This window comes from Rutidosis leptorrhynchoides, chromosome 1 (assembly GCF_046630445.1).
Source record: "Rutidosis leptorrhynchoides isolate AG116_Rl617_1_P2 chromosome 1, CSIRO_AGI_Rlap_v1, whole genome shotgun sequence".
Lineage (NCBI taxonomy): Eukaryota > Viridiplantae > Streptophyta > Magnoliopsida > Asterales > Asteraceae > Rutidosis > Rutidosis leptorrhynchoides.
The window spans coordinates 289,914,740-290,058,918 of record NC_092333.1 but is presented as its reverse complement, the minus strand read 5'-3'; positions in this window follow the sequence as shown (position 1 = coordinate 290,058,918).

Here is a 144,179-nt window from a genome sequence, read left to right as displayed (position 1 = left end):
TAAATTGTTACTAATTTCTTGCAAATGAGGGCATTGCAAGATCTTAAGTGTGGGAAGGGGTTAAATTCTTTCGGATTTTAAAATTTTTATATTAAACACTTGGTTACCATTAAAAATACTAGTAAAGCAGTAGTTGTATTAGAATCTAGTGCTCTCTGATAAAAAAAGAACAGCCCTAGTCTTATATACTGACTACCCAATTCTAGTAAAATTTTTCAAAATTTGCAATTAAATGAATTCAAATCATGTTTATACATATTTATGAACGATAAAACTAGGTTTTAACACCGAAATTATTGTTACCTCGGAAAGGACATAAATTGAGAAACAAACTAAAATGTTAAAATTCATTTAAAATGGAATAGAGGACGATAAAAAGAAAAATAAAAAGCCAAGTGTGGGAAAATTTACCAAGTTATTTTAAACATATGTCACATATATCTGTAACAAATAACTGAAAATACTTTTGCTTTGGACTAAACTAAACTGTTTTACCCGATGAAAGAAAAGAAGAGATGGATCTACACGATGAATCAATTCCATCATTAAAAGGAAGTAAAGTCTTCCGAAAAAGACACGCGCTTCTTGATTTAGGTCATGAAGTTGTCGTTCAGACCAGCTGTAGGTTGACGAAAAATCTAGAAAAGTCATCACTAAAATCAGCAGGAAATCCACGGACCTCAGCATTAAACAGGGTCGCCAAGTGGTCAGATTTATCCTAACCATGAGAAGGATTTATCAAGTACAATGGGGGGGCACCATGCAAATTAGCTGGATAAGACTAATGAATCAGATCCCCAGAAAGGATAATCTCCTTAAAGATTAAAAATCAGCTTTTAAGACTGATATTACTCAATCCTAGAGATTGACCTTAAAGATTGAGAATTCAAACTCATGGAATTCAATGATATCTAAACTCGAGCTTGAACGAGAAAATATTTTGATCAAAAATACAAACCGATTTGTTTTCTAAAAACCCTATTTTCAATACGTTCATTACCATTGAACGTAAAATCCTAGGAATTCACCTGGAATTCATTAGGTCACCTGAACTAAATCGGGTGTCAACCGTAAGAACGGTGGTTGCATAACATGGTCAAAGACAGGACTTTGTGCCAAACCAACAAATTATAAGGGTGAGCTTTACTATTGCTCCTACCAAGGATAGTAATTGCGTCCGACACGTTATAGACCATAATCAAAAGCATGTCACGGGACATTGCCTTAAACAGTTGCTTATTCAACGCTTTCCTTTACAACCGGACGGTAGTTTGCCGAAAGGTAATATACGGGACAAGTAAACTGGACGTGTTGCTTTCCTAATACAAGGTTAGCAAGTGGGTGACACAAAACCGCAAGTTTTGAGCTAAAATTTTCAAATCTGAAACCCACCAAACCCACAAAAATATTTTGCAAACACCGGTAAAGGGTTATTCCGGAAAACTTATCTAGGGTAAAAACTAGATTTCGAAAGATCAAATGTTTTCATAAAAATCCAATTTCCTTAATGGATCTAAATTTTTATAGTCATGTGGGACTGTAAACCATATCGTTACTACCATTGTTTATACCGCCGTATAGAAATCACTGATGTACAAAGTGTGAAGAATAAAGAAGTGATTCTAGTATTTCAAGACAATATTGCTTGAGGACAAGCAACGCTCAAGTGTGGGAATATTTGATAATGCTAAAAACGAACATATATTTCATAGCATTATTCCTCAAGAAAGACAAGCTTTTAGTTGCAATTGTTCTATTTACAAGTGATATTCGTTTAAATAATAAAAGGTGAAGACAAAAGACAGATTCGACAAATTGAAGACAAAAAGGTCCAAAGAGCTAAAAAGTACAAGATACAACTAAAAAGGTTCAAAATATTGATGAGGAACGTCTCAAAATGACAAGAGTACAAGTTGCGGAACACAAAGTACGCGATTTAAAATAATACGCGAGGACGTCCGAAAATCCGGAACCGGGACCTGAGCCAAGAAGAAACGCCCGACGCAACGGACCAAAAATATCTAGTCTACTATGCACAAGAATATAATATAATATATATATAATTATATATAATTATATATAATTATATATTATATATATTATTATTATTATATTACGTCGACAAAGAAGAAAACAAAAGCAGTTGGCTGAATCCAGGGTGGCCATGCGACTCGCATGGCCAGAGGCACAAAACCATCCGAGTCGCATGGTGTGAGATTGCTGGTCAGGTCCTATATAAAGCCAGTTTTGTGCCGAGTTATGATCATTTTTTTTTCTCTTCCTCTTCAACGTAAATATATTTATATTTATAATTTATATTTTAATTTTAATTATAATTCTAATAATAAGGGTATGTTAGCGAATGTTATAAGGGTGTAAGTCGAAATTCTGTCCGTGTAACGCTACGCTATTTTTAATCATTGTAAGTTATGTTCAACCTTTTTATATTAATGTCTCGTAGCTAAGTTATTATTATGCTTGTTTAAAATGAAGTAATCATGATGTTGGGCTAATTACTAAAATTGGGTAATTGGGCTTTGTACCATAATTGGGGTTTGGACAAAAGAACGACACTTGTGGAAACTAGACTATGGGCTATTAATGGGCTTTATATTTGTTTAACTAAATGAAAGTTTGTTAATGTTAATATAAAGATTTACAATTGGGCGTCCCTATAAATTACCATATACACTCGATCGGACACGATGGGCGGGGTATTTATATGTACGAATAATCGTTCATTTAACCGGACACGGGAATGGATTAATAGCCACTAGAATAATTAAAACAGGGGTGAAATTACATTCAAGGGTAATTGGTGTAATTGTTAACAAAGTAGTAAAACCTTGGTTTACACGCAGTCGATAACCTGGTGTATTCATTAAACAAAGTATTAAAACCTTGTTACAATTCGAATCCCCAATTAGTTGGAATATTTATCTTCGGGTATAATAATAATTTGACAAGGACACTTGCAATTTATATTTATGACTGATGGACTGTTATGGACAAAAACCAGACGGACATATTGAATAATCCAGGACAAAGGACAATTAACCCATGGGCATAAAACTAAAATCAACACGTCAAACATCATGATTACGGAAGTTTAAATAAGCATAATTCTTTTATTTCATATTTAATTTCCTTTATCTTATATTTAATTGCACTTCTAATTATCGCACTTTTATTTATTGTTATTTTATTTAATCGCACTTTTAATTATCGTACTTTTTAATTATCGCAAGTTTATTTTATCGCACTTTTATTATTCGCAATTTCATTATCGTTATTTACTTTACGCTTTAATTTAAGTCTTGTATTTATTTTATATTTTACATTAGGTTTTAACTGCGACTAAAGTTTTAAAATCGACAAACCGGTCATTAAACGGTAAAAACCCCCCTTTATAATAATAATATTACCTATATATATATTTGTATTTTATAAAAGTTAACTAATATAGCGTTGAGCTTTGTTTAAAGATTTCCCTGTGGAACGAACCGGACTTACTAAAAACTACACTACTGTACGATTAGGTACACTGCCTATAAGTGTTGTAGCAAGGTTTAAGTATATCCATTCTATAAATAAATAAATATCTTGTGTAAAATTGTATCGTATTTAATAGTATTTTCTGCTAAAATTTAATAGTATTTTATACCCCTCTATTGAACAATATAGTATTTAATAGAGTATTTAGTTGTATCTTTTGACATCATGTTAAAATCAAAAATACTTGATGTCAAAGCAGAGGGGTATAAAATACTATTAAATTTTAGCAGAAAATACTATTAAATACGATACAATTTTACACAAGATATTTATTTATTTATAGAATGGATATACTTAAACCTTGCTACAACACTTATAGGCAGTGTACCTAATCGTACAGTAGTGTAGTTTTTAGTAAGTCCGGTTCGTTCCACAGGGAAATCTTTAAACAAAGCTCAACGCTATATTAGTTAACTTTTATAAAATACAAATATATATATAGGTAATATTATTATTATAAAGGGGGGTTTTTACCGTTTAATGACCGGTTTGTCGATTTTAAAACTTTAGTCGCAGTTAAAACCTAATGTAAAATATAAAATAAATACAAGACTTAAATTAAAGCGTAAAGTAAATAACGATAATGAAATTGCGAATAATAAAAGTGCGATAAAATAAACTTGCGATAATTAAAAAGTACGATAATTAAAAGTGCGATTAAATAAAATAACAATAAATAAAAGTGCGATAATTAGAAGTGCAATTAAATATAAGATAAAGGAAATTAAATATGAAATAAAAGAATTATGCTTATTTAAACTTCCGTAATCATGATGTTTGACGTGTTGATTTTAGTTTTATGCCCATGGGTTAATTGTCCTTTGTCCTGGATTATTCAATATGTCCGTCTGGTTTTTGTCCATAACAGTCCATCAGTCATAAATATAAATTGCAAGTGTCCTTGTCAAATTATTATTATACCCGAAGATAAATATTCCAACTAATTGGGGATTCGAATTGTAACAAGGTTTTAATACTTTGTTTAATGAATACACCAGGTTATCGACTGCGTGTAAACCAAGGTTTTACTACTTTGTTAACAATTACACCAATTACCCTTGAATGTAATTTCACCCCTGTTTTAATTATTCTAGTGGCTATTAATCCATTCCCGTGTCCGGTTAAATGAACGATTATTCGTACATATAAATACCCCGCCCATCGTGTCCGATCGAGTGTATATGGTAATTTATAGGGACGCCCAATTGTAAATCTTTATATTAACATTAACAAACTTTCATTTAGTTAAACAAATATAAAGCCCATTAATAGCCCATAGTCTAGTTTCCACAAGTGTCGTTCTTTTGTCCAAACCCCAATTATGGTACAAAGCCCAATTACCCAATTTTAGTAATTAGCCCAACATCATGATTACTTCATTTTAAACAAGCATAATAATAACTTAGCTACGAGACATTAATATAAAAAGGTTGAACATAACTTACAATGATTAAAAATAGCGTAGCGTTACACGGACAGAATTTCGACTTACACCCTTATAACATTCGCTAACATACCCTTATTATTAGAATTATAATTAAAATTAAAATATAAATTATAAATATAAATATATTTACGTTGAAGAGGAAGAGAAAAAAAGATGATCATAACTCAGCACAAAACTGGCTTTATATAGGACCTGACCAGCAATCTCACACCATGCGACTCGCATGGTTTTGTGCCTCTGGCCATGCGAGTCGCATGGCCACCCTGGATTCAGCCAACTGCTTTTGTTTTCTTCTTTGTCGACGTAATATAATAATAATAATATATATAATATATAATTATATATAATTATATATATATTATATTATATTCTTGTGCATAGTAGACTAGATATTTTTGGTCCGTTGCGTCGGGCGTTTCTTCTTGGCTCAGGTCCCGGTTCCGGATTTTCGGACGTCCTCGCGTATTATTTTAAATCGCGTACTTTGTGTTCCGCAACTTGTACTCTTGTCATTTTGAGACGTTCCTCATCAATATTTTGAACCTTTTTAGTTGTATCTTGTACTTTTTAGCTCTTTGGACCTTTTTGTCTTCAATTTGTCGAATCTGTCTTTTGTCTTCACCTTTTATTATTTAAACGAATATCACTTGTAAATAGAACAATTGCAACTAAAAGCTTGTCTTTCTTGAGGAATAATGCTATGAAATATATGTTCGTTTTTAGCATTATCAAATATTCCCACACTTGAGCGTTGCTTGTCCTCAAGCAATATTGTCTTGAAATACTAGAATCACTTCTTTATTCTTCACACTTTGTACATCAGTGATTTCTATACGGCGGTATAAACAATGGTAGTAACGATATGGTTTACAGTCCCACATGACTATAAAAATTTAGATCCATTAAGGAAATTGGATTTTTATGAAAACATTTGATCTTTCGAAATCTAGTTTTTACCCTAGATAAGTTTTCCGGAATAACCCTTTACCGGTGTTTGCAAAATATTTTTGTGGGTTTGGTGGGTTTCAGATTTGAAAATTTTAGCTCAAAACTTGCGGTTTTGTGTCACCCACTTGCTAACCTTGTATTAGGAAAGCAACACGTCCAGTTTACTTGTCCCGTATATTACCTTTCGGCAAACTACCGTCCGGTTGTAAAGGAAAGCGTTGAATAAGCAACTGTTTAAGGCAATGTCCCGTGACATGCTTTTGATTATGGTCTATAACGTGTCGGACGCAATTACTATCCTTGGTAGGAGCAATAGTAAAGCTCACCCTTATAATTTGTTGGTTTGGCACAAAGTCCTGTCTTTGACCATGTTATGCAACCACCGTTCTTACGGTTGACACTCGATTTAGTTCAGGTGATCTAATGAATTCCAGGTGAATTCCTAGGATTTTACGTTCAATGGTAATGAACGTATTGAAAATAGGGTTTTTAGAAAACAAATCGGTTTGTATTTTTGATCAAAATATTTTCTCGTTCAAGCTCGAGTTTAGATATCATTGAATTCCATGAGTTTGAATTCTCAATCTTTAAGGTCAATCTCTAGGATTGAGTAATATCAGTCTTAAAAGCTGATTTTTAATCTTTAAGGAGATTATCCTTTCTGGGGATCTGATTCATTAGTCTTATCCAGCTAATTTGCATGGTGCCCCCCCATTGTACTTGAAAAATCCTTCTCATGGTTAGGATAAATCTGACCACTTGGCGACCCTGTTTAATGCTGAGGTCCGTGGATTTCCTGCTGATTTTAGTGATGACTTTTCTAGATTTTTCGTCAACCTACAGCTGGTCTGAACGACAACTTCATGACCTAAATCAAGAAGCGCGTGTCTTTTTCGGAAGACTTTACTTCCTTTTAATGATGGAATTGATTCATCGTGTAGATCCATCTCTTCTTTTCTTTCATCGGGTAAAACAGTTTAGTTTAGTCCAAAGCAAAAGTATTTTCAGTTATTTGTTACAGATATATGTGACATATGTTTAAAATAACTTGGTAAATTTTCCCACACTTGGCTTTTTATTTTTCTTTTTATCGTCCTCTATTCCATTTTAAATGAATTTTAACATTTTAGTTTGTTTCTCAATTTATGTCCTTTCCGAGGTAACAATAATTTCGGTGTTAAAACCTAGTTTTATCGTTCATAAATATGTATAAACATGATTTGAATTCATTTAATTGCAAATTTTGAAAAATTTTACTAGAATTGGGTAGTCAGTATATAAGACTAGGGCTGTTCTTTTTTTATCAGAGAGCACTAGATTCTAATACAACTACTGCTTTACTAGTATTTTTAATGGTAACCAAGTGTTTAATATAAAAATTTTAAAATCCGAAAGAATTTAACCCCTTCCCACACTTAAGATCTTGCAATGCCCTCATTTGCAAGAAATTAGTAACAATTTAAATTATTGAGGGTGATTTGTGTGAAAATGATTAAATTTTTACCAAAGTTTCCAAATATATTGGCGTTTGTTTGCTGAATGATAAATGGTGCACGTCATTTGTTCATTCCGTCTTGTTGTTATTTCACATACATTTTGCATCATTGTCGTCAAAATTACTTGCTTTTGCTGAACTTAATGCCAGGCTTTGAAAACGCGTTGTTTTACCCTGTTTTGTGCATAAAAGAGAATACATACAATACAAATATAATCATACATGCAATTTGAAATGGAACCTTGGCATCCCACTTTCAAACTATAAGAAAAATATTAGTACACAATAATAATAAAATATCAAACATTACATAAACATAATAAAATGTTAAGTGTTTAAAATAATAAAAATATAAATTACCAACTTATCTCTACTGATCAGGAGGTGGGTTAGGAGGAAAATTAGGATATGGATCCCAATTCATGTTCGCGTCCGGGTTCCATGGCTGATTATAGGTGTACTGGTATGCTGCGTCATAATCATATGAATCATAGGGTGGTCTCATCTCTGGCTGATGTGCGGGATAGTATGCGGGTCGGGTCGGATAATACATCTCGCCAGGCTGCAACTGGCTTATAATTTGGCGCTGATGATAATCCCATCGGCCATGCTCTCGTTGCCGGGAATGCTCGTAGTCATTCCGGCGTTGCCATGCCTCGTACTGCATATGCCTATCATAGTTCGTCATGTATTCATCCTCCATACGAACGCCTAAATCAAGAGCAGTCTCCCGAACAACTCCTATAATGTTGTTCGCCTCCTCCATCTCATCATCCGAACCTCTCTCTACCTGTCGCTGAGGTCCCTCGTATCGATATACCCGACCACGTCTCATCAATAATACCCTTGCACCGTGATAAAGGTTTGAACTTATGGTTTCACCTCCGTCCTCTATTTCGTTCATTGGACCCCCTTGGTGCTTATCTACACCTAAATACTCTCCAATGAGAGTAATGAAAATACCACCACCTATAATACTCCCCGATTTCATCCCCGAAACTACATTAGCGAGATAATAACCAACACAATAGGGAATGTTAACGAAACTCCTCGGGTCTCTAATACACTTGAGGTAGAACAAATCGTTTACGGTCAATTTCTCCTTATTCCTACCTCTTTGTGTAATTGTGTTTGCTAAGAATCTATGAATCACCCGGAGTTCAGCTCTGTCTATATCTAAGTATGTATGATTTCCACTGGCGTGAAATTCATTAAAGTGGGACATACGCCTCCAGACAGCGTTAACATCAAATTCCCTATCTACCCTTTCTCCTTGGGCAATCAGGCTATTACAGTCGGGGCTCAAAAGTTCAGCAGGGGTGTAAATCTGTAAAGCCCTAGCTAAATCTATCATGGACATTCTGTACATTCGTCCACCTAACAGAAATCTAATAAAGCTTCTATCATCTATCCTCCTAACATCATTGTTTAACTTAATAGTACTAAGTAATTCTATACACCATTCCCTATATATGGTTCTACGAATGGAAAATAGGCGCATCCAATCGTTAAACTGAGAATTACCATACCTTTGCACCAATAATTCCCGAATCGGTTCGGCAAGGTTAACTGTTTCCAAAGGTACCCAGTCAATTGCCCTTGGCATTTCAACAACCTTAAAGTAGAGAATGTGCATGTTCTTTTGATAATCTGGATACTCTATCCAACATCGATCAAATCTTAGATTTGGGTGTAACTGATCTTCATTAATGTCTAAGCTCAGAATCCTTTGATGTGGAGCGAATTGACGAAACTGATTCATGAATAACTGATCTTGATCGTGATATGGAATATGTTGCTCCTCCTGTTCTTCTTCTTCTTGTTGCATATGCTGTTCTTGTTCATGAAACATTTCCGGTTCCGGCTCTGGTTGCCTGGATGATGATGCTCCTGAACCTCCAGTATCGGCTTTCTGCAAAACACATTAAACACAAAATTTGTGCATCCAAATATGCATTAGTGTTAGCAAAATAATAACTTGAAACAATTATGATGACATGTTCAATTCATAACACATTTTATACACATTTTCTTAATAATAACAATTCTACATTTTTACATACGAAAATGTGTACAATGTTTTATCACATTTAAACTCTTAAACATGTCAACAATAATCATTATAGCAATTAAACACTTGTTACATGGCATTCAAATCAAACTAGTGCTCATTTTCATATTTTTGTCAAGTCTACACTTTGTCAAATAAGCATATACGAAAAATGTACATCAAGTTCATAAGCATTTATCTTAAATAACATGCCAAAATAATCAATACTAGCAATGAAACAAGTTTCAAATGGCCTTTATATCAAATTATCCAAGTTCATGAATTTTTAGACTTAAAAAGTCTACTTTAATTCTCAAAAACACGTTTAGGCTCAAAGTTTGGATCAATTAACTACCTAAACATGTTACACTACTCAATTTAGCAACAATTCATGACAAAAATCGGCCATAACCTGTTTATATCAAAAAGCCCCAAATTGCTCAAGAACACAAACCCTAGATTCTTAAAAATTTGAAGTTTTTAGCTTCAAATCATGTTAAATAGCTTCTATCTAGGATATACATGCATAATATAACAACAATTTAGCTCTAATTATACCTAAATTTAACAAAATCAAAATATAAATTTTCTAGCTCAAGAACACAAAAATTCGAATTTAAAGAGATTAGGGGTGAAATCTTTACCTTTCTCCTGAAGGGGTTGAGACTACTGAATCTAGGCATGATTATTGTGAAGTTTTGCAAGAAATTTGGTGAAAAATGGCGGATTTTTGAGAGGGTTTGGGAGAGTTTTCGTGTATATGTGTGTGTATTGTGAGAAAGAAGCAGAACTCGCTGAGCTTTTGATCCTGTCCAGTTTTTTACATCCATGCGAGTCGCATGGCTTCCTGCCCATCCCCATGCGACTCGCATGGGGTGTAATTCCAGGGTTTTTTTTTTTTTTTTTTTTTTTTTTTTTTTTTTTTTTTTAAACCTTATACTTTTAAAACATAGAATTAATAAAATTTTAAAAATTTTGTTTCTTTTTAAGACGAGGTCGTTTCGGGACGATGCCCTAGTCCGTCCCTCGACAAAATTTTAAAATTTGTCTTTTTGTAGCGATTGTTTTAAAACTAAGATTTTTGGGTTTTTTTAATGTTTTTGGCATACTTTAAATCAATAAGATTAAAAATAATGATAATAAAAGTTCTCGTCCCTCCCTCGGGTAAAGCAATTTCGGTTCAAAGACCTAGTCTTCAACTTACGACGAATTTTAAAAATCATATTCTTAACTTAATGAGATAAAGTAAATTTTTGTTTTTAAATTCACACAACTTAAATATAAATTTCAAAATTAAAAATTAAAATTTCACACCAAACTTAAAATTTAAAATGCATAAAATTAAAAATTAATATTTTAAAAATTCACACCAAACTTAATTTAAAAATTCATAAATTCATACCACACTTATATTAATTTTTCAAATATTTACAATTTTAAAAATATTGTTTTTACAAAGTTTACAATATTAATTTAAGATTTAAATATTAATTTTAAAAACATGGTAAAAATAAATTTAAAAATCTTTTTGTATTTTTATCCCACTTTAATCAATCAAATATTATCAAAAATATGCGCCCCTCTTTTCGGTAAAGTAATTTCGGTTCCAAGACCTAATTTAACTCATGACGAATTTTTGAAATATTTTGGGTTGATTGATTAAAGATATTTATACCTTAAGAATAAACGTTAAATTTCGCAGTGATGTAATAAATTTTTGAACGATATCAATAATTTCGGTCGCCAAACCTAATTTTATTTAATATCAATTTAATACTTTTTAGCGAACAAATTAGCGTTTATTATCAAAAGGTTAAAAATAAAAATAAAAATAAAAACTGTACAGACATACCTGTGAAATAGATTTCTTAGTTATATGATCTATTATATTCATAAGATAGTCGGTTTAATTGGTCTTCCATGGCTGCATAGGCGTAACCTCGAGCATTCATTGTCTTTTCTTCTAAACATATGAACGGTCCGTCTCTGCATAAAGTAACAAATTCGGTATTTGAATAGGTTTGATTATTTGAACATTTACCTCCATGTGACCATTTTCCGCATTTGTGACATTTTTCTAGGTGTCGTGCTCTTCTTTTCGCTGCGGATTTTGATTTTCCTTTACCAAATTGTAACTTATTATCTTCGCATCTGGATCCTTTTCTAACTCCGTCCATTCTTTCTCTGATTACTGATACTATTTCACTCGGGAGTATGTCATTATTACGTTTAGTGATCAAAGCGTGTAGCATTAGACCATGGTTTAATTCACAGGCAGTCTTCATTTTGTAAAAACCTAAAAAAAATAAAAATTCAGAATGGGGGGAGAAGACTAGTTCTTTAGGGTCTGCTAGGGAAAGACCATACGTGTTCCATTTTCGAGAACTACACGAAAACAGACAATCTAACTCTAACATAAATACATATTATCCTTTAAAGACTTGATTCTCCCCACACTTAGTTAGCTGTGGTGTCGAAATTGTGAGTAACTTCGTTGTCGACTTCCATCGGACCATGTATGTAATGTTTAACTCTGTGACCATTAACTTTAAATTCAATCCCATTTGAATTTATTAATTCTATTGTTCCGTATGGGAAAACTCTTTTGACTATAAATGGTCCAGACCATCTTGATTTCAATTTTCCAGGAAATAGCTTGAATCGTGAATTGAAAAGAAGAACTCTGTCTCCTTCTTTAAATTCCCTTGATCTTCTGATTCTTTTATCATGCCATTTCTTCGTTCTTTCTTTATAGATTAACGAATTTTCGTATGCTTCATGTCTTAATTCTTCTAATTCGTTTAGTTGACTTAATCGTAGACGTCCGGCTTCATGTAAATCAAGATTACATGTCTTCAAAGCCCAAAATGCTTTGTGTTCAATTTCTACTGGAAGATGACATGCTTTTCCATAAACAAGTCTAAAAGGTGTGGTTCCAATTGGAGTTTTGTAGGCTGTTCTAAAAGCCCAGAGTGCATCCTCCAATTTAATGGACCATTCCTTTGGATTTGATCCTACAGTTTTTTCTAGAATACGTTTTAAAGCTCGGTTGGTATTTTCAACTTGTCCACTCGTTTGTGGATGATATGCGGTGGAGATTTTATGAGTTACTCCATATCTTTTAAGAACTTTCTCAAGTTGATTATTACAGAAATGAGTACCCCGATCACTTATTAAAGCTTTCGGTGTTCCAAACCTTGCAAAAAGACGTTTTAAAAAGTTGACTACAACTCGTGCATCGTTAGTTGGGAGAGCTTGTGCTTCTGCCCATTTAGATACATAATCAATGGCTACGAGTATATATAGATTATTATGAGATTTTGGAAATGGACCCATAAAGTCAATACCCCAAATGTCAAATACTTCACATACTTGGATGACATTTTGTGGCATTTCATCACGTTGACTTATTTTTCCGGCCCTTTGACATGCATCACAGGATTTGCAAAGAAGGTGTGCGTCTTTGTAAATTGTAGGCCAATAGAATCCAGCTTCATAAACTTTTCTTGCTGTTAGTTGAGGCCCATAATGCCCTCCTGTTGGTCCTGTGTGACAATGGTTTAAAATTTTACTAGCTTCATCTCCAAATACACATCGGCGTATTATTCCATCGGGACAACTTTTAAACAGATGTGGATCTTCCCAGAAATAGTGTTTTATATCACTGAAGAATTTCTTTCGTCTTTGGTACGATAATCCTTTTTCAAGGAATCCACAAACTAAGTAGTTTGCATAGTCTGCAAACCATGGGATTTCTTTATAATCTATCTTCAATAGATATTCATCAGGAAAGTTGTCTTGTATGGTCGATTCATTTAGAACTTCTAATTCGGGATTTTCAAGACGAGAAAGATGATCAGCGGCGAGATTTTCTGCTCCTTTTTTATCTCGGATTTCAATATCAAACTCTTGTAAGAGTAAGATCCAACGGATTAATCTTGGTTTAGCATCTTGTTTTGAAAATAGGTATCTAAGAGCAGAATGGTCGGTATAGACCACCGTTTTTGCTAGAACGAGATATGATCGGAATTTGTCAAAAGCAAAGACAATAGCAAGGAGTTCTTTTTCAGTAGTTGTATAGTTCGTTTGTGCTCCTTGTAATGTCTTACTAGCATAATATATAGGTTGAAATCGTTTTTCAATCCTTTGTCCTAAAACGGCTCCCATTGCAAAATCACTTGCATCGCACATTAGTTCAAATGGTAGATTCCAATTTGGTGTTATCATGATTGGTGCATTAGTGAGTTTTTCTTTAAGAATATTGAAAGATTTGATACACTCATCTGAAAAGATGAATGGAGCATCCTTTTCTAGGAGTTTATTCATAGGAGTGGCAATTTTAGAAAAATCTTTTATGAAACGTCGGTAAAAACCGGCATGCCCTAGAAAACTCCTAACTCCTCTAACATTGGTGGGATGTGGAAGTTTAGCAATTACATCTACTTTAGCTCTATCCACTTCAATTCCTTCTTTTGAAATTTTATGTCCAAGAACGATGCCTTCTTTAACCATGAAATGGCATTTTTCCCAATTAAGTACTAGATTTGATTTTTCGCATCTAATTAGCATTCGTTCCAGATTAACTAGACATGATTTAAATGTATCACCGAAGACTGAAAAGTCATCCATGAATACTTCCATGCATTCTTCTATCATGTCATGAAAAATCGCCATCATACACCTTTGAAAGGTTGCAGGGGCGTTGCAAAGTCCAAATGGCATTCTTTTGTAAGCAAAAGTACCATAAGGGCACGTGAATGTGGTTTTCTCTTGATCTTCGGGTGCTATTGGAATTTGAAAATATCCGGAAAATCCATCTAGAAAACAATAGTAACTATTTCCGGCTAATCTTTCCAACATTTGATCTATGAAAGGTAAGGGAAAGTGATCTTTTCTGGTGGCGTCATTTAATTTTCTATAATCAATACATACACGCCATCCTGTTACAGTCCTAGTAGGAATAAGCTCATTTTTCTCATTTGTGATGACAGTCATGCCACCCTTCTTAGGTACGCATTGAACTGGACTTACCCATGGACTATCAGAAATTGGATATATCAAACCTGCATCTAGCAGTTTAATAATCTCTTTCTTAACTACATCTTGCATATTAGGATTTAGTCTTCGTTGGCGTTGCACATACGTTTTATGACCTTCTTCCATAAGGATTTTATGTGTGCAATACGAAGGACTTATTCCTTTAATATCATGAATCTTCCATGCAATGGCTGGTTTATGAGCTTTCAACACAGAAATGAGTTGTGATTTCTCATTTTCAGTAAGAGAAGACGATATTATTACAGGTAATTCAGATTCACCATGTAAATAAGCGTATTCCAAATGGTTTGGAAGTGGCTTTAACTCTAATTTCGGAGGTTCTTCTATCGATGATTTATATCGATATCTGTCTTCTTCTTTTAGCATTTGAATTTCTTCTGTTGTTGGTTCATATCCATTAGCTATAAGTGTAGCTAACATTTCGGCTTCATCAATTGGTTCATTACCTTCTCCTAAAGAACATTCTCCTGTTCCTTGTAATTCTGGAAATTCTTCTAATAATTCTGCATGTGCATCTATAGTTTGAATATAATAACATGTATCATCTGCAGATTGTGGTTGTTGCATTGCTCTATCAACTGAAAAGGTAACACTCTCATCCTCTATACTTAGGGTCAGTTTCTTACCGAACACGTCTATCATTGCTTTAGCCGTGTTTAAGAATGGTCTTCCTAATATGAGAGGAACTTGAGAATCTTCTTCCATGTCCAAAACAACAAAATCTACTGGGAATACTAAAGTACCAACTTTAACTAGCATGTTCTCCATTATCCCTCTAGGATATTTTATTGATCTATCGGCTAGTTGTATGCTTATTCTGGTTGGTTTCAATTCTCCAAGGTCTAGTTTAGCGTATAGTGAATACGGCATTAGATTTATACTAGCACCTAAATCTGCTAATGCTTCTATTGAACTAAGACTACCCAGAAAACATGGAATTGTGAAACTTCCTGGATCAGATAGTTTTTCTGGTATCTTATTCAACAGCACTGCTGAACAATTAGCATTCATAGTAACAGCCGAGAGTTCTTCCATTTTCTTTCTATTCGTGATTAGATCTTTCAAGAATTTAGCATATCTTGGCATTCCTGAAATCACATCAATGAAAGGAAGATTTACATTTATCTGTTTAAACATATCCAAGAATTTGGATTGCTCGGCTTCAAGTTTTTCCTTCTTCATTTTACTCGGATAAGGAAGTGGTGGTTGGTATGGTTTAACATAAGGTTTATCCTTAACTGTGTTATCTTCATTAACCTTTTCAACTACCGGTTCTTTTTCCTTATCTTGATCAGGTTGTGGTTCTTGTGTAGTAGGAATAGTTTCATCAGAAGTTACAGGTATTTCAGGTGGTTTAAGTGTTGTACCACTTCTTGTGGTAATAGCTTTAGCTGTTTCATTCCGGGGGTTAGTATTTGTATCGCTAGGTAGACTTCCCGGTTTTCTTTCACCTATTAACCTTGCTAGGTTACTCACTTCTTGTTCCAGATTTTGAATAGAAGCTTGTTGATTTCTAAATGCTTGAGCATTTTGTTCATTGGTTTGTTTCTGAGATGTGAAAAACTGCGTTTGAGTTTCAACTAGCTTCGTCATCATATCTTCTAAATTTGGCTTTTTATCATCGGTTTGTTGTGGTGGTTTGTTTTGAAAATTCGGTCTTTGCTGATTGTAAGTATTATTGGATAATTGTGGATTGCTAGGACCTTGTTGGTTGTTGTATGGAATATTTCGGTTATAATTCTGGTTTTGATTGTAAATCGGTCTTGGCGGTTGATAATTATTCTGATAATTATTTCCAGGCCTTTGGTTTATGTATGAAATATTCTCTCTTTGTTCCATTGTTAATTCAATACTGAGACAATCTTTTGTCAAATGTGGTCCTCCACACTGCTCACAACTAATTCGTATAGCATGAATATCTTTAGTCATCTTTTCCATTCATCTTTCGAAAGCATCTATCTTTGCCGAAATGGAATCTAAGTCATGGCTAGAATCGGCTCTAGCTGCTTTAGATGATCTAATGATATCTTTTTCTTGGTGCCACTCATGTGAGTGGGAAGCAGTATTATCAATAATTTTGTAAGCATCAGTTTCGGTTTTCTTCATAATAGAACCACCAGCTGCTATATCTATGTCTTTTCTTGTAGTGATGTCGCATCCTTGGTAGAATATTTGTACTATTTGACAGGTGTCTAAACCATGTTGCGGACATCCTCTTAACAACTTTCCATATCTTGTCCACGCCTCATATAGAGTTTCATTTGGCTTCTGTGTGAACGTAACAATTTCTGCTTGAAGTCTTACGGCTTTAGATGCAGGAAAAAATTGTTTAAGAAATTTATCAACTAAAACATCCCATGTATCGATCGCCCCTTCAGGTAACGATTCCAACCAATCTTTGGCTTCTCCCTTTAAAGTCCAGGGAAATAACATGAGATATATCTGTTCATCCTCCACTTCTCGTATTTTAAATAGTGTGCAGATCCTATTAAAGGTACGTAGATGTTCATTTGGATCTTCCTTCGGCGCACCACTAAATTGGCATTGATTAGTCACCATGTGTAAAATTTGTCCTTTGATTTCATAATCTGGCGCATTAATGTCTGGATGAGTAATTGCGTGACCTTGGCCAGTGCGTTTAGCTCTCATTCGGTCTTCCATACTTAAAGGTTCCAGATTCTCCATAATTGAATTTGTTGAATCGGTATCACTAGATGATTCTGATTTAATAGTTCGTTCCTCAACAATCTCTGTTTGAATGATTGGTGGTTCCGGAGGAAAGTTTAATGGTTCAGGATCTATGAACCGTTCCTGAATATTTTCTGGATTCTCAATTGTGAGGTTGGGTTTAAAAAATGGATTATCGGAAATTTGAACTGAAGTACTTGGTCGACTGGATGACGATTCTAAAGAAAAATCAACGGCGGTTATATTTGTTAAACGATGTCTTGATCGAGTTACAGGTGGTGAACGTACAAAAGGTGATGAACGTCTTGCTCGGTGCATTCACTGAATATCCTATTAGTTTTTAAAAGGAAAGAAAAATTATAATAAGTTATCCAATCAATAGACTTTTCTGATTTTGCCCACGTTTCGAATAGCCAAAAGATGCAGCAGAGGGGCAGGATTCGTTTGGTCTCAATATAATTGAGGACTGTTTGGCTCCAATAACCCGGTCCACGTACAAATCCAACTATTACTACGAACCAGAAAATTTTGATGTCTATCAATTTAACCACTTAAAATAAATTTTCGTAATTTTAAGAAATTTAGATAAGAAGTAGAAAAAATTCTAAGTCCTAAAAACTAGAATAGCGAGAAATAAGAGAGAAAAAGAGTTCGTCGCAAAAGGTCGAAAAAGAAAAATGGTTAAAAAATAAAAGGTGACGGAAAAATAAAAGAAACTTATAAAAACTTAAAAATACTTAACTAATTTAACCTTATTACTACAACTACCTTAAAATTATAATCGCAAATTGATATTACTAATTGGAATGATAATTGATACATAGTAAAAGGTCTAAAAATATTAAAGCTTACAAGGAAAAACTAAATCTCAAATGGAAATAACTTAAAAAGAAACTAAAACTTAAAAAGGCGTCGCAAAATTCTAAAGCACCTAAATCTTAGTCTAAAGAAAAAGCACTTAAGGAATTCTACGGCAAAGCCTAAAAATCTAGGAGTAAAAATAACTATAGCAAAAACTAATTTTAAAATTAATTATGAGCTAAAAATACAAATATTACGCTACAATGATTAAAAAGGGACAAAATATTAAAAGTTATAAAAAGTTATAAAAATATTAGATTTTATAAAAATATTATTTTCATATTTTATAATAAAAGTATTAAGTAAATAAATAATAAAACTAAATAAAAGTAAAAATAACTAATTAAATTAAACTTAATTATAATAGTAATAATAGAATTAGGGTTTAGTTATAATAATAATATAATATACTCCGTAATAAATGCGAAATTAGGGTTGGATGTGGCCCTGTCAGACCCCTCATGCGAGTCGCATGATTTAAGCCGGGGGGTCATGCGAGTCGCATGACTGAACTGGACCGGTTTGTCGATTTTAAAACTTTAGTCGCAGTTAAAACCTAATGTAAAATATAAAATAAATACAAGACTTAAATTAAAGCGTAAAGTAAATAACGATAATGAAATTGCGAATAATAAAAGTGCGATAAAATAAACTTGCGATAATTAAAAAGTACGATAATTAAAAGTGCGATTAAATAAAATAACAATAAATAAAAGTGCGATAATTAGAAGTGCAATTAAATATAAGATAAAGGAAATTAAATATGAAATAAAAGAATTATGCTTATTTAAACTTCCGTAATCATGATGTTTGACGTGTTGATTTTAGTTTTATGCCCATGGGTTAATTGTCCTTTGTCCTGGATTATTCAATATGTCCGTCTGGTTTTTGTCCATAACAGTCCATCAGTCATAAATATAAATTGCAAGTGTCCTTGTCAAATTATTATTATACCCGAAGATAAATATTCCAACTAATTGGGGATTCGAATTGTAACAAGGTTTTAATACTTTGTTTAATGAATACACCAGGTTATCGACTGCGTGTAAACCAAGGTTTTACTACTTTGTTAACAATTACACCAATTACCCTTGAATGTAATTTCACCCCTGTTTTAATTATTCTAGTGGCTATTAATCCATTCCCATGTCCGGTTAAATGAACGATTATTCGTACATATAAATACCCCGCCCATCGTGTCCGATCGAGTGTATATGGTAATTTATAGGGACGCCCAATTGTAAATCTTTATATTAACATTAACAAACTTTCATTTAGTTAAACAAATATAAAGCCCATTAATAGCCCATAGTCTAGTTTCCACAAGTGTCGTTCTTTTGTCCAAACCCCAATTATGGTACAAAGCCCAATTACCCAATTTTAGTAATTAGCCCAACATCATGATTACTTCATTTTAAACAAGCATAATAATAACTTAGCTACGAGACATTAATATAAAAAGGTTGAACATAACTTACAATGATTAAAAATAGCGTAGCGTTACACGGACAGAATTTCGACTTACACCCTTATAACATTCGCTAACATACCCTTATTATTAGAATTATAATTAAAATTAAAATATAAATTATAAATATAAATATATTTACGTTGAAGAGGAAGAGAAAAAAAGATGATCATAACTCGGCACAAAACTGGCTTTATATAGGACCTGACCAGCAATCTCACACCATGCGACTCGCATGGTTTTGTGCCTCTGGCCATGCGAGTCGCATGGCCACCCTGGATTCAGCCAACTGCTTTTGTTTTCTTCTTTGTCGACGTAATATAATAATAATAATATATATAATATATAATTATATATAATTATATATATATTATATTATATTCTTGTGCATAGTAGACTAGATATTTTTGGTCCGTTGCGTCGGGCGTTTCTTCTTGGCTCAGGTCCCGGTTCCGGATTTTCGGACGTCCTCGCGTATTATTTTAAATCGCGTACTTTGTGTTCCGCAACTTGTACTCTTGTCATTTTGAGACGTTCCTCATCAATATTTTGAACCTTTTTAGTTGTATCTTGTACTTTTTAGCTCTTTGGACCTTTTTGTCTTCAATTTGTCGAATCTGTCTTTTGTCTTCACCTTTTATTATTTAAACGAATATCACTTGTAAATAGAACAATTGCAACTAAAAGCTTGTCTTTCTTGAGGAATAATGCTATGAAATATATGTTCGTTTTTAGCATTATCAAATATTCCCACACTTGAGCGTTGCTTGTCCTCAAGCAATATTGTCTTGAAATACTAGAATCACTTCTTTATTCTTCACACTTTGTACATCAGTGATTTCTATACGGCGGTATAAACAATGGTAGTAACGATATGGTTTACAGTCCCACATGACTATAAAAATTTAGATCCATTAAGGAAATTGGATTTTTATGAAAACATTTGATCTTTCGAAATCTAGTTTTTACCCTAGATAAGTTTTCCGGAATAACCCTTTACCGGTGTTTGCAAAATATTTTTGTGGGTTTGGTGGGTTTCAGATTTGAAAATTTTAGCTCAAAACTTGCGGTTTTGTGTCACCCACTTGCTAACCTTGTATTAGGAAAGCAACACGTCCAGTTTACTTGTCCCGTATATTACCTTTCGGCAAACTACCGTCCGGTTGTAAAGGAAAGCGTTGAATAAGCAACTGTTTAAGGCAATGTCCCGTGACATGCTTTTGATTATGGTCTATAACGTGTCGGACGCAATTACTATCCTTGGTAGGAGCAATAGTAAAGCTCACCCTTATAATTTGTTGGTTTGGCACAAAGTCCTGTCTTTGACCATGTTATGCAACCACCGTTCTTACGGTTGACACCCGATTTAGTTCAGGTGACCTAATGAATTCCAGGTGAATTCCTAGGATTTTACGTTCAATGGTAATGAACGTATTGAAAATAGGGTTTTTAGAAAACAAATCGGTTTGTATTTTTGATCAAAATATTTTCTCGTTCAAGCTCGAGTTTAGATATCATTGAATTCCATGAGTTTGAATTCTCAATCTTTAAGGTCAATCTCTAGGATTGAGTAATATCAGTCTTAAAAGCTGATTTTTAATCTTTAAGGAGATTATCCTTTCTGGGGATCTGATTCATTAGTCTTATCCAGCTAATTTGCATGGTGCCCCCCCATTGTACTTGATAAATCCTTCTCATGGTTAGGATAAATCTGACCACTTGGCGACCCTGTTTAATGCTGAGGTCCGTGGATTTCCTGCTGATTTTAGTGATGACTTTTCTAGATTTTTCGTCAACCTACAGCTGGTCTGAACGACAACTTCATGACCTAAATCAAGAAGCGCGTGTCTTTTTCGGAAGACTTTACTTCCTTTTAATGATGGAATTGATTCATCGTGTAGATCCATCTCTTCTTTTCTTTCATCGGGTAAAACAGTTTAGTTTAGTCCAAAGCAAAAGTATTTTCAGTTATTTGTTACAGATATATGTGACATATGTTTAAAATAACTTGGTAAATTTTCCCACACTTGGCTTTTTATTTTTCTTTTTATCGTCCTCTATTCCATTTTAAATGAATTTTAACATTTTAGTTTGTTTCTCAATTTATGTCCTTTCCGAGGTAACAATAATTTCGGTGTTAAAACCTAGTTTTATCGTTCATAAATATGTATAAACATGATTTGAATTCATTTAATTGCAAATTTTGAAAAATTTTACTAGAATTGGGTAGTCAGTATATAAGACTAGGGCTGTTCTTTTTTTATCAGAGAGCACTAGATTCTAATACAACTACTGCTTTACTAGTATTTTTAATGGTAACCAAGTGTTTAATATAAAAATTTTAAAATCCGAAAGAATTTAACCCCTTCCCACACTTAAGATCTTGCAATGCCCTCATTTGCAAGAAATTAGTAACAATTTAAATTATTGAGGGTGATTTGTGTGAAAATGATTAAATTTTTACCAAAGTTTCCAAATATATTGGCGTTTGTTTGCTGAATGATAAATGGTGCACGTCATTTGTTCATTCCGTCTTGTTGTTATTTCACATACATTTTGCATCATTGTCGTCAAAATTACTTGCTTTTGCTGAACTTAATGCCAGGCTTTGAAAACGCGTTGTTTTACCCTGTTTTGTGCATAAAAGAGAATACATACAATACAAATATAATCATACATGCAATTTGAAATGGAACCTTGGCATCCCACTTTCAAACTATAAGAAAAATATTAGTACACAATAATAATAAAATATCAAACATTACATAAACATAATAAAATGTTAAGTGTTTAAAATAATAAAAATATAAATTACCAACTTATCTCTACTGATCAGGAGGTGGGTTAGGAGGAAAATTAGGATATGGATCCCAATTCATGTTCGCGTCCGGGTTCCATGGCTGATTATAGGTGTACTGGTATGCTGCGTCATAATCATATGAATCATAGGGTGGTCTCATCTCTGGCTGATGTGCGGGATAGTATGCGGGTCGGGTCGGATAATACATCTCGCCAGGCTGCAACTGGCTTATAATTTGGCGCTGATGATAATCCCATCGGCCATGCTCTCGTTGCCGGGAATGCTCGTAGTCATTCCGGCGTTGCCATGCCTCGTACTGCATATGCCTATCATAGTTCATCATGTATTCATCCTCCATACGAACGCCTAAATCAAGAGCAGTCTCCCGAACAACTCCTATAATGTTGTTCGCCTCCTCCATCTCGTCATCCGAACCTCTCTCTACCTGTCGCTGAGGTCCCTCGTATCGATATACCCGACCACGTCTCATCAATAATACCCTTGCACCGTGATAAAGGTTTGAACTTATGGTTTCACCTCCGTCCTCTATTTCGTTCATTGGACCCCCTTGGTGCTTATCTACACCTAAATACTCTCCAATGAGAGTAATGAAAATACCACCACCTATAATACTCCCCGATTTCATCCCCGAAACTACATTAGCGAGATAATAACCAACACAATAGGGAATGTTAACGAAACTCCTCGGGTCTCTAATACACTTGAGGTAGAACAAATCGTTTACGGTCAATTTCTCCTTATTCCTACCTCTTTGTGTAATTGTGTTTGCTAAGAATCTATGAATCACCCGGAGTTCAGCTCTGTCTATATCTAAGTATGTATGATTTCCACTGGCGTGAAATTCATTAAAGTGGGACATACGCCTCCAGACAGCGTTAACATCAAATTCCCTATCTACCCTTTCTCCTTGGGCAATCAGGCTATTACAGTCGGGGCTCAAAAGTTCAGCAGGGGTGTAAATCTGTAAAGCCCTAGCTAAATCTATCATGGACATTCTGTACATTCGTCCACCTAACAGAAATCTAATAAAGCTTCTATCATCTATCCTCCTAACATCATTGTTTAACTTAATAGTACTAAGTAATTCTATACACCATTCCCTATATATGGTTCTACGAATGGAAAATAGGCGCATCCAATCGTTAAACTGAGAATTACCATACCTTTGCACCAATAATTCCCGAATCGGTTCGGCAAGGTTAACTGTTTCCAAAGGTACCCAGTCAATTGCCCTTGGCATTTCAACAACCTTAAAGTAGAGAATGTGCATGTTCTTTTGATAATCTGGATACTCTATCCAACATCGATCAAATCTTAGATTTGGGTGTAACTGATCTTCATTAATGTCTAAGCTCAGAATCCTTTGATGTGGAGCGAATTGACGAAACTGATTCATGAATAACTGATCTTGATCGTGATATGGAATATGTTGCTCCTCCTGTTCTTCTTCTTCTTGTTGCATATGCTGTTCTTGTTCATGAAACATTTCCGGTTCCGGCTCTGGTTGCCTGGATGATGATGCTCCTGAACCTCCAGTATCGGCTTTCTGCAAAACACATTAAACACAAAATTTGTGCATCCAAATATGCATTAGTGTTAGCAAAATAATAACTTGAAACAATTATGATGACATGTTCAATTCATAACACATTTTATACACATTTTCTTAATAATAACAATTCTACATTTTTACATACGAAAATGTGTACAATGTTTTATCACATTTAAACTCTTAAACATGTCAACAATAATCATTATAGCAATTAAACACTTGTTACATGGCATTCAAATCAAACTAGTGCTCATTTTCATATTTTTGTCAAGTCTACACTTTGTCAAATAAGCATATACGAAAAATGTACATCAAGTTCATAAGCATTTATCTTAAATAACATGCCAAAATAATCAATACTAGCAATGAAACAAGTTTCAAATGGCCTTTATATCAAATTATCCAAGTTCATGAATTTTTAGACTTAAAAAGTCTACTTTAATTCTCAAAAACACGTTTAGGCTCAAAGTTTGGATCAATTAACTACCTAAACATGTTACACTACTCAATTTAGCAACAATTCATGACAAAAATCGGCCATAACCTGTTTATATCAAAAAGCCCCAAATTGCTCAAGAACACAAACCCTAGATTCTTAAAAATTTGAAGTTTTTAGCTTCAAATCATGTTAAATAGCTTCTATCTAGGATATACATGCATAATATAACAACAATTTAGCTCTAATTATACCTAAATTTAACAAAATCAAAATATAAATTTTCTAGCTCAAGAACACAAAAATTCGAATTTAAAGAGATTAGGGGTGAAATCTTTACCTTTCTCCTGAAGGGGTTGAGACTACTGAATCTAGGCATGATTATTGTGAAGTTTTGCAAGAAATTTGGTGAAAAATGGCGGATTTTTGAGAGGGTTTGGGAGAGTTTTCGTGTATATGTGTGTGTATTGTGAGAAAGAAGCAGAACTCGCTGAGCTTTTGATCCTGTCCAGTTTTTTACATCCATGCGAGTCGCATGGCTTCCTGCCCATCCCCATGCGACTCGCATGGGGTGTAATTCCAGGGTTTTTTTTTTTTTTTTTTTTTTTTTTTTTTTTTTTTTTTTTATAAAACCTTATACTTTTAAAACATAGAATTAATAAAATTTTAAAAATTTTGTTTCTTTTTAAGACGAGGTCGTTTCGGGACGATGCCCTAGTCCGTCCCTCGACAAAATTTTAAAATTTGTCTTTTTGTAGCGATTGTTTTAAAACTAAGATTTTTGGGTTTTTTTAATGTTTTTGGCATACTTTAAATCAATAAGATTAAAAATAATGATAATAAAAGTTCTCGTCCCTCCCTCGGGTAAAGCAATTTCGGTTCAAAGACCTAGTCTTCAACTTACGACGAATTTTAAAAATCATATTCTTAACTTAATGAGATAAAGTAAATTTTTGTTTTTAAATTCACACAACTTAAATATAAATTTCAAAATTAAAAATTAAAATTTCACACCAAACTTAAAATTTAAAATGCATAAAATTAAAAATTAATATTTTAAAAATTCACACCAAACTTAATTTAAAAATTCATAAATTCATACCACACTTATATTAATTTTTCAAATATTTACAATTTTAAAAATATTGTTTTTACAAAGTTTACAATATTAATTTAAGATTTAAATATTAATTTTAAAAACATGGTAAAAATAAATTTAAAAATCTTTTTGTATTTTTATCCCACTTTAATCAATCAAATATTATCAAAAATATGCGCCCCTCTTTTCGGTAAAGTAATTTCGGTTCCAAGACCTAATTTAACTCATGACGAATTTTTGAAATATTTTGGGTTGATTGATTAAAGATATTTATACCTTAAGAATAAACGTTAAATTTCGCAGTGATGTAATAAATTTTTGAACGATATCAATAATTTCGGTCGCCAAACCTAATTTTATTTAATATCAATTTAATACTTTTTAGCGAACAAATTAGCGTTTATTATCAAAAGGTTAAAAATAAAAATAAAAATAAAAACTGTACAGACATACCTGTGAAATAGATTTCTTAGTTATATGATCTATTATATTCATAAGATAGTCGGTTTAATTGGTCTTCCATGGCTGCATAGGCGTAACCTCGAGCATTCATTGTCTTTTCTTCTAAACATATGAACGGTCCGTCTCTGCATAAAGTAACAAATTCGGTATTTGAATAGGTTTGATTATTTGAACATTTACCTCCATGTGACCATTTTCCGCATTTGTGACATTTTTCTAGGTGTCGTGCTCTTCTTTTCGCTGCGGATTTTGATTTTCCTTTACCAAATTGTAACTTATTATCTTCGCATCTGGATCCTTTTCTAACTCCGTCCATTCTTTCTCTGATTACTGATACTATTTCACTCGGGAGTATGTCATTATTACGTTTAGTGATCAAAGCGTGTAGCATTAGACCATGGTTTAATTCACAGGCAGTCTTCATTTTGTAAAAACCTAAAAAAAATAAAAATTCAGAATGGGGGGAGAAGACTAGTTCTTTAGGGTCTGCTAGGGAAAGACCATACGTGTTCCATTTTCGAGAACTACACGAAAACAGACAATCTAACTCTAACAGAAATACATATTATCCTTTAAAGACTTGATTCTCCCCACACTTAGTTAGCTGTGGTGTCGAAATTGTGAGTAACTTCGTTGTCGACTTCCATCGGACCATGTATGTAATGTTTAACTCTGTGACCATTAACTTTAAATTCAATCCCATTTGAATTTATTAATTCTATTGTTCCGTATGGGAAAACTCTTTTGACTATAAATGGTCCAGACCATCTTGATTTCAATTTTCCAGGAAATAGCTTGAATCGTGAATTGAAAAGAAGAACTCTGTCTCCTTCTTTAAATTCCCTTGATCTTCTGATTCTTTTATCATGCCATTTCTTCGTTCTTTCTTTATAGATTAACGAATTTTCGTATGCTTCATGTCTTAATTCTTCTAATTCGTTTAGTTGACTTAATCGTAGACGTCCGGCTTCATGTAAATCAAGATTACATGTCTTCAAAGCCCAAAATGCTTTGTGTTCAATTTCTACTGGAAGATGACATGCTTTTCCATAAACAAGTCTAAAAGGTGTGGTTCCAATTGGAGTTTTGTAGGCTGTTCTAAAAGCCCAGAGTGCATCCTCCAATTTAATGGACCATTCCTTTGGATTTGATCCTACAGTTTTTTCTAGAATACGTTTTAAAGCTCGGTTGGTATTTTCAACTTGTCCACTCGTTTGTGGATGATATGCGGTGGAGATTTTATGAGTTACTCCATATCTTTTAAGAACTTTCTCAAGTTGATTATTACAGAAATGAGTACCCCGATCACTTATTAAAGCTTTCGGTGTTCCAAACCTTGCAAAAAGACGTTTTAAAAAGTTGACTACAACTCGTGCATCGTTAGTTGGGAGAGCTTGTGCTTCCGCCCATTTAGATACATAATCAATGGCTACGAGTATATATAGATTATTATGAGATTTTGGAAATGGACCCATAAAGTCAATACCCCAAATGTCAAATACTTCACATACTTGGATGACATTTTGTGGCATTTCATCACGTTGACTTATTTTTCCGGCCCTTTGACATGCATCACAGGATTTGCAAAGAAGGTGTGCGTCTTTGTAAATTGTAGGCCAATAGAATCCAGCTTCATAAACTTTTCTTGCTGTTAGTTGAGGCCCATAATGCCCTCCTGTTGGTCCTGTGTGACAATGGTTTAAAATTTTACTAGCTTCATCTCCAAATACACATCGGCGTATTATTCCATCGGGACAACTTTTAAACAGATGTGGATCTTCCCAGAAATAGTGTTTTATATCACTGAAGAATTTCTTTCGTCTTTGGTACGATAATCCTTTTTCAAGGAATCCACAAACTAAGTAGTTTGCATAGTCTGCAAACCATGGGATTTCTTTATAATCTATCTTCAATAGATATTCATCAGGAAAGTTGTCTTGTATGGTCGATTCATTTAGAACTTCTAATTCGGGATTTTCAAGACGAGAAAGATGATCAGCGGCGAGATTTTCTGCTCCTTTTTTATCTCGGATTTCAATATCAAACTCTTGTAAGAGTAAGATCCAACGGATTAATCTTGGTTTAGCATCTTGTTTTGAAAATAGGTATCTAAGAGCAGAATGGTCGGTATAGACCACCGTTTTTGCTAGAACGAGATATGATCGGAATTTGTCAAAAGCAAAGACAATAGCAAGGAGTTCTTTTTCAGTAGTTGTATAGTTCGTTTGTGCTCCTTGTAATGTCTTACTAGCATAATATATAGGTTGAAATCGTTTTTCAATCCTTTGTCCTAAAACGGCTCCCATTGCAAAATCACTTGCATCGCACATTAGTTCAAATGGTAGATTCCAATTTGGTGTTATCATGATTGGTGCATTAGTGAGTTTTTCTTTAAGAATATTGAAAGATTTGATACACTCATCTGAAAAGATGAATGGAGCATCCTTTTCTAGGAGTTTATTCATAGGAGTGGCAATTTTAGAAAAATCTTTTATGAAACGTCGGTAAAAACCGGCATGCCCTAGAAAACTCCTAACTCCTCTAACATTGGTGGGATGTGGAAGTTTAGCAATTACATCTACTTTAGCTCTATCCACTTCAATTCCTTCTTTTGAAATTTTATGTCCAAGAACGATGCCTTCTTTAACCATGAAATGGCATTTTTCCCAATTAAGTACTAGATTTGATTTTTCGCATCTAATTAGCATTCGTTCCAGATTAACTAGACATGATTTAAATGTATCACCGAAGACTGAAAAGTCATCCATGAATACTTCCATGCATTCTTCTATCATGTCATGAAAAATCGCCATCATACACCTTTGAAAGGTTGCAGGGGCGTTGCAAAGTCCAAATGGCATTCTTTTGTAAGCAAAAGTACCATAAGGGCACGTGAATGTGGTTTTCTCTTGATCTTCGGGTGCTATTGGAATTTGAAAATATCCGGAAAATCCATCTAGAAAACAATAGTAACTATTTCCGGCTAATCTTTCCAACATTTGATCTATGAAAGGTAAGGGAAAGTGATCTTTTCTGGTGGCGTCATTTAATTTTCTATAATCAATACATACACGCCATCCTGTTACAGTCCTAGTAGGAATAAGCTCATTTTTCTCATTTGTGATGACAGTCATGCCACCCTTCTTAGGTACGCATTGAACTGGACTTACCCATGGACTATCAGAAATTGGATATATCAAAACTGCATCTAGCAGTTTAATAATCTCTTTCTTAACTACATCTTACATATTAGGATTTAGTCTTCGTTGGCGTTGCACATACGTTTTATGACCTTCTTCCATAAGGATTTTATGTGTGCAATACGAAGGACTTATTCCTTTAATATCATGAATCTTCCATGCAATGGCTGGTTTATGAGCTTTCAACACAGAAATGAGTTGTGATTTCTCATTTTCAGTAAGAGAAGACGATATTATTACAGGTAATTCAGATTCACCATGTAAATAAGCGTATTCCAAATGGTTTGGAAGTGGCTTTAACTCTAATTTCGGAGGTTCTTCTATCGATGATTTATATCGATATCTGTCTTCTTCTTTTAGCATTTGAATTTCTTCTGTTGTTGGTTCATATCCATTAGCTATAAGTGTAGCTAACATTTCGGCTTCATCAATTGGTTCATTACCTTCTCCTAAAGAACATTCTCCTGTTCCTTGTAATTCTGGAAATTCTTCTAATAATTCTGCATGTGCATCTATAGTTTGAATATAATAACATGTATCATCTGCAGATTGTGGTTGTTGCATTGCTCTATCAACTGAAAAGGTAACACTCTCATCCTCTATACTTAAGGTCAGTTTCTTACCGAACACGTCTATCATTGCTTTAGCCGTGTTTAAGAATGGTCTTCCTAATATGAGAGGAACTTGAGAATCTTCTTCCATGTCCAAAACAACAAAATCTACTGGGAATACTAAAGTACCAACTTTAACTAGCATGTTCTCCATTATCCCTCTAGGATATTTTATTGATCTATCGGCTAGTTGTATGCTTATTCTGGTTGGTTTCAATTCTCCAAGGTCTAGTTTAGCGTATAGTGAATACGGCATTAGATTTATACTAGCACCTAAATCTGCTAATGCTTCTATTGAACTAAGACTACCCAGAAAACATGGAATTGTGAAACTTCCTGGATCAGATAGTTTTTCTGGTATCTTATTCAACAGCACTGCTGAACAATTAGCATTCATAGTAACAGCCGAGAGTTCTTCCATTTTCTTTCTATTCGTGATTAGATCTTTCAAGAATTTAGCATATCTTGGCATTCCTGAAATCACATCAATGAAAGGAAGATTTACATTTATCTGTTTAAACATATCCAAGAATTTGGATTGCTCGGCTTCAAGTTTTTCCTTCTTCATTTTACTCGGATAAGGAAGTGGTGGTTGGTATGGTTTAACATAAGGTTTATCCTTAACTGTGTTATCTTCATTAACCTTTTCAACTACCGGTTCTTTTTCCTTATCTTGATCAGGTTGTGGTTCTTGTGTAGTAGGAATAGTTTCATCAGAAGTTACAGGTATTTCAGGTGGTTTAAGTGTTGTACCACTTCTTGTGGTAATAGCTTTAGCTGTTTCATTCCGGGGGTTAGTATTTGTATCGCTAGGTAGACTTCCCGGTTTTCTTTCACCTATTAACCTTGCTAGGTTACTCACTTCTTGTTCCAGATTTTGAATAGAAGCTTGTTGATTTCTAAATGCTTGAGCATTTTGTTCATTGGTTTGTTTCTGAGATGTGAAAAACTGCGTTTGAGTTTCAACTAGCTTCGTCATCATATCTTCTAAATTTGGCTTTTTATCATCGGTTTGTTGTGGTGGTTTGTTTTGAAAATTCGGTCTTTGCTGATTGTAAGTATTATTGGATAATTGTGGATTGCTAGGACCTTGTTGGTTGTTGTATGGAATATTTCGGTTATAATTCTGGTTTTGATTGTAAATCGGTCTTGGCGGTTGATAATTATTCTGATAATTATTTCCAGGCCTTTGGTTTATGTATGAAATATTCTCTCTTTGTTCCATTGTTAATTCAATACTGAGACAATCTTTTGTCAAATGTGGTCCTCCACACTGCTCACAACTAATTCGTATAGCATGAATATCTTTAGTCATCTTTTCCATTCGTCTTTCGAAAGCATCTATCTTTGCCGAAATGGAATCTAAGTCATGGCTAGAATCGGCTCTAGCTGCTTTAGATGATCTAATGATATCTTTTTCTTGGTGCCACTCATGTGAGTGGGAAGCAGTATTATCAATAATTTTGTAAGCATCAGTTTCGGTTTTCTTCATAATAGAACCACCAGCTGCTATATCTATGTCTTTTCTTGTAGTGATGTCGCATCCTTGGTAGAATATTTGTACTATTTGACAGGTGTCTAAACCATGTTGCGGACATCCTCTTAACAACTTTCCATATCTTGTCCACGCCTCATATAGAGTTTCATTTGGCTTCTGTGTGAACGTAACAATTTCTGCTTGAAGTCTTACGGCTTTAGATGCAGGAAAAAATTGTTTAAGAAATTTATCAACTAAAACATCCCATGTATCGATCGCCCCTTCAGGTAACGATTCCAACCAATCTTTGGCTTCTCCCTTTAAAGTCCAGGGAAATAACATGAGATATATCTGTTCATCCTCCACTTCTCGTATTTTAAATAGTGTGCAGATCCTATTAAAGGTACGTAGATGTTCATTTGGATCTTCCTTCGGCGCACCACTAAATTGGCATTGATTAGTCACCATGTGTAAAATTTGTCCTTTGATTTCATAATCTGGCGCATTAATGTCTGGATGAGTAATTGCGTGACCTTGGCCAGTGCGTTTAGCTCTCATTCGGTCTTCCATACTTAAAGGTTCCAGATTCTCCATAATTGAATTTGTTGAATCGGTATCACTAGATGATTCTGATTTAATAGTTCGTTCCTCAACAATCTCTGTTTGAATGATTGGTGGTTCCGGAGGAAAGTTTAATGGTTCAGGATCTATGAACCGTTCCTGAATATTTTCTGGATTCTCAATTGTGAGGTTGGGTTTAAAAAATGGATTATCGGAAATTTGAACTGAAGTACTTGGTCGACTGGATGACGATTCTAAAGAAAAATCAACGGCGGTTATATTTGTTAAACGATGTCTTGATCGAGTTACAGGTGGTGAACGTACAAAAGGTGATGAACGTCTTGCTCGGTGCATTCACTGAATATCCTATTAGTTTTTAAAAGGAAAGAAAAATTATAATAAGTTATCCAATCAATAGACTTTTCTGATTTTGCCCACGTTTCGAATAGCCAAAAGATGCAGCAGAGGGGCAGGATTCGTTTGGTCTCAATATAATTGAGGACTGTTTGGCTCCAATAACCCGGTCCACGTACAAATCCAACTATTACTACGAACCAGAAAATTTTGATGTCTATCAATTTAACCACTTAAAATAAATTTTCGTAATTTTAAGAAATTTAGATAAGAAGTAGAAAAAATTCTAAGTCCTAAAAACTAGAATAGCGAGAAATAAGAGAGAAAAAGAGTTCGTCGCAAAAGGTCGAAAAAGAAAAATGGTTAAAAAATAAAAGGTGACGGAAAAATAAAAGAAACTTATAAAAACTTAAAAATACTTAACTAATTTAACCTTATTACTACAACTACCTTAAAATTATAATCGCAAATTGATATTACTAATTGGAATGATAATTGATACATAGTAAAAGGTCTAAAAATATTAAAGCTTACAAGGAAAAACTAAATCTCAAATGGAAATAACTTAAAAAGAAACTAAAACTTAAAAAGGCGTCGCAAAATTCTAAAGCACCTAAATCTTAGTCTAAAGAAAAAGCACTTAAGGAATTCTACGGCAAAGCCTAAAAATCTAGGAGTAAAAATAACTATAGCAAAAACTAATTTTAAAATTAATTATGAGCTAAAAATACAAATATTACGCTACAATGATTAAAAAGGGACAAAATATTAAAAGTTATAAAAAGTTATAAAAATATTAGATTTTATAAAAATATTATTTTCATATTTTATAATAAAAGTATTAAGTAAATAAATAATAAAACTAAATAAAAGTAAAAATAACTAATTAAATTAAACTTAATTATAATAGTAATAATAGAATTAGGGTTTAGTTATAATAATAATATAATATACTCCGTAATAAATGCGAAATTAGGGTTGGATGTGGCCCTGTCAGACCCCTCATGCGAGTCGCATGATTTAAGCCGGGGGGTCATGCGAGTCGCATGACTGAACTGGACAGGTTCAACTGGACAGGTCCAATTTGACAGGTCACGTTTTATTTAATATTTATTTTCTTTTTTCTGTTTTATATTTAAAATATAAATATATATATAATTAAAATAAAACTTAATTTTAAAAACTAAAAATAAACTTAAAATACTTTATAATTTTGTAAAAATAAAAGAAAAACTTAAAAATATACTTAAAATACCTTTTTTTTTTTTATATCTTTTTAATTTTTAAACAAAAATATAAATTTTACAAAAACTAATTATAACTTAAAAATTAAAAATATGGCGTTTCGCTTCGGCGAAAATATCCCCGGCAGCGGCGCCAAAAATACTTGATGTCAAAGCAGAGGGGTATAAAATACTATTAAATTTTAGCAGAAAATACTATTAAATACGATACAATTTTACACAAGATATTTATTTATTTATAGAATGGATATACTTAAACCTTGCTACAACACTTATAGGCAGTGTACCTAATCGTACAGTAGTGTAGTTTTTAGTAAGTCCGGTTCGTTCCACAGGGAAATCTTTAAACAAAGCTCAACGCTATATTAGTTAACTTTTATAAAATACAAATATATATATAGGTAATATTATTATTATAAAGGGGGGTTTTTACCGTTTAATGACCGGTTTGTCGATTTTAAAACTTTAGTCGCAGTTAAAACCTAATGTAAAATATAAAATAAATACAAGACTTAAATTAAAGCGTAAAGTAAATAACGATAATGAAATTGCGAATAATAAAAGTGCGATAAAATAAACTTGCGATAATTAAAAAGTACGATAATTAAAAGTGCGATTAAATAAAATAACAATAAATAAAAGTGCGATAATTAGAAGTGCAATTAAATATAAGATAAAGGAAATTAAATATGAAATAAAAGAATTATGCTTATTTAAACTTCCGTAATCATGATGTTTGACGTGTTGATTTTAGTTTTATGCCCATGGGTTAATTGTCCTTTGTCCTGGATTATTCAATATGTCCGTCTGGTTTTTGTCCATAACAGTCCATCAGTCATAAATATAAATTGCAAGTGTCCTTGTCAAATTATTATTATACCCGAAGATAAATATTCCAACTAATTGGGGATTCGAATTGTAACAAGGTTTTAATACTTTGTTTAATGAATACACCAGGTTATCGACTGCGTGTAAACCAAGGTTTTACTACTTTGTTAACAATTACACCAATTACCCTTGAATGTAATTTCACCCCTGTTTTAATTATTCTAGTGGCTATTAATCCATTCCCGTGTCCGGTTAAATGAACGATTATTCGTACATATAAATACCCCGCCCATCGTGTCCGATCGAGTGTATATGGTAATTTATAGGGACGCCCAATTGTAAATCTTTATATTAACATTAACAAACTTTCATTTAGTTAAACAAATATAAAGCCCATTAATAGCCCATAGTCTAGTTTCCACAAGTGTCGTTCTTTTGTCCAAACCCCAATTATGGTACAAAGCCCAATTACCCAATTTTAGTAATTAGCCCAACATCATGATTACTTCATTTTAAACAAGCATAATAATAACTTAGCTACGAGACATTAATATAAAAAGGTTGAACATAACTTACAATGATTAAAAATAGCGTAGCGTTACACGGACAGAATTTCGACTTACACCCTTATAACATTCGCTAACATACCCTTATTATTAGAATTATAATTAAAATTAAAATATAAATTATAAATATAAATATATTTACGTTGAAGAGGAAGAGAAAAAAAGATGATCATAACTCGGCACAAAACTGGCTTTATATAGGACCTGACCAGCAATCTCACACCATGCGACTCGCATGGTTTTGTGCCTCTGGCCATGCGAGTCGCATGGCCACCCTGGATTCAGCCAACTGCTTTTGTTTTCTTCTTTGTCGACGTAATATAATAATAATAATATATATAATATATAATTATATATAATTATATATATATTATATTATATTCTTGTGCATAGTAGACTAGATATTTTTGGTCCGTTGCGTCGGGCGTTTCTTCTTGGCTCAGGTCCCGGTTCCGGATTTTCGGACGTCCTCGCGTATTATTTTAAATCGCGTACTTTGTGTTCCGCAACTTGTACTCTTGTCATTTTGAGACGTTCCTCATCAATATTTTGAACCTTTTTAGTTGTATCTTGTACTTTTTAGCTCTTTGGACAAATGTTAATATAGTATTTAGTAATACAAGACAACTTTCCTGATGAATATCTATTGAAGATAGATTATAAAGAAATCCCATGGTTTGCAGACTATGCAAACTACTTAGTTTGTGGATTCCTTGAAAAAGGATTATCGTACCAAAGACGAAAGAAATTCTTCAGTGATATAAAACACTATTTCTGGGAAGATCCACATCTGTTTAAAAGTTGTCCCGATGGAATAATACGCCGATGTGTATTTGGAGATGAAGCTAGTAAAATTTTAAACCATTGTCACACAGGACCAACAGGAGGGCATTATGGGCCTCAACTAACAGCAAGAAAAGTTTATGAAGCTGGATTCTATTGGCCTACAATTTACAAAGACGCACACCTTCTTTGCAAATCCTGTGATGCATGTCAAAGGGCCGGAAAAATAAGTCAACGTGATGAAATGCCACAAAATGTCATCCAAGTATGTGAAGTATTTGACATTTGGGGTATTGACTTTATGGGTCCATTTCCAAAATCTCATAATAATCTATATATACTCGTAGCCATTGATTATGTATCTAAATGGGCGGAAGCACAAGCTCTCCCAACTAACGATGCACGAGTTGTAGTCAACTTTTTAAAACGTCTTTTTGCAAGGTTTGGAACACCGAAAGCTTTAATAAGTGATCGGGGTACTCATTTCTGTAATAATCAACTTGAGAAAGTTCTTAAAAGATATGGAGTAACTCATAAAATCTCCACCGCATATCATCCACAAACGAGTGGACAAGTTGAAAATACCAACCGAGCTTTAAAACGTATTCTAGAAAAAACTGTAGGATCAAATCCAAAGGAATGGTCCATTAAATTGGAGGATGCACTCTGGGCTTTTAGAACAGCCTACAAAACTCCAATTGGAACCACACCTTTTAGACTTGTTTATGGAAAAGCATGTCATCTTCCAGTAGAAATTGAACACAAAGCATTTTGGGCTTTGAAGACATGTAATCTTGATTTACATGAAGCCGGACGTCTACGATTAAGTCAACTAAACGAATTAGAAGAATTAAGACATGAAGCATACGAAAATTCGTTAATCTATAAAGAAAGAACGAAGAAATGGCATGATAAAAGAATCAGAAGATCAAGGGAATTTAAAGAAGGAGACAGAGTTCTTCTTTTCAATTCACGATTCAAGCTATTTCCTGGAAAATTGAAATCAAGGTGGTCTGGACCATTTATAGTCAAAAGAGTTTTCCCATACGGAACAATAGAATTAATAAATTCAAATGGGATTGAATTTAAAGTTAATGGTCACAGAGTTAAACATTACATACATGGTCCGATGGAAGTCGACAACGAAGTTACTCACAATTTCGACACCACAGCTAACTAAGTGTGGGGAGAATCAAGTCTTTAAAGGATAATATGTATTTCTGTTAGAGTTAGATTGTCTGTTTTCGTGTAGTTCTCGAAAATGGAACACGTATGGTCTTTCCCTAGCAGACCCTAAAGAACTAGTCTTCTCCCCCCATTCTGAATTTTTATTTTTTTTAGGTTTTTACAAAATGAAGACTGCCTGTGAATTAAACCATGGTCTAATGCTACACGCTTTGATCACTAAACGTAATAATGACATACTCCCGAGTGAAATAGTATCAGTAATCAGAGAAAGAATGGACGGAGTTAGAAAAGGATCCAGATGCGAAGATAATAAGTTACAATTTGGTAAAGGAAAATCAAAATCCGCAGCGAAAAGAAGAGCACGACACCTAGAAAAATGTCACAAATGCGGAAAATGGTCACATGGAGGTAAATGTTCAAATAATCAAACCTATTCAAATACCGAATTTGTTACTTTATGCAGAGACGGACCGTTCATATGTTTAGAAGAAAAGACAATGAATGCTCGAGGTTACGCCTATGCAGCCATGGAAGACCAATTAAACCGACTATCTTATGAATATAATAGATCATATAACTAAGAAATCTATTTCACAGGTATGTCTGTACAGTTTTTATTTTTATTTTTATTTTTAACCTTTTGATAATAAACGCTAATTTGTTCGCTAAAAAGTATTAAATTGATATTAAATAAAATTAGGTTTGGCGACCGAAATTATTGATATCGTTCAAAAATTTATTACATCACTGCGAAATTTAACGTTTATTCTTAAGGTATAAATATCTTTAATCAATCAACCCAAAATATTTCAAAAATTCGTCATGAGTTAAATTAGGTCTTGGAACCGAAATTACTTTACCGAAAAGAGGGGCGCATATTTTTGATAATATTTGATTGATTAAAGTGGGATAAAAATACAAAAAGATTTTTAAATTTATTTTTACCATGTTTTTAAAATTAATATTTAAATCTTAAATTAATATTGTAAACTTTGTAAAAACAATATTTTTAAAATTGTAAATATTTGAAAAATTAATATAAGTGTGGTATGAATTTATGAATTTTTAAATTAAGTTTGGTGTGAATTTTTAAAATATTAATTTTTAATTTTATGCATTTTAAATTTTAAGTTTGGTGTGAAATTTTAATTTTTAATTTTGAAATTTATATTTAAGTTGTGTGAATTTAAAAATAAAAATTTACTTTATCTCATTAAGTTAAGAATATGATTTTTAAAATTCGTCGTAAGTTGAAGACTAGGTCTTTGAACCGAAATTGCTTTACCCGAGGGAGGGACGAGAACTTTTATTATCATTATTTTTAATCTTATTGATTTAAAGTATGCCAAAAACATTAAAAAAACCCAAAAATCTTAGTTTTAAAACAATCGCTACAAAAAGACAAATTTTAAAATTTTGTCGAGGGACGGACTAGGGCATCGTCCCGAAACGACCTCGTCTTAAAAAGAAACAAAATTTTTAAAATTTTATTAATTCTATGTTTTAAAAGTATAAGGTTTAAAAAAAAAAAAAAAAAAAAAAAAAAAAAAAAAAAAAAAACCCTGGAATTACACCCCATGCGAGTCGCATGGGGATGGGCAGGAAGCCATGCGACTCGCATGGATGTAAAAAACTGGACAGGATCAAAAGCTCAGCGAGTTCTGCTTCTTTCTCACAATACACACACATATACACGAAAACTCTCCCAAACCCTCTCAAAAATCCGCCATTTTTCACCAAATTTCTTGCAAAACTTCACAATAATCATGCCTAGATTCAGTAGTCTCAACCCCTTCAGGAGAAAGGTAAAGATTTCACCCCTAATCTCTTTAAATTCGAATTTTTGTGTTCTTGAGCTAGAAAATTTATATTTTGATTTTGTTAAATTTAGGTATAATTAGAGCTAAATTGTTGTTATATTATGCATGTATATCCTAGATAGAAGCTATTTAACATGATTTGAAGCTAAAAACTTCAAATTTTTAAGAATCTAGGGTTTGTGTTCTTGAGCAATTTGGGGCTTTTTGATATAAACAGGTTATGGCCGATTTTTGTCATGAATTGTTGCTAAATTGAGTAGTGTAACATGTTTATGTAGTTAATTGATCCAAACTTTGAGCCTAAACGTGTTTTTGAGAATTAAAGTAGACTTTTTAAGTCTAAAAATTCATGAACTTGGATAATTTGATATAAAGGCCATTTGAAACTTGTTTCATTGCTAGTATTGATTATTTTGGCATGTTATTTAAGATAAATGCTTATGAACTTGATGTACATTTTTCGTATATGCTTATTTGACAAAGTGTAGACTTGACAAAAATATGAAAATGAGCACTAGTTTGATTTGAATGCCATGTAACAAGTGTTTAATTGCTATAATGATTATTGTTGACATGTTTAAGAGTTTAAATGTGATAAAACATTGTACACATTTTCGTATGTAAAAATGTAGAATTGTTATTATTAAGAAAATGTGTATAAAATGTGTTATGAATTGAACATGTCATCATAATTGTTTCAAGTTATTATTTTGCTAACACTAATGCATATTTGGATGCACAAATTTTGTGTTTAATGTGTTTTGCAGAAAGCCGATACTGGAGGTTCAGGAGCATCATCATCCAGGCAACCAGAGCCGGAACCGGAAATGTTTCATGAACAAGAACAGCATATGCAACAAGAAGAAGAAGAACAGGAGGAGCAACATATTCCATATCACGATCAAGATCAGTTATTCATGAATCAGTTTCGTCAATTCGCTCCACATCAAAGGATTCTGAGCTTAGACATTAATGAAGATCAGTTACACCCAAATCTAAGATTTGATCGATGTTGGATAGAGTATCCAGATTATCAAAAGAACATGCACATTCTCTACTTTAAGGTTGTTGAAATGCCAAGGGCAATTGACTGGGTACCTTTGGAAACAGTTAACCTTGCCGAACCGATTCGGGAATTATTGGTGCAAAGGTATGGTAATTCTCAGTTTAACGATTGGATGCGCCTATTTTCCATTCGTAGAACCATATATAGGGAATGGTGTATAGAATTACTTAGTACTATTAAGTTAAACAATGATGTTAGGAGGATAGATGATAGAAGCTTTATTAGATTTCTGTTAGGTGGACGAATGTACAGAATGTCCATGATAGATTTAGCTAGGGCTTTACAGATTTACACCCCTGCTGAACTTTTGAGCCCCGACTGTAATAGCCTGATTGCCCAAGGAGAAAGGGTAGATAGGGAATTTGATGTTAACGCTGTCTGGAGGCGTATGTCCCACTTTAATGAATTTCACGCCAGTGGAAATCATACATACTTAGATATAGACAGAGCTGAACTCCGGGTGATTCATAGATTCTTAGCAAACACAATTACACAAAGAGGTAGGAATAAGGAGAAATTGACCGTAAACGATTTGTTCTACCTCAAGTGTATTAGAGACCCGAGGAGTTTCGTTAACATTCCCTATTGTGTTGGTTATTATCTCGCTAATGTAGTTTCGGGGATGAAATCGGGGAGTATTATAGGTGGTGGTATTTTCATTACTCTCATTGGAGAGTATTTAGGTGTAGATAAGCACCAAGGGGGTCCAATGAACGAAATAGAGGACGGAGGTGAAACCATAAGTTCAAACCTTTATCACGGTGCAAGGGTATTATTGATGAGACGTGGTCGGGTATATCGATACGAGGGACCTCAGCGACAGGTAGAGAGAGGTTCGGATGACGAGATGGAGGAGGCGAACAACATTATAGGAGTTGTTCGGGAGACTGCTCTTGATTTAGGCGTTCGTATGGAGGATGAATACATGACGAACTATGATAGGCATATGCAGTACGAGGCATGGCAACGCCGGAATGACTACGAGCATTCCCGGCAACGAGAGCATGGCCGATGGGATTATCATCAGCGCCAAATTATAAGCCAGTTGCAGCCTGGCGAGATGTATTATCCGACCCGACCCGCATACTATCCCGCACATCAGCCAGAGATGAGACCACCCTATGATTCATATGATTATGACGCAGCATACCAGTACACCTATAATCAGCCATGGAACCCGGACGCGAACATGAATTGGGATCCATATCCTAATTTTCCTCCTAACCCACCTCCTGATCAGTAGAGATAAGTTGGTAATTTATATTTTTATTATTTTAAACACTTAACATTTTATTATGTTTATGTAATGTTTGATATTTTATTATTATTGTGTACTAATATTTTTCTTATAGTTTGAAAGTGGGATGCCAAGGTTCCATTTCAAATTGCATGTATGATTATATTTGTATTGTATGTATTCTCTTTTATGCACAAAACAGGGTAAAACAACGCGTTTTCAAAGCCTGGCATTAAGTTCAGCAAAAGCAAGTAATTTTGACGACAATGATGCAAAATGTATGTGAAATAACAACAAGACGGAATGAACAAATGACGTGCACCATTTATCATTCAGCAAACAAACGCCAATATATTTGGAAACTTTGGTAAAAATTTAATCATTTTCACACAAATCACCCTCAATAATTTAAATTGTTACTAATTTCTTGCAAATGAGGGCATTGCAAGATCTTAAGTGTGGGAAGGGGTTAAATTCTTTCGGATTTTAAAATTTTTATATTAAACACTTGGTTACCATTAAAAATACTAGTAAAGCAGTAGTTGTATTAGAATCTAGTGCTCTCTGATAAAAAAAGAACAGCCCTAGTCTTATATACTGACTACCCAATTCTAGTAAAATTTTTCAAAATTTGCAATTAAATGAATTCAAATCATGTTTATACATATTTATGAACGATAAAACTAGGTTTTAACACCGAAATTATTGTTACCTCGGAAAGGACATAAATTGAGAAACAAACTAAAATGTTAAAATTCATTTAAAATGGAATAGAGGACGATAAAAAGAAAAATAAAAAGCCAAGTGTGGGAAAATTTACCAAGTTATTTTAAACATATGTCACATATATCTGTAACAAATAACTGAAAATACTTTTGCTTTGGACTAAACTAAACTGTTTTACCCGATGAAAGAAAAGAAGAGATGGATCTACACGATGAATCAATTCCATCATTAAAAGGAAGTAAAGTCTTCCGAAAAAGACACGCGCTTCTTGATTTAGGTCATGAAGTTGTCGTTCAGACCAGCTGTAGGTTGACGAAAAATCTAGAAAAGTCATCACTAAAATCAGCAGGAAATCCACGGACCTCAGCATTAAACAGGGTCGCCAAGTGGTCAGATTTATCCTAACCATGAGAAGGATTTATCAAGTACAATGGGGGGGCACCATGCAAATTAGCTGGATAAGACTAATGAATCAGATCCCCAGAAAGGATAATCTCCTTAAAGATTAAAAATCAGCTTTTAAGACTGATATTACTCAATCCTAGAGATTGACCTTAAAGATTGAGAATTCAAACTCATGGAATTCAATGATATCTAAACTCGAGCTTGAACGAGAAAATATTTTGATCAAAAATACAAACCGATTTGTTTTCTAAAAACCCTATTTTCAATACGTTCATTACCATTGAACGTAAAATCCTAGGAATTCACCTGGAATTCATTAGGTCACCTGAACTAAATCGGGTGTCAACCGTAAGAACGGTGGTTGCATAACATGGTCAAAGACAGGACTTTGTGCCAAACCAACAAATTATAAGGGTGAGCTTTACTATTGCTCCTACCAAGGATAGTAATTGCGTCCGACACGTTATAGACCATAATCAAAAGCATGTCACGGGACATTGCCTTAAACAGTTGCTTATTCAACGCTTTCCTTTACAACCGGACGGTAGTTTGCCGAAAGGTAATATACGGGACAAGTAAACTGGACGTGTTGCTTTCCTAATACAAGGTTAGCAAGTGGGTGACACAAAACCGCAAGTTTTGAGCTAAAATTTTCAAATCTGAAACCCACCAAACCCACAAAAATATTTTGCAAACACCGGTAAAGGGTTATTCCGGAAAACTTATCTAGGGTAAAAACTAGATTTCGAAAGATCAAATGTTTTCATAAAAATCCAATTTCCTTAATGGATCTAAAACTAATGAACTCACCAACCTTTTGGTTGACACTTTAAAGCATGTTTATTCTCAGGTGTTAAAGAAATCTTCCGCTGTGCATTTGCTCATTTTAAAGATATTACTTGGAGTCTTTCATAGCATATTTCGAAGAACGTTGCATTCGAGTCATTGAGTTCATCAAAGATTATTATTAAATCAATTTATAGTTGGATAGTGGATATTATGAAATGGTATGCATGCCTGTCAATTTTCGATGTAAAGAAAGTTTGTCTTTTAAAAACGAATGCAATGTTTGTAAAATGTATCATATAGAGGTCAAATACCTCGCAATGTAATCAACTATTGTGAATCGTTTATAATGTATATGAACGAGTCCTTTCACATCTCCTCCACCGCAACATCATTTCACCCAGCACACAGTCATTCCATATCCTCCAAGGGAACCGAGGACAATGGCATAGGATTTGGCTAACAACATTTTTGGAACCACCAACGTCAGCACCCACAGAGATACATCCGCTGATGATCAGAACAGTGCGTAGGACCAGGCTGCGAGTCGATATATGGCCGAGGATGTTACACAAGGAATGGGAGGTATGGGCATAAACTCAAATTTGGGAAGAGATTTACAAGAATGGTAGGGTTGGTGTACAGGGCCTATGATTCACACGAGCACCTCATCGCTTATGGGACTGATCGCACGATCAGATAAGGTCCAGTTCAGGATATCCTCGGGGATGAACACGGCAGAATTGGCACAGCAATTCACTACAGATGAGAAGATGACTGATGAGGGACGGTCTGCTTTGAGGAACCCGGCGAGGCCACGCACGAGTGTATCTTACTCTTTTTTCGCACCATCCAGCTCAGCCATAACTTTCCCTATCTCTGAATTATTTTTATGATTGCTTGTGATACAGTATCACATTATTAGACTATGTTTGTATGCCCGATCTCGGGCATAACTACGTTTATGTTTTTAAGTTTGTATGATAATTAGAATAAAATCTCATGAATAAAACATAACAAACAACCGACGATCGAGATCATACAAGATGGAAGCACGACTTAGAGTAAGGACGCACTGAACAAGGATGATGTCGGTACGAGAATAGAAGAAACCATAATCGGCAAACCATCCGATTGCACGCCTTGCAACCATAAGGGGAGTACTACATCTTGCACGCCTTTCTCTCACTAGAGCTTTCAAAGCCTTCTCACCTCCGGGCGGGAAATTAAGTACCGGAGAACGCCAAAGATTATAATAAGAGTGGTCTAGAGGATGTCAGCACTTGTAATGGTCCAGATCTCGTCTGTAAACGGTGAACGCTTTCCTTAATTTAATGAAGTTATCTTGTTATTTTAAGTTGCTTTCATCTTGCATACCTATCTATCTATTATAAATGTTTATTATGTGTTGAATACTTTATCTGAACCTTATGCTATTGTTATGCTGAAACCTTGATGGTTTAGAAATTTAATTTACGGATCACCCTTTCCACTTATTCACGCGGCTATAACCTAGTATTAGGACCTGATCAACCCTAGGATACAAGGTAAGTAGTTATGTGTGCTTTACGTCACAATAGGGATATAGTACCTACGTACGAATAACTTAACGTCACAATAGGGATATAGTACTGATAATGCTAAAAACGAACATATATTTCATAGCATTATTCCTCAAGAAAGACAAGCTTTTAGTTGCAATTGTTCTATTTACAAGTGATATTCGTTTAAATAATAAAAGGTGAAGACAAAAGACAGATTCGACAAATTGAAGACAAAAAGGTCCAAAGAGCTAAAAAGTACAAGATACAACTAAAAAGGTTCAAAATATTGATGAGGAACGTCTCAAAATGACAAGAGTACAAGTTGCGGAACACAAAGTACGCGATTTAAAATAATACGCGAGGACGTCCGAAAATCCGGAACCGGGACCTGAGCCAAGAAGAAACGCCCGACGCAACGGACCAAAAATATCTAGTCTACTATGCACAAGAATATAATATAATATATATATAATTATATATAATTATATATTATATATATTATTATTATTATATTACGTCGACAAAGAAGAAAACAAAAGCAGTTGGCTGAATCCAGGGTGGCCATGCGACTCGCATGGCCAGAGGCACAAAACCATGCGAGTCGCATGGTGTGAGATTGCTGGTCAGGTCCTATATAAAGCCAGTTTTGTGCCGAGTTATGATCATCTTTTTTTCTCTTCCTCTTCAACGTAAATATATTTATATTTATAATTTATATTTTAATTTTAATTATAATTCTAATAATAAGGGTATGTTAGCGAATGTTATAAGGGTGTAAGTCGAAATTCTGTCCGTGTAACGCTACGCTATTTTTAATCATTGTAAGTTATGTTCAACCTTTTTATATTAATGTCTCGTAGCTAAGTTATTATTATGCTTGTTTAAAATGAAGTAATCATGATGTTGGGCTAATTACTAAAATTGGGTAATTGGGCTTTGTACCATAATTGGGGTTTGGACAAAAGAACGACACTTGTGGAAACTAGACTATGGGCTATTAATGGGCTTTATATTTGTTTAACTAAATGAAAGTTTGTTAATGTTAATATAAAGATTTACAATTGGGCGTCCCTATAAATTACCATATACACTCGATCGGACACGATGGGCGGGGTATTTATATGTACGAATAATCGTTCATTTAACCGGACACGGGAATGGATTAATAGCCACTAGAATAATTAAAACAGGGGTGAAATTACATTCAAGGGTAATTGGTGTAATTGTTAACAAAGTAGTAAAACCTTGGTTTACACGCAGTCGATAACCTGGTGTATTCATTAAACAAAGTATTAAAACCTTGTTACAATTCGAATCCCCAATTAGTTGGAATATTTATCTTCGGGTATAATAATAATTTGACAAGGACACTTGCAATTTATATTTATGACTGATGGACTGTTATGGACAAAAACCAGACGGACATATTGAATAATCCAGGACAAAGGACAATTAACCCATGGGCATAAAACTAAAATCAACACGTCAAACATCATGATTACGGAAGTTTAAATAAGCATAATTCTTTTATTTCATATTTAATTTCCTTTATCTTATATTTAATTGCACTTCTAATTATCGCACTTTTATTTATTGTTATTTTATTTAATCGCACTTTTAATTATCGTACTTTTTAATTATCGCAAGTTTATTTTATCGCACTTTTATTATTCGCAATTTCATTATCGTTATTTACTTTACGCTTTAATTTAAGTCTTGTATTTATTTTATATTTTACATTAGGTTTTAACTGCGACTAAAGTTTTAAAATCGACAAACCGGTCATTAAACGGTAAAAACCCCCCTTTATAATAATAATATTACCTATATATATATTTGTATTTTATAAAAGTTAACTAATATAGCGTTGAGCTTTGTTTAAAGATTTCCCTGTGGAACGAACCGGACTTACTAAAAACTACACTACTGTACGATTAGGTACACTGCCTATAAGTGTTGTAGCAAGGTTTAAGTATATCCATTCTATAAATAAATAAATATCTTGTGTAAAATTGTATCGTATTTAATAGTATTTTCTGCTAAAATTTAATAGTATTTTATACCCCTCTGCTTTGACATCAAGTACCTACGTACGAATAACCATTTATTCGTCAAAGAAGAGCTGCCCATTTAGGTTGTGATTAGAGTAGGAAATATAGAGTTCAGTAAACACTGGCCTGCTCAGAAGCATGATTCACGTCAGAAGCAACGTTCTTGAGATGTTGTAAGATGATCCAGGGTTGAGTAAGTGATCGCAAAGGAGAGACTTCTAATCTAATTAGCAGTACCTTAGAATATCTAAGATTGCACATCTGTTAATGTTAAGGCATAGCTTGGTATTAAGTGGTGGAATATTGCTTTAGTCAGACTAACTAGGATTAAGAAAAGCTGAAACTTTCCTTTAGGGATATACCACTTTGTTCATGTACCTAGGATTCCATCCATAAGGTTGTTCAAACCCTCTAAGGTTAACGGTGGGAGTAGGAATATCTGTCTTAGCCAGAATCTTCAAGACCTAAACTCTTAGTGACAAATCAATTAGGTTCATAGCCTAATTGATTGAGGTTTAGTGTTTATGCTAGGAAGTTAAACTCTTGTGATAGTTCCCCATCAGGATTCTATTCTCCATACCTATCTATCTTTATCTTTATAGTTATATTATAGTTATAGTAGTTAATCTTAATCTATCACCTCTGGTTACTAGGGTTAACTATATAGGCACTTTGGTCCCACATTATTGAGCAAACATACAAAAATACGAACCTGAGTTATATTTACCGCTTACTCGTTAAAAGGAAGATAAGTAGGTGAGTTATAGCTAGGAAACCCCAACTAAATATAAATAATAAAACCATTACTCTCTTTTGGTAGCTATTCTGACATGTTGCGACCTATCGACACCGCACAAATAAAACTGTCTTATTTGACCATATCACCACTCCACCTTAAACACCACAATACAATAGTGCATGTGGGAGGAGGAATTGAACTTTACTTGATACGGTTCTATATATGATGAGTCTGACTACTTTAACACAGTCTTTTTAGGATATGCATTAGAGTTTGCTGCAAGCATACTCAATATGGTTCCAACCAAGAAGGTAGAAAAGACACCATTTTAGTTATGGCTTAAGAGGAGTCCCAAGTTGTCTTATTTGAAAGTCTGAAGTTGTGAAGCGTATGTGAAGCATGACACTCGAAACAAATTAGAACCCAGATGCATCAAATGCCACTTTGTGTGATACCCAAAGAAAACAATGGGTTACTACTTTTACTATCAAGCTGAAAATAAAGTGTTTATTGCTCGATTTGCTGAATTCTTAGAAGGAGATCTTCTCTTACAAGAATCACAAAGTAACATACCTTTTGAAGGAACTAGCCAACTACACGTTGAAGCCGAGCACACTGTTTGTGAGCCCGAACGTGTGCCCAAAGCGGCCCGACTTATTAGTCCATTTCCGATTTCCATTCTTTTTTTTAGGTATAATTGTATGTAACTTATCTCCATAGTTATGCTTACAGTATGCCAGGAGGTATAGATGAATCATGTTTATTTCCCATGTGCCACTTTTTTGTTTATATTTAATATTTATCATACAAAACAAAAAGCACTTAACTTGTGGCCCAATTTTGTTTCACTATTTGTGGTAGCACTAATGCCTTTAGAAGTAGTAGCACTAATGTTTCACTTCTTGTCTTGTAACTTAATATCTTCTATTTGGCGTTGTATTCGAACTTGGTGTGGTATTAATTGGGGACACTTTGATTCGGTTATTGATATGTTAGAGTGGATTCATTCTTGGTCGGGCCCGCCTTCAAACAAGATTCGGCTTCATTGCATCGTCTCAACTACTATGTTGTGGATATGAAGGTTGTAGAATGACTCCATCTTTGGTGCTAGTAAAATCCAGTTAAGCGAGATCTTCGACAACATACGTCTTTTTTCGCTTTCTTGGTTAAATGTTAGAAGTAGACTAGTTTCTAATTGAAATTGTTGGTTGATTTTTCCTTTGTAATTTTCTTTTTTGTCTTTAGCTTCTTGCTAGCTTTTTATAAAATCTCACCATTCTAAAAAAAACTACTGACTTTAAATGTGGTAGCACAACTGCCTTGAAATGTTCATTTCTTATCTATCAACAAAATACTAACCACGAATTTATGACATTACAACTACTTCCGAGCACCCTTCACAAACAACTCAGCCACAACCATGTTTAGTTTTTTCTCGGAAGCTACAAATCCCCAAGAAAAGCTCGACCACATGTAACTCGATCCCCATTACTACTTCCATATGATTGTAACTATTTTTTCAATGTATATCGGATATTATGTAATGACGCTTTTGTTAGCAGAATATGCACATGCTTGCCAAATCTATGCTTTGAATTTAATTTCCATTAATGTTACACAAAATTAGTATTAAACGTACCGCAGCAACGTGCAGTCGAACTTTTTCTAGTTCACACTATTGGTCTACAATATTAGTGTGTGGAAATTTGTAAAAACAAAAAAAGGTATGTTATAATGCTTTTTCAAGAAATTAAAACATGCTTTTTGATAGAAAAAATTACGCCGTTGGTACATGTGGTTTGTTTACATCAAGGTTGTAAAAGTCGTGAGTCGGGGACGCATCGGTCGAGACCTAAAAAGGATGCGTCGGCCGAGTCGGGGGACGCGTTCGTTGTTGACCAACATTGACTTTATTAATAATTTCTTAAATATATATATATATATATATATATATATATATATATATATATATATATATATATATATATATATATATATATATATATAAATATAAATAAAATAGTTGATTATGTTACATAAATTTCTTAAATAAGAACTCAAATTTAAAAACAATCAAACTTCGAACTCAATTAATGTTACCGGGTACATAATCAGTAAGGACACAAAGAAAAGAGCGGCCCAATAAATGAAAACAACCCCTAATTTTAAAATATATCAGATCTTGATGAAAATTTGACTGACTTTGACCATTTTTGACCGTCTTTGACAGAATTTGACCGAACTTTTAGCTCTGACCGTCTTTTGAGTCGTTTTTTGAAAAACCGGGACAGAGAACCCAAAAAAATGACGCATCAGCCGACGCATCGGTCAAGTCGGCCGACTTTTACAACACTGGTTTACATTATCATGACAGCACCTAAACTTTTTTTTACATAGTTAGTACCCAAGTTTTGTTTAACTTGCGTGGTTAGTTCCCTTAGCTAACTGTAGTAAAATTTTAATGGTTAACCCTCACATGTGCCAAACATGTGAGGGTATTTTCATCATTTTCCTATTTTCTTTTTCTATAATTTAATTTTATCTTCTCTTTTATATTTTATTAAATAATTAAACAACTAACACCACCTTCTCACAATCTCACTAGATCTGTCAATGGCGATTTTACCTCTGATCATACTCCTCTTACTTTCAGTCACACTTTTTCTCGCCGGAATCATCACCGCCACTGCCGATGATTCAGATCTACTCATAGAACTCAAATCAATCCACCTATTCAACACTTAAATATTTGTAGAGTATAACCCACATGTTTGTTTACCTCAACACTTGAATAATGAAACTATCACGATTACAAAACATGCTACAATTAAATTAATATGTTGAATTTGGGGTTTTTCCATTTTTGTCAAGAAAACACTACCACGATTACAAAACTGGGGGTGTTCAAAGTTTACCTTTTTTATTAACAAACCCACTTTTATAATCACTCCGGCGGTGACGTCCTTCAACAAACGAACAGATCCACACACGGCCTTCAACACCTCCACCATCACCGTTGACGGCCTTCAACACCTCTACCATCACCGCCCAATGTCATCCTAGTTAGATTGAAGGCTTGTTTCGATTTGCTACTAGATCTGATACCGGAGTACCTAACAAAACTTCTGGTGATGGTGGCGATTTCAAAAAGGTCGTCGAAGTTCTTCAATTGCCGCGAATTGTTGATTAAATCGTGGTGCTTTACTGCTTTTTTCCAATCGTTAGAGCAGATCTACTCATCGTCCACTTATTCTTATAGTGAGAAGGTGTTGTTAAAAAACTACTACTTTACTAATCTTATATGTGAAAAACTGAAATAAAAAACATATCAAAAATTAAGAGATGTTGATGAGAAACTTTTTGACAATGAAGAGTCTCTTTTCCTTTGTATAAGAACATATTTTTCTTTTTCAAATATAAAAATAGAAAGAAAAAAACTCTGTTTTCTCCTATTAATCATTCCAATCATGTGGTCACATTCGGTGTTATTAAAATGATTAAGTGGAGAGCTGGATAGCTAAACAAGCATTCAAGTACAGTACAGGAAGCATTATAACTTAGATAAATTTTAATGGTTGGTAACTAGGTTTGTGTAAGTTAGGAAGATTGTTATAAAATGATGAAAATACCCTCATATATTTGGCACAAGTGAGGGTTAACCATTAAAATTTTTACTGTAGTTAGCTAGGGGTACCAACCATGCAAGTTAAACAAAATTTAGGTACCAACTACGCAAAAAAAAAAAAAAGTTTAGGTGTTATCATGATAATGCAAACTACAGGTACCAACGGCGTAATTTTTTCTTTTTGATAACTACTCATTGACTTTCAAGAACCAACGCACACACTAGCGTGATTTTCCATTAATTAACCATTAAATAATTACTTAAATATAGCTCTTCATGATATGGTTTAATAAGTTTATTTTTAATATCAGAATTAAGAAAATTTATATAGGGTGAGGATCCAGAGAGAACTAAGGGTGGAAGGGAACTCATAGAACTCACAAATGAATGCACATGTATCTATCATATTCGCCTATTGTTTGAAAAAAAATCAAAAATTTTAATAAAAAAATTCGATTTTGTTTTTAAAAATTTTAATTTTTTTTTTAAATTCCACGTCAACAGAGTGACTGCCACGTCAGTCTGGCTGACGTGGCAGTCAGTCTGCTGACTGGTCGGCAGTCAGTCTATGCTGACGTGGCAGTCAGTCTGTGCTGACGTGGATTTAAAAAAAATAATAAAAAATTTTAAAAAACGTTTTTAAAATTTTTTCCCCGAAATTTAAAAAAAAGGTTTTTGTTTTCAAAGAATATGTGCATATGGTAGGTGAATGTGCATTAATATGTGATTTCTCTTCTTCCACCCTTGCTTCTCTCAGGATCTTTTCATTATATTTTTTTTTTTTGAAAAGCAAGATAAATATTTTATTAATAACAGAAATATATGTTACATGGACCTATGTGCATCTGTACAAATGAAAACGGAAATATAGTAATGGAAATCTAACTATTACACGAGATAGACCAAAAGCACCATTTATTAGGCATGAAGGAGAATGAACTTGAAGATACAAGCCGGGGGAAGGAAGCTAACAGCGCCGGCCAATGCGACTACAAAGTTAACGAACCCTCAACCCGTTTAACCACTCCCGCATACAAAATAATGGGCTTTTTGACCATCCTGAGAGACTATGATTAACCAACACCTACTCAATGAGGAGGGCCGCAATATAAAATGAAAGATTGATTAACCATTGATGTCATTCAATATGTTTCTTTTTAGATCTTTTAGAGATCCAACTAAAGCTTTGGGATTGGATCTCGGATAAAATTTTTGCGGGGATCCATTCTTTTTTGGAGAAGAATTTTAAATTTCTATATATCCAAATTGTATATCAAATGATCCATTTGGTTTCTTGCCACAGGGAGGGTCCAACAGTGTTGTGTGCGAATGATTGGTTAGTTGTGATGGCGTCTTCAATACATGAGATCGAGTAAGTATTTTTGTTCCACGAATCAAATATGAGTGCCCATATTTACGATGCTTTTGGGCATTGTACAAGGATGTGCTCGATAGATTCTATAACCGAATTACAAAGTGGACAAAGGATAGTGTCAAGATCAGTTCCTCTTTTATCAATTTCGGCCCTAACTGGTATTTTCTTTTGGGCAACCCTCCATGCGAAAATATTAACTTTTTGTAGTGTGAATTTGTTGCGTGGGATGGAGATGTTAGATGCATTTGTGCCAAGTTTCAAGTTATTTATTAAGTAGGCAAGGGACTTGATAGTGAATGTACCCGAGGGGTCAAGAATATATTTCCAAGTATCCAGATTATCCGTTAATGTGATGGTTGAAATGATGTTGTTGATTTCATTAAGTTTGTTTAAGGCGCTCCCACTTGGGGGTCTTAACCAACACCAATTTCCACATGAAGATGAGTTGGTGCATGTAATATGGTCCGTAACAAGAGCATTTTTATTTGTTTCTAACATGTAGAGTCTATGGAATAAAGTGCTAAAGTGGTCCGAACCACACCAAGTGTCGTTCCAAAATTGTATCGAATCACCCTTACCCAAGCATTTGGTGATCGAAGATGAGAAGGAGACACCCGTGTTATCCGCAATCTTTCCGGTTTTAATAATTTCTTTTCATATGGTGCAACCTGAAATGTTTTTACATAAAATGTTAGTATCAAACCCGACTCCTCCCCATAAATACTAGTGATGATTTTAACCAATAATGCACTTTTTTCATTTTTAAAACACCACCCCATTTACATAGTAGTGGAATGTTTTTTGCTAAAAAGAGATCCAATGTTTAAGCCACCTCTGTCGTAAGGAAGTAGTATTTGATCCCATTTTACCTAATTGATTTTGTTTGCATTTGATAACCCACCCTAAAATTTTTTTTCGTCTTTTGGCTTCAAGAATTTTAAGGATGGAGATTGGTGTATGAAATAGGGAAAAGTGGTATAATGGTATGCTACTAAGGATGGATTTGATTAGAGTAACGCGTCCACCAAAAGAGATGGTTTTAGCTTTCCAATCTGAGAGCCTTTTATCGAATTTTTAAACAATAGGCCGCCAGGAGGAGGCATGAGACGTGGGAACACCAACGGGTAGTCCAAGATAAGTGAAGGGCGTGGTGCCGGTGGAACAATGAATATAATTGGCCATTTGTTCGTTTTCAAGGTTTGAGACGCCGATTCGATATAATTTATTTTTGTTAAAGTTTACTTTAAGACCTTAAATTTTTTCGAAGCATTTAAGGAATTTGGAGATGTGTTTGGCGTTTCTTTTACTCCATTCACCAAAGAAGATTGTGTCGTCCGTATATTATAGGTTAGTAATGGTAATGTTATCATGACCAATATTTAGGCCACGGAGGTGTCCGTTTTCTAGTGCTCGTTTGGTTAGGATGTTGAGGCCTTCAGCGATGATAATGAAAAGGAAGGGGATAATGGATCGTCTTGTCTAATACCTCTTTCTGGAAAGAATTCTTGTGTAGGATAGAGCCGTTTATGAGCACGGAGATGGAGGACGGTGAGAGACCTGCACGAATAAAACTGATTCATTTTGAGCAGAAACCCATGCATTGCATGATGTCAAATAGAAAGTCTCATTCAATACAATCAATAGCCTTCTCAAAGTCAACTTTGAATGTGAGACTTTTTTGTTTTTTTCGTTTTAATTAATCAATTATTTCATTGGCGATAAGAACAATATCGAGTATATTACAAACTTTAAGAAAAGCAGTGTGCTCATAATCGATAACTTTCTGGATGACTTTAGCAAGTTGGTTTGAGAGAATTTTGGTAAGGATCTTGTAATAGCTACCGCTTAATAGGTCTATATTCGTTGAAATCAACGGGGTTAGGTTTTTTGGGAATGAGAGTGAAAAATGATGCATTGCATCCTTTAGAAATTTTGGAGTAGTACCATAACCATTCGAGGGCTTATATAAGGTCGAATTTAATTAAGTTCCAGTATTTATTTTGAAGAACTTCATGTTGAAGCCGTCAGGGCCCGGAGCTTTTGAACTTTCGCAATCATTAAGAGCCTCCAAATTTCTTTTTCAGAGAAAGGTGATTCGAGAATGGAATTGTCTTCGGGAGAAATGTATCCGAGATGGGGTACATTGTCGAAAGGGCATTGATTTTTGAGTTTCTTTGTTTTGATATGGATTTAAAATAGTTATAAGCTTCGGTATTAATCGTATTAGGATCTTCACTCCAAGTGATATTTATAGCCATGCCATGAATGTTGTTTTTATTTGCACGACGTTTAATAAAATTACGAAAATATTTTAAATTTTCGTCACCTTCAAGTGCCCATTTAATACGTGATTTTTGTTTTAGCATTTTTGATTTCTTTTATTTTTCTTTTTCGTTATGTAACATTTTTTTCTTCTACCCATTTTAGTCTTTAATATTCGGTTAGAGGTCTATTTTCCGCTATTGTTTCCCAATCATTTGAAGCAGCTAAGTGATTGTGAATTTGGGAGTCGAGACTTTCTAGTTGTTTACTATGTTTTTTTAATTTCATTTTAACATTTTTTTTAGCTTATTACGGAGGGGATACAATCGGACGGTTGCCATTAAAAGGAGTTGACCATGCCATTTATGTTATGTTTTCTGCATCTTTTAATTCAAACCAAGTCTTAAAAGACCCTAATGGGTTTCAGGCCAGAATCAGTAAATGTGTTTCTAAGGATGATGGGACAATGGTCGGAGAGATCTCGGTCCAGTGTTTTGGATGAGATATTCGGCCATATATTTAGGATATCGATGGAAATCAAAAAACGGTCTAATTTACTGAATTTCATTCTTTTTCACATATTCGGGTGAATTTCTTGCCGCCAAGAGGAAGGTCAATTAGACCACTTGTGTTAATGAAATTGTTAAAGTTATCGGCCCAAAGTTGATTGAATTCACAATTCATGCGTTCGGAAGCGTTTATAACTTCATTGAAGTCACCGAAGATAACGAAGAGGCGTTAAGGGAATCAATTAGGGAAGAAAGTTCATTCCAGAGTCTTTGTTTTTAGGGATAGAGTGGGGACCATACAAGTTTATAAAGACAATTTCAGAATCATATCCTGCCATAATCATTTGATTGCAAGATAGAACTCATTGAACTTGAAAATATTAACATCCCATATTAACATGATACCTCCTGAAGCACCGACGGAATCTTTATGTACAAATTGGAAATCGGTGCTTCCCCAAAATGATTCAATGGTTAAGTCATCGGTCTGAACACATTTAGTTTCCTGAAATCCTAATATCGTAGGGTTTTTTTGTTACAAATACATTTTAGCCAACTAAGTTTACCATCTTTGAAACAACCCAACCCGTATTTAAACCGGCCCATAAATTTTTTTTTTATACTACATTAATATCATTAACATTTAGGTCCCAATTATGTTTCCAAAAACATCTTTAATACAATAGTAAGTTTAATAAACTTTAAAACATACATGACATAAGTTGAGATTCAAAACGGGCATACACCTAGGACCCGTTTGACTTATCCAAAAGACACTAATCAATTTCTGACAAAATACCGAGCATGGTGATTAGGATCGAACTAACCAATCCTATATAACTCAAAAGCCAAGTCTTCTAAGCATCGCAAGCTAGCTCACTAGTCCCACACTTACCCTTGCCACGTCCGCCTTGCAAATATATAAAAATGTAAACAACGAGAGGGTAAGCTAACGCTTAGTGAGTGAAAGTATACTACATACATATATATGCATAAAATGGACACGCCACACAAATAATCAAATAACACATACCGGAGCATCCAAGTATAAAGGCAAGCTAAACTAAGCATACCGTACGATCGCTATACAACAATCCAAGGTCAACAATAAGTACACCAACAATGATATGTACAATGCCATCAAGCTACACCCGGAGGTTTAGTAATATTGCATATTTTACATACGTTTATTTTAGCAATATCCTTCATATTTTGGTCCTTTGGATACGGTTTGGATCCGATTTGATGGTATTTGCGAAGAAATGAGTTCGAGAGCTAAGAGGAGGTTTAAAACAGGTATTATAGAGGATTTACGCCTTTTGTGTTGAGGTGTTAATCGAAGATATTTTTGATGATTTTGAGAGTTTCAAAGCTTAAAGGTCATAAATATTGGTCCCGGTTCGAGTTAGACAGAAAGTGCTGCTTGTGCAGCTGGACATGAAATTAATTATAGTTGGACTGCAGAATAAAAAATTTCATTTGAAAATAAATTTGGGCTGTAGATTTTTAAGAGGCATATTATAAGTTGGACTTATAATGTTTGGGCTGTTATTAATTTTAAGACCCAAATGTACAAGTTTGAGCCCGAGTTGTTTAAGTCTATACAGACAATTGATGGGAAAAAAGAATACAGTAGGTTTTTTTGGTGGGTTGTGTGTGCAGCCGTGGGACCCCATTGGGGTTTTGCTTGTGACGAAAAAAAAAAGAAACCAGGGGAGTAGAGCTGCGATTACAGCAGCTGCGTGGTACCCCCTTGTGAGTTCTTGTTAGACACACAACAAATAAACAAAAGAAAAGAGGATTGGAAAGAGAAGGAAAGTTACTAGCAAATAAAATAATTAATTGGAGATCTCAAATCCTAACTTGAGCCACAAGCAGAAGACAAGCAAGCCTTTATTCCATCATCACTTTGAGGTGTAATTTAATTCATATTTTATTGCTACTCAACAATTTAACATATACTTTCGGTTATATTATATTTTTACTATACATAATGATTCAGTTGTGTTTTAATTGTTTCTTGGTGATTATTTCCATGATTGTTGGCTAAACTTTTAGTGCTTGTCTAGATTAATAACCGAGGTTTTGGATGTTATGATTTGTGGTTTAAGAACTTATGCATGTTTATTTCAATAGTTTGAATAAAAGATCGATTCTTATTGATGTTTAACTATATAAACTTGATTGATTAGTGTATTTGTTTAATAAAGAGAAATCTTGTTGATTTAATACACTAGTTTACAATTGATTTGTCTTAATTGATTGTTTGCTAAACTGGACCAAGGGGGTAAATTAAGTTTGAACGGTTAGACTATATAGGGGTGAATTGTGTAGAGCGAACGCAAAGGTAATTGTTATTCAAATCTTTGATTTAGATAATTAGTTAGTCACAAACGAAAAGGTCTTAGGTGCCAGGGAACCCTACATCTAGTAATTCTAGTTTGAGTACTTGCTAAAGAGAACTCTTGGAGGGTCGACTGAGTAATTTGCATGTATTGAGTCTTAAATCGGGCTAAAGTATAAAAACATCCAATTCCGAGGGTAAAAGGTCTAGACGAGCATTTTCATTCCATTAGATATCAAAACTATCTTAATTGTTTTCTTGTTTTAATTTTTATAAATCTAAAATCCAAAAATATTGTTTTTACTTTCCAATCAAATCCTGATTTGGCTAATCGTTAAATAGCCACAAAAACTATTATTTCGTACTTTCAATTTTCATAAATTAACTTAGTTTATTACATTAGTTGCAATCTTAATTCTCACTTTAAACTGTCCTTGGAACGATTTCGGATTTACCAACTTTATACTATTGTACGATCGGGTACACTGCCCGTTAGTGTGTAGTAATCTTTTAACCGGTATTTTCCATTATAAATTTATATACTAGATTTTATACATCAAGTTTTTGGCGCCGCTGCCGGGGACAATTGTGTGTCAATTTGAGATTGTTTACTATTTGTGATTTATTTGAGTCTATTTGTTTTTAGTAGTATTATTTTAGATTTAGTTTTAGTTTCTGACTTATTTTATTTTACATTGTAGTGTGTCGGTACTTTTATTCTTTTCTATTTTTTGTCAGTTGCAGGAAGATGCTTAATTGTTGGAGACATTTAGACGATGAAAGTAACATGATGATGAGATTAAATGAAGAAAGTAACCGATTTTATGATCAAACGAACAAAGAGATGCAGGCATCCCATGAGAACCTGAATCAAAGTTGTAGATGGTTATATGGTCTTCAGGATGAGCAACTAAGCGTTGTAACCACGAGTTTTGGGAATGAAATTGTAGAGGATTTTGTTGAACTAAATGATCAAAATTCCAACTTAGAGGATATGATGTGTAAGTTTATTGCCCCTCAAACAGAGTTTATTGCATGTCAAACACAAAATAATGAGACGTATGCACAAATGTTTAGAGATCAGAAGCTATCCATTCAGAATTTAGAGCGACAAATAAACAACCTCACACAGGTGTTGGTTCATATTTCGAGTGAGCAAGAGTGTACGGGTATTGGGGATGATTTGATGATAAATGAAATTGATCAAGAGACTATCCCTATAGACACACATTCCGAGTTATTGATGGAGTTCCCAGAATTACAGGATTTGCATACTTGTTCATTTATTGGTGAGGAAGAGGTTGATGAAGAAGGTTTGTTAGCTGTTCTCATTGCTAATGGTTATAAGCCTACAACTGAAGAATTGAAGGAATTGAAGTTAGAGGTTGAGTCCCATTCCATAGTTGAGATTCAGAGCGAGTCCACACTTGTTCCAGAGGATGTCGTTATTGAGGAGAGTAATGGTTCATTTTAGGGTGGATATCACAGTGTGTATAGCATGGGAAAGATGATCTATAGTAACCCGTATGATGTGAGCATGAACATGGGGTACATTCAGGTGTCCCAAGCTGATTTTAAGGGTGACGCATTTTTGGATATTCGGGTTAGTGTGAAGTGTTTAAGGGATGAGACAACAGGATTACTGGACATTACATTTACTACTCAAGGTGTTAACAACTGGTTAACAATGCTGATTCGTGGAACATACTCTACTGATTTCTCTTACCGTCAGCTAAGTGTGGGTGATTCAGACCCCACTAAAGGCTTATTATGGGGGTGATGAAATGCACCATTTTTATAGAGTATTGTATATTTGATTGGATTCATTGCATGTACTTTTGATGATAAACATCGCGTGATAGCTATTGTGGAATGTCATTAAGTGCAGGCCGGTCTGTCACTAGCATTCCACAGTTCATGGTTGTAACTTGGCAAGTTTTACCTTATTTCTCCTTTTACCCTTCCGAATTTAATCTATTTTTTATCTCAAGTAATGGGGACATTACTTGATCTCAAGTGTGGGGTGGGGATGTAAATTCTTGCCGGTTGGTAAAATATGTTTTTTTAAACATGAGTGTTGGTTTACACATGGCTTGGTATTTTGAACTTTAAAAAGTGTGAAACATCACGTTTTAGGCCAATTTTAGGGAATTTTAAAAAATTTATGGTTTAATTCGTGATTTCAAAGAAGCCAAAATCTTAAAGTTATGAAGTTTGCCAAGTTTTTACCCATGAATTGACAGGTACATAATGTCATTTCCTGTATTCTTTTCGCCCTACACCGATACCGGGTTTAGTTGGCTCGGAAATTATGCTTGTTTCGTGTTGTTTCCTAAAACCGAGGGGAACTGTGAGTGACACTAGCCGTAAACCAAACCACGTTCATTACCATTGAACGTGAAATCCTACGAGCTCATTTGAATTCATAAGTAGGTCACCTGTGCCAAAACGGGTGTCAATCGTATGAACGGTGATTGGACCGCATGGTCGAAACCGGGCCAAGCGCAAGATCGAAAACTTTAATCGGGAGATCCTCATTATTTCTCCTAACAAGGACAATGTTGCATCCGATCACTGTTTAGACCACATAGGAGGTATCCATTCCATCCTTAAGGGAGTCAAGTCTCCCGACCGACACACTTGATGACTTTTGTCATAAGTTGTAGTCTAGACCAGCTGTAGGTTGATGAACAATCTTGAAAAGTCTTCTCTAACATCGGCTGGAAATCCACTATGCCTCAGCATCAAACAGGGAGCTAGTGGTCAGACTTATCTCAATGAGGGAGATCTATCTCGTAAGACGGGGGGCACCATGTTACACAAAATGTCAGTGATTTATCAGATCCCCGGAAGGATAATCTCCTTAAAGATTAATCAGCTTTTATGACTGATGAACTTCAATCTTCATGATTGATATAATGGATTAGATGGTCACCTCATGATTATCGATGATATCTGGACGTAATGTAATATCCTCCTAAGCTACATTATTTTCTTACCGACATCATTACGATGTTAGGTACTTGTTGGAGGCTTGGCTTGACCAATTACGGGGTAGCCCGTGCGTTCTTTTGGCACACATGTTCCATCATCATATTTTTGGTGCTCGGTCCCCACTTGATTCCCGGTTTCTTTGAAGACTTATATTATGGTTCGAGATTCTCTACTTCATCATTATGGTACGTTATTCGAGACTATCTTTGGTTACTTTATTCATCACATATTGCTTGAGGTTTGGGAAAGTGTTGTTTTGGGAATGCAAGTGGGAGCCACGATTGATATCTACTCCAAATCCGTGCCCACGCTAGTACTTGTTTGGTTTGTTGTTCGTTTGGTCCTACATATACTTTTGAAGATGTTATTATATGTTAGAAGATTATTTTCGAGTCGGATTTGCTTGAGGACAAGCAAGACTCTATTGTGGGGTGATTTGATATTGCATATTTTACATACGTTTATTTTAGCAATATCCTTCATATTTTGGTCCTTTGGATACGGTTTGGAGGCGATTTGATTGTATTTGAGAAGAAATGAGTTCTAGATCTAAGAGGAGGTTTAAAACAGGTATTATAGAGGATTTAAGCCTTTTGTGTTGAGGTGTTACTCGAAGATATTTTTGATGATTTTGAGAGTTTCAAAGCTTAAAGGTCATAAATATTGGTCCCGGTTCGAGTCAGACAGAAAGTGCCGCTTGCGCAGCTGGACATGAAATTAATTATAGTTGGACTGCAGAATAAAAAATTTCAATTGAAAATAAATTTAGGCTGCAGATTTTAAAGAGGCATATTATAAGTTGGACCTATAATGTTTGGGCTCTTATTAATTTTAAGACCCAAATGTATAAGTTTGAGCCCAAGTTGTTTAAGTCTATACATACAATTGATGGGAAAAAAAGAATACAGTAGGTTTTTTTGGTGGGTTGTGTGTGCAGCCGTGGGACCCCATTGGGGTTTTGCTTGCGACGAAAAAAAAACAAAACCTGGGGGAGTAGAGCTGTGATTGCAGCAGCTTCGTGGTACCCCCTTGTGAGTTCTTGTTCGACACATGACAAATATACAAAAGAATAGAGGATTGTTTGGTCACGTGGGTCTCTCTTTGGGTCTTTGGGATTGTTGGTCGACCACAAAGAGAGAAGGAAAGAAAGGGATTAGTGGATGTGGATTGTGACGACCCGAAAATTTCCGACCAAATTTAAACTTAATCTTTATATGTTTCCGATATAATAAGCAAAGTTTGTAAAGTTGAGTCTCAAGAATTTCTGAACTAATCTTATGAATTCATATGACCTTTGACTATGCCCGATGATTCACGAACAATTGTGTATAAAATAAATATGTAAAGAGATATATATATATATATATATATATATATATATATATATATATATATATATATATATATATATATATATATATATATTAATAAAATACATATTAATCAATTGGAATTAAAAAGGTAAAATAATAAATAAAATAGTTACGATACCATTAAAATAAATATATATGATTTATAATTATTTGTAATATATAAAATATATAAATAATAAATAAACTTTATTATATAAGATAATATTACATAATTAATAAATTTTAATATTAATAACTTACAAGTTCAATTATAGTTATTATATTATTATTACTATTAGTATTAGTATCATTAAAATTAATAATATGAAAATTGTTATAAATTAAACTATAGTTGTTATATTAATGTTATTACCTTCATTATTATTATTAATAGTAATATCAGTATTAGCAATATTAGTATATATATATATATACACATAAAATTTGATTCAGTTAATTTATAATATTATGATTATCATTAATAATATCTGTATTATTATATATAGTAGTAAAAGTTTATGATTTTAATTATTATTGTTAATTTGATAACTACCATTACTATAAAAATCATTATTTATAATATAAATATTATTATAAGAATAACACAATTTATTATTATTATCATTAGTAATATATATATTTTAAATTTTTATCATTATTATCATTGTATTAAGATTATTATTGTTATAACTATTGTTGTTGTTAGTAACATATGTATCATAAAATTTTTACATGTAATTTGTTATATTATTACTAGCATTATCATGATCATTGTTATTATTACTTGTTATTAACAATGTTATCATATTATCTTTATCAATATTATTATTATTTTGTTTTATCATTAATATCATTACTAAATTTATTAAGATCATTATTGATGTAATTAGTAATATCATCATAATATTATTACTATTACTCCTAGTATCATTATTATTATTATTATTATTATTATTATTATTATTTATATAATATAATTATTATTATTATTTATATTAATATTATATCTATTTAAATATTACTGAAATCAAAGAATCGGATAAGAAGCTAGGATCCATTTCACATCATAAACAAACTTTATATGATTTTGCTTTTATCTTCTAAATCTTTATACATCCACATCGTTCGTACAAATTAATGGTAAATTATAAAACTACTTTTGTATTTTTATTTGTGTAATCCTGCTCAAAAATTATTCTGTCGACAAGTTGAGGGATAAATTCAACGAGCTGTGCCATGTTAGATAAATCATCCAGCTCATTATTTCCCTTACCAATTATCAATCACAACTGTCTTGAGTTATCGATTGAATTTAAATAGAAAAAGGCAAGAATAAACCCCATACCCTGTTCTTGTTACAATTTTCCAAAAACTTGAATTCGAAATCTAATTCAAAATCCATAAACAAAGTTTTGTTAGGAATTCTTTGAACAAACTATCTGGAAAATCTCATTACCCAATTCTTTCTAACAAGTTCAAATTGTTGAGTTAAAGATCGATTTCAAAAAAGTCAATAGTATTGTTCATCGACAAATTCAAGCTCCATTCGATGTGTCCAGTTAAATTGAATATTCAGAAAGGTTCTAAGAAAGGTTTAGAGTATAGTTCTTGTTGAAATCGTGAGCTGAAATACTCTTAAAAATTAAATCAGAGTTGGAGTTCATTTTTTTTTCTTCAAACGTGTGTGTTAAAGCTCATTGAATTCTTTTGATTCTGTTAAAACAAATCCAATGTTCCATATTTCATTCGTTTATGTCTAGTTTATGAAAACAAAATCCAATTCAGTCGATTATTGCTATGGTTGGATAATTAATGATCGATCAGTGTAATGGGGAAGAAGAACAAGTATTATACGGTTTAATAAAATATAAAAGGAGTAATAAATCAGAAATGTTAAAGCAGTGAAAGGGTTAGGGGTGTTGAGGAGTAAACGGGAGGTCACGAGTTCCATCCCTGCAGTGGCCTAATTTTTTTTAGAATCCGTCTTTATAAGGTAGTTTTCTTTTTATAACTTCTATTATTATTATTATTATTATTACTATTATTATTATGATTACTATTATTATTATTATTATTACTACTACTATTATTATTATTATTATTATTATTATTATTATTATTATTATTATTATTATTATTATTATTATTATTATTACTATTATTATTGTTATTATTACGATTACGATTATTATTATTTTTGTTAGTATTATGATTATAATTATTATCACATTTATATTTATAAGTATTATAATTAATATTAGTGTTAGTATTATAATTACCATGATTATTAATAATATCATAATCATTATTGTTATTATTATTATTATTATTATTATTATTATTATTATTATTATTATTATTATTATTATTATTATTATTATTATTATTATTATTATTATTATTGCTATAAGTATTATTAATATGTTGATTATTGTTAAATTGTATCATTTATGAAATATAGATGTTGTTACTAATATATTTATTAATATTATTATGATTAGGGTTATTATTATTATTATGGAATATAATACAAGTTATCATTATTCTCATTAATATTAATACTAGTATCACTTTTGTAACTTTTAATATTGTTATTATTATTATTAAACAAAGGTATCATTATTAACAATATCTTTATTAATATTATCATTTTTAACAAAGTTATTATTATTATTATTATTAGTAAATTATTAATATCATAACTACCATAAACAGTAAAATTAATATGGTTACAAGTACAATTATTAATATCATTGTTATTATCACTAATAGGGTTATTATTAACATACGTATATTATTAATGTTATTATCATTATTTGTTTTTACTAATATTAACTTAGTATAATAGAACTACTGTTTTGATAAACAAATTAAATACATACATAAAATTATATATTTAACACATATAACATAACAACATTTAATATTGGTATATATATACAAAATCAACATATAAAACATATATATTATTAACATAAAAACTATATAACTAATACATTTATATATATATATATATATATATATATATATATATATATATATATATATATATATGTGTTCAATTACAACTATGAATATTAATAAATATACAAATGATATAGGTTCGTGAATCCAAGGCCAACCCTGCATTGTTCAATGACATCATATGTATTTTTACTACAAAATACAGTATTGTGAGTTTCATTCGCTCCATTTTTAAATGCTTTTGCAATATATATTTTTGGGACTGAGAATACATGCGCTACTTTTATAACTGTTTTACGAAATAGACACAAGTACTTAAAACTACATTGTATGGTTGGATTATTAAATCGAATATCGCCCCTTCAAGTCTGGTAACCTAAGAATTAAGGAAATGGCCCCTAATTGACGCGAATCCTAAAGATAGATCTATGGGCCTAACAAACCCCATTATGGAATTTGGAATGCGTTATGCGGGGATATTCTATATGCATTATGTTAATGTCGGTTACCAGGTGTTCATCATACAAATGGATTTTTATACACTTGCGAGTGTAATGTTATTTATGAAAAATGAGAATCTTGTGGTCTATTAAAATTATGGAAATGATTGATTACGATAAACTAATGAACTCACCAACCTTTTGGTTGACACTTTAAAGCATGTTTATTCTCAGGTATGAAAGAAATCTTCCGCTGTGCATTTGCTCATTTTAGAGATATTACTTGGAGTCATTCATGACATATTTCAAAAGACGTTGCATTCGAGTCATCGAGTTCATCAAGATCAGTATTAAGTCAATTATAGTTGGATATATTATGAAATGGTATGCATACCGTCAACTTTCAATGAAATGAAAGTTTGTCTTTTAAAAACGAATGCAATGTTTGTAAAATGTATCATATAGAGGTCAAGTACCTCGCGATGTAACCAAATGTAATGTATTCGTCCAGATGGATTAGGACGGGTCTTTACTGGTGGTATCAAAGCGGTGGTCTTAGCGAACCATGTCTTGCATTAGTGTGTCTAACTAGTAGTTGTTAGGATGCATTAATGAGTCTGGACTTCGACCGTGTCTGCTTGTCAAAAGTTTTGCTTATCATTTTGTGTCGAAAATTATTTGCTTATCATCCTTAAAGTCTAGACACGTCTTACTGCCTCTATTGCATAGACAGTGTTTAGATAAATTTATATCTTTGCGTATCTGTTATTGTTACCTTTGCCTGACAGCTTTCGTAGATTCCTCCATAACTTATGGGATTTTAGCATTATATATGCATATGTAAATTATGTATTGCAGGGTACTAATCTACATCCTATAATCTATTTCTTATCAAAAATCCTTCATCTGATCGTACGAGATGAATCCTTCAACCAGTTCGAGTCCCTCAGATTCCGATAGCGATTCCGATAGTTATTCCGACAGCTATTCCGACATGGATATTCACCTAAGCTCCGGAAGCTGTGTCACCAGAATGAATTAACCAATCAGCCATCCCCAATTCATCTGATGGGTTCATAGTCGACTTAATCAATGGAGACGCGAAGAAGGCGATCTCTTCCACCAACCGAATTCATCTCTTGGCGAAGAACCTGAAACACTTACCGGAGAACCTGTCCGTAATACTATTTTCTCTCTCATTGCCAGAGTATCTCGTCATGATTATATCTTATCTCAGATTTTAGATCTTATTCATCTGCTCGTCCCAACCGACAATCATTCCGGTGTGATAGAAGAAGTCAACGAACTTCGCGATCGAGTAGTAACTTTGGAGAATATGGTGCAAAACGTCCCAGCTTCAGCAACATCACCGGCACCAACAGTACCACCAATAACCCAGGTTTTAACATCACACGCCTCAACATCTCATTATGCACCTCGAGCATAATCATTGTTCTACGAATCGTTCTACATCATTTATCTTCGTTCTACATGACGATTAGATAATTTCTAATGTTTTAGAGATTATGTATTCTAGTTCTAACGATAAATCAAATGAGATTAATATCATATTAACTCATTAAATCCATGATTACATCTGAAGAAAAAATATATATATATATATGTTTTCATAAAGATTGTAATTAAAACATCTTTTGTACAACTGTTAATGGTGAAAATAATTTAACGGGTAGGTAATACCCGAGGAATATTTAGATTTCAAATTAATTAGTTACACGGTACATTCTTCCAATCTGATTCAACAGTTATTTATTATCCTACTTACATCCACAAATATACGTATCCGTTCATCGCAGAATAACCATTTTCATTCAATTTAATATTTGAATTTATACCTATCAGAATTCAATAAGTGGCATAATGAAGAAAACATTAGACAAAATAAAATTTGTTAGAAACAAACATTTGAACTATGAGAAATTTTGTTAAGAAACCACGCTAAATGTTCCTAGCTAACTGTTCCTAGCTAACTGATTACATTTATTTATCGCAATTTTAATTCTCGCAATTTTATTTATTGTCATTTAGTTTCTGTTATTTATTTTACGCACTTTAAATATTGGGACATGTATACAAGGTTTTGACATATCATATCGACGCATCTATATATATTATTTGGAATCACCATAGACACTCTAAGTGCAGTAATGCTTGAGTTAGCTATACAAGGTTGAGGTTGATTCTAGAATAATATATATACTTTGAGTTGTGATCGAGTCTGAGACATGTACACGGGTCACGATACGTATTAATTAATTCGAATATTATATATTAAGCTATATATGAATTATTGGGTTGTTAACTGTGGACTATCAACTGTGGACTACTAACATTGGACAATTAAAATGAATTAAAATATTGATTATAACATATAAAACTAAACATTTCTTCAAGTTTGCCACTTGATCTCATATTAAACCTCATTTGTATCTTAACGATTACAATCTGCGTTTAAACCTTTCATAATTCTTGAAAACACATCAATCGAGAGGATGAACCAACCGCACTTCATCTACGGAAGAAAAGATTGATGCATATAGTTATGCACCTGAAAAACTCTCGAAAACTGAGTAAACGTCTAACACATAGCTGTGCTAATTCCTTTAGTGTTATTATTACCCAAAATAATTTGGTAATCCCTTTCAAAGTAGCAAATTTTGTCACAGCTCCAGCAAGTCAACTTCGACTTTTCATTCGAAACAACCTTATTATAACCTTGATATATATGTATGCTCATTTATTGTTACCAGAGAACCTTTTATATTCAACCATACTACCATCAGCGTTTAATCATCTAAAAACACAATTATCCTGAAACCACTTCGGATTGATAACCAATGATTCAGATATGGTAGCATTAAATGCAGAGGAAATAGCAAAATCATAGATGGTCTAAACGGCCAAAAGTTTGATAATAAAGAATGGAATGTTGGGAACGCTCGATAGAAAATTTGGTACTGAAAAACAGATTGAGCTACTCATGAAGGAAACCAAGGACAAATACTGAAACGCCCCGTCTTAATCCATCCGGACGAAGTCCATATCGATTATAAACGTTTCACAACAGTTGATTACATCGCGAGGTACTTGACCTCTATATGATACATTTTACAAACATTGCATTCGTTTTTTTGAAAAGACAATCTTTCATTACATTGAAAGTTGACGGCATGCATACTATTTCATAATATATCCAACTATTATTGACTTAATAATAATCTTGATGAACTCAACGACTCAATTGCAACGTCTTTTGAAATATGTCATGAATGACTCCAAGTAATATCTCTAAGGTGAGCAAATGCACAGCGGAAGATTTCTTTCATACCTGAGAATAAACATGCTTTAAAGTGTCAACCAAAAGGTTGGTGAGTTCATTAGTTTAACATAGATAATCATTTCATAATTTTAATAGACCACAAGATTTCATATTTCCATTTCTCATAAACATACGTCCCATGCATAGAGACAAAAATATCATTCATATGGATTGAACACATGGTAACCGACATTCACAATTTGCATATAAGAATATCCCCATCATTCCGGGATCCTTCTTCGGACATGATATAAATTTCGAAGTACTAAAGCATCCGGTACTTTGGATGGGGCTTGTTGGACCCGATAGATCTATCTTTAGAGTTCGCGTCAATTAGGGTGTCTGTTCCCTAATTCTTAGATTACCAGACTTAATAAAAAGGGGTATATTCGATTTCGATCATTCAACCATATAATGTAGTTTTGATTACTTGTGTCTATTTCGTAAAAACATTTATAAAATTTGCGCATGTATTCTCAGCCCAAAAATATAAAGGGTAAAAAAAGTAAATGAAACTCACAGTACTGTATTTTGTAGTAAAAATACATATGACGACATTGAACAATGTAAGGTTGGTCTCGGATTCACGAACCTATATCATTCATATGTATATTAGTACCTATAATCGTAATCGAATAAATTTATATCTATTATTATTAATGATATAATTTTTATATTAATAAATTATATGTTAATTTATATATTTAAATAAATAAGAATTATAATATAGTTAAGTTTTATATTATATATCTTTTTATCTAAGAAATCTTTTGTTTACATAATATAGTTATAGTAATACTAGAATAGTATAATGATAAAAATAATAATTTTCTTAATAATAATATTGCTAGTATTAATAACAGTTTTCATAAAATATATATATATATATATATATATATATATATATATATATATATATATATATATATATATATATATATATATATATATATATATATATATATATTCAAAGCAATGATACTTTTTAGTAATGATTATATTAATTTTTAATAATAACAATACTCGTTAATGATAATCATTTTAATGAAAGTGATACTATTAATAATAATACTTACGTCAATATTAATACTAATAATTATAGAAAGTGATACTAATACTAATATTATACTTATATTCTTTAGCATCAAAACATATCAATTACTATCTTTTTCATAATAACACAAGTATGTATAATACTTAATAATCATGATACTAATAATGATAATAATATTAATATTAATAAATATAATAATAATAATAATAATATGAATATTAATATTAATTTTAATAATTAAATAGGAAAATGATAAGAATGATAGTTTTACTAGAGATTTCAATAACTATATAATAATACTTTTAATATTTATGATCAAGATAACAACAATGATAATTAATGATAATATATAAACAATAACAATAATCTTAGTTATAATATTTGTTCTAATATTAATAGTAATAACAATTAGAATAATAATAATAATAATGATAACAATAATATTAATAATAATGATAATAGTAATAATCCAATTAAGAAAAATTAAAAACTACCTCCAATAAAAAGAAATGCCATAGCCGGGTCTCGAACCCGAGACCTCTCGCTACCCAACACCACCTCTCAACCAATGCTCCAGTTATGTTTTTCTGATTTATACCCAGTATATGTTTTATTTACCCCATGATTTTCGTGTTCCATCTTCTTCCTCATGTATTCAAACGATCCAACCAACAACCAAAATCAACTAGCCAATTCGTGATTTTACATAAGACTTGTAACAATCAGAAATTAATAAAATGGGTTCTTAAATATGTAAAAAAAAAAAATTAAAGAACACAAGCTGCTGCTGTGCTGTGTTCGTGAATAAAGAAAGAAAAAAATTCAATTTGATTTCGAGAATGTTTTAGCCCAAACCTACAACACGAAATAGATTGTAATCAACTCCTAAAAGCTATTAGAATCGTTAATTACACTTGAACCATCATAACAAACTCGAATTTCTTGATAATCAAATCGGTTGACTTCTATTTTCAAAACTTTGACTCCTCAAATTCGAATTCGATTTTACGAATTGGAACCTGGAATTTTGAGAAAACATTCCTGACATGAATTAAGATACTTCTACATTTTTAGATTTTTGAAATGGCTTTGATTTCTAATTATGAGCAAAAAGGATTTTATGAAACAGAGATATATAAAAAAAATATCGCCTGTGATTTTCTTTTTGATTTCAATAATAGCAGAAGTTGTACAATTGATTGAATTATAATACAACAACAATTGATTGAGAGTTGTTCGTGGTGTTGATGGATCGACAGTAGATCACGGGTGAGAAGGAGAGCAAAGAAAAAGGGAGAGAAAATCAGACAGTGATGATAATGATATCATTTAATTTGTATGCATATATAACTGTTTTTCATTCTTTATATCTTATATTTTAATATAATAATTATTTTATATATATTAATAATAAAAATACTTATTAATATTATTACTAATGATTATCATTTTATCATAATAATATTAATAACAATGATAAGGATAATAATAATTATTATTAAGTATATTGTTAACAATAATAATAATAGTATTAATAATAACATTAATAATAATATTATTAGTAATACTTATAACATTTACATAATAAGTTAATATTAATATGCTAACATTTACATAGACTGAAATATTCTAGTTTCTTCATATAGTATTTATAAATATTATATATATATATATATATATATACATAGATATCTATAATATATACCTTTAGTAATTATGTATAGAAATTATGTAAGGTAACATATAATAACTTACATTTGTGTATCGTATATTTATAAGTGTTTGTTTTTTAATTTATTATTTTTTTTTTCAACAACATATAATACATCAAATTATATTTCAAATTATTATTTACATATACTTACACACATATCTACTTATAATTAATTGTTCGTGAATCGTAGAGAGCAATCAAAGGTCAATTGAATATATGAAACAGTTTGAACTTTTTGAGACTCAGTTTAATAGACTATGCTTATTTTGTTGAAATCATATAAAGATTTAGGTTTAAATTTGGTCGGAAATTCCCGGGTCATCACAGTACCTACCCGTTAAAGAAATTTGGTCTCGAAATTTGAGTGAGGTGGTCATGGCTAACAATAAAAATGTTTTCATGACGAGTATGAGTTGATAAATTGAGTTTTATCACTGTTGATTAATATAGAATAAACGATCCAATTACTCGAAGCGTACGAGTGAAGTTATCACAAAATAGTGAAATGAGAAAGACATGTCTCATCATAACTTTTGACTAGTCATGGTTGAATTCCGGAATTCAGGGAATTTAAAGAAAATCTTCGAAATCTAAAAGATATGATTCTTCGGCGAGTAAGGAAATTAAGATCTCTCGAATTAAATGCGGTGATCTGCTTTGATTACTCTGTCTGATATTTCTATTATAAATTAAACTCTTCCGTTCCATTATTCTCACCCTTCCTATGCTTTCCTTCTGGTTTCATACATCCAAAAGATTCTGAAAATGCTTAATCCAGTGCTGATCCTTGTCCTCATCCTTATTATCGCAACAATCATTCTCCTTTTCCAACTTCCATCAGAGGAATCTGTTTTCTTCTACTTCGCCCTTGGGATTATAATGTTTTTAATTCTCCCGTGTCTTTATGTTGCGATAAACATTGATATACACGGTTTGTAATTTATGTGTTGTTATCGGCTTTATATTCTCCCTTATATTTCAAAGCTTTATGCTTTTATTTTCTCTTCCCGACTTCAAGTCAAGCGATTAATGGTCCAGAATTTGTAGATATAGAGTCTCGAATGATTATAATGTTCGAAGCAGGAAGGAACTTGATAGCACGATTTGATTTTCAAATTTATCAACATCACGGAAGATAGAACCATCAAGAATACATTTTCTTGATTTGTTCCGGAGTTAAGTAGGATGAAGGAGTTATGTAACATGGCACATGATGATGTTATGATCTGTGAATCATCACGTTCCATTTAGAAACTCAGCATGACTTACTGTAATATAATCACGTTGATCAAGTGTCATTATATTATACTAATTCATGCATCAGTTCCCAACATTACTTCAATAACATTCATATTTTAAGCTCGAAAGTTTACAGAATATAGAAACTACCAGTTTCTATATGATGTAACACTGATATCATGAAGAGATTAATGATTTCAGATAAGAATACTTATGAAAATATCTTCAGAAATATGGAGGATATTTATAATGAAAGATACGATGATATCTTGGAATTTCTAATATCGATGGATAATGAAAAAGGTTTATCCATAAGGGTTTAGATTCGGAAGCAAGGTATTCGCTAAAGATTTCATCAGAAACAGAATCATTTGGATTTTTTTTTTTTTTTTTTTTTGAAGTCAAACTTATTCTTTGTGATTTGTCCACGGCTTCCTTCATAGTTTCGCATAATCTGCTTTTCGGTACTAAATTTTCTCTTGAATGTTTCCATTATAATGATACACAGGGAGCACGAAGAGGTATATAATTTCGGACTAGAATATTTTTGAAAATATCCTCAGAAATATCGAAGATATTGATGATGATATTTTGGAATTTCTAAGTTCGATGGTTGATGGAGAAAGATTTTCCGCAAGATTTTAACATGACTTCAGAGCAAAATAATCTCTAAAGATTTCATCGGATTCAGAATTACCTGGATTCTTTGAATATAGGGTTTGGTCCTTGTATTTGTCCTTGGTCCCCTTCGTGGTTAGCTCAATCCGTTTTCCAGTTCCAATTTTTCTGAGCTTTTCCAACATACTATTCTTTATCATCAAACTCTTGGCCATTTAGTCCATTTACAATTTTACTGTTTCCTCTGCATTTAATGCAGCCATATTTGAATTATCGGTTGTCAATCTGAGGTGGTTTCAAATGAATTGTGTTTTTAGATGATTAAACGCTGATGGTAATATGGTAGAATATAAAAGGTTCTCCGGTAACGATAAAAGAGCACACATATATATCAAAGTTATAATAAGGCTGTTTCGAACGAAAAGTCGAAGTTGACTTGTTGGAGCTGTGACAAAATTGGCTAATTTGAAAAGGAATTGCAAAGTTATTTTCGGTAATAACAATGTCAAAGGAGTTAGCACAGATAAGTGTTAGACGTTTACTCAGGTTTCGAGTGTTTTCAGGTGCATCACTATATGCATAAATCTTTCCTTTCGTAGATGAAGTACGGTTGGTTCATCCTCTCGATTGAGGTGTTTTCAAGGATTACGAAAGGTTTGGACGCAGATTGTAATCGTTAAGATACAAATGAGGTTTTAGGGTGAAATCAAGTGGCAAACTTGAAGAATGATTTAGTTTCATATGTTATAATCAATATTTTAATTCATTTAATTGTCCAATGTTGGTAGTCCACAGTTGATAGTCCACATTGACAGTCCAATAATTCATATACATTTTAATATATAATATTCGAATTAATTAATACGTGTCGTGACCCGTATATGTCTCAGACTCGATCACAACTCAAAGTATATATATTATTATAGAATCAACCTCAACCCTGTATAGAGAACTCGATCATTACTGCATATAGAGTGTCTATGGTGATTCCAAATAATATATATAGATGCGTCGATATGATATGTCAAAACCTTGTATACGTGTCCCGATATTTAAAGTGCGTAAAATAAATAACAGAAATTAAATAACGATAAATAAAGTGCGTAAAGTAAATAACAGAAATTAAATGACGATAAATAAAGTGCGTAAAGTAAATAACAGAAATTAAATGACGATAAATAAAATTGCGAGAATGTAAATTGCGATAATTAAATTGCGATAAATAAAGTGTAATCAGTTAGCTGAGAACAATTAGTTAGGAACAGTTAGCGTGGATTCTTAACAAAATTTCTCATAGTTAATTTGTTTGTTTCTAACAAATTTTATTTTTGTCAAATGTTTTCTTCATTATGCCACTTGTTGGATTGTGATAAATCAAAATCCAAATATGAAATTGAAAAAGAAAAAATGGTTATTCTGCGGTGAACGAATTTGTATCTCTGTAGATGTAAGTAGGATAGTAAATGGATGTTGAATCATATTCGAAGAATGTACAGTATAACCTATTAAAGTGAAATCTAAATATTCCTCGAGTATTACCTACCCGTTAAAATATTTTCACAATTAACACTTTGTACGAAAGAATTTTTAATTACCATCTTTATGAAATCATATATACATATATACATATATATTTTCTTCAGATGTAATCATGGATTCATTGAGTTAATATGATATTAAACTCATTTGGTTTATCGTTAGAATAAGAATATATAATCTCTAAAACATTAGAGATTACATAATCGCCATGTCGAATGAAGATAAATGATGTAGAACGATTCGTAGAATGATAATTATACTCGAGGTACAGAATGAGATGTTGAGGCATGGATTGTTGATGGTACTGGTGCTGTTATTGATGGTACTGTTAGTGCCGGTGATGTTGCTGAAGCTGGTACATTTTGCACCATATTCTTCAAATTGATTACTCGTGCGTGAAGTTCGTAGACTTTTTTTTTTTTTTTTGTATTACTTCGGGATGATTGTCGGTCAGAACGAGCGGATGAATAAGGTTTAGAAGTTTAGATAGAATATAATCGTGGCAAGATACCATGGAAATGAGTGTGAAAATGGTGTTTCGAATGGGTTCGCCGGTAAGTGCTTCAGGTACTTTCTCAAGAGTGGAGGTCGGTGGGTGGAAAGGATCGCCTTCTTCTCATCTCCATCGGTTAAGTAGACTACGAACCCATCAAATGAATTGGTTGATTCATTCTGGTGACACTGCTTTCGGAGCTTAGGTGAAACTCCATATCGGAATAGCTGTCGGAATCTGAGAAATTCGAACTGGTTGAGGGATTCAACTCGTACGATCAGATTAAGGATTTTCGATAAGAAATAGATTATAGGATGTAGATTAGTACCCTGCAATACATAATTTACATATGCATATATAATACTAAAATCTCATAAGTTACGGAGGAATCTACAGAATCTGTCAGGCAAAGGTAACAATAGCAGATACGCTAAGATATGAATTTTTGTCTATACACTATTCATGCAATCTATGCAGTAAGATGTGTCTAGACTAAGAATGATGAGTAGGTAATATCCTAGGATGATAAGCTGATGATTTCCGACAAAAATGGTAAGCAAAACTTTTGACATGCAGACACGGTCGAAGTCCAGACTCACTAATGCATCCTAACGACTATCAGTTAGACATATTAATGCAAGACCTGGTTCACTAAGACCACCGCTCTGATACCAACTGAAACGCCCCATCCTAATCCATCTGGACGAAGTCCATATCGATTATAAACGTTTCACAACAGTTGATTACATCGCGAGGTACTTGACCTCTATATGATACATTTTACAAACATTGCATTAGTTTTTTTGAAAAGACAATCTTTCATTACATTGAAAGTTGACGGCATGCATACTATTTCATAATATATCCAACTATTATTGACTTAATAATAATCTTGATGAACTCAACGACTCGAATGCAACGTCTTTTGAAATATGTCATGAATGACTCCAAGTAATATCTCTAAGGTGAGCAAATGCACAGCGGAAGATTTCTTTCATACCTGAGAATAAACATGCTTTAAAGTGTCAACCAAAAGGTTGGTGAGTTCATTAGTTTAACATAGATAATCATTTCATAATTTTAATAGACCACAAGATTTCATATTTCCATTTCTCATAAACATACGTCCCATGCATAGAGACAAAAATATCATTCATATGGATTGAACACCTGGTAACCGACATTCACAATTTGCATATAAGAATATCCCCATCATTCCGGGATCCTTCTTCGGACATGATATAAATTTCGAAGTACTAAAGCATCCGGTACTTTGGATGGGGCTTGTTGGACCCGATAGATCTATCTTTAGAGTTCGCGTCAATTAGGGTGTCTGTTCCCTAATTCTTAGATTACCAGACTTAATAAAAAGGGGTATATTCGATTTCGATCATTCAACCATATAATGTAGTTTTGATTACTTGTGTCTATTTCGTAAAAACATTTATAAAATTTGCGCATGTATTCTCAGCCCAAAAATATAAAGGGTAAAAAAAGTAAATGAAACTCACAGTACTGTATTTTGTAGTAAAAATACATATGACGACATTGAACAATGTAAGGTTGGTCTCGGATTCACGAACCTATATCATTCATATGTATATTAGTACCTATAATCGTAATCGAATAAATTTATATCTATTATTATTAATGATATAATTTTTATATTAATAAATTATATGTTAATTTATATATTTAAATAAATAAGAATTATAATATAGTTAAGTTTTATATTATATATCTTTTTATCTAAGAAATCTTTTGTTTACATAATATAGTTATAGTAATACTAGAATAGTATAATGATAAAAATAATAATTTTCTTAATAATAATATTGCTAGTATTAATAACAGTTTTCATAAAAATATATATATATATATATATATATATATATATATATATATATATATATATTCAAAGCAATGATACTTTTTAGTAATGATTATATTAATTTTTAATAATAACAATACTCGTTAATGATAATCATTTTAATGAAAGTGATACTATTAATAATAATACTTACGTCAATATTAATACTAATAATTATAGAAAGTGATACTAATACTAATATTATACTTATATTCTTTAGCATCAAAACATATCAATTACTATCTTTTTCATAATAACACAAGTATGTATAATACTTAATAATCATGATACTAATAATGATAATAATAATAATATTAATAAATATAATAATAATAATAATATGAATATTAATATTAATTTTAATAATTAAATAGGAAAATGATAAGAATGATAGTTTTACTAGAGATTTCAATAACTATATAATAATACTTTTAATATTTATGATCAAGATAACAACAATGATAATTAATGATAATATATAAACAATAACAATAATCTTAGTTATAATATTTGTTCTAATATTAATAGTAATAACAATTAGAATAATAATAATAATAATGATAACAATAATATTAATAATAATGATAATAGTAATAATCCAATTAAGAAAAATTAAAAACTACCTCCAATAAAAAGAAATGCCACAGCCGGGTCTCGAACCCGAGACCTCTCGCTACTCAACACCACCTCTCAACCAATGCTCCAGTTATGTTTTTCTGATTTATACCCAGTATATGTTTTATTTACCCCATGATTTTCGTGTTCCATCTTCTTCCTCATGTATTCAAACGATCCAACCAACAACCAAAATCAACTAGCCAATTCGTGATTTTACATAAGACTTGTAACAATCAGAAATAGATAAAATGGGTTCTTAAATATGAAAAAAAAAAAAATTAAAGAACACAAGCTGCTGCTGTGCTGTGTTCGTGAATAAAGAAAGAAAAAAAATATTCAATTTGATTCCGAGAACGTTTTAGCCCAAATCTACAACACGAAATAGATTGTAATCAACTCCTAAAAGCTATTAGAATCGTTAATTACACTTGAAACATCATAGCAAACTCGAATTTCTTGATAATCAAATCGGTTGACTTCTGTTTTCAAAACTTTGACTCCTCAAATTCGAATTCGATTTTACGAATTGCAACCTGGAATTTTGAGAAAACATTCCTGACATGAATTAAGATACTTCTACATTTTTAGATTTTTGAAATGGCTTTGATTTCTAATTATGAGCAAAAAGGATTTTATGAAACAGAGATATATAAAAAAAATATCGCCTGTGATTTTCTTTTTGATTTCAATAATAGCAGAAGTTGTACAATTGATTGAATTATAATACAACAACAATTGATTGAGAGTTGTTCATGGTGTTGATGGATCGACAGTAGATCACGGGTGAGAAGGAGAACAAAGAAAAAGGGAGAGAAAATCAGACAGTGATGATAATGATATCATTTAATTTGTATGCATATATAACTGTTTTTCATTCTTTATATCTTATATTTTAATATAATAATTATTATATATATTAATAATAAAAACACTTATTAATATTATTACTAATGATTATCATTTTATCATAATAATATTAATAACAATGATAAGGATAATAATAATTATTATTAAGTATATTGTTAACAATAATAATAATAGTATTAATAATAACATTAATAATAATATTATTAGTAATACTTATAACATTTACATAATAAGTTAATATTAATATGCTAACATTTACATAGACTGAAATATTCTAGTTTCTTCATATAGTATTTATAAATATTATATATATATATATATATATATATATATATATATATATATATATATATATATATATATATATATATATATATATATATATATATATATATACATAGATATCTATAATATATACCTTTAGTAATTATGTATAGAAATTATGTAAGGTAACATATAATAACTTACATTTGTGTATCGTATATTTATAAGTGTTTGTTTTTAAATTTTTTTTTTTTTTTTTCAACAACATATAATACATCAAATTATATTTCGAATTATTATTTACATATACTTACACACATATCTACTTATAATTAATTGTTCGTGAATCGTAGAGAGCAATCAAAGGTCAATTGAATATATGAAACAGTTCGAACTTTTTGAGACTTAGTTTAATAGACTATGCTTATTTTGTTGAAATCATATAAAGATTTAGGTTTAAATTTGGCCGGAAATTCCCAGGTCATCAAAAATACAAGGACCAACCCTATATTCAAAGAATACAGGTAATTCTGGATCCGATGAAATCTTTAGAGAATATCTTGCTCCGAAGTCATGTTAAAATCTTGCGGAAAATTTTCTTCATCGACCTTCGAACTTAGAAATTCCACAATATCATCATAAATATCTTTGATATTTCTGAGGATATTTTCATAAATAGTCTTGTCCGAAATTATCTACCTCTTCTTGTTTTATGTATTCCATTATATTGGAAACTTTTGTAAAAATCTAAGTATAAATTGTGAATGAATTATGAAGAAGTGTTGGGAATTGAAGCATGGGTTAGTATAATATAATGACATCCGGCCAACGTGATTATATTACAGTAAGTCATGCTGGAAGTTCTATTGGAACATGATGATTCACAGATCATAACGTCATCATGTGCCATGTTACATAACTCTCTCATTCTACTTAACTTCTGAACATATCAAGAAAATGTATTCTTGATAGTTCTATCTTCTGTGATGTTGATAAATTTAAAAATCAAATCGTGCTATCACATTCCTTCCTGCTTAGAACATTATAATCATTCGAAACTCTATATCTACGAATTCTAGACCATTATTCGCTTGACTTAAAGTCGAGAAGAGAAAATAAAAGTATGAAACTCCAAAATATAAGGGAGAATATAAAGCCCGATAACAACACGTAAATTACAAACCGTGTATGTCAATGTTTATCGCAACATACAGATACGAGAAAATTAAAAACACTATAACACCAAGGGCGAAGTAGAAAAAAATAGATTCCTCTGGTGGGAGTTGGAAAAGGCGAATGCTTGTTGCTATAGTAAGGATAAGGACAAGGATCAGAACTGGATTAAGCATTTTCACAATCTTTTGAATTAGGGAATTGAGTATAGGAGTGGTGAGAATAATGGAATGGAAGAGTTTAATTTATAATGGAAATATCAGATAGAGTAATTGAGGCAGATCACCGTATTTATTTATAGAGATCTTAATTTCCTTATTCGCAGAAGCATCAAATCTTTTAAATTTCGAAGATTTTCTTTAAATCCCTTGAATTTCGGAATTCAACCATGACAACGTCAAAAGTTAAGACGCACCTTATTATCCAAAACCAACCGTGACTACGTCGCCGGTTAAGACGAATTCCTATTCCTCATTTCACTCTATTATAATAGCTTTAACCATACGCTTCGAGTAAACGAATTGTATTATCCATATTACTCGATGATAATAAAACTCTATTCATCAACTCATATTCATCATGAAAACATTTCTATTGTTAGCCATGACCACCTCACTCAAATTTCGGGACGAAATTTCTTTAACGGGTAGGTACTGTGACGACCCGGAAATTTCCGACCAAATTTAAACTTAATCTTTATATGTTTCCGATACGATAAGCAAAGTTTGTAAAGTTGAGTCTCAAGAATTTCTGAACTAATCTTATGAATTCATATGACCTTTGACTATGCCCGATGATTCACGAACAATTGTGTGTAAAATAAATATGTATATATATATATATATATATATATATACATATTAATAAAATACATATTAATCAATTGGAATTAAAAAGGTAAAATAATAAATAAAATATTTACGATACCATTAAAATAAATATATATGATTTATAATTATTTGTAATATATAAAATATATAAAATATATAAATAATAAATAAACTTTATTATATAAGATAATATTACATAATTAATAAATTGTAATATTAATAAATTACAAGTTCAATTATAGTTATTATATTATTATTACTATTAGTATTAGTATCATTAAAATTAATAATATGAAAATCGTTATAAGTAAAACTATAGTTGTTATATTAATGTTATTACCTTCATTATTATTATTAATAGTAATATCAGTATTAGCAATATTAGTATATATATATACACACACATAAAATTTGATTCAGTTAATTTATAATATTATGATTATCATTAATAATATCTATATTATTATATATAGGAGTAAAAGTTTATGATTTTAATTATTATTGTTAATTTGATAACTACCATTACTATAAAAATCATTATTTATAATATAAATATTATTATAAGAATAACACAATTTATTATTATTATCATTAGTAATATATATATATTTTAAATTTTTATCATTATTATCATTGTATTAAGATTATTATTGTTATAACTATTGTTATTGTTAGTAACATATGTATCATAAAATTTTTACATGTAATTTATTATATTATTACTAGCATTATCATAATCATTGTTATTATTACTTGTTATTAACAATGTTATCATATTATCTTTATCAATATTATTATTATTTTGTTTTATCATTAATATCATTACTAAATTTATTAAGATCATTATTGATGTAATTAGTAATATCATCATAATATTATTACTATTACTCCTAGTATCATCATCATCATCATTATTATTATTATTATTATTATTATTATTATTATTATTATTATTATTATTATTATTATTATTATTATTATTATTATTATTATTATTATTATTATTATTATTATTATTATTATTATTATAATTATTATAATTATTATTATTATTATTATTATTATTATTATTATTTATATAATATAATTATTATTAATATTAATATTATTATTAATATTATATCTATTTAAATATTACTGAAATCAAAGAATCAGATAAGAAGCTAGGATCCGTTTCACATCATAAACAAACTTTATATGATTTTGTTTTTATCTTCTAAATCATTATACATCCACATCGTTCGTACAAATTAATGGTAAATTATAAAACTACTTTTGTATTTTTATTTGTGTAATCCTGCTCAAAAATTATTCTGTCGACAAGTTGAGGGATAAATTCAACGAGCTGTGCCATGTTAGATAAATCATCCAGCTCATTATTTCCCTTACCAATTATCAATCACAACTGTCTTGAGTTATCGATTGAATTTAAACAAAAAAAGGAAAGAATAAACCTCATACCCTGTTCTTGTTACAATTTTCCAAAAACTTGAATTCGAAATCCAATTCAAAATCCATAAACACAGTTTTGTTAGGAATTCTTTGAACAAACTATCTGGAAAATCTCATTACCCAATTCTTTCTAACAAGTTCAAATTGTTGAGTCAAAGATCAATTTCAAAAAATTCAATAGTATTGTTCATCGACAAATTCATGCTCAATTCGATGTGTCCAGTTAAATTGAATATTCAGAAAGGTTCTAAGAAAGGTTTAGAGTATAGTTCATGTTGAAATCGTGAGCTGAAATACTCTTAAAATTGAAATCAGAGTTGGAGTTCATTTTTTCTTCAAGCGGGTCTGTTAAAGCTCATTGAATTCTTTTGATTCTGTTAAAACAAATCCAATGTTCCATATTTCATTCGTTTATGTCTAGTTTATGAAAACAAAACCCAATTCAGTCGATTATTGCTATGGTTGGATGATTAATGATCGATCAGTGTAATGGGGAAGAAGAACAAGTATTATACGGTTTAATAAAATATAAAAGTAGTAATAAATCAGAAATGTTAAAGCAGTGAAAGGGTTAGGGGTGTTGAGGAGTAAACGGGAGGTTACGGGTTCAATCCCTGCAGTGGCCTAATTTTTTTTAGAATCCGTCTTTATAAGGTAGTTTTCTTTTTATAACTTCTATTATTATTATTATTACTATTATTATTATTATTACTATTATTATTATTATTATTTTTGTTATTATTACGATTATGATTATTATTATTTTTGTTAGTATTATGATTATAATTATTATCACATTTGTATTTATAAGTATTATAATTAATATTTGTGCTAGTATTATAATTACCATGATTATTAATAATATCATAATCATTATTTTTTATTATTGTTACTATTATTATTATTATTATTATTATTATTATTATTATTATTATTATTATTATTATTATTATTATTATTATTATTATTATTATTATTATTATTATTATTATTGCTATAAGTATTATTAATATGTTAATTATTGTTAAATTGTATCATTTATGAAATATAGATGTTGTTACTAATATATGTATTAATATTATTATGATTAGGGTTATTATTATTATTATGGAATATAATATAAGTTATCATTTTTCTCATTAGTATTAGTACTAGTATCACTTTTGTAACTTTTAATATTGTTATTATTATTATTAAACAAAGGTATCATTATTAACAATATCTTTATTAATATTATCATTTTTAACAAAGTTATTATTATTATTATTAGTAAATTATTAATATCATAACTACCATAAACAGTAAAATTAATATGGTTGCAATTACTATTATTAATATCATTATTATTATCACTAATAGGGTTATTATTAACATATGTATATTATTAATGTTATTATCATTTTTTATTTTTACTAATATTAACTTAGTATAATAGAACTACTGTTTTGATAAACAAATTAAATACATACATAAAATTATATATTTAACACATATAACATAACAACATTTAATATTGGTATATATATACAAAATGAATATATAAAACATATATATATATATATATATATATATATATATATATATATATATATATATATATATATATATATATATATATATATATTAACATAAAAACGATATAACTAATTTATATATATATATATATATATATATATATATATATATATATATATTAACATAAAAACGATATAACTAATACATTTATATATATATATATATATATATATATATATATATATATATATATATATATATATATATATATATATATATATATATGTGTGTGTGTGTGTGTGTGTGTGTGTGTGTGTGTGTGTGTGTGTGTGTGTGTGTGTGTTCAATTACAACTATGAATATTAATAAATATACAAATGATATATGTTCGTGAATCCAAGGCCAACCCTGCATTGTTCAATGACATCATATGTATTTTTACTACAAAATACAGTATGGTGAGTTTCATTTGCTCCCTATTAAATGCTTTTGAAATATATATTTTTGGGACTGAGAATACATGCGCTACTTTTATAATTGTTTTACGAAATAGACACAAGTACTTAAAACTACATTGTATGGTTGGATTATTAAACCGAATATCGCCCCTTCAAGTCTGGTAACCTAAGAATTAGGGAAATGGCCCCTAATTGACGCGAATCCTAAAGATAGATCTATGGGCCTAACAAACCCCATTCTGGAATTTGGAATGCATTAGTACTTCGATTTAAATGGTGATTGTGATTGCCAATATTTATGGCATACTTGCGAGTATGCGGGGATATTCTATATGCATTATGTTAATGTCGGTTACCAGGTGTTCATCATACAAATGGATTTTTATACACTTGCAAGTGTAATGTTATTTATGAAAAATGAGAATCTTGTGGTCTATTAAAATTATGGAAATGATTAATTACGATAAACTAATGAACTCACCAACTTTTTGGTTGACACTTTAAAGCATGTTTATTCTCAGGTATGAAAGAAATCTTTCACTGTGCATTTGCTCATTTTAGAGATATTACTTGGAGTCATTCATGACATATTTCAAAAGACGTTGCATTCGAGTCATCGAGTTCATCAAGATCATTATTAAGTCAATTATAGTTGGATGTATTATGAAATGGTATGCATGCAGTCAACTTTTAATGAAATGAAAGTTTGTCTTTTAAAAATGAATGCAATGTTTGTAAAATGTATCATATAGAGGGCAAGTACCTCGCGATGTAACCAAATGTAATGTATTCGTCCAGATGGATTAGGACGGGTCTCTACATGGATTGTCAAGGTGGAAAGTTACTAGCAAATAAAATAATTAATTGGAGATCTCAAATCCTAACTTGAGCCACGAGCAGAAGACTAGCAAGCCTTTGTTCCATCATCACTTTGAGGTGTAATTTAATTCATATGTTGTTGCTACTCAACAATTTAACATATACTTTTGGTTTTATTATATTTTTTCTATACATAATGATTCAGTTGTGTTTTAATTGTTTCTTGGTGATTATTTCCATGATTGTTGGCTAAACTTTTAGTGCTTGTCTAGATTAATAACCGAGGTTTTAGATGTTATGATTTGTGGTTTAAGAACTTATGGATGTTTATTTCAATAGTTTGAATAAAAGATCGATTCTTATTGATGTTTAACTATATAAACTTGATTGATTAGTGTATTTGTTTAATAAAGAGAACTCTTGTTGATTTAATACACTAGTTTACAATTGATTTGTCTTAATTGATTGTTTGCTAAACCGGGCCAAGGGGGTGAATTAAGTTTAAACGGTTAGACTATATAGGGGTGAATTGTGTAGAGCGAATGCAAAGGCAATTGTTATTCAAATCTTTGATTTAGTTAATTAATTAGTCACAAGCGAAAAGGTCTTAGGTGCCAGGGAACCCTACATCTAGTAATTCTAGTTTGAGTACTTGCTAAAGAGAACTCTTGGCGGGTCGACTGAGTAATTTGCATGTATTGAGTCTTAAATCGGGCTAAAGTATAAAAACAACCAATTCTAAGGGTAAAAGGTCTAGACGAGCATTTTCATTCCATTTGATATCAAAACTGTCTTAATTGTTTTCTAGTTTTAATTTTTATAAATCTAAAATCCAAAAATATTGTTTTTACTTTCCAATCAAATCCTGATTTGGCTAATCGTTAAATAGCCATAAAAACCATTATTTCGTACTTTCAATTTTCATAGATTAACTTAGTTTATTACATTAGTTGCAATCTTAATTCTCACATTAAACTGTCCTTGGAACGATTTCGGATTTACCAACTTTATACTATTGCACGATCGGGTACACTGCCCTTTAGTGTGTAGTAATCTTTGAACCGATATTTTCCATTATAAATTTATATACTAGATTTTACACATCAGTTAGCTAGATCACAACAATACAACAAAATATAAAAATAAAGTGTAAAATGCCCAAGGTTAACCCCTTAACCCAATACCAAAAGAAGATTGGCTGAACTACACGAGCCTTAGTAAATCCGCATCCACACGAGACTACTATCTTCAATACCACAACAACATCGAGGTTGGCCGAACTACACGAGCCTTAGTGAATCCGAACTACACGAGACCACTACCTCAATAAGATGACCGAAACTACACGCGTCATCGTGAATCCGCATCCACACGTGATTCACTTCCCAAATCAAAATTAACATCATCAGGGTTACTCAACCGCAACTCAATACCAATCCTACGCCATCGGGATTATATAAACCCACATCATCGGGGTTATCCAATTCACAACGCAATACCTATCCCACTACATCCGGATTATATAACTCTACATCACAAGTCCATGTGATAACGTACACACGAAGTGTGCACCTCGCCAAAGGTGGTCAACCAAAATGCACAACCGTGCCCATTGGACCAATACACAAGTCCATCAAATCCACCTATGTGTGAAGTGAGCTCTATAGCCGAGAATCACTTCACTCGACCAGCACCCATCCTATACATACATATGCACATAGTATATTAACACTCACCTTGAAGTCTCGATGGATGCTCAACCCAAATCTGCAATTCGCCAATGGAATGTACCAATTCCATTTATCACATAACAAACAACATAATTAGGGTAGATTACAAACCAACCCATATTGACAACTAGTGCGAATTCGACCTAAATGCACTTCCAAGCACAAACCGCGCGCAAACTAACCAATAATCACTAACACAAGTGAGAATGGTCCTAATACTCCAATTTAAACCAAATCATAAGTGTTAAACACTTATCTCACCCAAATTGACACATAAAACCTAATTTTGACCCATTTCAAAATTAGTCAACCCAAATACACCCAAAGTGGTTCCAACACTTCTATAATCACTAACACTAGTCATTATACACCACTTACAAGCCTTAAACATGGTTAAATTATCAACCAACCTAAAACCCGCCAAGTATCAATAATAACTAGTTTCCATAAACCCTATTCATCATCTAAATGTGTTTTACAACTATCAAGATCAAAACCCTAACATTAATATCAAATCACAAACATGAAATTCAGAGTTGAGACTTACCAATACCGCCAAAATGATGCCGTTGACGAGTAGAACAACTTTAACGCTCGAGGTTCGACCCGAAACACACTTCTTCTTCTCCAAATGGAGCTTTCTCTTTCTAAACTCTCCTCTTCTCTCTAGGGTTTGTAGGTGAGAGTGTTTTGTGTGTGAAAATGAAGATAGGATAAGGTTTGGAACTGATCTCCAGCATATATCCCGGTTTCAAAGTGAAAAGACACAAATACCCCATTTTAAACTAAAAAACGAGCACAAAATGGTCTTTCAGTTTTCCTGTCGCGTTACGCAACTCCTAGTCGCGTTTCACAATGCCTCCATACGCGACAAACTCAACTCACAGGCGATAGGTTGGTCAGGAATAAGGAAAAATTGTACGTCGCATTTTGACCACTTCTGTCGCGATCCACAACATCTCCATACGCGACATACACACTTAATACGCGATAGCTGACCTGATTGTTCCCACTTCCATTTTAAAAACACCATAAGCCAAACTTAGTCAAACAATAACGTTCCAAAGAATTAAATACATACCTTTGGACTCCGAAAGACTCCTCAAGCGTCGTGTTTAGAAAAAACGGGGTGTTACAACTCTCCCCCACTTAAATTCGATCACATCCTCGTAATCCTCGTCACTTCACCAAATCCGGACCTACACTCCACGGTCCTCAAATAATCGTTCCTATCCGTCTTCTACCACATTACTCATTAACCCGAAGATTAATCCATTAAATAAATACACACTTGCACGCATTCCGAAGTGTTGATGCATTTTCTGTAAGTCCCTAGAAATCTAGCTTACATTTGTGAACAGTACTTCAGTTTATGGGCTACCATGATCGCTCGTTATTATCCTATCTGTGTTTATATGTGGTTACAGGTACTGCAGGTCTAACAACCCGTCGTAATCCATCTGGACGAATACATTACAATTGGTTACATCGCGAGGTACTTGACCTCTATATGATACATTTTACAAACATTGCATTCGTTTTTAAAAGACAAACTTTCATTACATTGAAAGTTGACGGCATGCGTACCATTTCATAATATATCCAACTATAATTGACTTAATAATAATCTTGATGAACTCAACGACTCGAATGCAACGTCTTTTGAAATATGTCATGAATGACTCCAAGTAATGTCTCTAAAATGAGCACATGCACAGCGGAAGATTTCTTTCATACCTAAGAATAAACATGCTTTCAAGTGTCAACCAAAAGGTAAGTGTGTTCATTAGTTTATCATAAACAATCATTTTCATTAATTTAATAGACTACAAGATTTTCATTTCATTTCTCATAAATATCATGCATCTGCATAAAAATCATTCATATGGATTGAACACCTGGTAACCGACATTAACAAGATGCATATAAGAATATCCCTATCATTCCGGGACATCCATCGGACATGATAAAACAACATCGAAGTACTAAAGCATCCGCAACCATGGATGGGGTTTGTTAGGCTCAATAGATCTATCTTTAGGATTCGCGTCAATTAGTAGATCGGTTTACTAATTCTTAGGCTACCAAGCAAAAAGGGGCATATTCGGCTTCGATCATTCAACCATAGAATGTAGTGTCAATTACTTGTGTCTATTTCATTAAACATTTATAAAAGCGTATGTATTCTCAGTCCCAAAAATATATATTGCAAAAGCATTTAAAAAGGGTGCAAATAAAACTCACTCTACAATATTTTGTAGTAAAAATATTCATACGATGATACGGAACAATGCAGGGTTGGTCTTGGATTCACGAACCTATATCATTTGTATATATATTAATACCTATAATCGTAATCGAACAATTTCAAATATTATAACTTTATATATCATTTATTTAATTTGTATATATTTTTGAAAATGATTATTATTTATATAGTTTTATGTATATACATACATATATATATATATATGTATATATATATATATATATATATATATATATATATATATATATAAATATATATATATATTAAAATACCTAATTTGTTATATACGAATAATTATATAAAGACTGTTAATATAATATATTCATACTTGTATGTAATATTATTTATAACTATATTTATATATACCTAATAATATAGTAAATAAAAATTATATTTGGTTATAACGTTAATATTAATAATAGCATAACTTATAAAAATAATTATAAAAATCATAGTAATAACAATAGTGATATTAATAATAATACTTGTAACAATATTGATTTTTATGAAGGTATTTCGTATGCCCGAGAGACATATTAAAGTAATGTGGCTAATGTGTTATGATCAAAGTCGGGTCATACCCAATAACAAGCTTACCAACACCTTATATGTATTTAATCTTAACGATTGGGTCGTTGAATAAATACGTGACACTTGGACTTTAGAAAATCGGTTTTCTAAAATATTATTACTTGAGATAAATTATTTGGATAATTTATATGATAAGGATTTAATTATTTATAAGATTAAATAGTTATGTTGTGATACATTTTATAAAAGGATTTATAAAATGTAAGTAACAAATGCATGGCATTATTTGTAACAAGTTTTATAAAAAATTGGAAGTTACATTTTTTTATTAATCCCTCATGGGGGACGGTTTTGGGAGGCCCAAGATAACCACCCCATGCTTGATGTTACTTCCAATATATGCCACAAGTCCTTAGGTTTTGATGCTTGACCAAATAAAGTGTACATGCATTCAAAGTTCAAGTAATATACTAAAAACTCTCCTTCTTTTTCTGCTGAAGCTGCCGAGATATTTGAGGGAAAAAGTGGGAGTTTTAAGTTTAATAGAAAGCTCATTTTATAGTGTAATAAAATCCTAACTAAACTTCAAGGTGTTGGTGATAAGTTTGGGGTATAACAACTTGAAGCTTCATTATTTTGATACTTCATTCGTCAACATCTTTTGGGCAGCTGCTTTCCGAATTTATAGTAAAGGAAACAAGTGGGTTTCAAGCGTGGTTAACTCTCTCATTAAGGTTCTAAAGCCTAACTAAATCAAGGGTGTATTGGTGCATTGTTTCATCAACCTTATCATCTTCTTGTTCTTTAAACTCACCCTCAATTAACTTGAGGAGTTAATACTTTCTTCCTTCTTGTTATATGTATATATATGTAAGCATTTATCCATGACTTGATATTAATATGGAATTTAACTAAATGGCTTTACAAATGTAATTGTTCTCTAAACGCTTCCGCTTGCTTTTACTATCTTAAAATTGGTTTAATGATTGAGTAAACTACATAAACATGTTGCTAGCTAAAATGTTAAATTCCATCAATGGTATCTAGAGCCAAGGTCTATGGATTATGCTTCTTATATTGTCTTTAAACCCACTATATTTGCATTTTAAGTACATGCATGAAAATGGAATGCAAAAATTGTCGGGTTTGGGTGGGTATGAACTTTTGGCCGAAAATTTGGAGACCAAAAATGGGTTTTGGGTGCTTCCATTTTTCATATTTTGTTGTATGTTAAAGTTCACAATCAAGCCTTGACCTTATGTTTAAATGCATGCATGTTTGGTTTATTTGTTATTCATTCAATTGGTTTGTAATAATATTTATTGAATTGGTTTGTAATAATATTATTTTGGTTATGTAATTTATTTTATATTTGGTATGTAAAATAGATTAGGCTGTATTTCATTTTTTAGACAAAATGTATTTGGATATATTTTGTAAAATGGTGAAGATGATGAAGACTTGAAGAACAAAAGAAGAAGCATTTGGATGCAAGATTAAGTGGGAGATTTAAAATCTCCTACTTTGTGTTATAACCCCTTAACCGGTGGCATTTGTTTTCGGCTAAACAAATGTCTACCAAAATGGCTTGATTGTGAACATATTGTTTTGCATGCTTGGTTGTTTATTGTATGATTGTGGATTGTATGTTTGTATGCTACAAGTTAATCACACAAGTTAACAACAAACAAACTACAATTTAATTGGTTAAATTAGACGTTATTAACGACATGCAAAAAGACAATTTAATTGGTTAAATTAAAAGTGGCAAAAGGACATTAATAAACGGTTATTAAGAACATGAAAAAGGATTACATATATAAAATGGTTTATATCAAGTAATTGGCTTAATTACAAGACATGAAAATAATTTTCATAAGTACCATACACTAGATGCATGTTGGTGTATGGCATAAAAGTTTTCTTAAACTAGAAATAATGAAAACTTAAAATCCCTTATTAACAAGGCAAACAAGTTAAATGCCATCCTTTTGTGTGACACTTGAAAATATTAGGGAACTCATAATGGGATAAAGGTCACCTAACCGTTATGAGCAAACTAATACGATTAAGGTGAATTTCGCACACTTGTGGGATAAAGGTCACCTAACCACTTGTATGTTGAATTTACACGTTTACACAAGTAGGACAACTTGACTTGGGAATCATGAACTTAGGGTCACCGAAGCATGAGGAACAAATAGGCGTTGATGGGATAAATATGCCATGCAAAAGGATTGCATGATCCCATAACTTAGAAGTTGCAAAAGGATTGCAATTTTCATATAATGACTACCTAGCTAAATCAAATGACGGGATAAAGGTCACCTAACCGAAATTTGGTTTACCGTTGGATTCTAAAATTAAATAAATATCAATTGGATTTAAAGGGTATTGATTGTTAAATTAAAATTGATACTTAAACAACTTTGTTATATTTTGTAGATGGCCGCCAATAACAACAATATTCCCAACGCACCAATAAACTTTAACAACCTATCGTTGAGGTCAATCCTCGAAAAGGAAAAACCCAACCATACGAACTTCATGGATAGGTTTCGCAATCTAAGAATTGTCCTCAAACTAGAGGATAGGACGTATGTGTTGGAAGACCCCATTCCCGATCAACCGGATGAGGATGATATGGAAGGCATGGCTTATTGGGAGAAATATTGCACCGATTTGTTGCAAGTTTCTTGCCTCATGCTTGGGACTATGATTCCATAACTGCAAAAGGATTTCGAGCATCATAGTGCATATGACATGATCACACAGTTGAAGGAGATGTTCCTTCAACAGGCTCGTGTCAAGAGCTTCGAAACAGTTCGAGCGCTTCATGCATGTCGAATGGACGACTCCCAATCCGTTTCATCTTATGTCCTTAAGATGAAGAGCCTAATTGATCGAGTGAACCGTCTAAACTGCAACGTGTCTAATGAATTAGCCACGGACCTTATCCTTAATTCCTTGTCAAAGAGGTTTGACACATTTGTAATGAATTACGACATGAATGGATGGGATAAGAGCATTGGCGAATTAAATGCCATGCTTAAGACGGCCGAAGCGAGCATGGGTAAAAGAGCTTCACCCATGTTTATGATCAATGAAGGTGGGACCAAAACCAATAACACTTCTAAGTCAAAAGGGGCTAAGAGGAAAGGACCCGCCTACCAAGGCAAGGGCAAAGGAAAGGGGAAGATGGTTACCTCAACCAACAATAACAAGAAGCAAAAGGTTACCGGTAAAGCTAACCCCAAGGAAGATTCGTGCTTTGGTTGCGGTGAAATGGGTCACTGGAAATGCAACTGCCCGGTCTACCTCAAGGAGTTGAGAGAAAAGAGGGATGCAGGGCAAACCTCAGGTAATGTATATATGGTATACATTGAGCTTAGTATTACTTCTTCTAATACATGGGTATTAGACACGGGATGTGGAACTCATATTTGCAATTATTTGCAGGGGTTCAAAAGAAGTGATCAAGATGCAGGAACAACAAGTATCTTCATGAGAAATGGAGCAAGGGTGCAAGTGAAAGGTCAAGGAGACTTTGTTTTGAAGCTACCAAGTGGTTTGGAGCTTATTTTGAAAAATGTTTTGTATGCACCCGATTTATCTCGAAACATTATTTCTGTATCCTGTTTGAAACAATGTGGTTTTAATCTTAATTTCATTAATGATGATATCCATGCTTCTTTAGATAATGTGTTCTATTTCAAGGCTTCGCCTGTGAATGGTATTTATGAATTGGTTCATGATGACACATCATACAATAGCTCAATATACCATGCAAACACCAAGAAACTCAAAAGGGATTTGAGTGATTCCTACTTATGGCATTGTCGCCTTGGTCACATAAATAAGAATCGAATGCATACACTTCAAAAGAATGGACTTTTGAAATCAAATGAACTAGACTCGTTTGATGTATGTGAATCATGTTTACAAGGCAAAATGACTAAAGCACCTTTCAAAGGGACCTATGAAAGGGCTAAAGACTTATTGGGATTAATACATTCGGATGTATGTGGACCCTTTAAGCCCATGACTAGGAAAGGTGAAAGATACTTCGTCACTTTCATTGATGACTTTAGTCGTTTCGGATATGTCTACTTGTTAAGACACAAGGACGAAACTTTTGAAGCATTCAAAGAATATCTAAACGAAGTACAAAATCAACTCAATAAGACAATTAAGGTACTTTGTACCGATAGAGGAGGTGAATACCTAAGCGATGCCTTCCAAGATCATCTTAGAAGTTGTGGGATTATCTCGCAACTTACTCCTCCTGGAACACCACAACTTAATGGAGTATCCGAAAGGAGGAACCGAACCCTAATGGATATGATTCAATCTATGATGGCTAGAAGCTCGTTGCCTCTATCATTTTGGGGTTATTGTCTATGCTCCGCGACTCGTATTCTAAATATGGCCCCAACCAAGAAAGTGGAACGAACACCTCATGAGATGTGGTTTGGAAAACCTCCATCTCTTTCATACTTAAAGGTATGGGGATGTGAAGCTTACCCTAAGCGTTACGTCCCTAATAAGTTGAATGCTTGATCCACGAAGTGTATCTTCATAGGATATCCCAAGGATGATATGGGATACTATTTTTATGATCCTTCCGAGCAGAATGTATTTGTTGCTCGGAAGGCTGAATTCATTGAAACTAAGTTCCTAATGGAAGGAAATAGTGAAAGGAAGATAGATCTTGAAGAGGTTCAAGATCAAGCAGATGATACACAATTGGTTGACACTAGCACTCAACATGAAAATGTTGAGAATGATCAAATGGATGATCAAAGTATACAAGACGTTCACAGGTCTGGTAGGATTAGTAATCCTCCTGAGAGATATGGGTTTCTCGTAGATGGTTGCTATGTGGTTGATTTGGATGAACCAACAAACAACCAAGATGCTTTATCAAGAATTGATAAAGATAAATGGCAGGAAGCCATGAACGCTGAGATGCAATCCATGTATGACAACCAAGTTTGGGAACTTGTTGCACAACCTGCTGGCACTAGGCTAGTTGATTGTAAATGGCTTTTCAAGATGAAAACTGACATACATGGAAACTTGGATACATATAAAGCTAGACTTGTAGCAAAGGGTTTCACTCAAACTCAAGGGGTTGACTATGATGAAACTTTTTCGCCTGTGGCAATGCTAAAGTCTATTAGGATATTACTTGCCATTGCTGCTCATTATGATTATGAAATATGGCAAATGGATGTCAAGACCACTTTCTTAAACGGACATCTTTTGTTGATCCGAAATATCCTAAAAAGGTATGCAAGTTAAAGAAGTCAATCTACGGATTGAAACAAGCATCTAGAATGTGGAATCATCGTTTTAATGAGGAGGCCAAGAAATTTGTCTTCATTAAAAATGGTGATGAAGCTTGTGTATACAAGAAAGCTAGTGGGAGCACTATCATGTTCCTTGTACTATATGTGGATGATATATTGCTATTTGGAAATGATATTCCGACAATGCAATGTGTTAAAACTTGGCTAAGTAAATGCTTCTCCATTAAGGATCTTGGAGAAGCACAATACGTTATGGGGATTGGGATCTACAGGGATAGATCCAAGAAATTGATAGGTTTGAATCAAAGTGAATACATCGAAAAGATCTTGAAAAGGTTCAAGATGGACAACTCTAAGAAAGGTTTGGTACCTATTCAAAGAGGAACGCTCCTCAGTTCATCCCAGTTTCCTACCACGAAAGATGAACAAGAGAGAATGAAGAAAGTCTCGTACGCATCTGCTATTGGGTCAATCATGTATGCAATGATATGCACTAGACCGGATGTGTCATGCGCTCTTAGCCTGACAAGTAGATACCATAATAACCCAGGAAACAATCATTGGATTGCTGTCAAAAGTATATTGAAATACCTTAGGAGGACTAAGGATATGTTTCTAATATATGGGTCTGGTGAAGAGGAACTCACTGTAAAAGGTTACGTGGACGCGAGTTTCCAAACTGATCGAGATGATTCTCGATCACAATCCGGTTATGTCTTCATGTTAAATAGAGGTGCGGTCTCTTGGAAGAGTTCAAAACAGGATGTTGTTGCTTTATCCACTACAGAGTCGGAGTACATCGCCGCATCATTGGAAGCTCAGGAAGCTTCATGGATGAAGAAATTCATCGACGACTTAGGAGTAGTCCCTTCCATTCAGGACCCTCTTGAGATCTTTTGTGACAACGAGGGTGCGATTGCTCAAATCAAGGAACCTCGTGCTCACCAAAAGACCCGTCACATTGAGCGGAGATTCAACTACATAAGGGATGAAGTTGAAAAGGGAAAGATATGTATTCGCAAAGTTCATACAGATCTTAATATAGCGGATCCTCTCACGAAGCTCTTACATGGAGCAAAACATACTGGACATATTTGTGCATTAAGGCTTCGATATTCTAGTGATTAGTCATGATCTGTTTTAAGTATTGTAACGGAATGAAATTGTTCAAACTCATTAATATAATTATGGTATTAATTTATTTTGAGTCAAGTTCCTATTTTGCATATTTTATCCATGAATAAGAAATTATTCTAAATTTCGTAGTCGATCACATTTGTGGGAACAAGTGTGAGGTTTAGACTATTATGAACTTGGATTGGTATACATTCACGGGATGAATGTGGAGCAAGGTTGCAACCAAGGTTCATAGATATTTGTGGGATACAAATATTGGAAGACCCGCCCTCAAGATTTACTAAATGGAGCCTTTATGGTTGATCACATGTAATCTTGAGTAAAGGCGAATATCATTGTATCCTCTGACCTGAGATACATATTGGGTTCGGATATTCACCAAGTATTATGCCTTGATTCTTTCCTTCGCTATTCTGAAATATGGTAGTTCACAAGGAGGAGCTCAGGTATAATGCAAGGTATATATCTAGGACGTATGTAGTCAAGATGGAATGTGTCCCTCTTATTCGTTGAGAGTTAGATGTCTAAGGCCTGATAAAGTTAAATCTGGAAGAGAGTGATCACTTTGTATCTCTTGGATTTAACATGACATCTAGGATGAAAGGATAAATGAAAGATTCACCTATTCATATTCGAGATGGGAACTCGTAAGGAATGATGTTATTGAATGGCACAAAGTCATAACATATTGGGGGTGATGGACAGTTGTTAGGTGGTATCCATCACTTGCATTAATTTCTTATATTTCTCGTGCAAGTGGGAGATTGAAGGTATTTGGTATGCCCGAGAGACATATTAAAGTAATGTGGCTAATGTGTTATAATCCAAGTCGGGTCATACCCAATAACAAGCTTACCAACACCTTATATGTATTTAATCTTAACGATTGGGTCGTTGAATAAATACGTGACACTTGGACTTTAGAAAATCGGTTTTCTAAAATATTATTACTTGAGATAAATTATTTGGATAATTTATATGATAAGGATTTAATTATTTATAAGATTAAATAGTTATGTTGTGATACATTTTATAAAAGGATTTATAAAATGTAAGTAACAAATGCATGGCATTATTTGTAACAAGTTTTATAAAAAATTGGAAGTTACATTTTTTTATTAATCCCTCATGGGGGACGGTTTTGGGAGGCCCAAGATGACCACCCCATGCTTGATGTTACTTCCAATATATGCCACAAGTCCTTAGGTTTTGATGCTTGACCAAATAAAGTGTACATGCATTCAAAGTTTAAGTAATATATTAAAAACTCTCCTTCTTTTTCTGCTGAAGCTGCCGAGATATTTGAGGGAAAAAGAAGGAGTTTTGAGTTTAATAGAAAGCTCATTTTATAGTGTAATAAAATCCTAACTAAACTTCAAGGTGTTGGTGATAAGTTTGGGGTATAACAACTTGAGGTTTCATTGTTTTGAGACTTCATTCGTCATCATCTTTTGGGCAGCTGCTGTCCGAATTTATAGTAAAGGAAACAAGTGGGTTTCAAGCTTGGTTAACTAGCTCATTAAGGTTCTAAAGCCTAACTAAATCAAGGGTGTATTGGTGCATTGTTTCATCAACCTTACCATCTTCTTGTTCTTTAAACTCACCATCAATTAACTCGAGGAGGTAATACTTTCTTCCTTCTTGTTATATGTATATATATGTAAGCATTTATCCATGACTTGATATTAATATGGAATTTAACTAAATGGCTTTACAAATGTAATTGTTCTCTAAATGCTTCCGCTTGCTTTTACTATCTTAAAATTGGTTTAATGATTGAGTAAACTACATAAACATGTTGCTAGCTAAAATGTTAAATTCCATCATTTTATTGTTAATGATAGTAATGATACTGCTTTTAGTAATTACATAATAATAATACTCGTGATAATAATAATACTTATGTCAATATTAACAATTCCATTATTTATAAAAAGATTTTAATACTAATATTTATGAAAATGATAATAATTCATATTACTTTCATAATAATAATAATAATAATAAACATATTTATGATAATAATGCTAGTAATACTCATATCATACAAATATTTTTTTTATCATCAAAACATATCAAATTATTATCATTTTCATAATAACAATAATATTTATAATACGTAATATTAATAATACTAATACTTTGTAATGATAATAATAATAATGACAATGGTAATAACAAGCACAATAATAATAATCATAGTAATAATAATAATAATAATAATAATAATAATAATAATAATAATAATAATAATAATCATAATAATAATAATAATAATAATAATAATAATAATAATAATAATAATAATAATAATAATAATAATAATAATAATAATAATAATAATTATAATGAAATAATAAAAATAATAAGTTTAAATGTACATCCTTTGAAGAAAACAGGTTCCAAAAAAAATACGCCACCGCCAGGGCTCGAACCCGAGACCTCAAGCTCACCCGAACCACATCAAACCACTCCTCTATTTCTGTTTTTCCTGAGTAATACCCATCTTAATTATATATAACCCATTCCTTTCTGTTTCCTATAATTCATCTTCTTCAAACGATCTCAAACGACCAAATGTTTTCTTATCAATCTAATATCGATTTGAAGGTTTGATATATGATATGAAATCAAAATGTAAACTAATTGTAGTGGGTAACAGGATTAATTGAATCAGAAAGTATCAGCAACTGATTACGCGTATGAACAACAAAGAACTCCAACTCTGATATCGATTTTAAGAGTGTTTTAACTCACGATTTCAACATGAATTTTACTCCAATTCTTTCTTAAAATCTTTCAAAATCTTCAATTTAACTGGAAACATTACAACGAGTTCTGATTTCTTCAAAAACCATTCGTTTGACTTTTGATTTTTAAAACTTTGACTCTGAAATTAAAACTCAATTCGTAAAATTGAAAGTTGGAACTTTACAGAAAGTTTGAGTGAAATATTTATGACAAAACTACATTAATAGATTTTGAATTTTGATTCGTAATCGAGCTGTTGATAAAAACAATCAAGAACAGAGTGCGACTTCAGATTCCCAAAAATTTTGTTTTAAATTTCGATTTGCAGTGGCTATAGAAGTTATGTAAATAATTGAAGGATTGATATAGCTTCTATAATTGATTCAAGGTTGTCTTGAATCATAGAGTAGTTGACATAAACAAATCAGGAGCAGAAATAAATAATAAAAAAATTAAAAGTTGATTGAGATTGCTAACGGTTTTGTTCCTAGTGAAGATGATTTGTACGATTGATTCCTATGTTTCACAATTTAAGGGACAGCAAACAAATTTGATAAACAGTTTGATGGTTATATCTAACAAATTCGTACGAGCATACAATTTATATAATTTTTATGCATATAATTGTATTTATAATTATTTATATATCTGTATATATATATATATATATATATATATATATATATATATATATATATATATATATATAACTATTTTATATGCCAGTTTATATATATCTGTATAAAATCCGTAATTTTTGGAAAATTAATAAGTGTAAATACTATTAATAATACAAATAATAATATTACTAATAATAATAATAATATTGATAAAGGAATTAGTAATAATAAATAATAAATAATAATATGATAATATTAATACTAATACTAATACTAATAAAATGATAATTTTTAATAATAATAATAACAAAAAGTTTAGTGTAATTGATAATATTAATGAGAACAACATAAATAATAGTTCTTATAATATTACTTATATTAATAATTTTTAAACAATATTAATAACAAAGAAAATGATATTTATTAATAACAATAATAAAAATAAATGAAATTTTTAATAATAATAATAATAATAATAATAATAATAATAATAATAATAATAATAACTAATGACATTTAAATTATAACTAGGCTATACCTTTAATTATTCTTACATCAATATTTATACTTATGGATTATAATTAATCTTATTAATAAATGTAAATATAATAATGTTATTCTTTAATATTATAATTAATAGTAATACAAATATAATAGTAATATTAATAATATTATTACTAATGATAATAATAATAGTTATTATGAAGTATATAGTAATAATATTATTATTAATAATAATACTAATTATACTAATATTTTTAATAATAACAATAATACCAATAATAATATATTAATTTATATATATATATATATATATATATATATATATATATATATATATATATATATATATATATATATATATATATATATATCAACTTTCATATCCATATATTATCTATTGAAAATAATAATAATATTAACACTTAATTTTATTATTAATATTAATATTAGTATTAATATTGATATTAGTATAACAATCATATTTGTAATTACATTCATCATATTAATATTATATATTTTAATTTATACCATATATATTATATGATAACATGTGTGTATTATTTATACATTTTAATATAAATACATTATATAATATGTGTTTGCATATTAAATATGAAAATATAATTGTCTTATATATATTTATCTATTTACAACAATGGTTCGTGAATCGTCAGAAATAGTCAAAGGTTAACTGAATCAATCTAAATAGTTCAAAAATTTTAAGACTCAACATTACAGACTTTGCTTATCGTGTCGAGATCATATAAAGATTTATTTTAAATTTGGTCGGAAATTTCCGGCTCATCACAGTACCTACCAGTTAAAGAAATTTCATCCCCGAAATTTGATCGATGTTGTTATGGATAACAATAAAAATGTTTTCATGACAAATATGAGTCGATAAATAGAGTTTTTATCATTATTGATTAATATAGATAAAAACGATTCGATTATATGAAGCGTACGAGTGAAGCTATCACAAAAGAGTGAAATAAGTAAATGCAGGTTCATCTTAACCGATGATATAGTCACGGTGGATTTCCAGAATTTAAGGAATTTAAAGATAATCTTCGAAATCTAAAAGATTTGATTCTTCGACGAGTAAGTAAATTAAGATCTCTATAATTAAATACGGTGATCTGCCTCGATTACTCTGTCCGAAATTTCCATTATAAATTAAACTCTTTCGTTCCATTATTCTCACTATTCCTATACTTTCTTTCTTAGTTCATACATCCAAAAGATTGTGAAATTGCTTAATCCCGTTCTAATCCTTGATATTTTCCTAATTTTTTTTATGTCATCCTTCTTTTCAATCTTCCACCAGAAAAATCTGTTTACTTCTACTATTTCCTTGGGGTGATACTATTCTTAATTCTACCGTGTGTTTATATTGCTACTCGTATTAATATCCACGGTTTGTAACCTCCGTGTTATTATTTGGCTTTATATTTTCTCTTATATTTTGGAGCTCTTTGCCTTTTTATTCTCTTCTCAACCACTAGTAAGGCGAGTAATGGTCAAGAATTCGTAAGTATGGAGTTTCGAATGAACTTCATGTTCTAAACAAGAAAGAACGTAATAGCACGATTTGATTTGTCAAATTACCAGAATCACTGAGAATAGAACTATCAAGAATATATTTTCTTGATATGTTCAGAAGTTAAGCAGAATGAAAGAGTTATGTAACATGGCACATGATGACGTTATGGTCTGTGAATCATCACGTTTCATTAGAAACTCAGCATGACTTACTGTAATATAATCACGTTGATCAAGTATCATTATATTATACTAACTCATGCTTCAGTTCCCAACACTATTTCAGACTTCATTCATAGTTTATACTTAGATTTTACAGAAACTTCCAATATAATGTATTACAGATAGCACGAAGAGGTATATAATTTCGGACGAGAATATTTATGAAAATATCTTCAGAAGTATTGAAGATATTTATGATGATATTTTGGAATTTCTAAGTTCGAAAGTTGATAAGGAAAAATTTTTCGCAAGATTTTAACATGACTTTGGAGCAGGATATTCTCTAAAGAGTTCATCGGATCCAGAATTACCTGGATTCTTTGAATATAGGGTTTGGTCCTTGTATTTATCCTTGGTCTCATTCATGATTAGCTAAATCTGTTTTTCAGTACTAAATTTTCTATCGAGCGTTCCCAACATTCCATTCTTTATTATCAAACTTTTGACCATTTAGACCATCTACGATTTTGCTGTTTCCTCTGCATTTAATGCTACCATATCTGAATCATCGGTTATCAATCCGAGGTGTTTTCAAGAAAATTGTGTGTTTAGATGATTAAACGCTAATGGTAATATGGTGGAATATAAAAGGTTCCCCTGTAAGAATAAAAGAGCAGGCAGATATATCAAGATTATAATAAGGTTGTTTCGAACAAAAAGTCTAAATTAACTTGCTGGAGCTGTGATAAAATTTGCTACTTTGAAAGGGATTACCAATTTATTTTGGGTAATAATAACACTAAAGGAATTAGCACAGCTACGTGTTAAACGTTTACTCAGTTTCCGAAAGTTTTTCAGGTGCATAACTATATGCATCAATCTTTTCTTCCGTAGATGGAGTGCGGTTGGTTCATCCTCCCGGTTGAGGTGTTTTCAAGAATCATGAAAGGTTTGAACGCATATTGTAATCGTCAAGATACAAACGAGGTTTAAGATGAAATCAAGTGGCAAACTTGAAGAAATGTTTAGTTTCATATGTTATAATCAATATTTTAATTCATTTGAATTGTCCAGTGTTAGTAGTCCGCAGTTGATAGTCCACAATTTGTAGTTCAAAAATTCATATATAGTTTAATATATAATATTCGAATTAATTAATACGTATCGTGACCCATTGTATACATGTCTCAGACTCGATCACAACTCAAAGTATATATATTATTATAGAATCAACCTCAACCCTATATAGCTAACTCGATCATTACTGCAAATAGAGTGTCTATGGTTATTCCAAATAATATATATAGATGCGTCGATATGATATATCAAAACCTTGTATACGTGTCCCGATATTTAAAGTGCGTAAAATAAATAACAGAAATTAAATGACGATAAATAAAATTGCAAGAATATAAATTACGATAAATAAATTACAATAAATAAAATGTAATCAGTTAGCTAGGAACAGTTAGCGTGGATTCTTAACAAAAATTTTCTCATAGTTAATTTGTTTGTTTCTAACAAATTTTATTTTGTCCAATGTTTTCTTCATTATGCCACTTGTTGGATTCTGATAGGTCAAAATCCAAATATGAAATTGAATGAAAATGGTTATTCTGTGATGAATGGATTCGTACTTCTGTGGTTGTAAGTAGGATAGTAAATGACTATTGAATCAGATTCGAAGAATGTACAGTGTAACTTATTAATGCGAAATCTAAATATTTCTAGGGTATTACCTACCCGTTAAAATATTTTCACCATTAACAGTTTGTACAAAAGAATTTTTAATTACAATATTTATGAAAATATACTTACATATATATTTTCCTCAGATGTAATCATGGATTTAATGAGTTAATATGATATTAACTCATCTGATTTACCGTTAGAACAAGAATATATAATCTCTAAAACATTAGAGATTACATAATCACCATGTCGAACGAAGATAAATGATGTAGAACGTTATGTAGAATGATGATTATACTTGAGGTACAGAATTAGATGCTGAGGCGTGTATTATTGATGGTACGGGTGCTATTGCTGATGGTCCTGTTGATGTCGGTGATCTTGTTGAAGCTGGTAAGTTTTGCACCATATTTTCCAAAACTACAACTCGGGCGCGAAGCTCGTTGACTTATTACTCCAGAATGATTGTCGGAAGGAATGAGCGAATGAATAAGGTTTAGAATCTGAGTTGTGATATATTCATGGCGAGATACTCTGGAAATGAGAGAGAAAATGGTGTTTCGAACAGGTTCGCCGGTAAGTGCTTCAGGTTCTTTGCCAAAAGGTGAATTCAGTTAGTGGGAGGGATTGCCTCCTTCGCGTCTACATTGATAAGTCGACTACGAACCCATCAGATGAATTGGGGATGGCTGATTGGTTGATTCATTCTGGTGACGCTGCTTCTGGAGTTTAGGTGAACATCCATGTCGGAATAGCTGTCGAAATTCGAGGGACTTGAACTAGTGACGAGTTCCATTTCGTACGATTGAGTAAAGGGTTTTTCAATATAAAATGATTTTCGAATATCGGATGATATTCTAATTACATAAAATACCTATACATAGTACAAAAGATCCCGAAGATTACGGAGGGAATTACGGGAACGTGTCAGATAAAGTCTACAGTAACAGATACGCTAAGATATAGATTAGCAAATACGCTAAGATATGAATTTGTCTATACACTATTCATGCAATCAATGCAGTAAGATGTATCTAGACTAAGAATGATAAGCAGGTAATTTCCTAAGGATGATAAGCAGGTGATTTCGGACTAGAAATGATAAGCAACACTTTTGACATGCAGACACGGTCGAAGTCCAGACTCATTAATGCATCCTAACAACTACTAGTTAGACACACTAATGCAAGACCTGGTTCGCTAAGACCACCGCTCTGATACCAACTCTAACAACCCATCCTAATCCATTTGGACGAATACATTACAATTGGTTACATCGTGAGGTACTTGACCTCTATATGATACATTTTACAAACATTGCATTCGTTTTTAAAAGACAAACTTTCATTACATTGAAACTTGACGGCATGCATACCATTTCATAATATATCCAACTATAATTGACTTAATAATAAACTTGATGAACTCAATGACTCGAATGCAACGTCTTTTGAAATATGTCATGAATGACTCCAAGTAATGTCTCTAAAATGAGCAAATGCACAGCGGAAGATTTCTTTCATACCTGAGAATAAACATGCTTTCAAGTGTCAACCAAAAGGTTGGTGAGTTCATTAGTTTATCATAAACAATCATTTCCATTAATTTAATAGACCACAAGATTTTCATTTCATTTCTCATAAATATCATGCATCTGCATAAAAATCATTAATATAGATTGAACACCTGGTAACCGACATTAACAAGATGCATATAAGAATATCCCCTATCATTCCGGGACATCCATCGGACATGATAAAACAACATCGAAGTACTAAAGCATCCGCAACTATGGATGGGGTTTGTTAGGCCCAATAGATCTATCTTTAGGATTCACATCAATTAGTAGATCGGTTTACTAATTTTTAGGCTACCAAGCAAAAAGGGGCATATTCGGCTTCGATCATTCAACCATAGAATGTAGTTTCAATTACTTGTATATATTTCGTCAAACATTTATAAAAGCGCATGTATTCTCAGTCCCAAAAATATATATTGCAAAGCATTTAAAAAGGGAGCAAATGAAACTCACTCTACAATATTTTGTAGTAAAAATATTCATACAACGATACGGAACAATGCAGGGTTGGTCTTGGATTCACGAACCTATATCATTTGAATATATATTAATACCTATAATCGTAATCGAACAATTTCATATATTATAACTTTATATATCATTTATTTAATTTGTATATATTTTTAAAAATGATTATTATTTATATAGTTTTATGTATATATATATATATATACATATATGTATATATATATATATTAAAATACCTAATTTGTTATATATGAATAACTATATAAAGTCTGTTAATATAATATATTCATACTTGTATGTAATATTACTTATAACTATATTTCTATATACCTAATAATATAGTAAATAAAAATTGTATTTGGTTATAACGTTAATATTAATAATAGCATTTCTTATAATAATAATTATAAAAATCATAGTAATAACAATAGTGATATTAATAATAATACTTGTCACAATATTGATTTTTATTGTTAATGATAGTCATGATACTGATTTTAGTAATTACATAATAATAATACTCGTGATAATAATATTACTTATGTCAATACTAAAAATTCCATTATTTATAAAAAGATTTTAATACTAATATTTACGAAAATGATAATAATTCATATTACTTTCATAATAATAATAATAAACATATTTATGATAATAATACTAGTAATACTTATATCATTCAAATATTTTTTTTATCATCAAAACATATCAAATTATTATCATTTTCATAATAACAATAATATTTATAATACCTAATATTAATAATACTAATACTTTGTAATGATAATAATAATAATGACAATGGTAATAACAAGTACAATAATAATAATCATAGTAATAATAATAATAATAATAATAATAATAATAATCATAGTAATAATAATAATAATAATAATAATAATAATAATAATAATAATAATAATAATAATAATAATAATAATAATAATAATAATAAAAATAATAAGTTTAAATGTACAACCTTTGAAGAAAACAGGTTCCAAAAAAAATACGCCACCGCCAGGGCTCGAACCCGAGACCTCAAGCTCACCCGAGCCACATCAAACCACTCCTCTATTTCTGTTTTTCCTGAGTAATACCCATCTTAGTTATATATAACCCATTCCTTTCTCTTTCCTATAATTCATCTTCTTCAAACGATCCCAAACGACCAAATGTTTTCTTATCAATCTAATATGGATTTGAAGGTTTGAAATATGATATGAAATCAAAATGTAAACTAATTGTAGTGGGTAACAGGATTAATTGAATCAGAAAGTATCAGCAACTGATTACGCGTATGAACAACAAAGAACTCCAACTCTGATTTTGATTTTAAGAGTGTTTTAACTCGCGATTTCAACATGAATTATACTCTAATTCTTTCTTAAAATCTTTCTGAATCTTCAATTTAACTGGAAACATTACAACGAGTTCTGATTTCTTCAAAAACTATTCGTTTGACTTTTGATTTTTAAAACTTTGACTCTGAAATTAAAACTCAATTCGTAAAATTGAAAGTTGGAACTTTATAGAAAGTTTGAGTGAAATATTTATGACAAAACTACATTAATAGATTTTGTATTTTGATTCGTAATCGAGCTGTTGATAAAAACAATCAAGAACAGAGTGCGACTTCAGTTTCCCAAAAATTTTGTTTTAAATTTCAATTTGCAGTAGCTATAGAAGTTATGTAAATAATTGAAGGATTGATATAGCTTCTATAATTGATTCAAGGTTGTCTTGAATCATAGAGTAGTTGACATAAACAAATCAGGAGCAGAAATAAATAATAAAAAATTAAATGTTGATTGAGATTGCTAACGGGTTTTGTTCCTAGTGAAGATGATTTGTACGATTGATTCCTATGTTTCACAATTTAAGGGACAACAAATAAATTTGATAAACAGTTTTATGGTTATATCTAACAAATTCGTACGAGCATACAATTTATATAATTTTTATGCATATAATTGTATTTATAATTATTTATATATATGTATATAAATTTATATATATATATATAACTATTTTATATGTCAGTTTATATATATCTGTATAAAATCAGTAATTTTTGGAAAATTAATAAGTGTAAATACTATTAATAATACAAATAATAATATTACTAATAATAATAATAATAATAATAATATTGATAAGGGAATTAGTAATAATAAATAATAAATTATAATATGATAATATTAATACTAATAAAATGATAATTTTTAATAATAATAATAATAACAAAAAGTTTAGTGTAATTGATAATATTAATGAGAACAATATAAATAATAGTTCTTATAATATTACTTATATTAATAATGTTTAAACAATCTTAATAACAAATAAAATGATATTTATTAATAACAATAATAAAAATAAATGAACTTTTTAATAATAATAATAATAATAACTAATGACATTTAAATTATAATTATACCTTTAATTATTCTTACATGAATATTTATACTTATGGATTATAATTAATCTTATTAATAAATGTAAATATAATAATATTATTCTTTAATATTATAATTAATAGTAATACAAATATAATAGTAATAGTAATAATATTATTACTAATGATAATAATAAAAGTTATTATTAAATATATAGTAATAATATTATTATTAACAATATTACTAATTATACTAATATTGTTAATAATAACAATAATACCAATAATAATATATCAATTTATATATATATATATCAACTTTCATATCCATATATTATCTATTGAAAATAATAATAACATTAACACTTAATTTTAATATTAATATTAGTATTAATATTGATATTAGTATAACAATCATATTTGTAATTACATTCATCATATTAATATTATATATTTTAATTTATACCATATATATTATATGATAACATGTGTTTATTATTTATACATTTTAATATAAATACATTATATAATATGTGTTTTCATATTAAATATAAAAATATAATTGTCTTATATATATTTATCTATTTACAACAATGGTTCGTGAATCGTCAGAAATAGTCAAAGGTTAACTGAATCAATCTAAACAATTTAAAAATTTTAAGACGCAACATTACAGACTTTGCTTATCGTGTCGAGATCATATAAAGATTTAGTTTAAATTTGGTCGGAAATTTCCGGGTCATCACAGCAGGAACGCGATAAGGATGTCTGACATAATTAGAATCTGTCAGACGTACTAGTGAAGTCTCACTCATACGGCTGACAAGCTCATATGCACGGTTGAGCTGAGCTGAGTCACAAATCTAATTTGAGTATACATACACGAGTGAGTGAACAGATCACTCGTACGAGTGACAGCTGACTCGCGTGGTTGACTCAACAGCAGGGGTATTTAAGTGTTATGTTCTTCATTTTAGGTTAAGCCTCTCATTACACACACATCACTCAGATCTGGTAGCCTTATCTGATTCTCTCTTAACCTAAATCACTCAAGAGATGAATAATAGCTCTAGGTGTTAATCTAATCACACAATCCATTGTTGTGGTTTGACTAAATTAATCCCAAAATGCACAATATTCACTAGAATGGTTTGATTCACTAATTCCGCCTTTGTGTGAATTAAACCTGTTGATTTCGAAGTTCCTAGTCATGTTTCATCATTGGTATCAGAGCGTTGGTTGTGATTTCAACATCATCTAGTGATTTTTGGTGATTAAAGAGTTAGTTATTTTGGTTTTTTGAGTTTTAGAGTGATGTTGATCTAAAAGGAATCATTTTTATGTGTGTAATTGTGATTAGAGAGTGTGTTTATGTTAGTTTAGTGCTAATCCAGCTTGTGGACGAAGAAATTGAGGTTTAACATTAATTTCTAGGGTTTTTGAGTGAATTAAGGTGAACAGCAGCTCACACGAGTGGGGCAAAAAATTTGCTCACTCGCTTGGTTAACCAGACAGTTGACATCACTCATGAACTTACACGCATAGTTTAGCATAACCTTATTAGGTTAAGTGACTACAGTCAGATCACATGAGTGATCAAGCGGTTGACAGTGACACGTACGAGTAATTATATGGGTGATCCTTACTCGCACGTCTGAGACTTAGTAATTGGTTCTTTGTTTGAGTTTTGACACATACGATTAAGTAGTGACACGTACGCTTGAGTTGTGACACGTACGGTTGAGATTGTCACGCGTACGATTGATATCCTGAACCGCACGGTTTACCTTTGGTAAAAAATTTCAAGATGTTTAATTCAAACGATTATGCGTTAGGTGCACCGTTAGTTCAGAGTATTACGAATATGACTCAACGATTACTCCTTGCTGAGAGTGAATCCGGAAGTGGTACGAAATGTCCGAGGTTAATGAATATGGATAACTATTCCACTTGGAAGTCAAGATTTAAGATTTGGTCTGATGGTCAAGACACGAAGCTTTGGAAGTACATTGAAACCAAATTTCAATGGCCACGTTCACCTGTTATAAATGAATTGTTTACATTGCATAATATGCCTCCGGAAGAACGTGAAGAGTATAACTTGGAAAAGAAGATGTACTGTAACTTGACAAGTGCTCTTGATGGTCCGATTTTCCATCAATTTCTGTGTCATGATAACTCATTCAAGATATGGGAAGCACTTCGTACTTTTAATGAAGGGAATTCATCTTACAAAACTAGAAAAGGTTTAGAGTTGAAAGCTGAGTTTGATCGTTTTCACTGGCAAGTTGGAGAATCTATTACAGAATTGGTTGAAAGATATCGTCATTTGTTAGCTGAAATACACAAGCATGATGTAACCATTAAAGAGAAAGACAAAGTAACATGTCTAGCTGGAGCATTACCTTTAGAATGGAATGATTTCGTATTAACTATGAAAACCAGTGGAGAACTTGCTACTGCTACAGTGAACTCATTTATTGCAAGACTTCAGGAAGAAGAACTAGAGTTGTTAAACAAAGTCAAGAGGTCTAAACAAGTTCAAGACACGAAAATGTATTGTCCAAATGGTTACACAACGCCTAAGTCAGCTCATGCACCATTTCAAACAGCTTTTTACGAACAATCAGAATATGTATGGTTTGAATGTTAGCAGTGCACCTATTCAACAACCTTCGTATCCACCACAAGTTTCACCATGTTCTCTCAATACTCAATCACAGCCTACTTCCAATACTACAGAGTCATCTACACTGACTGCATCAGATGTTCTTTCTGCACTTAAGATTGAAAACATAAGGAAAGTTGGGAAAGAAAAGATTAGTGAAGATATAGCTTAACTATCAAGCCTTGTTAATTCTTATGATAGTTATCTTGATGGTCGTGTGGGTAACATTCATCTAACAATAGAAGATTATCATCAACTTGATAGAGATGAAGCAGAAAAGATGGATATTATGTGGGGTATGGAAAATCTTGTGAGAAGAGCAAGAGATTACGAAGAGCGAAATGGAAAACCGATCAGTCTGACCAAAGATACAAATTGGGATTTGATATGAATATTGTTACTTGTTACAACTGTAGAGAATTAGGTCATTTTTCAAGACAGTGCACAAAACAGAAGAAGCAGGGTAATCATAATTCGTTCAAGAATCAGAACTACAGTTCTCAGAGTCAAACAACTAAGCATGAGATCTACATTAATGATAAAGTAAATGAACCAGAAACAGTTGACTCTCCTAACAAAGCTTTGGTTGTCATTCATGGAGATGATGATGATTGGTCAATCAAATTGAATGTAGATGATCAACAACCTAAAGCTAACATGGCAAAGATCACTGAAGCTCAAGCAGATTGTGTTACTGATCAGAATTTAGTTGAGAAGCTGACTGCTCATGCTGAAAGAGCTGAAAGATTGTCTTGAACAAATCGGAAAGAGAAGATTCAGAAACAGGTTAAAGACAAATTCAAGAAGGCACGTGATTCAGTTCCTCGTACACCTGAATCTGGAAGTGTTTCACCAACATCGTCAGAGGACTACTACTTCAACAGTTGGAAGGATAAATATGGTGATACCTCAGTGTTTGAAGAAAGTCTAGAAGCTGATCAAAGTGAAGAAACATTGGTTGATGCTGATAAAGAACTAGACGAATGGGGTAGAATGATTGCCGTTGAGCTGGAAATGTTAGTTCTTATGGGTGAAGGTTCAGATCTTGAGAGTGTAAATTCAGAAGATGATGATTCAGACAAAATTTCAGATTCAGAAATTGAAGATAAGCTGACCTTACTGGAGTTAACCAAACTGATTTTGAAGCATTGAACAAGCAAGCAGTAGACTTACTAAGGATGTGCTTATCAAAAAGTGATCTTGAGAAGGTCTCCAGGTTAACTAGAACCAAAGATTTTTGGGACAGACTTGAACATATTCATTTGGGTAAAGATGCTGATACATCAGAGTTCCTTACAGACTCGTCAGAATCAGAAGATGAGCTCGATGATGGGAAGAAGACAAATTACTTTGCATTTATGGCTGAGACTTCTTCATCAAATAATGTTCAACAGGTATCTTCTGATCCATCTACTGTTAATGAATGTGTTAAATGCGCTGAATCTAAGATAACAATAGATAATTTAACAAAGGCATATGCGAAGATGAAAGAAAAATGGCATGTAGACCATGTGACCACTAAGGTTGAAAACAAGTTGAAAGAGCAGATCAAAGTTTATAAAAAACAACTTCACAATCTTAAATGCTATAACTTTGACATAAATCAAGCTTTAATTAAACGTGTTGACACAATTAATGAACTAAAGAAAGAAAATGAGTGCGTTAAAGCTGATTTAGAAGCAATTTCAATTAAAATGAAATGGTGGGCAAGTGCGTCGCAATGGAATGCATTAATGGTGGAACTTAATGACACCAAGGGCAAGGGTATTGGATATAAGTCTGCATCTCCTCCTTTTCAGAACACATTTGTTAATGCAAACGTAGTTGACGGTCGGCCAGAAGATTGTATCCCTCCTAGTTATGAAGATTATGTTGAAAAGAATAAAAAATGTAGCTCAACTAAGAATACAACTTCTGATGATACTGCTGAAGGTGCTCTAGATCATGAGGAAGATAGGAAAACTGGGTTAGGAGATAACTCTAAGACAAGTAGAGTTAGAATACCGAAAGGTCCTGTTAAAATTTTAAGAAATTCTAGAATTGCTAATAGACCAGTTCCTCCTGTTACACCTAAGCCTGTTCCAAGAAATAAAACAAATGATTCTCATGTGTTTGTAAGAACACAAGATCCGTCATCTTCAAACTCTAATAACGTGCATGAATTTAGAGGACATAGGGAGTTTCGTCAATGTTTTAATTGTGCTATTTTTGGACATATTGCTGCTAATTGTCCTAGAAGATATAGATCACCCAGACAGAAGATTAACCTCACATATGATGATGACCGATCTTCTTATGCTCATAGAACAGGTTCGCCTGTTAATGATGAAGTTCGTGTTAAAAATCATACGACAAATGTTGTCTATGGAGAGTATAAGAGAAAGAACTTCAATAGGTCAATTTCTCCTGTGAAGATTAAGGTTCCTAAATAGGATACTGAGGAAAGAGTTGCCATATCAAGTGATCATAGTAGAGCTTTTGAACCAAAAAGCACGAATGCCTTCGTAAAAAACTAGTCGTCGAAAATACTTTTCTCGTACCAGACCACGAGTGAATTGCTCTGAAAATGAGCAAAATGTGAAAAACCAGAAGAGCAATATTGCTACTTCTAAACTGTCTAAGTTTACGGTTTCCAATGATGAGATTCCACCGGACTCAAACGGGAAATGGATGGAATTTCAAGCTATGGGTGTTAATGGACAACCTTCTGCCGTCAGGGCGTGGGTTCCCATTATCAATTAATTATCTTAATGTGATGTGCAGGGAACCAGGGTACCTGCAAACAACACCTGGATAGTGGATAGCGGCGCTTCGAGACATATGACTGGACAGCTATCTCTTCTTTCGGATGTACACCGAATTAAGGGAGGTTATGTAGCATTTCCTGGAGATAAAGGAGGTCACATTTCAGCTCAAGGTTTATTTAAGAATGAAAAAGTTAGTTTCGACAAAGTGAACTATTGTCAAGAGTTTGCAAATAATTTGTTTTCGGTTTCACAAATCAGTGAAAAATCTTTCAATGTAGCATTTGATGACGAAATCAGCTACATTTTGAAGCCAGAGTTTGTGATTCCTCCAGAAATGATTTTTATGAAGGCTCCTAGACAAGCCGACTTATACATGCAAGATATGAATGTTGCTACTTCAACTGCTGAACATCATCAAGCTTTTGTTTCTAAAGCGACTGAACAAGATTCTATTACATGGCACAAATGCATGGGTCATTTAAGTTTTCGGAAAATGGATCACCTTGTCCACAACAATCTTTTAGAAGGTGTTGATCTTTGATCTTTTCAGATTCCAGTAACATGTGTTCCGTGTAAGAAGGGTAAGCAGAGCAAGAAAGCTCATAAGCTGGTGAAGTATAATCCAATCTCTGCTCCACTTGAATTGTTACATATCGATCTTTTCGATCCTATTCTTATTGAAAGCATTGATGGAAGTAAGTATTGTCTGGTAGTAACTAATGATTATTCAAGATTTTCTTGTGTAATGTTTTTGAAAGAGAAGTCCGATACTTTTGAAAAATTGAAAGTGCTAATCAATCGATTAGAAACAGATTTCAATATAAAGGTAAGAAATATTTGTTGTGAAAATGGTACAGAATTCAAGAATCAGTATCTTGCAGGTTTCTGTATTGAAAAAAGGTATCAATATGCAGTTCAGTTCTGCATACGTTCCTCAGATGAATGGTGTTGCTGAAAGAAAGAATAGAGTATTGATCAAGACAGCTAGAACAATGCTAGCAAATTCATCGTTACATGTTCATTTTTGGAGTGAAGTTGTTGCAAATGCGTGTTACACTATGAATCGAGTTTTGACTGTTAAATGACTGGGTAAAACTTGCTATGAGCTATTGCATGGGAGAAAACCATCTTTGAAGTATCTAGAACCATTTGGTGTGTCGTATACCATCTTGAAAAGAAAACCAGGAAGTAAGTTTGATTCAAAAGTGGTTACCGGAGTATTTCTTGGGTATAGTTCTCCTAACAAGCGAGTTTTCAGCAATGAGACAAGATGTGTTGAAGAATGGTCTGAAGTTGATGTCCAGAGGAATCATATGAAGAATGCACCGAAGAGTCATCCTTGGATTTATAACTATGATGAGCTGATTGACTCATTCAAACTTGCTCCAGATCTGACGTAGAATGAAGTTGAGTTACAAATGATGTTTGATTTACAAAATGAACCTGAAGTATCTGCACCTACTCCATTACCCACTGTCGATGAACCAGTTCAAGATTCAGATCAAGACGTTGATCCAGTGTACGATACCTGCGGATCTGATATTTTAAGTGAGAGTTCTGATAATCATGAAGATATTGGTAATACTACGAATCTACAACCTGAGATACCTGTTCCCGCACAACCAGTTCCCAGAACTACAGCTGCTCATCCTAGAGAGAATATTATTAGAGATCCAAATGCATGTGTTAGAACAAGAAGGCAAGTTCAGTTTGATGGTCAAGTTGATACTCATATGACAGCTGCTGCTGCATACTACGAGTACTCATGTCATATTTCTAGAATAGAGCCAAAGACAACAAAAGAAGCCTTGAAACATGTTAATTGGGTTATGGCTATGCAAGAAGAGATTCAGCAATTCCATCATTTAGATATTTGGAAGCTAGTTACTAAGCCGCATAGTGCTAAAGTAATTGATCTCAAATGGGTTTGGAAGTGCAAGTTTGATGAAAATGGCAATGTTATCCGTAACAAAGAAAGATTAGTTGCTAAAGGTTATCAGCAAGATCCTGAATTCGATTATGATGAAGTTTTTGCTCCTGTTGCCAGATTGGAAGCTATTCACATTTTCTTAACTTTTGCTTCACTTATGAAGTTCAAAGTTTTTCAAATGGATGTCAAGAGTGCATTTCTTTATGGCAAGCTAAATGAAAGAGTATATGTCAGTCAACCACCGAGTTTTGAAGATCATCTTCATCCTGACAAAGTTTACCGTTTACGAAGAGGCCTATATGGTTTACATCAAGCCCCGAGAGCTTGGTATGGATGTTTGTCAAGTTATCTGATCGAAAAAGGTTATCAAATGGGCACGGTAGACTGTACTCTATTCACGAAAGTTAAAGATGATGATATTATTTTGGTCCAGATCTATGTAGATGACATTATTTTTGGTTCTACTAAGCATGAACTCGTCGATGAGTTCGAGCAGGTTATGAAGGACGAATTCAAAATGAGCAAATTGGGTCTCTTACACTACTTTCTTGGTTTGCAAGTCGAACAAACTGATAATGGAATTTTTCTTCATCAAGCAAAGTATGTAAATGATATACTCGAACATTTCGGTATGACTCAAGAACGTCCTATGTCAACCCCGCTTGCTGTGAATCATGGTATTTCGTTAGACTGTGATAGGGAGCCTGTTGATCCAACATACTATCGAGCAATCATCGGATCGCTCATGTATCTCACTGCTTCTAGGCCGGATATTATGTTCGCAACATGTCTGTGTGCTCGTTATCAAGTTAATCCGAATACAGTTCATCTTACAGCTGCCAAAAGAATTCTTCATTATCTGTTACATTCTCCAAATCTCAGCATCTGTTATTCGAACGAAGACAAGTTTGATCTTGTAGCATATAGTGATTCAGACTATGCAGGTTGTAAAATCAACAACAAATCTACATCAGGAGGATGTTAATTTTTAGGTGAAAGGCTGGTGACCTGGCAATGTAAGAAACAAACTGCAGTTATGCTTTCCACTTGTGAAGCTAAATATATCGCTGCTGCTAGTTGCTGTTCATAAGTTGTTTGGATTCAACAACAACTTCACGATTACAGACTAAGAATCTCTTTCTTTCCTCTTTATATTGATAATACTGCTGCTATTGCAATCACTAAGAATCCTGTGCAACATTCTAAGACTAAACACATAGGTTTTAAATATCATTTTCTTAGGTGTTGTTTGTTTTCCTGTCTGCAGACCTTATTATGTCTTATGTCTGCGCGCCGGCAGACGTTTTTAATGCAGACAGTTTGTTTTTCTGAAGACATAAGATAAAATAATGTCTTATTATGTCTGCAGCCTCGCAGACTTAGAAATATGCTTCTAAGTGCTGCAGACAGAATTAAGTTATGTTGCAGACATAAAAACAAACAGTCTTCATTATTCAGCACAAAGACCTTCAGACCACATCTTCTTAACAGACATGGTCCGCAGATCTTCAGACAAAAACATCTTAAAAAACAAACAGCACCTTAGAGATTTCCATGAGAAAAAGATAATTGAGGTTAAGAGAATAGGTACTAAGGACCAGAGGGCTGACCTTTTCACTAAGGCTTTCGATAAACCTAGGTTCTTGCTACTTTTAGAGATGAATGACATTGTTGATCGAGACAAAGTAATTTCGGATGTTGATTGTGAGGGTTAATCAAACTTTTAGACTTTGAATGTAGGATGCATGACATATAGATTTTAGTTTCTTATTATCTGTATTGCATATTTTTGCTTCCTGTCTGCATTTCTCTACATGATTTCTTTCATGTTTGCATGCTAGTCTGTAGTTATTTTCTGTTTCTTTTGTTAAAATGCTAAAAGAAAAAAAGATTTTATGTTTTAGTATTTTAGGGGGAGTATATGTTTCAACAGAAAATTTCTAAAAATTGTAAGTTGAAAAATTCCGAAAATGAGCTTGTTTTGATTAATTTGTGGGAGATGAAGAAATTACTGTACTGAGAATTGATATATTTGATTAGTAAGGACTGATTTGAACGTGTATATCTATATGTTGTGTGATGTACTGATAGATGTGACTTATGAATTCTTGGGATTAGACAATCATAATAAGAATAATGATCATCTAAGATTCAGAAGTCATGAACGATCTGTAGCGTTTGAAGGTAGTCACCTAATTATCTCTGAAACTGTATCTAATGATAATTGTTGAGGAACTCAATAGTCGGTTGAGGGTATCCCCTATCATAATTGATAATCACTAGAAAAGTTTGGGGGTGGATTTAAGGTTGAGGATTATCTATTTGGCTGGTGCATACCACGTTGTCACAGGCCTAACACTTTATAATCGAAACTAAACCCCGAAAATATCAGAGAAAATTAGTTTATGTCGAAGTAAATGTCCCTTCTCGCTTAAGGTTGAAAAGTATAACTCCTTATTGCGGACCGTTCAAGCATTTAAGGGAGAACACCTTCGAGTGATCTGAGCACACAACAAAGAAACATGAGTTCATGCATAACAATGGAAAATCCATTCATGATGGCGTTCAAAATTAATATATCAAAAGACAGTGATATGCTGAAAAAGAAATATCAAAAGAAAATCAAAGTCAACAATAATTGGCGTATCAAGATGGTAAAGTCCTGAAAGTATGAAGAATGCTGATTCATGATGTGCTCATAAAGAACTCAGATCATTCTTAGTGTGACGCCCCCACGCAGCTTGAATTGTTTAATCACGATGTTCACACAGAACTATCAAGATTCTTGTCGTCTGCAATATAGAGTTATACCTATTAAGACTGTAAGTTGGAAAGATACTTAACTAGATATACTCTAAATAACATATATATGAAAGTTTAACTTTCGATTCCGTTTTCCACGTCAACTTGAACATAAAGAAGTTAAGGGCCTTGAGATTTATTTCGTGTGACGACTGGTCATCGGGCAAGTCTGCTTTAACTGTAGACCAATCCCCACGAAAAATAATGCGCCTATTTGGATAATCCAATATATCCTAAGATCTGCCGAACCAACTAGATTGAAGATTGTAAACACATTGGTAGAAGCTAAAGGCTGACAGGGTTATTCAAAATGCCGTGAGAACCATCCTGTTCAATTTGAATGAAGTACATGGAAATAGATAATGGAAAGTTACACATAATGAATTGACAACCTAATAAAAACGCACAATCATAAGTGATGAAAGAATCAAGGATCAATGAACTTAGCGTGATCTCAAAAATCACTGCTTTATAGTGTTCAAGTAATTAATGCCAACATGATTGTCGAAGTGTCCGGAATGAATATGTTCATGTTTAATGAGGATTGATATCAGTAATTGCATGATAATAGACATAGACTGGATAATTAGGAATGAACAACAGAAGTTGATTCAATATATCAGTTCAGATCCATTTTTAAATTGTTAATCATCTTGCTCACAAAAAGAATGTGGATTTGTATACCTTGCTTATCTGTTTATTAAATAGCTTGCAATGAAAACTGTAAAACAACAAAAAGATTTTAGTTTGCATGTTATTACATTTCATGATAGAATGTCTTTCATTTGCATTTTTTTAGTTGCATGACATAACATATCAGAAAATTCATAAAGATTTTGTCTTTCCTTTGTTTTCTGATTATCCTCTGAATGCACAATAACATCTGAAAGAACCTTGTCGAGATCAAGATATTTTTGGCAACCAAATCCACAAGATAGAAGTTTGTAGAGCTAGTGATTATCTGAAGGATTTTAATGATTTAAGGTATTAGTGAACTTAAGATGACATTACACTGTAGGACTTACTCATGTAAAACAGAATGTTTAGAGTAATAACCTTGTTGTGGTTAAGATTTTTGATATACCTAAGTGTTAATGATCATTTCTTGATAGATTAGTGATTTATGACTCAAATTGAAAGTGCTAGTTAGCTCTAAGGACCTGTTTACTTTTAGCTTAATAGGGATTAATGGTCTGGAGAGATTATTCGGTCAGCACCTTAGTCTTGTTTACTTTTATCTTAATTTTTAACTCATTTTTATGGGGAGCCATTTGGTTAATGCAAAAAAGGGGTGTTGTCCCCATATAGCCATCTAATTGCCACCTGTACCCTCAAATTATTTCATCTTCACAGCTCGTTACCATTTCATCTCCACATAACTCTCAACATAAGCTTCGATTAAACTGAAAATAACCACAATTAAAATTAATCATCATCTTCAAAACGATTATCTAAAACCACGATATGTAGAATCAAAACATCATCGGAGACATTGGACGGTAACACCATCACTTGCTCCTCCAATCGCCATCGCTTGCTCCTCCGATCGCCGTTAGTCACTCCTCCAGTCACCGTTACTTGCTCTTCTGATCATCGGCAATTACTCTTTGTGGAATATAGGCCCTAAATTTCATGATTGAAGTAGTAAGTGATAACATCAATATGGGGTTTACGCTATCATGTATGATGACGATGACGATTAAAGATTTAATAAGAATTGCAAGTTGTGTCATTGTGATGATTAATGTTTTCTTGTTTGTGACCAATTATATCGTTTATTTGAGTATAATAACAAATAATTTCATTCTTCATTGTAAGATTAAAATTGTCATTTGCGGTTATTCAGACCAACCATTCAGTATAAAAAGTAAACAACAATTTACCTTTTTCAACTTACTGGATATAGTCACTCATTACACATTCTGCCATCTATATCCATAAAGAGATTAATGACAAAAAAAAAAAGTAAACAGGCCCTAAGATTGCCAAACGAGTCGAAATCCTAAGTTAGTGAAAATTTGAAAATTTAAAATTGCCTAAGTGGCTCACTGGCACAACTGATGTGTGAACCGTACGAGTAACCACACGTGTGATGTTAACCGTACAGATGACCCTGTTCTAGAATTGTCCTAAGACATCTGGGTCACACACACGAGTGATTATGTGAGATGCGCGGTTGATGATGAATCGTGTGATCAACTGTACGGTTGAACACAAGAGTATAAATATGGGGTGCTGAGCACAATCGCTCACAGTTGCACACCCACATCATTTTTCTCTCAAAATTCGATCTTCACCAATTCAATTTTCCACCGCAGCATTTATTAAGCACATTAAGCCGACCACAGCGCCATCATCTAGGTATAATTTCATCAAGTTTTAGTATGTTAATTTATTGTTTGAATGTATCGAAACCCTAAGGGTTTATAAGTTGAATTTTGTCAAATTGAAGTGTGTATTGATCATTATTTGTTATTATTTTGTGTTAATCGGAACCTATACTTGCTATTGTGATGTAAATTGGCTCCTAAAACGATCAAACATGTAATGTCAGTGATTTAAATAATGCATTTAATATCGGTTTCATCAGACATGCACGAGTGACATCACTCGCTGGACTGAGCTGACGTGTGTGCTTAATCGCACGAGTCACCACACAAGTCACCACACGATTGACTCACTCGCTTATAAATGTTGCCTCAACCGTGTACCTTGTCTGAAACCATATTACTGCTCAAACATGTCAACAGTGGCACGAGTGACTATGTTACTCGCACGTCTGATCCCTCAGCCGCACGTGTGACAGTATCACTCGCACGGTTTGTCCTATTAACAAGTTTATGACACTTTGATGCAAATGATTTGATGTTTTATGATATGTGGGTTGTATTTCTAACATTTCTGTTGCTATTTCAGTTTGTTAAGAAATCATCAATGGCAGAACAACAAGTCAATATTTCAGTTGTTAACCAAGAAGCTCAGGGGGAGCAAGTAATTCCTTAAGTGAATCCCGTTAACCCACCTGCTCAACAAGAGATTATTCTAGAGAAGGGAGAGCTCAACAATCAAGTCGCGCTCTAGGACACTACTCTCGAGAAGGGTGATCATTTTAAGGAGATTGTAGCTTTTCTTCAGAGATCAAGGATACATACTGCTATTTCTACTCATTGCACGGCTTACTACAGTCATCAAAGAGAATTCTGGAGAAATGCAGCACTTGATGTATCGGAAGATGAGACTAAGATAGTAAGTACCGTTCAAGGGCATGAGATCATTGTCTCTAAGACCGTGAAAAGGAATATTTTGGGTTTTGACGATGAGAACTTCTCCCACATGACAATCAATCGTGAGAGAATTCACAGATGCTTTAAGAGATGCGCCTATTCTGGCTACATTGCTGGTAAGTCTGAACTGATGAAGACACTTCTTCCTACACAGTTTCGATATCTTGATCATGTGATCATGCATTGCTTGAGTGGACGCAAAGCTGGGTTTGATAAGTTGAATGAGAAAGTGCAGAGTATGTTTGTGGCACTTGTCCTAAGGGCTCCATACGATTTCTCAGGATTCGTCTTCTACTACTTCAAAGCGAATCTTTTTAGTTCTACTTAGAGATATCTTATTTATGCTCGTTTTCTTCAAATGATTATAAATGACACCGCACCACATTTACCAAAGGTTGAAGAGGATATAATTCACCTTAAACCAATGAATCCGATAACTTTTCGGAGAATGGAGGAAACAAGAAACGAGGGTTTGAAATGACGATGTCCAGCTGGTAATGCTTGGAGAAATGACGATTCCGACTCTAACTATAAAGTTACAGATGAGGAGGAAGGTGGAGGTGATACTCAAAGAGCAACTGGTGAAGCTCAAAGAGGAAATGATGATAATGTTGATGTTAATGATGGTGATGATGATGAAGCAACTGAGGAGGATGTTAGTTTGATCCAAACAAAGAGGAAAGGGAAAGAAGCAATGACTTCTGAACAACCCAAGAAGAAGGAGAAGAGAACTAAATACAATTATGACTCATCTCAGAGTTTATCTCAGGGAGGTTCTAAACAACAAGCTCAGAGACAACCTTCTAGTTTCATGAAGGACGCTAGAGCCGCTGTTACCTCACCAAGACCCGCCACCACAACACCTCAGGTCAGGTCATCCGAATTCAAGACACATCAAAATCTACTGTTGTCTTTGATCACAAAAATAACCAATCTAGAGAATCAAGCCACTGAGGAGAAGAAGATCAGTGAAGCAAAGATTGAGTCGTTAGTGGAAGAAAATAAGAGATTATGGAATCGAATGAATCGTCAGAAGGGTAGGACAGAGAAGTTGAAGAAGAAGATATTGGTGATTAAGAGTGAGAACAAGGAGAAGTTGAAGGAGATGAATAATAAGATTGAATTACTTACCTCTGGTAAAACAAAGTTGATTAAGGGTAGAGGAGAAGAATATTCCTCTGATTTGGGTGGTGATGATGAGAAAAATGATGAAGAAGATGTTGGAACTAGAGGACCCTCTTTTGAAATACAGTTAGTGATACCTATTCAAAGCTTTAATGAATATGGTGAGGTATTTACTGCAGAATATTATATGAATTATTCAAATGTTTTTGATGATTCAGAAAAGGGGGAAGTTCCTCCAACTGATTTCCCAGTGGAACAGCTTGCTACTTTGGCATATGACAGTGAAAATGATACAGAGGATGCAGAGATAGTTGAAGCTGAAGTCAAGGCTCCACAAGAAGAGCCAGCTGCTAATGTCCCTCTAGAATCAATCCAAAATATTGACTTAAGTGATTTTGATAATTTGTTTGCGGATGAAAAGAGTGAAGATTCTGTTGGTAAGGATAATGTGAAAGAGGATGTGATTGTTGAATCCGAAGATGAATTAGTGACAGAATCTGAGAATGAAGATGAAAAAGAAGAAGAAGTTGACATTGTTATGCCTTCGCTCGAGCCCTACTCGAATCCGTCACTTAATACTTTAAGTGACTTTTTCAATTTGAGTAGTGAGGTGAAAACAAAGAGGTTGAATGATTTAGAAGAGGCGAGGAAGGTATACAAGGAGCAAATCAAGGAAGTTGATGTGTTAATGGAAAGGAATAAGAGAATCCGACATGAGAAACTGCTCGTTGAGAAAGAAAGAAAAGATACTAAGCTGAAGAAGAAGAAACTCCGAGCTGAGCAAGCTAAAGCCGAGGTATGGAATGAGATTAATAAGTGGTTCGAGCGTGATAGGGTTAAAGTTAACAGAAACGTTGAAGAAGACGAGATCCGTCAGAGTTGGTGGAAACAGAACGTTGTTAACCCTGATCAGATGAATAAGCCAGAACTCGAGCCAAAGTTTGTCAGTTTCTATGAAAAGGGAAAGAGAACCAAGAAGTATTCCAAGGGTAAAATTTTGAGCTGGGGTTACTTCAAGGAGATCAATTGTTTTGCGATTAAGAGGGAAGGAGGAGTTGATTATATGGCAAGACCGAGTCACTTCAAAACTCTACCTTACTTTGAGATCATGCAACTTGCGAAGCTGAAGATGTTGAATGCTGAAGATAGTGACCTTTCCAGGTTGTTTTAGAGAAAACTCAGATATGAGTACAAGACAGGGAAATGGGATATCTTTAAGTCAACAGCTGCCAGGTTTTCCATACACCCAACAAAGTTAAATTCAAAAGGTAGACCTATTCGCGTTGTTAAGTTTCGTCCAGTCAAGTACATGAAACAATCTCCGTTGATACCCTTACCCAAGGATATATGTAAAAAATTCAGATGGTGGTTCTATGACGAATTGTCGGAAGAAGCAGTGATCCTGACTGCAATTGAAAAAGAAGATGGAAGCATACAGTTTGACAATGTGAGGATTCTAGATCATATGTGGCTGAGAAACTTGTCGAGATTTGATATGGAGACACTTTACCGCCATCACATTACGTTCAGAGATGATAAAAAGGAGGAAGCTATGAGATATCAACGTGTGATCAATGTCTACTATGCATACCTCAACAGAGAAAGTGATGCTCAAAGCTCAAACCAAGCTCAGGCCAACTGAATCCTGTCGGATACTATATTGCTAATTTGTATTTTGTTTTTTATGATGTATTTATGCGAGAGAGAGAATATGGATATGTAATTAATGTTAAACTGGTGTTACTTTTGGACTTTTATGTATTTCACGAACGTTTACTTTATTGTAATCGATGTTCTAGGTCCTAGGGGGAGTTGTTGTTGCATTTTCTGTAAGTCCCTAGACATCTAGCTTACGTTTGTGAATAGTACTTTAGTTTATGGGCTACCATGATCGCTCGTTATTATCCTATCTGTGTTTATATGTGGTTACAGGTACTGCAGGAACGCGATAAGGATGTCTGACATAATTAGACTCTATCAGACGTACGAGTGAAGTCTCACTCGTATGGCTGACAAGTTCATATGCACGGTTGAGCTGAGCTGAGTCATAAATCTAATTTGAGTATACATACATGAGTGAGTGATCACCCGCACGGCTGAGACAGATCACTCGTACGAGTGACAGCTGACTCGCACAGTTGACTCAACAGCAGGGGTATTTAAGTGTTATGTTCTTCATTTTAGGTTAAGCCTCTCATTACACACACATCACTCAGATCTGGTAGCCTTATCCGATTCTCTCTCAACCCAAATCACTCAAGAGGTGAATAATAGCTCTAGGTGTTAATCTAATCACACAATCCATTGTTGTGGTTTGACTAAATTAATCCCAAAAAGCACAATATTCACTAGAATGGTTTGATTCACTAATTCTGCCTTTGTGTGAATTAAACCTGTTGATTTCGAAGTTCCTAGTCATGTTTCATCACGAAGCGTGCAATACACACAATATCCAAAGTCTATAACGATCACTTAGAATACGCGGAATCACCATGTATTCTTCTAACTCCTCTAGGAAATTCTTCTCAAAGAGTCACCTATAACAACTAAATCATCACCCGCGATTTATCGAATCCGTAACCCGAGCACAAGAACTTGCTCAATCCCTCACATCGGGAAAACTCAACCAATCTCGTACCGAGATATCAAATCCTAGCGTACCCATACCAAGTACATCGCTAGTACAACTACGTACCAAAATAATGTCAACCATCTAACCGTTGAAGACCGAATATAAGTGAATCCTTATGGAAAACACTTACTACTTAACATCCCTTGTAATGCGCAACATGGCTAATACGTAACTACCGCAACACGTGAGCAAAAGACAACTATTGCATCACAAAATCACACAACATGGTCCTCACGACCGTACCATCGGCGTATAAAACAACTAATAGTTCTCAAATCCATCAACATGAAGGCTGGCCAAACTACTCGCGCCTTGGTGAATCCGCCCCACACGCGACTCACCACCTCCACCGCATAACAATCGGGATTGGCGGAACTACATGCGCCCTAGTGAATCCGAACTACACGAGAGTCACTATCCCAATAGAATGACCGCATCCACACGTGTCATTGTGAATCCAAACTACACGCGACTCGCTTCCCAAATCACAACACAGGAATGGTACTCCCATTCCCCATCGGTACTCGCATTTCCCTATAACGTTATACCATACCGATATAACACTACTCCCAAGGTGAAGTTAGCGGACCGAGTCAATGGCCATAACCCACCAATCACACACGCTCTTTTGGCCTCAATCAACGAGTAGTGCAACATCGTGCCCTGCTACACCATAGTGAATCCTAACGGAATACACTAACCATCCACCTCATACAACAAGTATATGCACATACTTAGAAACATTCCATTCGCTTGAAATCTTTGCACCCACATAATACGTACGCCTACACAACACCATCACAATCGAGCAAGAACCACATATATCGCACATAGGCACAAACAAAAATTCTCTAGAAGAGAATCCGACACGCACATCCCTTAATTGAGGGATTTCACCTTGCTCGTCAAACATGTATATTTATCTCCCAAAGAGATTTACTACATCACCACCTCGGTAATAATTTAAATCCAAAATCACAAGTACAATTTATTCCAAATCGTACTTTTACCACAATCGACCAACATAGGTCTCAACGCTAGCTTCGAATCTTTGCGAGTATCGTCCCATCTCTACACACTAGAACATCTTTGTGCGAGAGTACAAACTCCCACACTTAGAACTTCATTCCGTAACCACATCATCGAGATAAAAGTATCTCACAACCACACACATCATAATACCTTGCTCCAACCTTGAGCATACGAAGGATTTTGGATTATCCTTCGCTACTTTAACCGAAGTACTTTCCAAACCGTACAAGTATCACTCTAGCAATCACCGAGTTGCTATCACTTGTAACTTCCACACCGTCACTCAAGTACCTAAGTGTTTCTTACCGGCACCCTAAGTACAAATTAAACTCAATACCATCGGAGTCGAATACCATGCTAGTAGGTATGAAAAAGGCACCTAACACCGCGTCACATAGACTCCATTACCAACATGTATCGAGATCAAACACTCGATCTCTAGGGTTCCATCCACCCGATGAACCTCATGGTTCACCATCCCCAACACAAAAGCGAACACGCTCTTAATAACCGAACACCCAAGCCCATTCCCATGGCTTGGTAGAAAAATTTCCCAACACTAACGAATGCTTGGTTGCACCAAGTCTTACGCCCTTCGTCCGTCAATCCCAACGCCACCATAGGGTAATCCCTTTAGGAATGTCACCCATAACAATAATATGCACAACACAATGCAATTAACAAACCTGAACGCATCGGCACATAAATAATAATCAAAGGACATATTTAATAAAACGAAAAGTACCTTAACGTCTTCTCGCCACACCCGTCCCCGCTAACTCAGGACACTCTGACTTACGATGTTCTTCTTCTTAGCAATTGAAGCACACCGTGCCATCCCCTTTGGCACCGAACATTCCCATGACTTGTGACCCCTCAAGCCACGATTGTAACATCTAGACGTACTAGAATCCGATATACCCATCCGTATACCACCCGTGCTCACACTTGCACCGTTAGTTCTCTTACTTGGAGCACCATACGAAATAACCTTTCACTTACTTGAAGGTTTACCTACTATCGATTGCGAATGCAACTCGAAACCTCTAGCCACGGCGAATAACTCCGTGAACGAGTTTACTTGACCAAGGATAATCTTGCTCCGTAAGTCATCATTCAAAGTTAGATACAAATCTCCCATCAACAGACTATCTCTTCCATTATACTCCGGACAAAAATGAGCCTTCGCCATAAAGGTCGTCTTGAGAGTATTCAAATCCATAGAACCTTGTTGCAAATTTCAGAACTCATCACGCAAATCCGATAAATCGTCCTACGTTCGGAACTCCTCGAAGAATTCCTTCTTAAAATCGTCCCACGATAACCCCATAAAAGCTTCACCACCTGTGACACCCCGTACAAAACCATCATGTACGAATCCTCAACAACAGGTCCATTACACGGCATAATACTACATGCTGTTTTAAAACAAGTTTTGTATTCATGTAAAGATAACGTTTTACAAAAGATAACGTGACACAAAGGTCGTTACAAAGTCATTATTCAAAATAACATAAGTTGCGAATGCAAAATAAAAGTTCCATGATTGAGACATCTCTAAGTAATGCAGCGGAAGTCTAACAAAGCGAGTCTATAACAGCAAGTCTGTAACACCAAGACAACATGTCTAACAGTGGAAGCAACAACGTCTAAGCACCTGAGAAATACACGCTTAAAAGGTCAACACGAATGTTGGTGAGCTATAGTTTGTATTCAGTAATGTAATGTAGACCACGAGATTTCGTATTCAAAACAGTATGAAAAGTATATGCTTATCTGTGGGCACCCGGTAACTAACTTAACGTAATAATAGTATCACCCCCTAAAAGTACACTTGGCGAGTGCGTATGTTCTCAAAGTATAAAACACCCGTTAAATGCTAGCAAGACTAGCCCGAGTGGGGATGTCAAACCCTATGGATCCATATCTAATATTCGCGTGCACCGGTTCAAAAACCAATGATTAAATGTTACCGTGCTAAGGGGAATCTTTGTGCCGTTATATCACCCACACATATATAAAGTTTAAGTACTAGTATCTAGTATGTAAAACATAATAAGCGCATGTATTCTCAGTCTCAAAAATAGTTAAAGTAAAAAGGGAAGTATAACTCACAGTGAATAAGCAGTAAAAGTCGATATGAAAAGTATGCAGGTAATAAGTCGGTCCGAAAGGTCGTCAACCTAAGTCAAAGGTCACTAAGTCAGTATATTGTCCCCAAAAGTTTAAAAGTGAATAAATTAAGTCTTAAATATCATCATCATCATTATCACCATTATCATCATACGTAAAAGAAAAAGTAAGTTTTCAACAAGAATAGAGATCGAAACAAAAGGCTGAATTCGGACAGCTTCTACGACCTCTTTAAAAAATGAAAAGATGTGTGGTCAGTGGCCAAGGCTCCGTATGTGAGTCCTCTAACTGCTATCCAATTTTCAGAACCTAAATCGATGTCATTTGACCATGGCGACGGTTCAAACGCGAATAAATCACAATTTTTCAGCACGTCGTTATAACGGCGTAGTGACTTTCGGAAGTCTATAAATCCTAAACCGTATATCGGATTTAGGCGAGGCCTAAACAAAAAGTCATCTACTCGAAACGAACTATCTGAAAATAAATTTTTCAAAAGTCCTAGGAATTTGATCAGACCCCGAAAAATAGCAAACAAGTGCTCCGGTGGGTTTCTTGGTGCTTGATGCTCATCACGGTTCTCATCCTTGATGCGTGTAAGCTTCAAGTGTACAAGTCTTTGATGTTTTAGCATCACTTTGACCAAGTTTCAACCATCAACACACAACTAAGTGTAAAAGCTAACATTCTACAAGTTTTGAACATCAAGGTCTTCTTTATTGCATAAACCCAATAAAGCTTCAACCTTTGTACTTTTTACACAAGTTTATGCATCTTCATCATATGAGATGATGAAGACTTGATCTTTATCATCACAACAAACACAAAAAGATTCCAAGTAAGTGAGATCTACAAGGATAACCTAGATCTCAAGTATTAAGAAAACCCTAAGCTAGAAAGCTTGGATCTTTACAAGATTAATGAGACCATAAGCTAGAAAGCTAAGATCTAATGAAAGTAATGAGACCATAAGCTAAAAAGATAAGATCTTTAACAAAATAATGAAACCCTAAGCTAGAAAGCTTGGATCTTTAATGTTCTTGAAGATCCTTAAAGCAAAATGCTAGATCTTCAAGCTTTATGAAGATCATAAACACAAGTTTTGATCTTTTTAACAAAATAAAGGAATTATAAGCTAGAAAACCTAGATCCAACAAAGTAATGAAGATTCAATGCTAGAAAGCTTGAATCTTTCATGTTCTTGAAGGATTTAAACCAAAGTTTGAATCTACAAGATATAACAAGATCAAGAAGCTAAAAAGCTTGACCCTTTAGTGATGATAATGATGTCGACAATGAGAAGAGAAGAAGAAGAAGAAGAAGAAGAAGAAGAAGATTTAAAACTTACACTTTTTAGAGTGAGAAAGGCTAGAGAGAGAATTAGAGAGTAAGTGTGTGTAAAATGTGAACGAGATTAAGTGTGAAATGGGTGAGATTTGCTTGGTATTTATAGAGTGGTGAGGTGGTGGTGAGATGGTGGTGACCGTGGGTTTAGGGGGGACAAGGGGGGACAACTTTTGCTTTTTGGTAAATGGTGGTCTAAAGTTGGTGCTTATGTTGGGATCCCATGCAAGAATTGTGATTATGGTTAACAAAAATACTAGTATATTCTCTCTAATAAATGGGTATTTGTCTTACATGTATGTGGGTCATAAACTTATTAAAATTGGGCTAATTAAATAGTCCACTAGCTAGAGTAGGTTGGGCTAAAGTCCAACAAGGTAGAAAGTCCAACAAGACTAACTAGTGAGCACAAGTAAATTACTAAGCATAATTAAGAAACCAAAAGCCCAAGTAATTGTTATTAGGAAATAACAATTAGTATTACATAGTCATAATATTCCAATTACGACAAAAGTTAAACGTGTACCAAAACATATAGCTCCTTCCAAACGTCAAGTGACACTAACGGTCGTAAAAGCATTCGAGGATCAAGTTAAGTAACTAAGTACTTAATGGCATGTTGCATGGTATGAACGAAAGTAATTAACATGAAATAAGATCCAGAATATAAACCAACACAGTATGCACAAATACGCAGTTTCGCAGAAAGTAACAAGCACAAAAGCAAGTCGAAAAAGTTGGGTCGTTACATTACCCACCTGTTAATGAAAATTTCGTCCCGAAATTTTAAGCTGAGGTAGACGGTAGAGTTGTGAAAAGGTGAGGATACTTCTGCATCATTTGATCCTCTCGTTCTCAAGTAAACTCGGGTCCTCGTTTAGCATTCCAACGAACTCAGACATCTTGTTGCGTTTCAAGGTCTTAACCTCACGGTCCATAATTTCAACAGGTTCTTCCACGAAGTGGAGTTTGTCATCAATCGTAAGCTCCTCAAGTGGTATGAAAAGTTCTGGTTTAGCAAGACATTTCTTCAGATTCGACACGTGAAAAGTGATATGAACTGCACTCAACTGAGTCGGAAGATCCAAACGGTAAGCAACGGTTCCAATACGCTCCAAGACTTCAAATGGACCAATGTATTACGGATTTAACTTCCCACGCTTTCCGAAACGGATTACACCTTTCTAAGGTGCGACTTTCAACATTACGCGGTCACCTACTTGGAATTCGCGATCTTTACGCTTAAAAGAGCTCACGGGCCGTCTTGAGCCTCGCTTGAATTTGGATAATCTTCTCGGTTGTTTCATGGACGAGTTCGGGTCCGGTGATTTTGTTTTTACCTACTTCGGCCCAACAGATAGGAGATCGACATATGTGGCCATACAAAGCTTCGAAAGGTGCGGCCTTAATACTCGCGTGATAACTATTGTTGTAAGAGAATTCGCTAGCGGCAAATGCTTCTCCCAAGCCTTTCCGAAATCAATTACACAAGCACGCAACATGTCCTCCATAGTTTGAATCGTGCGTTCACTCTGTCCGTCGGTTTGTGGGTGATATGCAGTACTCATATCTAAACGTGTTCCCAAAGCTTCTTGTAAAGAACACCAAAATCTAGAAGTGAAACGGGCGTCTCGGTCTGAAATGATCGATAAAGGTACACCGTGTCGAGATACAACTTCCTTTATGTATAGTTGCGCGATTTTCTCCATCGTATCAGTTTCCTTCATGGCTAGGAAGTGATCAGATTTGGTAAGACGGTCAATGATAACCCAGATGGTATCATAACCGCCTACCATCTTTGGTAGCTTCGTGATGAAGTCCATTGTTATTCCTTCTCACTTCCATTGCGGGATTTCTGGTTGCTGAAGTAATCTGGATGTCCTCTATGTTTGGCTTTGATCTTAGAACAAGTTAAACACTTTTCGACGTAAGTCGCAACATCCTTCTTGAGGTTCGGCCACCAATATTGAACCTTGAGGCTGTGGTACATCTTACCAGCTCCTGGATTAATCAAATACCTTGACTTATGGGCTTCATCTAGAATAAGGCTTCGTAAATCTCCATAACTAGGCACCCAGATTCTTCTGGCAAAGTATCGTAGTCCAGTCTGCTTGACCTCGAATCGAGAAACGAGAATGTTCAAGTGCTCTTGAGCAATATTCTCCTCCTTGAGAGCCTAATCTTGTGCTACACGGATTTGGCTATTGAGATTCGTGTGAATGGTGACGTTCAAAGCTCGGACACGAAGGGGTACCATTCTTTCCTTTCAGCTCAAGGCATCGGCTGCAACATTTGCCTTGCCAGGGTGGTAACGAAGTTCACAATCATAATCGTTCTATGTCTCGATCCATCAACGCTGTCTCATGTTCAGTTGCTTCTGATCAAAGATGTGTTGGAGACTTTTGTGTTAGGTGAAGATAGTACTCTTAGTTCCATACAGATAGTGTCTCTAAAGTTTGAGTGCAAAGAAAACGGCTCCAAGCTCGAGATCGTGAGTAGTGTAGTTTCGTTTGTGAATCTTCAGTTGTCGGGAGACGTAAGCAATAACCTACTTCCGTTGCATCAATACACACCCAAAACCTTGTCGGGAGGCATCGCAATACACAACGAAATCATCACTGCCTTCGGGAAGGGATAGAATAGGAGCAGTGGTTAACTTCTGCTTCAGGGTTTGGAATGCTGACTCTTGCTTGGTTGCCCAAACGAACTTCTTCCCTTTGTGAGTTAACGCGGTCAAAGGATGGGCAATCAAAGAGAAACCTTTGATGAATCTACGATAGTAACCGAAAAGGCCTAAAAATTGCCAGATATGAGTAGGAGTAGTGGGGGTTTCCCAAATACTGATGGCTTCGATCTTTGCGGGATCGACCTTGATACCCTGATCGCTCAAATATGACCAAGAAATTGGTCTTCCTTCAACCAAAATTCACACTTGGAGAATTTGGCATAGAGTTGCTCTTGTCTCAAGAGTTCAAGCATGAGTCGAAGATGTTGCTCATGTTCTTCTTCGCTTTTGGAATAGATGAGGATATCATCTATGAATACGATAACAAATTTTTCCAGGTATGGCTTGCATACGTGATTCATGAGAGCCATAAACACGGCAGGTGCGTTGGTTAAACCGAATGGCATCACCAGAAACTCATAGTGACCTTAACGAGTTTGGAATGCAGTCTTCAGCACATCGCTCTCCTTCACCCTCAACTGGTGATAACCTGATCGTAAATCAATCTTGGAGTAAACGTTGGATCCTTGTAGCTGATCGAAAAGATCATCAATTCTGGGAAGGGGATACCGATTATTGATCGTCAACTTGTTCAGTTCACGATAATCGATACACATGGGAAAGATCCATCCTTCTTCTTCACGAACAAAATAGGTGCGCCCCAAGGCGATGAACTCGGTCGGATGAATCCACGGTCTAGCAATTCCTGCAGTTGACTCTGCAACTCTTGCAGTTCGGAAGGTGCAAGTCGATAAGGTGCGTGAGCTACAGATGCATCTCCTAGCACTAGATCGATCTGAAACTCCACTGATCTCGGCGACGGTAATCCCGGTAATTCTTCTGGAAAGACGTCGGGAAATTCGTTCACAATTCGTACATCATCCACGCTTTTCTCCTTAGTTTCTAACTTCTTCACATGCGCCAAAACAGCAAAATGCCCCTTTTTCATAACCTTTTGTGCCTTCAAGCAACTAATAAAGTTCAGCTTCGGGCTACATCTCTCTCCGTAAACAATTAGTGGCTCCCCATCTTCACGTGGTAAATGAAGAATCTTCTCTCCACAAAAAACTTCTGCTTCACTTTGGACAACCAGTCCATTCTGACTATCACATCAAAGCTCCCCAACTTAATGGGTATCAAATCAATCTCGAAATCTACACCAGCTAAGTTTATAATACCTCCTCTGCCAATTTGGTCAACTTTCTCAAGCTTTCCATTGGCTACCTCAACAAATATACTCTCATCCAAAGGTACTAACGACTAATCTATCTTAAAGCAAAAGTGTCTACATACATAACTTCTATCGGTACCGGTATCAAACAGGACATAAGCTAATAGTTTATTGATAGTGAATGTACCTGTGACCAAGTCAGGATCTTCACGGGCATCTCTGGCATTCATGTTGAAGACTCTTCCACATGCTGGCACTCCATCATTCTTCTTGTTGGGACATTCATTCCTGAAGTGGCCCTGCTGACCGCACTCATAGCACTTCCTTGGTACACTTGGGTTTGTCATCACAGCTGGAGCGGTGATCTTACAATCTCTGCCGATGTGTCCAGTCCTTTTACACTTCACACACACTACGTTGCAGTATCCAGTGTAATGCTTGTAGCATCTCTTACACTGAGGAAGGGTACCTTTGTAGTTAGGGTTAGAGCTAGGGTTCGTGTTAAGGTTCCTCCAGTCATTGTTTCCCTTAAAATTCTCATGCCTCTTAGCTGCGTTCTGGTCAAAACCTTTTCCCTTACTTCCGTCCAACTTAGGTTTCCCATTACTAGCTCTGGATTCTGATTTCGCCTTCTCTGGCTCTTGGCGGGTAATTTGATTCATCAGGGTGTGCGCCATGCGCATAGCTTCCAGTACATTCGCTGGTTTCGAAGAAGTGACATTTCCCTGAATGTCCTTGGGGAGTCCCCACAGATACCTCTTCATTTGTTTGTACTCCGGAGTAACCATTGTGGGGCATATCAAAGCTAACTCCAAATACCTTCGATTATAGCCATCAAGGTCAGTTCCTACAACTTTCAGTTCCCAAAATTCCGCTTCCATTTTCTGAATTTCGGTTCTGGGGCAGTACTCCTCGATCATAGCCCTCTTAAACTCCTCCTATGGTGTAGCGTAAGCTTCGTCAATTCCTTGCGTCTGGGCGAGCGTATTCCACCAAGTCAAAGCGCCATCCCACAAAGTGCAGGATGCGAACTTAGTCTTATTCCCTTCGGAGCAGTTACTCACACGGAATACGGATTCTAACTTCTCAAACCATCTCGTCAGCCCAACTGGCCCTTCTGTTCCACTGAAATTGTGGGGCTTACAACTCTAAAATTCCTTGAAAGTGCACCCATTCTGGAAGTTCGGGTTAGCTGGTGGAGCTTTGAGGTTGGCATTCGCCATAGCTGCGGCTACTCGAGCGGCTATCATCTCCTCGATATGTGCTGCTGTGGGCATTTCCCTTGGACCTCTTCCGTTAGCCATCGTTCTTCCAAACAAAAATTTCAACTTAAGTCAAAATCCATGAACCAACAACGTCACGGCATACGGTAAACAACATGGAAACAACACAGTACACGACCACTAAGCATGGTAACAAGCAGCAGATAGCACAAAAGCCAACATGTAATAAAACGCCGTACAATAAATCAACAACAGTAATTCCATTCATAATAAGAAAATTGCATACAACAGCATAAGGTTCGTACAATACATAAATGAAAAATAGGAAACTACAAACGGAATACATAAAGAGATCTAATACACCAGTCCTAAGGTGAGGGTGGGTAAATGATGTCCATCAGGTGGGTCATCTGGTCCTCGAGCTCAGTTACCCGAGCACGGAGGGCATGCACTTCTCTCGTCAGTTCCTCGACAGTAGGAGATGCTGGTGGGGCAGGTGGTGCAGATGGTGCCGGTGGTATAGATGGTCCAGATGATACGGATGTAGTACTAGAAGTAGACGGCACAGTGCGGGTGACCTTACACACAAATGGATCCGCAGGATACGGTACAACCCTTTTACGGGCGGTGACCCTAACCAACTATCCATGTGCATTCACGAACGGCTTTCCTCCATTAACCCCTGGAAAAACAGTACCATCGAAGCGGTACCGCTTCTTCGTCGGGGTAGAGGGTGGCTGTACGGACTCCTCCTCGGAATCCTCCTCAGAATCCTCCTCGGAATCCTCCTCGCTGGTATCATTGAATGATGATCCATCTGAATCGTCGGAAGGTAGTGCAAGTACTTCACGTGTGGGAGAAAGTGTCTGGCTGGTGGTCATAAGTCGATATCTGCCAGGTGTAGTCAGTACGACACGTCCGTCAGCGATGCGTCTAGCCCAATGTCCATGCCCGTTACGGAAGGGACCGTCTTCGTTTCCCCCAAAGATCACAGTACCAACGGAATAGTGCTGTGGCCCCGGGAGTCTAGGCCTGGGTGGTGCTGGAATCTCCTCGGGATCCTCGTCTCCGTCTGAGATGTCCATCAGGTCAAGCACGTGTCTACTATCTCCGGAAGACGAATCGCTAGAGTCGCCAGAGGATAGCAGTGAGTCAGCAACAATAGTGGGCGAGGTAGCAGACGTATCTGAGTCGCTCTCGAAGTCAAAGGTCATGGGCGGCATGTCTGACATCTGAACAAGAAAAAATAACTTTTTTCATGTCAGTAAGACATATAGTAAGTACGTAATCAGGCACTACAGCATCCTAGCAGTACATAGCATGGCAATAGTAACAGTATTAAACAAAAGTAACATGCAATCAAAAGCAGATAGTAGCATTCAGTAGCGAGAAAGTAGCAGCATACAGCAAGTTTACATAGCAGTAAAGGTAAGAAGTAGCATGCAGTAGTAAGCGGTAACAAGTAAACGACCAAGTTGTAGATTAGTTCTATTAGCGAATCCTACTCGGCTCAGTTAAGACTCACTAATGCTACCTAATTCCCTACAACCGATGCTCTGATACCAAATGTGACGCCCCGTACAAAACCATCATGTACGAATCGTCAACAACAGGTACATTACACGGCATAATACTATATGCTGTTTTAAAACAAGTTTTGCATTCATGTAAAGATAACGTTTTACAAAAGATAACGTGACACAAAGGTCGTTACAAAGTCATTATTCAAAATAACATAAGTTGCGAATGCAAAATAAAAGTTCCATGATTGAGACATCTCTAAGTAATGCAGCGGAAGTCTAACAAGCGAGTCTGTAACAGCAAGTCTGTAACACCAAGACAACATGTCTAACAGTGGAAGCAACAACGTCTAAGCACCTGAGAAATACATGCTTAAAAGGTCAACACGAATGTTGGTGAGCTATAGTTTGTATTCAGTAATGTAATGTAGACCACGAGATTTCATATTCAAAACAGTATGAAAAGTATATGCTTATCTGTGGGCACCCGGTAACTAACTTAACGTAATAATAGTATCACCCCCTAAAAGTACACTTGGCGAGTGCGTATGTTCTCAAAGTATCAAACACCCGTTAAATGCTAGCGCAACTAGCCACACATATATAAAGTTTAAGTACTCGTGTCTAGTATGTAAAACATAAAAAGCGCATGTATTCTCAGTCCCAAAAATAGTTAAAGTAGAAAGAGAAGCTATAACTCAAAGTGAATAAACAGTAAAAGTCGATATGAAAAGTATGCAGGTAGTAAGTCGGTCCAAAAGGTCGTCAACCTAAGTCAAAGGTCACTAAGTCAGTATATTGTCCCCAAAAGTTTAAAAGTGAATAAATTAAGTCTTAAGTATCATCATCATCATCATCATCATCATTATCATCATACGTAAAAGATAAAGTAAGTTTTCAACAAGAATAGAGATCGAAACAAAAGCCTGATTTCGGACAGCTGCTACGACCTCTATACAAAACTAAAAGACACGTGGTCAGTGGCCAAGGCTCTGTTTGTGAGTCCTCTAACAGCTATCCAAATTTCAGAACCTAACTCAATGTTGTTTGGCCGTGGCGACTGTTCAAGAGCGAGTAGGTCACAATTTTTAGCACGTCGTTATAACGGCATAGTGACTTTCGAAAGGCTATAAATCCTAAACCGTATATCGGATTTAGGCGAGGCCTAAACGAAAAGTCATCTAATCGAAATGAACTATCTGAAAATCAATTTTCCAAAAGTCCTAGGAAACTGATCTGACCCCGAAAAACAGCAAACAAGTGCTCCAGTGTGTTTCTTAGTGCTTGATGCTCATCACGGTTCTCATCCTTGATACGTGTAAGCTTCAAGTGTACAACTCTTTGATGTTTTAGCATCACTTTGACCAAGTTTTAACCATCAACACACAACTAAGAGTAAAAGCTAACATTCTACAAGTTTTGAACATCAAGGTTGCCTCTTTATTGCATAAACCCAATAAAGCTTCAACTGTAACGACCCGACTTCTTTGACTTATATTATTACTTGTTACTTTTACAAAACTGCGTATTTTTACGTACTAAGTTACATTAACTATTGGGATCATTAATTTTGTTAGTTACTTTCGTTGATGCCTTACAACGTGTTTTTAAGTACTAGGTTACTTAACGTGATCCTTGATTTCATTTACGACCATTAGTGTCACTTATTGATTAAAACGAGCGACAAACTTGGTACACGATAAACTTTTGCCATGATTGGGATATTATGGCTACATAAACGTAATTGTTGCTTATTAATGACAATTACTTAGTTTTATGGTTCTTTAATTATGCTTAGGTGTTTACTTGGGCTTACTAGTTACCTTATTGGACTTGACATCTTATTGGACTTCCATGGCCCAACCTACTCAACTTAGTGGACCACTTAATGGGTTAATTAGCCCATGAAATTAATAATTAAGTCCATGAAGTAATGAGACAATTATCATGCATGCTTAGTGGACCTACTCAACTTAGTGGACCACTTAATGGGTTAATTAGCCCATGAAATTAATAATTAAGTCCATGAAGTAATGAGACAATTATCATGCATGCTTGTGTACTAATACTAGTATTATGTCTCAAACCACCCAACATGTACAACCACCACCATGTACCACCATCCAATAGCAAGCCACGGTCCCCCCTGCTCCCTTGGCCGTCGGCCACCCCACACACACACACCCTCACTTTATTTTTTTTAAGGCTTATTACATTCTCATTCACTTCATTTCAAACACACACACTTATCCTCTCAATTTCTCTCTACTTTCTCTCATCATTTCTTGAAGAAAACTTGAAGGTTTGAATCTTTTTCTCTTCCTTCTTTTCTTCCTAAAACCGTAAATCACCATCATCATTATCTATTTTTGGATTTTGGTTTTTATAACTTCAATCCTCATGTGATCTTGCATTCTTTGATCTCTTTTATGATAAATAAGCAAGAACAAGGATCAAAGCTTTGTAGCTTTTGATTCTACATGAACTTATTACAACTTTTAAGATCAAGTTACTTTATGATCTTCTTTATATTCAAGTATTGAAACTTTGAAGTTCATTTCATGAAGATTCAAGTTTATGACTTGATATCTTTTTACATAAAAGATCCTTACTTGAACTTGTTTACTTTTAACTTTAAATCTATTATTATTGTTATGGAATTTGATTTGTTTGAGTTACTTGTTCAAAGATTACTTGTTAACTTTGATCTCATAAATCTTGTAACCAAAGTCTAACTTTGAAGGTTCAAGAACATGAAAGTTTAGGCTTACTAGTTTATAACTTTCACACATGTAAGATTGATCTAAGATATATAACTTATGGTCATCTAACTTGTTAAAACAAGAATTTATTTATTTATGCTTACTTTACTTTACAAAATCTAAGTTTCATAGATTATGGTTGTGTAAAGTGGAAAGTCTAAGTGTTTTGACTTAGGATTTCACCAAGAACATGAGATCTAGACTTTTTAGTCTAAGATCTTTAATGACTAGTTAAGATCTAAGCTCTCTAGATTAGGGTCTTGCTTATTTAGTTTAATTCAAAGTTTATAGCTTAATAAGACTTGTAATTGTGTTGAAACTAAGAAAAGTGATACAACTTTGGTTAATCACCTTGCTCAAACTCTCACATGAGTTGTGTTTTGATTCTTAGTCTTGATCATTGTGTGTTGATGGTAGAACCTTGGTTATAGTGATGAAAACACATCAACAAGTTTTACACTTGAAGCTATAAGCATCAAGGATGAGAACCGTGATGAGCATCAAGCACCAAGAACCCTGCTGGAGCATTGTTTACTATTTTTTGGATCTGATCAATCACCTGGGCTACTGGAAAAGTTGATTTTCAGTTATTTCAGTTCGATTAGATGATTTTCCGTTTAGGTCTCATCTTAATCCGATATACGGTTTAGGATTTATAGCCTTCCGAAAGTCACTACGCCCTTGTAACGTTGTAATGAAATTTCTGACCTACTCGAACTTAAACCGTCGCCAAGGTCAAATGAAGACAAGTTAGGTTTTGGAAATTTTTTAGTGGTTAGAGGACTCATATACGGATCCTTAGCCACTTGTCTCATGTCATTTCAGTTTGTATAGAGGTCGTAGCAGCTGAACGAATTCAGTCTTTGTTTCGATCTCTATTCTTGATTTAAATCTTACTTTACTTTTTACGTATGATGTTGATGATGATGACACTTATGATTTAACTTACGTACTTTTAAACACTTTTGGGACAACTTACCGAGTTAGTAAATTTTGACTTAGGTTGAGGACCTTTCGGACCGACTTAATTGCTTACTTACCTTGTATCGACTTTTACCGCATTTTCACTGTGAGTTATAGCTCCCTTTTTACTTTAACTATTTTTGGGACTGAGAATACATGCGCTTTTTATGTTTTACTTACTAGGCACGAGTACTTAAACTTTATATATGTGTGGGGTGATATAACGGCATAAACTTTCCCCTTAGCTCGGTAACGTTTTGTCATTGGTTTTTGAACCTGTGAACGCGAATCTTAGATATGGATCCATATGATTTGACATCCCCACTCGAGCTAGTCGCGCTAGTCGCGCTAGCATTTAACGGGTGTTTAATACTTCGAGAACATACGCACTCGCCAATTGTACTATTAGGGGGTGATATTTACGTTAAGTTAGTTACCAAGTGCCCACAGTTAAGCATATACTTTTCATACTATTTTGAATACGAAATCTCGTGGCCTACATTACATTACTGTTACAATTAAACTATAGCTCACTAACATTCGTGTTGACTTTTTAAGCATGTTATTTCTCAGGTGCTTAGACGTTTGATGCTTCCGCTGTATTAGTCTCATTGTTAGACTTGCTGTGTAGACTCCCGCTGCTTTGATTAGAGATGTCTATGTATGAAACTTTTACCTTGCATTCACAAACTATTTTACTTTTGAATAATGAATTTGTAATGACCATTGGGTCTCGTACTTATGTTAATTGCTTTCTATTCATAGAAGCACGCTATCTTTTGTAAAACGTTTTCTTTCCATGAATGCAAACTTGTTTTAAAACAGCATATAGTATTGTAACCGTGTGATGATCCTGTTGATGATGATCCGTACACGTTGATTTTGTACGGGGCATCTCATTTGGTATCAGAGCATTGGTTGTAGGGAATTAGGTTGCATTAGTGAGTCTTGACCGAGCCGAGTAGGATTCGTTAATAGGACTAATCTACAACTTGCTTGCTTACTTGTTTTTGCAGAACTTGCCGCATGCTACTGCTTACTTTTACTGTTATATGAACTCGCTGTATGCTACCATTTATTCTCGCTACTGCATGCTACTATCTGCTTTCGATTGCATGATAGGATTTTGTAATTCTGCCATGCTATGTATTGTTGTAGACGATCTAGGTTGCTGTAGTGCCTAATACATGCTTGCTATATGTCTTACTGAGATGGAAAAATTTATTTTTCCTTGTTCAGATGACGGATATACCACCCATTATCATCGACTTGGAGAGCGACTCAGATACATCTGCTACTTCGCCTACTATTGTTACTGACTCACAGATCCCGTCGCTGCTACCCTCCGACGACTCCGGCAATTCGTATTCTGGGAACAGTAGCCACCTGCCTGACTTGATGGTCATCTCAGATGGAGACGAGGACCCAGAGGAGATTCCAGCTCCACCGAGCTCAGGACTTCCGGGGTCGCAGCACCATCCCAGTGGTACTGTGATTTCTGGGGGAAATGAGGACGGTCCTTTCCGTAATGAGCGTGGACATTGGGTCAGACGCCTTGCTGACGGACGTGTCGTGCCGATCCCACCAGAAAGATATCGACTTATGACCACCGGACGGGCAGATCCACCTTCAGATGATTCGGACGATTCCTCATTCGACGACTCCAGCGAAGAGGATTCCGAGGATGATTCCGAGGAGGAGCCCGTGCAGCCGCCCTCTACCCCGCCGAAAAAGCGGTACCGCTTCGATGGCACTGTTATTCCAGGTGTTAATGGAGGTAAGCCATTCATTAACGCACATGGACTGAGGGTTAGGGTCACCGCCCGCAAGCGGGTTGTGCCGTATCCCGCTGATCCATTCGTGCGTAAGGTCAGCCGTTTTGCGCCATCTACTCCTGGTACTGCACCATCCGCTCCATCTGCACCACCTACCCCACCAGCATCTTTTACCGTCGAGGAACTGACGAGAGAAGTGCATACCCTCCGTGCTCGGGTGACTGAGCTCGAGGACCAGATGTCCCACATAATGGACATCATATACCCACCATCACCATAGGGCTATTGTATTAGATTTCATTATGTAATTCCATTAGTAGCTTCATGTTTTATTCAAATATTGTACGAACATTATGAAGATATATGCAACTTCTTATTAATGAATGAAATTAATGTTGTTTGAATTACTGTACGGCGTTTTTACTTAAATTATAACATGATGATTTTCGTGCTATCTACAACTAGCTTACCATGCTTAGATGACGTGTAATGTGATGTTTACAAATTGATTACCTTATACCATAGCATTATGAATTACTGAATGCTGGATTTTGACTTAAGTCAAAAATTTTGTTTAGAAGATCAATGGCAAATTGAAGAGTTCCAAGGGACTTTCCCACAGCAGCTCAGATTGAGGAGATGATAGCTGCTCGAGTAGCCGCGGCTATGGCAGATGCCAACCCCCAAGCTCCACCGGCTAACTAGAACATTCAGAATGGGTGCACTTATAAGGAATTCCAGAGCTGCAAGCCCCACAATTTTAGTGGTACTGAAGGGCCAGTTGGGCTGACAAGATGGTTTGAGAAATTGGAAGTTGTGTTTCATGTGAGTAACTGCTCCGAAGTGAATAAAACTAAGTACGCCTCCTGCGCGCTATTAGATGGCACTTTAACCTGGTGGAACATACTCGCCCAGGCTCAAGGAATTGATGAGGCTTATGCTACACCATGGGAGGAGTTTAAGAGTGCTATGATCGAGGATTATTGCCCCAGAATCAAAATTCAGAAAATGGAAGCGGAGTTTTTGGAACTGAAAGTTGTAGAAACTGACCTTGATGGCTATAACCGAAGGTACTTGGAGTTGGCTTTGATGTGCCCCACGATGGTTACTCCTGAATTTAAGCGAATGGAATGGTATTTGTGGGGACTTCCCAAGACCATTCAGGGAAATGTCACCTCTTCGAAGCCAGTAAATGTCCTGGAAGCTATGCGCATGGTGCACACCCTAATGAACCAGATCACCCAACAAGAGCCAGAAAAGGCGAGATCAGACTCGGGAGCCAGTAATGGGAAATGTAAGTGGGACGGAAATAAGGGAAAAGTCTTTGATCAAAACCCAGCTAAGAGGTATGAAAATTACATGGGAAACAACGACTGGAGAAACCCTAACCCGAACCCTAGCTCGAACCCTAACTACAAAGGTACCCTTTCTCAGTGTAAGAGATGCTACAAGCATCACACTAAATACTGGAATGTGGTATGTGAAAAGTGTAAGAGAATTAGACACATCGACAAAGACTGTAAGATCACCACCCCAGCTGTGAAAACAAATCCAAATGGGCCGAAGAAGTGTTTTGAATGCGGTCAGCGGGGTCACTTTAAGAATGAATGTCCTAACAAGAAGAAGGATGGCGGGCCAGCACGTGGAAAAGTCTTCAACATGAATGCCAGAGATGCCCGTGAGGATCCTGACTTGGTTACAGGTACATTCACTGTTAATAAACTATTAGCTTCTGTCTTGTTTGATACTGGTGCTGATAGGAGTTATGTATGTAGATAATTTTGCTCTAGGATAGATTGGTCTTTAGTACCTTTGGACGAGAGTATGCTTGTAGAGGTAGCTAATGGGAAACTTGAGAAAGTTGACCAAATTGGCCGAGGAGGTATAATAAACTTAGCTGGAGTGGATTTTGAGATTGATTTGATACCCATTAAGTTGGGAAGCTTTGATGTGATAGTTGGTATGGACTGGTTGTCCAAAGTAAAAGCTGAAGTTATCTGTGGAGAGAAGATTCTTCGTGTACCTCGCGAAGACGGTGTACCATTGATTCTTTACGGAGAGAGATGTAGCCTGATGCTGAACCTTATTAGTTGTATGAAAGCGCAGAAGTTCGTGAGAAAAGGCGTTTTGCTATCTTAGCGCATGTGAAGAAGTTTGAAACTGAGGAGAAGAGCGTGGATGATGTACAAATTGTGAACGAATTTTCAGACGTCTTTCCAGAAGAGTTGCCGGGATTACCCCCACCAAGATCAGTAGAGTTTCAGATCGATTTAGTACCAGGAGCTGCACCTGTAGCTCGCGCGCCTTATCGACTCGCACCTTCCGAAATGCAAGAGTTGCAGAGTCAACTGCAAGAACTATTAGACCGTGGATTCATCCAACCAAGCTCGTCACCTTGGGGCGCACCTGTCTTGTTTGTAAAGAAGAAGGACGGATCTTTCCGCATGTGTATTGATTACCGCGAACTCAATAAGTTGACAATCAAGAATCGGTATCCTCTTCCTAGGATTGACGATCTTTTCAATCAGCTGCAAGGATCAAGCGTTTACTCTAAGATCGATTTATGATCAGGTTATCACCAGTTGAGGGTGAAGGAGAGCGATGTACTTAAGACTGCATTCTGAACTCGTTATGGTCATTATGAGTTTCTTGTGATGCCATTCGGTTTGACCAACGCACCTTCCGTGTTTATGGATCTCATGAATCGTGTATGCAAGCTATACCTAGACAAATTCTTTATCGTCTTCATAGATGATATCCTCATCTATTCCAGAAGTGAAGCAGAACATGAACAACA